This window comes from Arachis hypogaea, chromosome 13 (genome assembly GCF_003086295.3).
Source record: "Arachis hypogaea cultivar Tifrunner chromosome 13, arahy.Tifrunner.gnm2.J5K5, whole genome shotgun sequence".
Lineage (NCBI taxonomy): Eukaryota > Viridiplantae > Streptophyta > Magnoliopsida > Fabales > Fabaceae > Arachis > Arachis hypogaea.
Genome location: NC_092048.1, coordinates 7,372,759 through 7,515,357, shown reverse-complemented (window position 1 = coordinate 7,515,357; position 142,599 = coordinate 7,372,759). Strand labels below are relative to the sequence as shown.

Below are 142,599 nucleotides of genomic sequence, written 5' to 3'. Positions count from 1 at the left end.
GGAATTCAAAACTCAAATCTGTTCTTGTGGAGCTGGGTTTCAAGCAGTGCAAACCAGATTATAGTTTGTTCACAAAATCAACTCCAAAAGGATTTACAGCAGTCTTAGTTTATGTTGATGATTTGGTTTTGGCAGGTGATGATCTTAGTGAGATTGAGAATGTGAAAAAGATACTTGATGATAGATTTCGGATCAAAGATATTGGGGACCTCAAATATTTTCTTGGCTTAGAAGTGGCTAGGTCACAGAAAGGAATTGCTTTGTATCAACAAAAATATGTGCTGGATTTGCTTAAAGAAACAGGTTTTGAGGGATGCAAGCCTGCCCCAACACCAATGGATTATGGTGCAAAGCTTAGTAAGAGTGATGGGGAGCTGCTGTCTGATTTCACTCCATACCGAAGAATCATTAGGAAGTTGCTCTATCTTTCGAACACTAGGCCGGATATAAGTTTCGCCATAGGAAAGTTGAGTCAATTTTTGGATTGTCCTACCACAGAGCATTTGCGAGCTGCTCATCGAATATTGAGGTACGTGAAAGGATCCCCAGCTGCTGGCCTTTTCTTCTCAGCCAAATCAGACTTGAATCTCACAGGCTTCTCAGATTCGGACTGGGCAGGGTGTCCTGACTCCAGGAGGTCGATCTCAGCCTATTGCTTTTACCTTGAATCATCTCTTGTTAGTTGGAAGAGCAAGAAGCAACTCACAGTCGCTGCTTCCTCCTCCGAAGCAGAATATAGGGCGTTGGCGCTTGCAACTAGGGAGGTCCAATAGTTGAGTTATGTTCTTCAGGAACTTGGCGCACCACTTCAAATGGCAATGAACATTTACTGTGATAGCAAGTCTGCTGTGTATATAGCCACTAATCCACCAGTCTTCCATGAGCGGACAAAACATATCGAAGCGGATTGCCACATTGTCCGCGACAAACTACAAGAAGGCGTGATTACTCTGCTACCTATCTCTACACATGAGCAGGTTGCAGACATTTTGACTAAGCCACTAGCACCTTTCCATTACATCCATAGTAAGCTTGGGGTCAGCACTCCAAACATAAAAGAGGGTGTTACTTAACAAGAGAGTCTGCTGATAGTTAGTTAGAAAAAACTGATTAGAGTAGTTAGATATTTATGCTAATCAGTAGTTAACCAGCTATGTATAAATATAGGTAGATCAGTTATGTAAATGTGTGATTCATCATTTAATACAAGTTCACATTTCTACTCCTTTTTCTCTCTGATTTTTATCCCCTGCATTTTCTTTTTCGTTCTCATGTGCAACCTTCAACAATAAATCCGTGTTAAATATTAGATCGGTATAAAAAAAATACCCAAAACTTTTCTTTAACATCAATTAACAATTTTGTTTAATAAGACTAATAAATACACTCAATGGTATTCGGCGTAGAGGACATGAATCATAGTTTAAGTATAAACAACAAATAACAAAGACAACCAGTTACAAGAAATGTTATGAAATTTTTTGAGCTCTAACACGTTTCATTTTGTTTCAAAGAAAAAATTAAAATTACACACCAAATAATTAAAAAAAAAATAGAATTCAATAACGATTTTAAATTAAATTCAAAAATAAAAGAATAAGTAGCACGATAATGAAATATACAAGTCAATGCCTACATGTGGTAAGCCAACCATCGGCCACATACAATACAATGATATTATTTGGAAATATAATAAATTGAATAACATATTTAAATTCATCACCAATTGAATTTTATAGTTAGGAGTGCCATAGCATATCTTCAGCATTCAGACGCTTTTAGTATATTTTGAAGTAATACTCATGGTTGGACTTATAGTGTTTATGAGTCGGGTGAAATTAGATTTGTTTTGATTTAGATTCGATCTTAAATATATATCGAGTCTAATTTTTAGATTATAATTCGATACTAGATTCAATAAAATATAAATATTTTTGGACCACAATTATATTAGGTTTAAATTGGATCTTTTAAATTTTAACAATGATTTATAAAGAAACTTATTTATATAGAAACTTATTTATGATGCACTAAACTTGTTATCGAAAAGTTGATATCCATATTTGAATTTGAATCTGTTCATAAATTCTAATTTGATAATTCTTTGATATATTTTCTAATTTAACAAGTCTGATTAAAAATAAAATAATAAATTTATAATTAATATAACATAATATTAAAATTAATTTAAAACATATATATATTTTTTAGTTCTCTTAAGGTGTTCATGGGTCAAGTGAAGTTAAATTTGTCTTAATTCGAATTTAATTTAAAATAATGACCAAATTTATTTTTGAGATCCTTATCCAACCTTAAATTCAATAAAATCATATCAAATTAGTCATTAAATTCAGACCAGATCAAATGTTCGGGAGGGATGATGCACACCCTAGTTGAACCTATGAGCCATATAGACAAAATAAAAAACATAGCCATGTGAATAGCGCGGGTGGTACTCTTTAACAGGAATCAACCAATCACGTGAAATTAAACAAAGTCAACTCATGCGTCCTTATTGGAAAACAAATAAAAATGCACACATACAAAACTATGAAAGGACTTTTCTTAAAATGGAATTGCAAATTGTCAATAATAGAAGCTAAGCCATATACGGATATACCAAATTTGTTTTTAATGCAAATTATTTATATGGAATAATGTAACTTGATGCAATGTGTTTTTTTTTTCCCTAAGAGTGAATACCCGTCATTTGATAACCTTTTTGAAGGATCACGAGGTTTTAATTTTTTTTTTTTAACTATGTAGATTGGTTAGTTTTTTTTGTGAATGATCTCTTTCTTAAGTTAATAGAATGTGCGCGACATGTTAATTAGTTAATTATTTATTAAATGCCCGTTAGAATAACGAATTATTTTTGTCAGAAATCTTGTTATCTTTTAGGATAATTGTCAAAAATATTTTTTACATTCAAACAATTTCGGCATTTAAGTTCATCCAAGCAATTTTAGATCACGTACTTTTTCCGCTTTCTTCTTTCCTCACGCTTCTTCTCTTCTTCTTCTCTTTTCTCCGCGCTTCTTCTTTTCACGCTCATTTACGCACGGATCGTCTTTTTCTTCGCCTTCTTCTTCGTGTTCCTCCTCCTCATTCTCCTCTTTCTTTTTTGCGTTTATTCTTCTTCACGGGTTTTTTCCTTATCGTAATTCTTTTGTTGTTGTTGCTGCTATATTTTTTTTGTCTTTTCCTCCTTCTCTCCCTGGTGAAGAAGCAGTATAAGGTAAGGAGGAAGAGTTTTGAATTATGCAAAACAAAAATAAACCGAACATGTTATTATGGTGAAACAATTGTTTAGTACTGAGTGAACAAAACATAATACATTATATAAAATCAAATTCAAACATCTTTCTGCATAATGAACCGAACACGTATTCATGGTGAAATAATTATTTAGTACTGAGTGAACGAAACATAATACATTATATAAAATCAAATTCAAACATCTTTGTGTAGAATGAACTGAACACGTACTCATGGTGAAACAATTGTATAGTACTTAATGAACGAAACATAATTCATTATATAAAATCAAATTCAAAACACCTCTGCCTACAATTTAGAGATTATCAATTCAATTCAATTCAATTCAGATTCAGAACACTTGCGTCCATTCAATTCAATTCGATTCAATTTAACAATTGCATTCCATTCAATTCGATTGGAAAAAATAATTCATTAGCAAAATGTTGATATTATTGGTGATGACGATAACGAAATAGTAGAAGAAGAAGGAGGAGGAGGAGGAGATGACATATGCGTGTATTTGAAAGAAGAAGAAGCGCATGATGGAAGAAGAAGAAGAGGAGGCATGGGGGAGGAGAAGAAGATAAGCGTGTGTAATGACGTTCTTTTAATGAGAGTGGTTTTTGTTAGTGTTAGATCTACTTGAATAAAATTTAAATAAAAAAATATTTGAATGTATAGCATAGTCCGATTGTCACGGATAGTTTTCAATTTTTTTTGTATTAATTTTTATATATATTAATTAAATTTATTGTATAAGAATTAAAAAATATTAATCATTTTTAAATTCTTTTACTTATAAAAATTGAATAAATGATATACATATTAAGCAGTGTCATTAATCATAACTAACCAAAAATTTGCTTAGCAGTGTCATTAATCATAACTAAGCACGGGAATAGAAACGGAAAATGAACAGCATCAACAGCAAGAAGAGTTATTAACCAAGTGTCGTAGTGCTCCCAAATTGCCACGTGTTAACATCATTCTATGCTGATAATATGGGTTAATTTCTCCTATAATCATAATTAAATTTAAATAATAAAATTTACAAATAAAATTATGGCTAAATTTATTTTTCCTATATTTAATTTTTTAATAAAAATTATATTGTATTAAAATAATAAAAAAATATACTTAAATATATCTCTAAAAAATTTTGTGTCGAATATTTTTGTTTCAAAGACAATTTTATTACATTGAAATTCTTAAAATTTATAAAAGTATGTTAAACTAGTTTGATTTTGGGTTAATTTATGATGACAAACATTTATTTGGATTGAAAGCTCAATATTGTTTAATGTGTGCTTTATTGTGGCAAACCCATTAATTAATTTTTCACAGTCCAAGACTAGCATATACTTCAGCCATGTAAAAGAGTCAATGCTCCTCATAGCACCGTTCAGCAAAATAAATGGTTATATATTTGCTAAAAGCAAATGAGGACAGCTGGACAAAAACAAGGATATGTGTGGCTCTGTAAAAGTAAAGAAGGACAGCTGCTACACCTCACTAACCCAAGAACATCAGCAGAGCACCATTTTGGATCGTGGTTGAACAAAACACAAATGAGCAAAGAGCAGTAGCAGCAGGGGCTATGGAGAAGGATGAAAAAGGAGTGCATGCCAAGGAAGAAAACCAAGCCAAGGACCACAGAGGTAGTGGTCGAGCTCTTCGGATAGCAGAGGTAGTGGAGCAGGATGAAAAAAACACTGCATGCCAGCAGGAACAGCTCCAACGAGCAGATGGTACAAGGAAATAGAAGAGGCAAAAATAAAGGCAAGATGAAAATATATAACAAGCCTCACTCCATCATTTCAAAGCAAGAAAAAGAGAGCACACATTCAGAGCACCATCTCAAACATTGAGCTGGAATATTTTTCTTCTACAAGAGCTTAATTTCTGATCTTTGTGTTATGGCTGTCTTGTGTCATTTTCTGTTTTGAAAAGGCAAATATTGAGAGGTTGAAAAGGCAAGAGAGAAAAGGCATGAGTGATGCAAAATAACCACTGATTTCTGATGTATTGAGTTGTTGAACTAGGATTAGTTCCCCTTTACTAAGTTGGGTGAACACTTGGTGAGTCTGAATCTGTGTAGATTCTCCTTCCTAGTTGGGTCAGCACTAGGAGAAGCTAAGCTTTGGTGTTAAAAGTTTAGAGGGTAGATACTAGTTGAATTAGGAAAAAAGCTAACTTGATTCAACTCCTCTCAAATTCAACTAAAACCATCAAAGTAAGACATATAGATAATTCTATCACATTTTCGATGACTTATTTATTTAAATAAAAACAACGGATCTAACTAAAATATGGACTTATATATCTTAATTTTATAAAATTTAAGCCCTGGATGTAATAAAAAAATTTTAGGGACGAAAATATCCTATGCAAAATTCATTAAATATATACCCAATCAAATTTAATAATTATGTATTAATGTTTTTAATATATAATAAATTTCTTGGGGACCTAACTCTCATATTTAGATCAAGTTTATTGTTTTCGTCATCAACACCTTCGTTTATGTCGACAGTTTGGAGCCTTTGAAGAGTGAAGGATCATTCTTCAAACAAAGTTGCATTTAACTCATCACATGGTTAGCTTGCTCAGTAAGTAATTAGACTCTAGTTAGTTTCATCATCAACTTGCATTGCATGTATATATATAAGGCTACCTAGCTACTACCACATCCCAACTCTCATAATTTTATTTTAATTAATGTTTTTATTTCGTTACAATTTTAGAAGGCAGATAAAAAATAACGAATATAATATAAGAAGAGTATATGACTATATTCTTGTGTATTCCTTCAAGCATTCTTTATGAGTGATATTACAAGACTAGGAAATTCCAATATTTCAACGTCCATCATCAATTGGAAAATCTTATTCTTAAATCGGAGAAAAAACTCGTCCATGACTTGTTCTCCAAATTGTGCCTTCAAAAGAGGTTCTGTAGCAGCTCGAGTGTATTTAGTTATAAACTGTGCCCTCTTATTTATATCAAGTTTATTCTTCTCATCATCAACATCTTCATTTATGTTGCCATCCCAACCCAGTACCACAGATTCCAACCTTTGAAGGGTGAAAGATCCTTCATCCTCAATTACTTCTTTAGCTTCCTCTATTGTTGGATCATATAATGGTAAATTAAACGACTCCAATTTTATCTCTTCAATCAAATTCTACAACAAATACCATTACAACGTCTTATTATATAGTGTAAAATTTTAAAATATTAAGAGCATCTCTAATGTTTAGTTTTAACTTCATCTCATTTTAAGTCTTAAACAATACTATATAAGTATTTGTGGGACCATATATCATAAATACCGATATTTCAGAAATATTTAAATTTTTTTTTATAATATAATGTTTAAACAAACCAAAATTACTACTAATTGTACAAGATTACATGTTATAATGTACCTCTAAGACCATGTCATTGAGTGTTGTGCCAATTATGGTCCAAGCAGTTCTGATATCACGAGTATTCTCCCTTCCGAATAAAGTGAGAACCATTCCACCTCCAGCCACCACTTCTTGTGAACGTAATTTCAGAAACAGTTTAAAGTCTTTCTGGAATTGTTCAAGATATGCTCTGTGCATTGCTGGAGGACTTGTGCTTGTTAAGTGTGCATTTTCCTTATTAACCAACTCCTTTGGAGCCTGTTATTCAAAACAAACATGATAATGACAGTAAAATTATATAGCATGTGATTTTAGTTCGATAAAGTACTAGTATTATGTAAATCTAATTTGTTATTATTCAATTTACAAAATCATGTCTCACAGTAAACCCTAAACCCTAAACCTCCTCCTCCCCTGTTATTGTTCACGCACTAAATAACATATAAAAATGCACAAAATATATTGTTGGGCTTACCTGAGAAAGCCAATGGAGACTATAAGAGGAATGAACCAAGTGTATGGAATTATCAGGAAATAACCTCTTGTAGAATGAACCAGGAGTTGCATTAATAAAACATGGACCAAAATTATGTCCCTTATTTTCTTCTAGGCTTTCCAAGAATTGAGGGAGTGATTTAATGATGCTATTGAAATCATTCCCAAATAGATCATTCAAGAAAAACTGAAAAACCGGTAGTTTAAGATTCAATTTACAAGTAATAGTATCAATAATGTTGATGACATTAGATAGCAACTGAAGAGTATTGGGTCCTGAAGAACATCCTAAATCAGCCACAATCAAACACTGAGGTTGAATAATACTGTATAGTCTCATCATATTCTCCTCTAATATGGGTTTTGCCTTCATCATCACCTTTTTCTGTCAACATTATATTCATATATTAGTGTCTTATAATATAACAATCATAATAATATCACCAACATTCATGATCGATTGGACTAGTAGTACTCCCAATTAAGATATTTTTCTTCTACAACTATATCATTCTGGAACTAGCTCTATGTGAAAATGTGCCTGTGATTTACGTTTTTATTTTTTTATTTTTAATTTTAGTATTTTTATTTTAAAATTGTGTAAAAAATAAAAAATAAAAAGTGAAAATAAAAATAGACTTTTCAATAAAAATGGACCATAAACTTTTAAAGTTGCCACCTTAGGAGTTGATTTTTTCTTTTTGTTAGTGGTTAGTTAGTATAAAAAATTTTCAAATTTTGAGAACGATTAGTTTCTAAACTTGTAAAAAAAAATACAATTCAAAAGGGTAGGTAAAAAGTAATAGCTAATAAACAAATATTATAATTAAAAATAGAGATCAGTTTAGAGTTGACTAAAAAAAGAAAGCATGCATGTTCAAGTAATTAACCAAGTGACTAATAGTTTGGGACATGAACAAAGTTTATAGAGAAATAGAGAGAATATATAATAATAATAATAATAATATTTATGTGCCTGTAACAAAGAGTTATTAGCGTAGCTATTATCTCCGATGCCATCATTCATGTGGAGGACTTGCTGTGTATCCATTCCTCCATCTAAGTAAGGTGCTTCCTTTGTTGCCATTGGTGGCACCTTCAAAAATATTTATGATCAAAGTCTAAAACATACACCACATATGTATAGCACTAATCTTAAGACAAAGTTTAAAATTATATACACATGAAAGGACTTACTTAATAAATAAAATTGCAATTTGTCAATAACAGAGGACATACCACCAAAATTTTATTTAATGTATTTTATATTTATTATTAATTGTATGGCATTTAACTTTACGCAATACTTTTTTCTCTTGAAGGAAGCAATAACATTAACAATACTTCTTTATTTATCTATAAAAAATTAAAGTTTCGCTAACAAATATTTTAATTTGTTGAAGAATCAAGGGTTGTGGTTGGTAATTTTATTTTTTTTGCATTTTTTTTTTAACCTTTCATCCATTTGGGATATTGTCTCAGTGCTCGACCTTTGTAATTTTAAAAACTTGAAGAGTTCTCAACAATATTGTTACTGTCCTAATAAGTTATTTGAGATATAACTCACTTTGGATGAAGTTATACTTTTTTTTTAAGGGTTGTATATTTTAGCTGCTAAGAATATAGAATATAAATACTATAAAAATATATTTTAATGCTCAAGTTAATAAAAAAAAATTCTTATAGAAAAAAATGTGGTTACTTTTTTTTATCTTCGTGCTTTTATAAGAAAAATATATATTTTTTTTATCGAGTTATAACGTAAGAATAACTGCTATTTTTTAGATGTTTTATTGGTTAGGACTTAAAATGTAATGATTAAATCAAATATTAAACTCATCATTTTTTTTTGTAAGGAGATCATTTCGATAAAGATATTAAAAATGTCTTTTTTTTAAAGACATTTACATGTGTTATAATATTATTAGACATTTTTATTAAATCGGTTAATAATTTTTTTTTATTAAATCAGAACAAAATCGATTTATTATAGCAACAATAATAAAGCCAATTGTCCGCATTATAATTATTAAACCCGATCTGATCCAATCAATTTACACAATCTAAACTGAATCATGTTTAAATTTTTTGATAAAAAACAATTATATCCCCAATTTTTTTAAAAACAAAAAAAAACAAAAAAATCATGATCAAGTGAGTTATGTAAATTAGTCGGTTCGACCAGATCTGATAACAATTGGATTTATTGTTATCGTTATAAAAAGATCGGTTTTATTCTAGTTTGTTAATAAATTTTAAAATTATCAGTTCATTAATACGTCCAATAATAATGCGACACATAAATATCTTTACAAAAAAACGTTTTAAGCGTTTTTATAAGAGCATCCTCCTTTTTTTTTAATTCAAACATTTCTTAAGAATTGACATGAAATTTATTAATTTACACAATTTTTGACAAAGTCTTTGTAGCATCTATCTACCTGCAAAGTGCAATGCAATTTTATTCTTGCTCTACAAAAACTTAATGGTAACAGGCATATACTCTTTTCATTCGGCTATATATGGTCATTGTTCAACATCAACAGCGACAAAAATTAATTGAACTAAATAAATAGTAGAATTTTATGGTCACCCGTAATAAATAAAATTAAAAATTGTCAATGGAACCATTAATATACTTTCCATGCTACGCAGCCTGTAATTCAGAAATATTGTATGTGTACGGAAGGTCACAAATCTCAAAGGTTGTTTGCTCCAACATGCAGGTCACGAAACTGGTTATCACTCAAACCAATTCTTTTTGTTGGTAAGTTATAGCATGTCTCTTTTTTTCAGTATAATGAAATCACTTAATTATTTTAAGATTATAGTTAAAAGACATATTATTTTTTCAATTGGTTCTTTTTCTTTTTCTTGGTCATAAAAAATTTTAATATATTATAAAAATACTTACTCTAAAAAATTATTTTGTCCGATTAAAATTTTAACAGTTAATTACTAGTCAGTATTTTTTCATAAAAAAGGAAATATATTAACATTAATATTTTTTATTGATCTATAAAAATTTTAGGGGTGACAAAAGTAATTAATCTTCTTGTTTTTTCCTCTTAATTAATCTTGTAAAACGTGATCTCACATCATATAAAATTTAAATAAAACTATAAAAAACATATGAGAAAAAATCTAGCATGTGTAAGAAAATGAGAAATAGTATTTCAGTAGTCACCCATAATAGCTTAACAAATTTTCAAAGGCATACGTATTGAATTAATTAGAAGTTAACATAGTAGGTTTTATATCGTGATAGATATAGAAAATTTTGATAATGATAATAAAATATATATAACATGTTAATAATTTTATAATAAAGTTATTATGTATATATAAAAAATTAACTATTAATATATATATATATTATTTAACTTATTTTTAATATATATTTTATATTTTAATATTATTTTATATGGGTGATTATTTTTTATGCATATATAGTGTTAGGACGGTACTTAAAGGTTTAAAGAATGCTTTTTTAGGTAAAGGTTGATCAAGTACTTGTTGGTTTGGCAATATGATAAGGCAAAATTGTTAGAGTGGGAGTGGTACCTACAAAAATATTATTAATCTTTAAAATATCTAATTAACAAATTAAAATATTAAAATAGTGATTTAAATAATAACATATAATTTAAATTTTTATTTATTTAGGTTTTATATTTTGAAAAGATTGAATATTTTTTTGTTTGACAATACAATTAAAATGTCTCTTTTTTTATATGTCAGAAAATAATTATTTAAAAATTTACTTCGCATAGAATTAACTCTTAATGATATTTATAATTGAAAAAATTCTTTTAATTAATGTATATTATAGAAAAAACTAAAACTAATTTTAAAAGAAGAACCACCAATAGATAAATAATATTTTTAGAGTCAATTATTAAAAAAAAACATTAATTTTATTTAATTTTGAGAATTAATTATTATAATACATATTTAATATAAGATTCTTAAATTAATTATTAAATATTAAAATTAAATTAAATAAAAAATTATTATAAAATCAAATTTAATAATTTAATAAAAATAAATAAATATTATAATTCTATATTATTCAAAAAAATTTTAAATTATAGTGGAATAGTTTTTCCTGCACCAATACAAATAAAACCGTCCCTGGTTTCATATATTAAAAATTTATCTTGAAATAAAAGTCTCAAGTATTTTTTATACCAATAACTAGTGTTCAGGAACTAATTTTTCTAAAGACTAATACTGATGTATTTTGTTTTCGTAATTGAGATCCAACTAATGATAAATAGTTATACATTTTTTTTGGGGGGGTTAGATACTTATGAAGTGTTTTGATTGGTGAAAAGACAAAATGTTATAAACTTTTATTTTAAGATAATATATCTGCTCAATAGGACACTCATTACATTTATTAAATTAACTTTCTTATCAAGAAGAAAAATTTGCTAGAAATAAGATTATAAATATTCGGTACTCATATACCTTTTTATTTCCAATATTCTCCTCACTTCAATTGAAGTGACTGTTCAAAGTGACAATGCTTTCATCCACGTAATTTTGTTCCTTTCCCCTTAGGTCAGGGATTTTAATTAACCCACTTGGCAACTTTGGCATCAAAGAATATAACACAAGATTTTTAGACAAGAATTTGAGAAACAGGTATTAAATAGTTCCTTCTCAACCCAAAATAGAGAAAGACATATGCTTTGGGAAATGCTCTTACATGCATGCCGTTATTGCACGTAAAAAGAATCAGCATGCCCTCTTCATGACATGACTATGAATTGATAAACCATTGTTTTTTTTTTTTTTTTTTTTAATGGTATCCCTTAATGACTAATTTATCATAAATTTAAATTTTTTTAAAGATTTATTATTAATTAATAAATTGATGGTGAAAACTCAGTGAAGTCGACTTCACGTGAAGTTGATATTTGAGAGCGTTAGATGAAAATTTAGTCAAATCAGTCAAATCATCTAACGGCTTTCAAGTATCAACTTCACGTGAAGTCGACTGCACCTGAGTTTCCACCTAAATTGATATATACATAAGACAAAATTTAAACTTCGATATTTATTTAAGCAGACAATTAAATTAACTATTTGACCAACTTAAATGGAATTGATAAATCTTTATCTAGTTTAGTAATTTTTCACTCATAATATAATTTTTTAATTTCAATATTCTAATTGAATATCTCTGGACAAGGGACCATGGTATTTACCATCATGAAATATGAATACATGCTTTAATTCTCTTATTCATACACTAAATTTATACAATATTTACACAATAATAGGTGGAGTAAAAATAATCCCATTATTCTAAACTTGATTAACAACCTACTCATACACTACAACACCCCCAATAACCTATTGATACATTTTTTCAGCACTTTATTTACATATTTTCTACAATATCTTCCCTTTCTTTCCCTCCTATTTTCAAGTTCAAAATTGAAAAGGTTTCAAGCTAGAGAGTAATTTTCTTCTTCTCTTCGGAGCCTTTGTTGTCTTGCAATGAAGGCCTCAATGGTGCGGCGAAATTCTTCATTGCTCATGTTATCTTCAGGGTATGAATCTCCTTCTTCTTCCTCCTCTTTAGTAGGAGCATGTACAATAGCTTTGATTTTCTTCTCTGTTTCACACCGTCGTAAATTGCCACCTCGTTGCTCGTTGCGGTTCGCACGGGGGAGAATCTCTGTTTGACACCTTCTATATTTCTTCATCTCCAAGCAATTATTCACTTCCCCTGTTTCCATGCTCTGTTTCTCTACATCACACTTGTTATTTCCAACATCAATTCCTTTGCTCCTTAAGCCAAAATTCGCTTCTTTTCTTAAAAATATCCCATTGTTTTCTTGGTGTTTCACCATGTTTCTATTGATTCTTTTATTCTTTGTGCTATCGTCACTTTTTATTCCCTCCTTTTCTTGATTTTTGATGTTTTCGATGGGATCCTCTGTTTCTATCCCCTGTTTTGCTCTGTTTTTTAGTTTTTTTTCTTGAACTTTCTGTTTCTTTGTTGCATTATGGAGAAATTCTTGGTAAAGATCGTCCTCCGAATCTTTTCTCCTAGAGCCTTGAGCCGAAAACTGCCCCGACTGAGCAAAAAGAGCGATGATGATTGCGTTTCCAATGAGGAAAACGAACCGAGGATTGTTAACAAACATGGACAAGTCCCTAAAGTACTCACTCGAGGTCTTAACTGCAACCGGGAGGCGTAGAGAGAGCCTTGAGATCAAAACTAGAACAACACACACCTCAAGGAAGCGTAATATGCCTGTGATCCTTCGAAGCTTGCGATTCTTAAGGATTGCGTTGGCTTTCTCAGCTTGAAGATTATGGAAACTGAATGAATCCATTGCTCAAAAGGTGTTAAGAGCTATGTGAATTATGAAAGTGCTTTTTTTTGGTTAACAGAGAAGTAACTTTTTTTTTTATCTTTTAAAATAATTCTCACTCAAAAGGGGATGGAAGCTTGTGAATAGCAGTGAGACTAAACATGTATTTGAAAGCATAGAAGAGAGAAATCACTGCGGCAGTTCTTGCACTTTGAAGCATAGAAACAAAACAAAGAAAGTGAAGAGTGAGTGAGTGATGGAGTGAGTGAAACAGAGCTCCTCTGTTTTTTTGATTTGTTGGAAGACGGTTTTTTTAGTTCCTCTTGTTTGCTCTTTATTTATAGGGTGGAAATGGAATCTTATCTTTCTTTTTTTTTTTCAGAAAAAATATTTCTTTAAAAATATTTTTTTTTTAATATTTTTTTTGGTGTAATTATTTTGCGATTCATTACTTAAGTATTTTGGAATATGGGTTTTATTAGAAGTATGAGACTATAGTCATGTTTTAATTTAGAATGATAAAACATTACATTTCAAATCAATATATAAAATAATTATGTTACATATACACAAAAAATCAATTACTAAATCAATTATTTGTATAAAATATATATTAAAATATAAAATTTTTAAAAATATATAAACCAATACATATATTTATATAAAAAATATTTAAATACATATATTTATATAAAAATATATAATAACTAATTTAGTGTAAAATGTTTAGTATTATAGTATACACATAATATAATATTTTTGTAAATAAAAAAATCAGTCATTTTATTTCTAACTTATTAAGCTTTTCAAAAAAGAAGGGCATTTGTTTTTTCTTCTCAATATTCCTTTATCTACTTTAGTTTCACTTTTTGTTGTTTTATCAAGGTGTCTCCTTTTTTGACAATAAGTCATGCACTAAACAAGATTAGTGGCATATCCACATTCCACATAATAAAGTTTTAAAGTTGTTATTAAAGAGAATTGTTAAAATTTATAAAATGACTAAAATACTATAAATTTTTTATTTTTATTTTTAAATATTTTACAATTAAAGATCCACAAGTGCTCTTACCACTTCTTAACAAGTTTTAATGTATACCTAGTGTGAACAAAACAATCTTTGGTTTAAAGACAAAAAAAAAAATATAAGGTATTAATATACTATCTGTCAATTTATTGTCAATAATAATTAATTATTATATTTTAAACACATGTATAAGAAGGCACATCTAAAAAATACATATATAAAGATATTTTTATTAGATACCACCATAAAAAAGACATTTTTATTAGACACATTCACAAAGACACTTCCATTAAACATCATCATAAATAAGAGTTGGCAGAAGTTGACAGAAATAGTGTTGGCAACGTAGCGAGATTGAAAAAAAAAAAGATCTTTATTAACTATTATTGAGTTAGTCACCTACTTCGGTAAAGATATGCTTTAAGTTAATGGAGATAGATTCTTCTAAAAAATGAAGCATATGTGGAAAAGGATTGATAGCAAAGAGAATAATATTAATTCAATACTAAATTAAATTAGTACGGTTTTCAATATAGATGTTATAACAACTAAAGACACAGAATCATGATTTTGTTTACCACTATCATTATATTATATTTGTGTTGTTTATTGTATAAATAAGATCAATGAAAATTATTTATTTAATCGAATAATAATGCACTTTGTTTTCTTGATTGCAAAGTGTTGAACCTAATTAGGGGCTATCAACAGCACCTGAAATTTCTTCATGTTACAAGATCAAAAATAAAGTAATACTAAAAAGGAAAAGCTATACAATTTATTTGTTATTTACCTTCTAAGTATAAAATAATTTAAAATTTACTTTATAATGCTTTTTGTAGCAATCATTATATGCATATATTGTTATTTTATTCTTAAACATGATCATGCTTAAATTGATGAATGAACTTAAGGACAAAAGTAATGATTAGGCTTATAATGTATACTTGGCTTGGTCGAGTGGTCAGCTCACTCGTCCGCTTAAGTAAGTGTTGGGAATTCGAATCCTGCTTTGTGCATGCAGCAATCCATTGACCCTTAAATAAAGTTCCAATCCGCGACGGATTAGTCCTTAACCTGTCGGGCTGAGGGTAGGGCTGGAAGTGAGCCGAGCTAGACCAAGCTCAAGCTCGGCTCACAAAAATTGAGCTTGGCTCACGGCTTGACTCATTAATAATCGAGCTTATTTCTTAAGCTCAAGCTCGACTCATTGAAAGCTCACGAGCTGGCTCAAATAATAGAAACATAAATACATAATCTATAATTCTATATCAATAAATTATAACTTATATATTTTATAAAATATTTAAAAAGATCAATTTTATATATTGTTATCTATCATTAAATTATAAATTTTTTATTTATGTCTTACATCAAAATTATATGTAAAAATTAAATATAAAATTTTAAATAATTAAGGTCATTAATATATATATATATAGTACTATTTCATATGCATATATATAATATTAAAAGTATAGATTAAATGCATATAAGATATGTGTATTAATAATTATATATATATAATAATCGAGTCAGCTCACGCGCTAATGAGCTGAGCTTATCCAAGCTCAAGCTCGACTCATTTAATTTATGAGCTCAATTCCAAGCTCAAGCTTGGCTCACTAGCTCACGAACTTAGCTTATTGAGCTATTAACGAGTCGAGCTCGAGCTAGCTCATGAGCTAGCTTGACTCACTTCCAACCCTAACGGAGGAATACCATGGGCAACCCAAAAAAAAAAAAAAAACATGTCTATAATAAAAAATATTAATGTTATTTGCACATCCCAAATTAATGTTTATTCGAGACATCACATAAATTTAAGGATAAAAATATCATAAATAAATACATAACAGCAAGTGCAAAATTATAGATTTTTATAGCAAAACAAATGCCTTAAGAGCACTAATTAAAATTACATATGTAAGATTTCTTTTTGTATGTATACATTTTTATATGATAAATATTTTAAAAGTTTGAAATTGTTACCTTTTTATTTCAAACTTTTATATTTAATATCTTAGTTAATATCTTTAGGATATTTATTAGCTAGATTCTAAAATAATTTGTCTTGGTAGTGAAATTTGTGGATAACCATCACTATTCAATAATAGCAACATGTCCCATGAATCCGCAACTAATTTTCTTCATGGCTAAGAGAAAGGCCACGCACTCTTCCTTTAATTTCCCTATATCTAATTATTATTTAGAGTAAAGTATTAAATTGGTCCTTATATTTGGGCGTAATTTTATTTTAGTTTTTAAGATTTAAACTATTTTATTTGAATTAAAAAAAAATTCATTTAGCTTTAATGTACGTGAGATTAAAGTTAAATAATTAACGGAATTTCCTATATAACAGCAGTATAAAAACAAAGTCAATAATTTGGAGAACAAGTACAAGTTTCAAAGGCACAAAATCAACCGTATATACATCAATGCATTTATTTATCATTCTCTTTAGCCTATAGAAAATATTTCATTTAAATTGTAAGAAAAATGATAAATAAATATATTGATGCATCCACGGTTTATTTTGTGTCTCTAGAATTTATATTTGTTCTTTAGATTATCGACCTTATTCTTGTACTGCTATCATGTATGACAATTCGTTAATTATTTTATTTTGACCTCACAGTGTGACTGAATTAAAATTAAATGAAACTTTTTTTAGATTCAAATAAAACACTTTAAACCTTAAAAAACAAAACAAGATTACGTCAAATATAAGAAACCAATTTAATATACTTTATTCTATTATTTATAACAAATATCCTAATTATTTATACTATATATATATATATATATTGTCTCAAGGCCCCAATGCTTGAAATTAAAGAACTTAGATTTAACTTTCCAGTGGTCTCCACTCTCCACAGTCCTTGTTTTGTCCCCAATGGCCCCACCAATAATACAACATAACATTGGGGATATGTAACTTTTGCATTCTTGATGGAACATAGTGTGCAGGAAGAACATTATAATAATATTATATATTGTCCAAGAAGAAAATTATTCACGAATGATAATTACTTATATTATTCTTGTTGCATTATTTATGCGATGCATCTGGTTTGGATGAGTAGATGTTAAGTGTTAACTACTAACTAGAATCAATGCCTTAAAGGCATAATAAACAGTCGAATATAAAATGAGATGCCATTAGTGTTTTATATTATTCTTGGTTTACTGTGATAGATTTGAGTTTTATTATATGGATATGGTTCCGGATTCCTTATAATTGAACACACATGCATCATCTTATGTTGACAACAAAAAAGATAAATATATTTTGAAAAGAAATTCAAAATTATGCGTGTATGTAACGTGTAGGATTCATCATATATATTCATGAATTAGGATATTGACTTGCACTTTTTTTTTTTTTAAAGAAAAATAAATTTAACTCATTAAAATTATGCCCACAAAATAACATCTTTGAAAATATCTCCTCCTTCTTCTTCACAAAAAAAAAAAAAAAAAAAAACACCTTTAAAGCATAAGTTATCTGTCTTGCTGCTAGTAGCCAACAAATCGATTCCCTCAAATTGAAGCCATAGATCACATCCATAAATTCTCTCTTCTTAGTTCTTACTTCTCTTTTCTTGTTTATTTATTTTTATACAACTTACTTTAGATATTTTGAGTTAGAGTTCCGTTTTATTATTTATACAAGATCTTAGTAACATTAAATTGGTTTCCCTAGTATAATTTAAGAACCAACCTATTACACACAAAAAAAAAAAAAACTAATAACTAATTAGCAATTATAAAAAAAATATATATTTAGTGTTCAAAAAAATATTTTATTATATTACTATAAAAAATTAATTATTTTACTGTGACAAATTTATTTATTCTACTGACTAATTTACTATTGAAAAAATTATAAAAAGATATGTATAAATAAGTAAATATATTCAACTACTAAATATGCACAATAATGAATATCTATTCCATAACCTTTTGTAACAGTAAGTTTAGCTCTTTAACTTAACCACTAAAGTATAATTGTTTCTTTGTTTATTATGTCATTATATATTTTTGTTTATAGAACTATATTTTTTTTATTAGAGATTATAATTTAGAACAAAACGAAGATAAATACTTTATTTCACCAATTTAGATTGGTTGACTGGTTACTCACTCATTTATTTAAGTAAATATTAGAGATTTAAATTCTGTGTTATATATGTAGCAACTCATTTGCTAACAACAAATCAACTCCGACGTGTGACAAATTAATCATAAGTTGGGGTTTCTTTTTCTTTTTTGGTCATGGACTATGAGCCCAATAAGATAACCCACCAAAAACCTGAACCCAATCTGGTTTCCCCTATCTAAAACCAACTTCCACTTTTTTCCTTTAATCTTTTTGATGAATCAAATTTCGTAGCACATTTTAAATTCAAAATATCCAACTCGTTCATGTTTCATCTCTGATCCGGGTAACCGCCGCAGCCGTTCGGTAATGGTGGTTGATGGGTTATCCAACTCCACAATAAAGAACCACTCCTAATGACAACACCACGCAGGACCTCTACAAGACGTCGTCAGAGCCTCTTGCAACGTGAGCTTGCCAAAAGCTATCGTCATCTTTCATCGGAAGTTATTTTGATACCCGCACCTTATAAACTGCCTGTGTCGATATTCCGATCCCGCGCTTTGCTGTCTTCTTTCTTCTCCTGTCATCGCTACACTTCTATTCGTGGATGCTCCTCCATTACGATTATGCTTTTTCAACTTGCAGGGTGCATCTTTGCGTATTTGTACAATTATCTCTGAAGGCAGTCTGATAATCCACGATCTCTCCCGTGCTCCCATAGCCTCCAATGCTGCAACCTTGTGAGCTAGCCGATTTCCTTCTCTTGGAATTCATGTGAAACCAAATTCAATTTTTACTCTTGTGAGTTCAAAAATATCTAATAAAATGGGATCAATTTCACATATTCTACTTTTTTATTTTAACGTCCGCACTAGCATTAAATTATCTGATTCTATTAATACCTTCTTTATCTCCATATTTTTTAATAGAATAATGACATGCCTGATTGCTAAAGCTTCTGCTGCTATACTAGAACACACCATAATTTTTGTTGTTGCCCCAAATACAAGATTTCCTGTGCTATCTCTGATCGTCACTGCAGTTGTGGAAAAAAAAATGTATACACTTCACTTTTGGGCTTTTCTATTCACTTTTTTAGCTAGGCAGGTATAATGTTGGGCTTGGCCCGTTAAGGAGGGAATGCTGAAACGACATAGCTTAAGCCCAAAAGCAGGTCAAGCCCAAAAAAAAGGATCCAAAAAAAGATCCTCTCATCGCCTTCATGTTCTTCGTTATACTTGCGCCTCTTCTTCAAAGTACCCCCTTTTCCCTTCCTCTTCTCTCACCCGAGTTCATGGTTCGATTCTATTCATTCATCTTCCGATTTTCTATGTTTCTTATGCCCTTTTATGTTCAAAATTTCACTATACATCACTCTAAGTGCTTCATTGGGTTGTTGATTGCAGGCTCCAAAGAAGGATAAGGCTCCTCCACCATCTTCTAAACCCGCCAAATCTGGTGGTGGCAAGCAGAAGAAGAAGGTCCCCTTTTATTCTTTTGAATATTTAATATAAATGTACTTTTTTTTGGGCTCTAAATGAATTATTGGTTGACCTATTGGGTAATTTTGGGGATTTTAAAGTTTGGATTTTTTTGTTATTGTGAATGTGAATAACAGAAGTGGAGCAAGGGAAAGCAAAAGGAGAAGGTGAACAACCAGGTTCTGTTTGATCAGGGTACTTATGACAAGCTCCTCTCTGAAGCTCCCAAATTCAAGCTCATCACTCCTTCCATTCTCTCTGATCGTTTGAGGGTACCCCTCTTTCTCTTACTCTCCCAAGCATTAAATATATTGTTCATGTTGATGGTGTGTGTTCTGCTGTTCTGTAGTATAAGCAGTGGTGAAGGTTGCTATCTTGTTTGAAGATTCTTTGAATTTGTGTGTTATTCTATTGACATTCTAAGTTAGTAATGCCTATATGTTCCTGCTTGTCCCTGCCCTATTTGGGGCTAATCCTAACAAGCTTTTTGTGTGCAGACAAACCTTCTCTCTTGTGTTTATGGTTTTGTACACATATTTTTGCTGCTATATTATATTGGCTGGTGTTTATGTTAGTAAATCACAATGGCCATTATGAGGATTTCAATCCTTAGTGCAGTTTGTAACCCTGATGAGAAGTCCGGGTTTGGTGGAATTGTTCACACATCTTTCACTTGTTATAGATAATCCATTATCTATACTGTTGACTTTTTCCCTTCTATTTATGGTTGTCAAATGCGCCAGATTTTGTCTCCAACATCATCCTTTGTTTATGGATGTTGCAACTATTTTCTTCCCTGTTGATAGTCAATAAGATTATTGGTTTATGTGGACACTAAACTACTAAATTATAATGGTCTCAGCATTAATTATTAGAATAACCATTTTGGTTCCTGGTTTCATGTACACTTAATGTTCAGGTTTGATGTCTGGGTGTAGCTGTCAATTGCTTCATTCTAAACTTGAAATTTGCAATTTTATGTACGATTGACATTCCTTCTCTCTTGATGATGTCTTTTTGGCAGTTCCAATAATGACTTTTCGTTATGCTTTTATATCCAAGGCATTCTAAGTGTAGCTTTTGCAGCATACTTCCTGCTTGCACTTAGAACAATAGGATATACGATCCTCAATTCATGATTCATGAAAGCCCTCTATGAGTAATGTTTTATTCTTCGCAAAAAAGTCATATTTTCCTTTGACTATTACAGATTAATGGATCACTTGCAAGGAGGGCTATAAGAGAGTTGATGGCTAGAGGTTCGATTAGACTGGTTTCCGCTCACGCGAGTCAGCAGATTTACACTAGAGCAACAAACACCTAGATATAGTTCTCGCAAGATTGATGAAATATCTTTCTTTCAATTTGAGATGTGCACTTCAGGCTAGAATGTTTCAGTACTACACTATTTATGAATTTGTGTGGAGAATCTTTTTGTTCCCTAGATAATGCATTTGCCTTCTTTCTATGTTTTATCAATTTTTGGTATTTTGGTTATCTTTATAGTCGAATTGCTAAGGTGGTGATTGTATTTTGAAGACCAATCCTAATTGGCAACCAACTTCTCCTTGGTTGCAATTGTGTTTTTGGTCACTTGCATATTGCTAGGTACAATGTTTATGCAACCACAACCTTTTTTTTTGTAATAATCAAATGGATTGGACAACTTTCACGCCTATGCATTACATCACAAGATCACCCATCCACCAACCTACACACACAGGCCAACAAATCTACCATTTGTGTTAAGCTTTATCTGCTGCAATCACAACTTCTATCCCACTAGATGGCTCATGAGTCAAAAGGCATCCCTAATTAGCTAGGGGGTAAGCATGGGTTGGGTTGGGTCAAGTTGGGTTTAGCTAAACCCAAAGCTGTCCCTTTTATTTGATCGGGTCATGTTTAAGATCCTGATCCGGTTTCAAACTAATCTAAAAGATTGACTTTATCTAAATATAATGTATAGAATTTTGGATATTATACATTTATACATACCAAACTAATGGAATTTTAATGGTAGTGATGAAGTGTAATAGCTAAGAGTGTTCAAGACCTGGTCCAAAATCCGTTATTATTTTCGGATTGGATTCGGATTATGTTTTGCGTCATCTGTGATCGGTCTGAAGCTTTTTTTTTTGTAATAAAAATATATATTTTAGAGTGAAATTAATAATGACATATTATACTTTAATATTTTAATTAATATTTTTTATATTATACGGTAATTTTATTTTAAAATAATTTATTTTGATATAAATATGATATAATATTTATTAAATTCAATTTTAAAAGTAAATTTTTGTTATTTTACGAATTTGTATATACTAATTTAATTTTATATCGGATGGATTCAGTTTAATCCAGTTTATTTCGGGTCATTTTTTTGTTCGGATCAAAATGGATTTTATGATCTTTTAGGGCTGAGTCTGGATCTAATTAAACCCAATCCAACTCATGAATACCCCTATTAATAGTTATATATATATATATATATATATATATATATATATATATATATATATATATTATGTTAATACAAAAATAACATTATATACTATAATGTATAAAAAATTTTAATGACAAAAGTCACACAATTGGATCACCAAAGTTACTAAAAATATGCCTTTTTTGTAAAAAGTAGTAACATCCCAAAGAACTTGAATTCTAGTGTTTAAATGAGATTGTTCTAAATGATCTCAAGATTTGTTATTTAAAAATTAAAATACATCACATGCTATGTTTCAAAGCAGCAATTCTTGCATGTGCAATATTCAGTATGGTGTAGGTACTCAAGGATAGTTGATAACTTTCTGTGGTCTCACTTAGATTGCAAACAAGGGATGTGGCTAATAAGGATCATTTCCCAACTTTGTAAAGAGATTCCTATTGTGGAGGGCATATTATCCTATTGTGGAATTTAAGACATGTGCTAAACAAAATTATATACTGACCCAAAGGTGGCATTCACTTGCACTTGAAAAAAAGTACAGCACATTAGAATACAGTTTTTGTTGCCAGTGTTACATTGTGGAATCTTAATCTAATGGTTAATATCAATACAAGGGACTATTCACTTATTCAGCTTTTCTTCTACTTTTTATAGCTAAATACCATGTGTCCTAGTAGTCCATTACAAAGGGTTTTCAGCCATCAATTTTAATTATTATTATCTAAAGTCATATTTTCTTATTGATTGTGAGTACAATATATGTAGGGTTTTAAGAGCACCTAAGCATAAGTCCTTGTAACGAATCTGCACCAACCTGTTGTTACTTGCAAATATGAAAATTATCATCACTAAAACCTTAATACTTTAATATGAAAAGATTATTCATATGCTACTTCTCTTTTTTTCAATTAAAGTGAGACAAGATGCTTCATTGAACGGCTTGGAAACAACACAACATATAACATCAACATCAAGATCAAATATAAGAATGTAGGGGTCCAGTTTCCTCTAGACATAGACAAATTTAAAAGATCCTATTTCAATGGTAACTGCATGATTTCATTGTCCTTTTGCCCCCCACCTACATGCTCCATTTAAGAACCTTCACATCAATTTCAAGCTTATATATTAATACCAGTGCATGCACAATAGCACAATGTATTGCAGATTCTCCTTAGTATAATAAAATTAGCAATGAGCTGTGAAGCACGGTGAGAGGGAAGCATTTCATAAACAATGCCAAATTGTCCTAAACATCCATATCAAGATTATATTCTGTGACACTTCTTAGAGGAATATATTCCTCTTGTCTCCTTCAACTAATGAACTATATATATGTATATATATACACACACATTTAGCATATGGTAGCAACAGAACACCAACATCCAAAGCAGAAAAAAACTCTACCTCAAACTTTTCTTGCTGCAATATCTACAATACAAATATGAACTCATCTTCACACAACCGGTCGAATAGCGTGCCTTCTGCGCCACATCCTTTGATATCACAATATGAGGAGTGTTTCCAGAGGTTGAAGGCTTCTGAAGCTGCCTCTTCCTCATCAACAAGCTCTAAACTCAATGGTTTGCATGCTTTGTATGAATGCACAAATAAGGTACTTCAATTGCAAACTGTGCAGCAAGAACTCAGCCATGAATCTTGCAAGAATTCGGTTGATGAATTGCTAGAAGGGTCTCTGATGCTCTTGGATACTTGTGCTACTGTCAAAGATGTCCTGCTACAATCATCAGAAAGCATACAAGGACTTCAATCGGCCATTCGCAGAAAGAGATGGGGCGAATCAGCATTGAAATCCGAGGGTGATAAATACTTGTCCTTAAGGAAGAAGGCGAAAAAGACAATTCAAAATGCCTTAGAGAGTTTCAAGGGATTCAAGAAAGGCTTCACTATTATTCCAACTACCTCAAACACTCAAGATGAATTTGTGTCCATGATTAGAAGCTTAAAAGAAGCAGAACTCTTCACACTGATCCAATTAGAGTCTTTGTTATCTTTCGTCTATGGCCCGAAGGCGAAACCAAAGATGAGCAGTTGGACAGTAGTCTCCAAGTTCATGCAGCCTAAGAGAGTATGCTGTGATTCAGACCAATCAAACTCGAATGAATTCGAGAAGGTCGATGGAGACTTGCAGTGTCTCTTTCAGAAACATAGCAGTGTTGTGTCTGTTCAGAATTTCCAAAATTCTATGGAGAATTTAGAGTTATGTATTAAGGGTCTTGACTCAGGAATTGAGCAACTTGAAAGGCAACTTATTAGAACCAGAGTTTCACTTCTCAACATATATAATTATTAACAAGTTATGTAGATAATAGTATCATATTCATAAACTTGTACATGGAAATTTTGCTACTTAGTATACATTATTTGATTTGAGACTTCAATTGTTGCTGTTATGTTTCAATGCTGTTCAGATCATTTTACTCATAATCTGCTAAAGTTACTACAATAAGGATTCTTTTTTGTTAATTTAGAACTTGATTACTATTAGTACATGTATTAAATCCACATGGTGTTTTGAATGAATATTGAAGCTGAACAAGTTGGTGGTTCAACAATGATGAAAGTTCTATTATTGCTATCAATTATAAGTAATGAGCTTAAATTCCACATGTCGAATGTAATGAATGATTTGATTATTGTCTTCTTGTTATTATAAGGATAATCAAACAAATTAAATAACTTTGCATTCTCCTTAAGTTACTAGAAAAATTTCAAGTGTACCGAGAACAACAGTGTTTCAATTATTTTAACCGTTCATTTCAATTAATATATATTATATATATTTTTTATAGTTCAGATTAACGGTTAAAACAACTGGAATACCAATATTTTCGCGACACTTGAAACTCTTCCTAAGTTATACATAGACAGCACAACATAATCTATAATGCATCATCACCGTCACAACTCAAAATTTTGCCAAAAGAAAAAATATTTTATATATATTTGGAAATGATGTTTCAGCACCTTATAGTTTAACTCAATCAAGAGGGAAAAACAAAACTCCATCACTTTCATTGTAGGAAAAGAGGGAGAGAAAAAAAATAGTAAAATAATGTTGATTTGACTAAAGTTTATAGTTTACTACTAATATGGATCCAAAAGGAGATTATGAAAAAAAAAAAAAAAAAAAAAAACTCAAGTCAATTGCCATTAAAGTGTTGGAAGAAAGTGCTAGAATTATAAAATAATTATTGGTAGGTACTCATATATATATATATATATATATATATATATATATTACAATTTACAAACAAACTCATGCTTAGTAGCATGGAACTTTTTTATTTTCATGCATTAAACTAGTTTGTATCTACATGTTCTAAGAAATTAATACTTCACAAAAGGACAAGATATTTATAATTATGCAGTAGCAACTAAATTGCAATGTCAATGCCCCTCGTGCATTGTATAATAAAGATACAATGTACCGTAAACAAATATTGGCCAAACATGATTTTACAATATAAAAATAAATAAATTGGAGTATGAGTTGTAGAGATTTGATAAGGAGACATTAGAAATATATCAAATCTTTGATTTTTTTTCTTCATCAATCTTGGATCATTTAGCAATCAATTATATATCAACTATACTAAGTATATATAAAAGATCAACACTAATTTTAAATAAACTATTTGTATAAAATATATATCAAAAATATAAAATAAATATTAAAAATAAACTAAATAATATATATTTATACATAAATATATAACAATTAATTTAGTGTCTGATATTCATAACTCTAAAGAATTAAATTTTTTTTTCTTTTATTCATTTTTTTATAATAATATATGTATTTGTAAATATTATGATATTTAAATATAAATATGTCTATATAATTTGAATATGATTATGTACTCATAAAAAAATGAATAAAAGAATGTTATTGCACAAATATTATAAATATTAATAAAATAAATAAGTAAATAAATAAGATTAATAAATAAATATATTAATAATTTATTTGTATGCACGTATGTATTTATTTTTTAAAAATAGTACATGTGTACATAATATTATTATTATTTATTTGTATATATATATTTTAAATGAAGAAATAGAGAGGATTTGATTTAATATAATAATTTAATATATATATTATAAGGAAATAAGAAGGGGAGAAACTCTTACCCTTTTAATTAGAAGCGTACCTGAATTTGGAGAGACACATAAGGAGAGAGAACATATAGAAGGATAAGGGAGAGCGTGCTCATTTTTTTTACACAACAGTATTTTTCGGTATCATCACTAGCTACTATCACCACTACCATCTAAACTCTCTGTCTTCTTCAATAATTGGAAGTTTTTCTTAGGGCAAAGTACACTCCCACATTCAACTTCGTTCTGTCTTTTTACTTTGTCTTCTTACTTGGTAAGACTCTTTTTCTTCTTTTCTTGCTTTTGTCTTTAGCGTTGCACTTTTTTTTTTTGTCATATAATATGTACTCCTATTTTCTTGTATGAGATTCTGATAGTTGAATATTTGCTATTGTATATTTGACATTTTTTGTATTATTCTAAACTTTTGTTACTCTAAACTCGTGTTATTCTGAACTCTGATGATCATTGTGTACGCTTGTTACTCTGAATCCTTATTATTATGTTCTTTGTCTTCATTCTCGTGTAACCCCTTTCATTCCCATGTGTATTGGATTGCTAATTTTGGAATTAGCTATAGGGATTTTTTGATAAAGATCTTTCACCTTACAACTTTGGATGTTATATCCTCATTTGCATATGTTTCCAATGAAATCACAAATAATAAATAATAAAAAAATTGAATTAAAAATTATGAGCAATGTTCATTTGTAAGTATAAAATAGATATTTAAAAATAAAACTAATTTAATTTTTTTGTATAGCATAGTCATAAGTAATTTGTTTATAAACTTTTTCAATTAAAGCAGTTTACTAGTGTTCAATATTCGTATTCTTTCAAAGTTATAAACGTATAATGTCTTGCAATGTTTTCATATACTTCACCAAATGAAATATGATATTGTGAGGATACAAAGAGTTAGTGGTCTTATCAAGTAAAGAATGTGATAGACCCCCAACGACCAATTCTCCCATGAATAGCTAGAGATCCAATAAGTCCAACATTGATTCTCCCATACCTTTGCTTTTTGTTTTATTTGAGAACTCCTTAGTTGTTCTTTTGTCATGCGATGCTCTTTGACTTTTTTAGAATTTCTTGAGTGTCCTGCAATATTCTCCTTTATTTTTTAAGTATTTTTGTCGTTAGTATTCATGTGATATTGATATTCACTCTATTTTGTTGTTGCTGTTCTCCTTCTTTTCATTTTTTTAGGAATTATTTCTTTTTGTTGTCATGCCTCGTGTGAAACTTGCTGAGATAGTGGATAGTGACTCGGAGGACTCTGGCAATAGTTTGGGTACCGACTCTTCTGTGGATGATGTTCCTCAAGAATATGCAATCGAGTTTTCTGAATCTGTCCCCCAACCTTGGGTTAAACCATCAGATAAGAGGGCTATTTTTGTGGATCCTCCTATGATTAAGAAACCTTTTTTGGACCCTCCTTCCTCTGGCTCGCTATTAGGTATGGATAAAACTATGACACCCGGCTTTGATTCTTTAGATTGTAGAGTTTTGGGTGAATTTGTTGAGAAGCCTTCATATCAAGTGGGTCCTTCTCTACTTCGTTCTCGGTTGAAGTGCCAAGAATTTTCATGGACGTCTTTTAAATCTGAGGCAGCTACTCATGTGAATAAGGTTTGGCAAAAGTGGGTATTCACAGTATTGTTTGAGGAGGATGGTGATTTTGTGAGGAGATTAAAATTTGCTGGTGTTGCTGAGGCTATTCGCACATCTGCAGGTCGGTTGTTCTCTACCATCCATCATCATAATTGATTCTTATCATTTCTTTACTTAGTTGCTATATATTGAAGAAGCACTAATTGATTTCTTCTTGGCAGGCTTGGGTGTTCAACGAAATGGATATGATATGAGTTTACTTTGGCAGAGGTGGTGTTCTCAGACTCATACTTTTCTGACTTCTTGGGGTGAGTTTTCACCCACTTTAGAAGATGTTGTGGTTCTTCTTCAACTGCCGGTGTTTGGCAGTGTGGATCTCACTCTTTTTCGTCCGGATTCTGATATGCTTAAGCTTGCGAGACATCTTCAAACGAATTTAAGTGATGCTGGTCGGTATGCAAAAGAGTTGTCCAAGAGTAGGCATATTAAGAAATCTTCCTCCAAGGATGAGCATCTAAAGACTCGTGGGTCCTCGAAAGGAAAAGAGATGGTTGGCGACAAGCAAGATTCCAAGAAGAAGAAGATTACTGTTAAGTATTCTTACTCTAATTGGTCTCGTTATTTCTTTGGTGATTTCCTCAATGGTGAGTTTGTCCCTGCTCCTGCTGTTCCTTCAAATCTTAGGGAAGCTGCTTTTGTTGCTTATTGGTTAAGTAAATATGTGTTTTTGGGACTGGCGGACGAATGTATGAGCCATGGGGTGTTTCTTTTAGCTTGCTTGATTGCTGGAGGAGAACGTCTGCCATTGGCTTCTCTGTATCTCGGCAGTTTATATACACGGCTTGATCAATTTTCCCAACAACTCAAGATTGCTCATGGTCGCTTTCCAGTATTAGCTTTCATTGACGAAATATTCCTTCAACTCTTTCTTTTTGAGCGGTTCTCTCAGTTTGCTCCCATCCGTAAGCCCCCTACAATTCTTCCAGATAAGAAGGCAAGTCCTCGTGCTTGGATTTGGGGTTCAACTCATCCTTCCAAATCTTTGGAGGATGTTATTGATTTGGAAGACAATTTTTGTTTTCGTCCGTACGTAACCTCTTACCAGCCTAATGCATCGGCTATTCATCGTATATATTCTGCTTGTCTTGAACATGACCGCAATGATATTTTCACTGGCAAGGAAGGGGCCTATGACTTTTGGCTTCTGTGTACTTCTCCTACTCCCATTTCTGGTTTGATTGTTATGGATAGGGACTTCCATTGTGGAGCTTTGATCTGTCCAGTGATCTACCGTCCTGATAGGGTAAGTCGCCAACTAGGGTGGGACCAAGATCCAAAAAATGTGGAGTATATTTTCTTTCCATCGAAAAATTTAATGAAAAAGGTTCTGTTTCAAAAAGAACTCCCAGAGTACAATCCTTGCTTGGTTGTTCCTCTTAATAGGGATGGGGGAGTTACAATGGAGTATGTGAATTACCTCATGCGTATGAAGAAGCATATTAGCAATATGAGGGTACCTCCGTTCCAGATGTCAAATCATTTGTTCCAGTTTTGATCAAGGATCCATATTTCATGACTAGCAACCTTTCTCCTTCGACCATTGCAAGTAATTTGCTCTTTGCTGATTCTTGTTTTTTGTTTCTTCACTTTTTTTTCGTCTCTCTCTCCCCCCCTTTTTTTGCTTTGTGTGTTTGACTGTTGTATCTTCTATGCTGGTGTTTTGTAGACTTGGATGCCAGATGTTACAAACATCCTCCTTCAAAGAGAAAATCTAATGATTCAGTTGTTACTGCTGAAGTGGTCAAGCGCAGTAAAGTGGAGAGTTCAATTGTTAAGGTTGCAAAGAGGTCTCTTGAAAAACCACTTGAGCCTTCCATTGATGCTACGCCTTCACCAATTTTCATTGGCTCAGAAATTTCTCCTTCTTTGACAGCAAAAGCTAAAGGTTCTTCTGCTGCTGCTTGCTTTGTTAAGTCATCACAATCTCCTAGTAAGGCTGTGGTTAGTTTATCTAGAAGTGCTGTGAAGCGTAGGTCTCATCGTCTTTTGAGTAAAATGACAACAATTCCAAATGCACCTTCTGATCCGGTAAATGTAGTCGATGAGAGCTCTCAAGAAAGGGTCAGTAAGGACTCTCCTAATTCATTTGTTGTTCCCGACGTCCCTGACAAGGGTACTACCCAAGATGTTGTTCGAGATGGCCCACGAGCAATAACAAGTTCTAAGAGCAATGTTGACATTGAGTCGGGTGTTACCTGCCAAGGGGATCCTACTAGATGTGTTGTTACTCCCATTCGAATAGTATTTCCTGGTGCAGGTACAACTGTTATACTCCACTTCTTCTTCTTCTTCTTTTTTTTTTTTGAGATTTGCATACATGATTCTGTTCATGCTGTTTGTGTGTATGCTTGTATCTTTTCCTATTTATCAGCTTCTCATGTCGCGTCTGAGTCCACTTTCCAAGCTTTGAGCACTTGTATTTCTCATGTCACAAAGGAACCCTCAGCTAGTGCTTCTCTTGGTGTGTTCCATTGTATTTCTTTTCATTTGTCAAGTGCGCTAGCATTTTATAGGTTTTTTATGAAAAAATGTGTTTTACTTTTCAGTTTCTGTCCGTGATGAGTTTGAGCATTTTGATGGCAATGCGAAGAATTTGTTATCGGAAATTGCATCCCGGACTCCTTCCTTCCTGCTTCCAAATGACCTAAACTGCCTTTTCAAGAAGCTTGGGTATCAAGCTTTCCTGGACGCATGGGATTTTTTTACTTCACACTCCCTTGCAGACTTGTGGGGTACTCATCGGAATATGGTAGAAAATCATCTAAATAACCTTAAGTTATTTAAATTTAGTGGTCGTTGGCTTGAGAATCTTTCTACTAAATTGGAGCCTCCACCTGGGGTACCTGATCTTGCTAGAGAAGAATTATTATCTAAAGAGTATCATGTTCTCTCTTCTGATGTTTTTGCTCTTCAAGAAAAGGTTGACAAGCTTACATCTGAATTGAACACCATGAAGACTAGGCTTGCCAGCGTCAGCCTGGAGCGAGAGCAATTGGCCAAGCATAAGGAGGATGCTTCTTCTGTGATTTCTTACAGTGATATTTTGTGGCTGTGATAGTTTTCTAGCACTTTATTTTGTAAAATATGTAATGCTTTGACAAAATATATTTTTGTCCTGCTATGACTTTCATTGTACACCTCTTTTTGGGTGTTATATTTTTCCTTTTTTTTTAATATATAATATGCATACTCCTCTAGGGATTTTACCTGCTTGTGTGATCATTTTATTTTGGATACACACTTTTTTTTTTTTGCGGGGGAAAGGTATGATTCTAAGAAGAGCAGGATTATCTACTGCTATTTTTTTTTTCTTGCCGTTTTTTTAGGCCAAAAAAGGAAGGTACCTAGGACTTTCTTACCCTATTTATGCTCTCTTTTTTAGGAGCTTGGAGGGTGGGACACTTCACTTTTTAGAAATATTTTATACTGCAAATTTCTTAAGATGCATCATTCAAAACTTTTGAGTGTATGATTGCTAATGCAGTTTTTTCATGCATTGTAGGATGCTTGCAGAATAATATAACATAAATATTGGCTCTTGATAAAGAAGCCTTTTGGAATTGAAATCTAACTCCTAGAACTGAAATTAAGCATAGTACTTCTTGATATACTTGAAATTGATGGGACAAGTGGTTGTTCCATGATCTGGGTCCAACAGGATGCAATGTCCATTGGGGTGTACTTCAGAAACAATGTAAGGACCCTCCCATTTGGGAGTCCATTTTGGTAAAGACATCTTTTTTATTACTGCGTCTACTGATTTTAGTACCAGATCACCCTCTAGGAACACCCTGAGCCGAACATGCTTGTCATAAGCTAATGCTAATCTCCGGTGGTATTCTTCCATCTTGCTTCCCACAACTTCTCTTTTTCCTTCCAACTCTTACAACTCAGCTTCACAATCCCTTTCTTCATCTAATAACATTCTAGCGGTGGGTACTTTAATCTCTGCTGGCAGTACAGCTTTAACCCCGTAAACTAACGAGAAGGGCGTTATTCCAGTTGTTCCATGTCTAGTTGTTCTGTAAGCCCAAAGAACAATTGTGTCGAAAATTTGGTTCAATTACTGAATTACCTCAACACAAGAAGCATTAGTCCACCAACGCCGCGAAAAATGGGTGGATGAACTCTTGGAAGGTTCCTTGATGCTTCTAGATGCATGCACAGCAACAAAAGATGCTCTACTTCACACCAAAGAGTGCAGCCGCCAGCTTCAATCGATCATCCGGCGAAAAAAGGCAGGGCCAAATTAAGCTAACACTAGAGGTTAAAAAATTCTTGACATCAAGGAAAGTGGTGACAAAATCAATCTTCAAAGCCTTGGAAAATTTAAAGGTCACAATGCAAATAAATGCAACCGTTCTATGATCAACAAAGAATATCAAACAGTTAACTCGTTGAAAGAAATTCAAGTTACTAGTTTTGCCATATTCGAATCCCTTTTGAACTTTATTTCTGGATCTACACAATCGAAACGTGGCGGTTGGTCGTTGGTTTCGAAACTGATGAACAACAAAAGGATGTTATCCAATACAGAGGACAATAATGAATTTGCAAAAGTGGATGATGCATTGCAGTTCTTTGCATTCAACATGGGAAACATCGATGACTTGCAGAACAAGTTACTAAGATTGGGGTCATGCATTCAAGATCTTGAAGAAGGACTTGACTCATTGTTTAGGCGCTTAATCAAAATCAGAATTGTCCTTCTCAACATTCTTAATCACTAGTTATTGATCCAACTTAACGGCTTCTGAATTTTATAATATATTAATTATCCCCTTGTATATAATTATTGCAGATAATGTAACACTTATTTTATGATAAGGATGAAATTGTTTAACTAATAAGGATGGAATTACAAATTATATATAGTTAAATGTGCCCAGCTAAAATAAATAAATAAATGAGATTGAGTAAACTTATTATTGAATTTGAGTTTTCGTGCAAATCATGCAATCAAAGGAATAAATTTATCTCTCTTTGTTCTAAATTCTTTTTTATATAATAGGAGAGAACACTTATTTTTTTAAAATAATAATTTAATTAAATATACCAAATCATCTAAAAATTTTCACTTATAGACTTTAAATGAGAATAACATTTTTTTAATGGTGAGAGACAAACTTATTTAGCAAAAAATCACAAATGAATTTGTCATTTTTAAATTTTAAAAGACTACTTCATCTCACCATTTATAAAGATTGATAAAACAAAATTGTCATCGTCAAACAAAATTTTGAGAGTTTTTTGTTAATTCAAATTTTTTTTTTGGAAATTTATTCATTTATTGTTATAATGATCTTTTATCTTTTTGATGGATGGAAATAAAAATCTATTATATATATATATATATATATATATATATACTCATAATTTTTCTACATCTAAAGAATGACATCTCAATTATAGTATTCTATCACTATATATTGTTTTAAAATTAATTATAAAATCAAAATATCTTCTACTATTATTTATTTGTCTAAAAAAAATTATACAATTATAATATTAATTTTTCACATATTATGTAGGTCTTAATATAGTAGGTGGAACCTCAAATGAAAATATCACACGATATATTTTAATATTTGATTTTACATCTTTCGCATTGAGAAGACGATTTTGGTAATGGGTCGGAGCTAGAAAGCCCAAAATGAAGTCTACAAGATGGGCCTAAAGGAAGAACGGTCCAATGTTTTAAGAAGAGAAGTGCAACGACGTCGTTTAGATGTTTAGGTTAACCCCTCCTTAGAAAACCCTAGGGTTCCCCATTCACTTTCGTCCTGCTGCCACTTGAGTTGAACAGACCACAACTTCCGCCACTGCACCCAAACTCCTTTCTCCTTCCTCTCTCGCAACCCATTCCATGGTGCATCTCCTAAATTTGATTTCTTCTTCAATTCACTATACATCACTCTAATTGGTTCCATTGGATTGTTGATTGCAGGCTCCAAAGAAGGATAAGGCTCCTCCACCATCTTCTAAACCCGCCAAATCTGGTGGTGGCAAGCAGAAGAAGAAGGTCCCCTTTTATTTTTTGAATGTTTAAAATAAATGTTACTTTTTTGGGGCTCTAAATGAATTATTAGTTGACCTATTGGGTAATTTTGGGGATTTTAAAGTTTGGATTTTTTTTGTTATTGTGAATGTGAATAACAGAAGTGGAGCAAGGGAAAGCAAAAGGAGAAGGTGAACAACCAGGTGCTGTTTGATCAGGGTACTTATGACAAGCTCCTCTCTGAAGCTCCCAAATTCAAGCTCATCACTCCTTCCATTCTCTCTGATCGTTTGAGGGTACCCCTCTTTCTCTTACTCTCCCAAGCATTAGTGTTCTTTCTTGATGTGTGTTTATAGTAGGATCTGAGATTTATGATGTGATTAGGATTGGAGTCACTGCTTTTTGAAGTGTCTTTGAATTTGTTTTTAATTCTATTGACATTCTAAGTTTGTAAGCTTAGGATAAATTCAACTCTTTATCCTGTTTGCATATATGTTCCTGCAGTCCTGCTCTGCTGCTGCATTATTTGGGGCTAATTCTAAAAGGCTTTGTGTGCACTCTTTTGTGTTCATAGTTTTGTGCACATATTTCTTTTCTGTTATATTGTTTTTGTGGCTCGTGTTACTTGTTTTTTATATCTTATCCACACTGTTGATTTTGTCTTCTATTTATGGTTGTCAATACTCCACTCTTTGTCTCCAACATCAGCCTTCATTTGTGGATTTTACAACTATTTTCTTCTCTGTTGGATTGTTAATAAATTTATCCCGTCATGTAGATATGATTTGCCAAACCACTAGTTTGTAAAGGTGATCAGGGATCAGCATTTATTTGTTTTAGAAAAACCATATTGGTTTCTGGTTACATATCCCTCACCTCTAAGCTTAAAGATCGCAATATGTGTACGATTGAAGGCCTGTCTTTCTTGATGATCTCTTTCTGACAGTTACGATCATGACTTCATTATCCTTTTCTATCCGAGGCATTCTAAGTGTAGATTTTGCAGCACGCTTCCTGCTTGCACTTAGCACAATAAAATATATGATTCTCATGAAACACTCTATGACGATGAGTAATGTTTTATTCTTCCCAAAAGAGTCATTATTTTCCTTTCATTGTTACAGATTAATGGATCGCTTGCAAGGAGGGCTATAAGAGAGTTGATGGCTAGAGGGTCAATTAGACTGGTCTCCGCGCACGCAAGTCAGCAGATTTACACAAGAGCAACAAACACCTAGATATAGTTTTTGCAAGATTAATGAAATGTTTTTTTTTCCCGTTTTTGATTTACTTCTGGCTAGATTGTTTCATACTAGACTATTGCTGAATCCTTGTGCTGAGATTATTGTGTAATTTATAGTGTATTTGACTTCTATGTTTCATCATTTTTGGTATTTTAATGATCTTGTTATGACTCTTTTTTTAGTTGTATTTCTAATGTGGTGATTATATATTTAAGCTGAATCCTAATTTACAATCAACTTCTATTGGTTCAGCGCTGCTGAGTTCTCAGTCTTTTTGTAAATTAATTATGCAACAATTACTCTAAAAATCAGATATCAAATTAGCTACTCATATATGACACATTGAAATACAAAATATATAGATATTATGTTAAAAAAGCACATGTATTTATATATAAATGTATATGGTTAATTGTGTATACGTAGTATTTTTTTTAAATCATATTTTGGCCATGATGACAATGACGTCTATGCTACACAAATTTAGACATTTAAATATGGGTTCTGCTCCCTATAGTATTTTATGGAAAAAAATGTTTCATTTTATTTTTTAAAAGTTAAATTTTTAAGACAATTTTGTTTATGTCAATGTCGTTACCAATTGTTTTCATGGCATTTTTATACTAAATCTTTTAGCCAGTGATTCCTTTAAATATATTTCCTGTGAGCTGAAATAGTTGTGTGCTATAAACCTTGTGTCATGTAAGTCTGAACTCTGAAGATTGAATAATAATAATTCTAGGGGATACCTACACCTCACACGCTTTACACTCCATTGTGGTGGTTGTCCTCTTCATCATCTGAATCTCCTCATGATCTGCCAAACCAGATGGGTCGAAACACAAGTTGCAAATATTGTAGTATGCTAATATAATATTATGTTTTCTAACACGCATGCATAAAATCAATAAATATTTTATCCCACTTTAAATGAGTTAATAATAGACACTATTATAAACTATCCACTTGATGGTTAGTATCATCACCTACATGCATTTTAGATAAACATCAAAAAATTATTAATTGATGAGGGATGAGTTGTGAAGCTTGGCTTGTAGGAAGCATTTACCAAACAATGCTGTGGTAGCTTCAAGATTATAAGGTCAAAGTTTGTGATATTTAAAAAGAAAAATATTCTTCTTGTCTCCTCAACAATTTTGCTATATATAGATATCAGATATTCTGTGTTTAGAACAACAACTTGTGCTATTGATGATCACATGAAACAAAAATGGCAATTTTTGAAACAAACACAAAGATCTCTCTTCATCTTCGCAGCAACAGCCTGCCATCGACGCAACACCCTTTTGGATTGCAATGCAAGGAGCATTGCCGGAGATTGAAGGACTCTGAGGTCACTTCTTGTTCTTCATCATCTTCGATAATCAAGAATCTTGATATCTTGCAAGATCTGCATGAGTGCATTAACAATCTGCTCCAATTACCAAACTCACAACAGGATTTGGCAGGAGAATGCATCCATGAACTATTAGATGGATCTCTAAGGCTCTTGGACATATTTAGTATAGTTCAAGATTGGCTAGTGCAATCAAGGGAAAGCGTGTGTGAGCTCGAGTCAGTTATTCGCAGGCGAAGTAAAGCCAAAAATGGAATCTCAATTGAGGTTGGAAAATACATTGCATCAAGGAAACAGATCAAGAAGGCAATAATTCAGAAAGCCTTGACAAACTTGAAAGGATTCAAGAAGGATATTATGGTTGCTTCTTCCTCAAGCAAAGACAACGCGACTTTAGCCATCTTAGAAGAAGCAGAATTAGTCACATTGAACTCATTGGAATCTTTGTTGTTGTTCATCAATGGTCCAAAGGAACAAGAAAGTCAGGGAAAGTGGAAAGTGATGCCCAAATTGTTGAAGTCTAATAGAGTTGAATCATGTGACACAAATGAATTTGAAAAGGTTGATGCAACTTTGAAGATTCTCATGAATCACAAGCCTTCCTTAATTGAGAATCTTCACAGCCACATGGAAAATTTAGTGATGTGCATTCAGGATTTAGAAGCAGGCGCGGAACGCCTTTCGAGGCAACTAATTAGAACTAGAGTTTCCCTTCTCAATATCTTCAGTTACTAGTCATGGAAAAAAACACTATTTGCTGATACTTGTACATAAATTGTAAATAATAGTTTTTTGATCATATGCCACTTCACCTTTCTTATCCTCCATATCTTACTTCTCCAATTTTACATTCTACTATTTGCTACAATTTAAAAAAAAAAAAAAAAACAGAATTTTCCTTTTTTTTTCCTTCTTCATTGTTTACCAGAATTAGAATAAGTCTGCATAGGCTGAATAAGGTGGAAAAGAAAAGGGAAAAAAATTAGAATAAATAGCTGGCCTCTTGAGAACGTGTATAATGTCAGGTTGTGCACATATGTGGCTATAAATTAATCAAAATTAAAATATCTAATATAATTTTATATATTAATAAATATTAAATTTATCTTTTATAATTATATCTGTTATGGTTTTTATAAATTTTAAAAGTTATTTTATCAGATACATTTATCGGTGTTTATACTGTGATGCAGTTGCATTCTCTGGAGTCACATTAGTCAAAGAATAAGAAATTAATATTCTTCCTACTAAAGGAAATGAAACACTTTAGACTTGTATTATATGATTATATGTTCAGAATAGTACAAATAACTAAAGTTCTTCTAGATTATCATTCCCCAAAAGGAAAAAGGTGCCTTTCTTAATTTTTATTTTTACATTAACTTTAACAAATTCAAACATGAGTTTCATGGGGAAATAGCCGTCTCAGGTGAGTTGAAGTTTGACTAAGGAATGAAAATACAGCAAATCATTTTATAAATGACCTGTTTGAAACATGGAACTATGGAACTGTAAACTGAAAACAAAATATAAATGCTTCCAAGCAAACTGGAGTAAATAACAAAGCTTACCTCAAAAATATAAAAAATAAAAAAGGACAAAATAAAAGTTTAGAGTAGACTTCTTTACAAGATTTTGACTTGGTCTTTTTTTTCTTTGATTTCATCAGCGTGAGGTCCATGAAGATTATAACAAGACAACCATATAATACAATCTTACATTTAATGGGTAGTTCCTATCAAACAAGGACTTGTTCTTATTATAATTCATACCTCAAATTTCAACCCCTTGTTTTACCTTCTGTATCAACTTCAATAGTGAGAATAAGAAGAATTAAGAAGTGGGGTGGTCTTATTCTTTGCTTGTTGGTTTGGATTTCTCAAAAAGTTCTCAGCTTTTAACATGTGGAAGTCTAAGCTCAACTTCTAGGTGTTTACTCAGTTTTCTTAGTCATCCCTTGCATTTTCTCAACAGGTTCAATTCAATTCCCCTCTGAATTTCTTGAATTTCTGTGTGATTGATTTTCCCTTTTGTTTTGCTCTCAATTTCCCATTAGTTTCTTATAAAGTTAATTCCTTTATCATGTGTTTCCCAGTTACAGTTTACTAATTGTGTAACTGATTATTCTTTTCTTTTCTTTTTTCCTCCAAAAAATCCAGTTTTTCATGAATATGATTATGGAAAAGAGAAGCTTTTCTGAATTCATGTCAGAGATAGTAGCTCTGGTTGATGAGGTTGCTTCATTTGCTATGAATCCTGAAGTTGAGATAGATGCTTTTACCGAGTTTGCCATGTTGGTTGAGAAATTGGCACCAATTTTCAGTGATTTGAGTGACAAAATCACAGTTATAGAAAACAAGCCATCCATCAGAAAATCTTTGGAATCGATCGAAACTTCGCTTAGCCGTGCTAAAGCTTTGAAAAAAAGTTCTAGCTTGAAAGACCCTAGCAAACATATTGAGGACACAACACATGATATTGGTCGATCACTAGGCCTATTGCTCCTTGAATTGTCCACAGATTTTAGAGAAAAGGTTGGTACATTGCAAAAACAGTTTATGAATGCAAGATTTGGTGGGAACATGAGCCTATCTTCAAGTCCAGTATCATTAGAGTTTGCAAATGATGTGTATGGTGGAGGGGAAATAGAAGAGGAAATAGTCAATGTTACTATAGAAGATGTTGTATTGCAACTTAAGAATGGTAACGATGAAGAATTTGCAGTTGCTCTTTGGAGACTAAAGGAGTTCATCAGGGATGAGAAGCTGGAAAGTTGTTTGGTTAATGAGGAAGCTGTTGTTGCTGTTCTGTTAAATAGACTGCGTTCGTGTAAGGCAGACAATAGACTTAACATCATTCAATTGTTACGAAATATGGCTTCAGGAAATGATGAGACAAAGGTAGAATTCTGAAAATAAGGCAACATTTCTTGTGAAATTGACTGTATTTGTTGTTGTTAATTACTTAGTTATCTTATGTAATAGTACTGTGCAGGAGAAGATGGCAGAAACCGAGTTTTTATCAGCAGTGGTGAAGTCTCTAACAAGAGATGCAGAAGAGAGGAGGGAAGCAGTGGGACTGCTGCTAGAACTCTCTGATCTTCCTGCAGTTCGACGGCAAATTGGAAGAATTCAGGGGTGCATTGTAATGTTAGTCTCTATCCTTAATGGAAGCGACCCCATCGCTTCGCAAGGTGCAGCCAAGTTGTTGGATATATTGTCCAGTAATACTCAAAATGCACTTCACATGGCTGAGGCTGGTTACTTTAAGCCTCTAGTGCACTATTTGAAGAAAGGTGATTTAGAACTTCCCATAACTTAAATTAATACATCTCTTTTAATCAGTACACAACTCTTTGTTATATATATAATTATTTAAAAAATCATGTTATTGCAGGCTCTGACATGAACAAGATCCTTATGGCAACAGCACTTTCTAGGTTGGTGCTAACTGATCACAGCAAACTTTCCCTCGGCAAAGATGGGGCAATCGAGCCCCTTGTCAACATGTTTCACACTGGCAAACTTGAGTCCAAGTTGTCTGCTCTAAATGCCCTTCAAAATCTTTCCAGTGTGACAGAAAATGTGCAACTTCTAATCAGGTCTGGGATTGCAGGATCATTGCTGCAGCTTCTTTTTTCAGTAACATCTGTGCTAATGACTCTTAGGGAGCCAGCATCTGCTATTCTTGCAAGAATTGCTCAGTCAGAATCTATTATTGTTAATCAGGATGTTGCTCAGCAGATGCTCTCACTCTTGAACCTTTCCAGCCCAATAATTCAAGGCCATCTCTTGGAAGCTCTAAGTAGCATCGCTGCGCATCCTCGCGCATCTAAAGTGAGAAGAAAAATGAAAGAAAAAGGAGCACTTCAGCTAATTTTGCCTTTTCTGAAGGAAACTAACACTACAACAAGAAGCAAGGCCCTTAATTTGCTCTATACTCTTTCCAAAGATCTTACAGATGAGTTGAGTGAACATCTTGATGAAGCTCATCTTATTCACATTGTTAATATTGTCTCATCATCATCATCAGATAGTGAAAAGGCTGCAGCTCTTGGCATACTGAGTAATCTTCCAGTTAGTGATAAAAAGGTGACTGATATTCTGAAGAAAGCAAATTTGTTGTCTATTTTAATATCCAATATGGCTTCGAGCACTGGAAGTAACTCGCCTGTGACAAGAACCTTAGCTGAAATTGTTGCTTGTGTTATAGTTAGGTTCACAAATCCTTCTGACAAGAAACTGCAGCTCTATTCAGCTGAACAAGGGGTGATTCCTTTGCTTGTGAAACTTCTCTCAAGTGGTTCATCAATTGCAAAATTCAGAGCTGCGACTGCTTTGGCTCAGCTATCACAAAATTCTCTGTCCCTCAGGAGGAGTAGGAAGTCAAAGTGGTTTTGTGTAAATCCATCAGTAGAAGCATATTGTGAAGTGCATGATGGTTATTGCTATGTGAACTCCACATTTTGTCTGGTCAAGGCTGGTGCTGTTTCGGCACTTATCAAAATACTTGAAGATAAGGAGTGGGAAGCAGTTGAGGCTGCTCTGATTGCCCTTTCAACTCTTTTGCAAGACGAAATCTGTGAAGGCGGCATCAATTGCATAGCCAAGAATTCAGGTGTGCAAGCTATTATCAAAATTTTAGAAGCAGGTGATGTGAAGGTTCAAGAAAAAGCACTATGGATGTTGGACAGAATATTCAGGATTGAAGAGCACAGAGTAAAATATGGAGAATCAGCTCAGGTTTTTCTTATTGATTTGGCGCAGACGTGTGATTCTCGATTGAAGTCAACTGTTGCAAAAGTTTTGGCAGAGTTGGAGCTCCTGCAAGTTCAATCAAGTTATTTCTGAAAAGTGAGATTATGGGGAGTGGTTTTGTTTTTGCTTTCTATTCATTTAAATTTTTTTGTTGTACATTTTATACTTAATCTTGTTTTGATATGAATCTCACAGTTCCACAGTGTTGTATATGTAATTATATAAGAAAGGGAAATAATAAAAGCTTTTATCTGCTCTTTCAAGGTTGGTTATCACTCTCAAACTATTCTCTTATGCAAACTTTGTAAGGAATATAGTCCTAATTCATTTTATAGAACTGGTGATGTAAAGTTAGTTTGCATGCTTCACAATTTGCATCCTCAGTTAGATAAGTAATTTGTTGTTTCCAAAGTTTCTTATAAACTATAATTCTAAATACAACTAGCTTAATCTACTTGCAAGATAGAACTGGTCAAGGAAAATGATTGCCATTTTTCCTTTTTCTTTTCTGCAACTTGCAACTTTCATATGCTGCCCTTTGATTGATAAATGATGTTTACATGAATTGAATAATGTCTACATGAATCAAAGATGATGCAAGAAAACATATTTTAATTGTTCTCATGAATATCAGATAACACTACAAACAACAAGTTACTGATATAGTTTACTGGTTAAGTTGATTTTTTTTTTTTCAAATCTATTAACTGAGTTAATAGTAATTTAGTTTTGATAAGAGACTTTTTAATTTTTTATCATGTCATCATTTTCCTCAATTAAACTATGCTACACTAGTACAAAATTAACTATTTATTAGTTTATTACTATGTGCATGACTCATTGACACTCATAAAATATAGTACTTAGGTGGGTTCTTATCTTGTATGCATATTTAAGCACTTCATTAGTTGAATAAGGTGATCCACCATGCACTTCACCAGCCACAGACATCAGAAGATGGAAAAAAAGATTCCCTTACTCTCAGCTTGTGTCGGCATGCAGATTCCGACACTGACTAGAATTATACAAGAATAGCTCCTCATCCTCCAGACAGATGATCCAATTGTTATGGCAAATCAATGGAATCCTCTCTTGAAGTGTGCAATTTGTTCTTTTATATATGCAAATTGTCAAAGATGGGGGGAACATTGTAAATGTATCACATCTTTGGAAGATGCTACAATGTGATTCCAAATCCAAAGTCAATGTTTTTGATGCATGAGTTGGTAAGTTTGGTTAGTGGGAAGCATGGTATCGACAATGCCATGGCAGCACCAAGATCCAAAAATCATGACAGACTTTGCATGCCAACTTTGTGACATTTCCAAAGAGAAAATATTCTTCTTGTCTCCCTTGATTCTTCTGATATACATGAAGTATGAGCATGCCAAATTGTCAGCCTCTACAACTTGAGAGTTCAGAACTTGCAAGAGAAGAGATTGCAGCCATGATAACAAATACTAAGAGCTCGCAGCATCTTCGGTCCAACAGCTTGCCTTCTTTGTCAAGCCACCCCTTACTTGTCATCAACTCATCATCTTCAATCAGACAAAAGCTCAATGGATAGCAGGATTTACACGAATGCACCGATAAGTTACTTTAGTTACCAATCATCAACAATTCTTAGCATGAGAATATGAAGGTACACAGATTTATTAGAGTGCCTGCTGCAAAAGAAATGTGCTAAAGTTGGATTCACTGTTGAAGGTGGAAAATACTTGTCATCAAGGATAAGAAGGCAATTCGAAAGGCACAAGGAAGTTTGAAGGGAATCAACAATGAGAGCATTGTTACTTCTTCAAATAGAAGCAGTGAGAGACTGAATGCTTAGAATATTAAAAGAAACAGGAAGAAGTCACAGTGAGCTCACTAGAATCTTTGTTCTTGCTTATTACCGGCCAAAAGGCGCAACCAAAGTCAAGAAGGTGCTTGATGATCTCCAAGTTGATGCAGCCTAACAGAGTGTAATGTGACTTGAAAGGTGTGGATGCAGTTTTGCAATCTCTCTTAAATCACAAACCTTCGTCTATAAAAAATTTTCAAAGTGATATGCAAAATTGGGAGATATGCATTCAGGATCTTGAAGAAGCAGTAGAGTTCCTCTCATGAAAACTAATTAGAATTACAGTTTCTCTTCTCATCATCTTCAATCACTAGTCATAGGAAAACCATATAACTGTGAACAACCAATGACAATTTTCCATATCCTTGTCTCACAGTTGTACAAAAATGAGATTAAATCATATTCTGTAATAATAATATATACTATATGAGCATCAAGTCATAGTCACCAAGTTATGTGTCTCCCTTTTCTTCCTTTACTATGTTCCCACATCTCAACTTTCCAGTTTCAAATTTCTTATAGTGACCATAATGGATTTTACAGCACCTGTTTTCTCTTTATTTTTCTGTTTCTTACATCCATTGTTTGCCATCCTTGAATGCTCTACAAATATGTAGACAGAAGCATTTTGACCAAAAGTGAGTGTTGCTTGACCAAAAAAAAATGATAGGCCCTATGTAATAAATAATAATTAATCTCCTCCACTTAGGAAGTTTTTTTTAATATGTATGTTGCATGCTCATCTCATAGAATTGCATATTTTCCTTCCATGCTATTTCCTTTTCAGCACATTTTTTATGATGTTAAAATGCATGATATCAATATTTAAAACCATACATGTTTCTTATCTGAAATTGGATTCTTCTTGCACTTAGTTGAGAAGACAAATTTGAGACATATCTCTGTTAATTAAAAGAACCAGCTCCACCACCTGCAGAAAACGTTTCCATAACAATGCTCATGCATGAACAAGGTTTGAAATTCTTTTCTTATTTTATTTACTCTTTAAGTATATATAGCAGCACCTACACAAGATACCATTTTCCAAGAACCATGTGATTTCGAAGTTTATAAAAAAAAGGTTGGGAAGCCTGGTGAGTAGGAAGCACTTAATAAACAATACCATTTTAGATCTGAAATTCAAATCAAGGTGATATAATTGCTAATTCATTTTGGAACATCTAAGGAATAAAAAAAGTTCCACTTGTTCCCTTTGTCTCCCTCAATTCATTTGCTATATATGTAGCAGATGCAAACCACAAAGACCTCAGAGATTATCTGAAAAAATTGTGTAACATCATCTCCTACTTCTAGAGTTCTCTTTTGTCTTGTAACACAAGAAAAAATGGAAACAAGCTCAAAGATCTCTATTCACACTAGGTGCAACAGTTTGCCCTCTGCACCTCACCCACTTATATCACAATTCCAAGAGCATTTGCAGAGGTTGAAGGATTCTGAAGCCTCCACTACCTCTTTGTCATCATCTTCTATAAGCCAAAAACTGATCGGCTTGCAGGATTTGCATGATTATGCTGATAAGTTGCTTCAATTGCCAACCACACAAAAGGCTTTGGTGCAAGAATGGAGTGGCAACTTGTTAGAAGGGTCACTGAGGCTTCTTGATATTTGCAACATGGCCCAAGATTGCCTCATGCAAACAAAAGAAAACTTGCATGAGATCCAATCAGTTATGAGAAGGAAAGGCGCTGATACCGGATTTGCAGTCAAGGGTGGAAAATACTTGGCATCTAGGAAGAACATGAAGAAGGCTATTCATAAGGCCTTAACCAATTTGAAAGCAATGAAAACTGAGACATTTGTTTCTTTCTCTAACATGGACAATGAAACTTTTTCAATGCTTAGCATCCTGAAAGAAGCAGAAACAGTCACTTTGAATTTGCTAGAATCTTTGTTGCGGTTTATCTCTGCCTCAAAGAGACATAGCAGATGGTCTATTCTATCCAAGTTTATGCAGCCTACAAGAGTGACTTGTGATTCTGAAGAATGTGACACAAATGAATTTGTAAAGGTGGATGCAGCTTTGCATCAGAAGCCTTTATCTACTGAGAACTTTCTCAGCAACACAGAGAATATGGAGATCTGCATTAAGGATCTGGAAGTACAAGTTGAATGCCTCTCAAGGAAACTCATTAGAACAAGAGTTTCCCTTCTTAACATCTTCAGCCACTAGATAGAGAGAAAAAGAAAAATGTAAATATCAAATGTAGACAAATAGATATCCAAAATTCAAATTATGTCCCACAATTGTACATCAATATGAATCAACCCAAGTTTTGTTACTACATCTAATACCATCCAAACTTTAGCTATTTTGTCTTTGTTCCTTTTCTTCCTACACCCAATTCAAACATATTATAAGCATGGAAATATTGTGTTGACTCACATCTCGTCACCATTGTGTCATGTGCGGATTCCACTTGGAATGAGTCCGCATCCGACCTAATGGTAACGAGGTGTGACTCAACACTGAGCCTCACACTTAAATATATAAACATAATTAACTCTTTTGGAAATAATTGTCTATATCAAAATTGTGTTTGCTTGATTTAATACAAATAAGAAAGGGTAAAATTGAAGAATAGAGCTATAGAAATGGTTTAAAACAACATTCTCATATTTTTGTTGAAATAACTAACCATCTAGAGAGTTTCTTTATTCTGAAATTTCATCATCTCATTCTCACACCTGTCATGTACTGAACCATGTTGACCTTAGAAGATAATGTAAAGGTAAGAGTTTTTCATATAACATTTAAACAGCCTCATCAGCCAAGTTGCCAGCCAAAGATGAACAAGGACAATATTCGAAGACCCTATGTTTTTGTCCATATCTTTCAATAAAAGTATAATTTCTCATCTTCTACATATCAATTATTATGCCTCACATGGGATTCAAAGTCAATATCAAATTTTGAATCCATAGCCCTGCTGTCAAGATTACACGTGCAATTAGCTTGCACATGTTTCTCTCATTTGATGTGCTCAAAAATTCAATGAACAACGTGATTTTTGTCTCCATGTTGTGTGGAGCAAGCCAATTAGTAGTAATGATCAAGACCTTAATATTGTTCATAATTTTCCTATTTATGTACAACGAATTCACTCTGTATTATAGTTCATTTATAAACCAAAAACTGTTTTATTGATCCTATTTATGCAGCTAATGATTATTTAAAAGGGTATCTATCTGCCAAAATAATAATAATAATAATATCTATACATGCATTTAATGCTTGAAAAAGTGACATGGCAATAGAACTCTTGAATTGAAATATGTTTTGAGAACTCCAATGTGATAGCTATGCATGCAAGCGTGTGTTCAAAGAAGAAAAAACAAATGCTGAGTTGGGGTGTTCCTATGTAAGAGACATAGCAGTAACAATACTGAGATCTCCTAGAGATCTGAATCAAAATCAGTTAGCCCTCATTTATTTTTGTTCACATTTGATTCCTTTTGTCTCCTAATCCTTCAATATATATTGAACTAATCTCATTGGAAGGAAGGTATATCCAAAAACTCATCACTTGTGTACATATTCAACCTTTTGAGGCCTTATTTTCTCTTCTCTCTGAGAAAAGATGGCGGCAGCAACTCCTTTTAGCCCAACATCTCATCACCAACCACGCTCGAAAAGCTTGCCAACCAGACCGCATCCGATCATACTACAATGCAACCAGCATTTGGCTAATCTAGAGGCTTCAGATGCATCTTCACCTACATCATCTTTGTTAAGGCACAAACTAACTGATCTGCAAACCCTGCATGATTGTGTTGAAAAGTTGGTTTTGCTGCCACTTACTCAAGAAGTCCTTGTCCAAGAGCATCAAGAAAAATGGGTTGATGAACTCTTGGATGGATCTCTAAGGCTCTTAGATGTATGCACTGCAGCAAAGGACGCCCTGCTACATACAAAGGAATGTGCACGTGAGGTTCAATCCATCATCAGAAGAAAAAGGGGTGGTGAGATGGAAGTTGCAGCTGAGGTAAGGAAATTCTTGGCTTCTAGGAAGGTTGTAAAAAAGGCAATCCTCAAAGCCTTGTCGAATTTGAAGATCACGGCAAAGAAAGGAAAATTCTGTCCTAGCAACAAGGATCAGCAAACTGTGTCTTTGGTTAGCCTCCTGAAAGATGTGCAGGTTAACACGCTTTCCACATTGGAGTCATTGCTCAACTTTATATCCGGACAAACGCAATCGAAATCAAGTAACTGGTCCTTGGTTTCTAAGCTAATGCTCAACAATGCTAAGAAGATTTCTTGCACACAAGAGGGGGATCAGAATGAGTTCTCCAAAGTAGATGCTGCATTGCAATCCTTTGTGTTACTTACAAGCAAGCCAGACAGTATCTCTAACTTGCAGAACCAACTGGAGAATTTGGAGTCTGTCATTCAAGACTTTGGAGAAGGACTAGAAACTCTTTTCAAAAGATTTATCAAGATTAGAGTTTCCCTCCTCAACATCCTGAATCACTAGTTGTATAAATGAGGCACAAGTGATTTTTTGTAATTATGTGAAAGAAATGAGTTTCTAATATGTAGTTTTAGATGAAATGAAAAGCAATTCTTTGCACATACACTCAATACTCATTCTCTGCCTCCTTTTTGTGTTTTATTTTTTTATCATAAGTTTATGGCAGTAAAACTAAGGTTAAAAGGTAAATATAATGTGTGACAAGTAATAATTTACATTGAAATCCTCATCATAATCTTCCTTACTTGAAAACTACAGCTTAGTTCCAAGGTTAAATGACATAAAATCCATGTACCAATAAGGATGGGAAAATTGACCTTATATATGGAAGTGTGTACTAGTATTTCCCTTTTTTCCCCCCAAGAACCAAGTCCTTATAAAGTTTGTTTCTATCACAAAAAATACTATTCCCCCATGACCAGATTTTCTATGTTGCCATATAAAAAATCAAATAGAAATATCCATGTTTACATGAGGAAGGTGCCTCAAGAATGAAATTATCCATTGTTTCAATATTAGGCCTTGAAAAAGTTGAAAACCAGATAACACCAATCAAACTCAAACCTGTAGATTTGCATAAAAGAGTGGTTTTGACTTTTAATAAACAGAACCACACAGATTACAGACAGGTGCATACAACAAGTCAACAATCCATGACTATATTTCAGTTGATAAAACCTTGTCTTAATCTATAAAATCAGTCTTAGTTTATGTTAAGAGAATAGTGCAACCAAAGGAAGAAGGATTGAGCTTTCCAACTGAAGACTGATGGAAAATGACAAGAAAACATTGTGCATTTGAACTCTGATCTGTCATTGCTAGTTTTTGAGATCACAGAATCAAAATAAAAAGGGTACCAGAAATTTTTAACCAATCCCACTTGAAAGACATAAGATTCTGCAAAACCACTATTTTTCAATGTGTATTTTTATAAACCAATTTGCAAAAACTGGTTTCACATGCTAATGAGATAGAAATTACAACTAAAAATGTGCAACATGGTAGAGGAAAAGCATTAATTAAACATGTATTGAGCTGGGGACAATGCATAAACAATGCTGAAAATGAAGAATCATCCTGCCCTTAATCTGTCTTGTGGTAGGTAGACAGTTTCATAAACAGATGTTAATCAAGCTCAAAGACAGCTCCTCTCATCTGCCAGACAAGAGCTCGATATGCAATGCATACATTTCGAATGATGGACTATTATATTACCAACTAATAAAGATGCTGTTTCGCCAGAACGCGTGCGACTTCTAAGGAAAGAAAATGAGAGATGAGCTGGAAGTTGAGATTCAAATCAAGATGATATATAATTGCTTACTCATAAGGTGACAATTGAGAAATAAAATATTGTTCATGTCTTCCTTGACTTGTTTGCTATATATGCAGCAAAAGCCAACCTCTAAAACTCAAACTTTGAATCAAACTTTCTAAATTTTCACCTTCTGATCTTCTTGTTTCCTGATAAAAGAAAATGGCAGCCATAGGAACAAACACTAAGAACTCTCAGCACTCTCGCCATAACAGCTTGCCCAATGCACCTCATCCACTTGTTTCACAATTAGAGGAGCACCTGCAAAGATTGAAGACTTCTGAAGCCACCATATCATCATCTTCAGTAAGCCACAAACTAGATGGCTTGAAGGATTTGCATGACTGTGCCAATAAGTTGATTCAATTGCCAATAGAACAAAAAGCCTTAGCACAAGAATGCAGCAACAAACAGATTGATGAACTACTTGAAGGATCTTTGAAGTTGTTGGATATCTGCAGCACAGCTAAGGATTTCCTTGTCCAATCAAAGGAAAACATGCTGGAAATTCAGTCTGTCATTCGAAGAAAGAGAGGCGACGGATCCAACTTCACAGCTGCATGTGCAGAGTACTTGACTTCAAGAAAAACAATGAAAAAGACGATGCGAAAGTCCTTGGAAAATTTGAAAACAATGAAGAATGATGGCAAAGCTTCTTCCTCAAGCAAAGACAACAACACATCCTCCATGCTTACCACCTTTAAGGAAGCTGAAGATGTCACCCTGAGCTCATTGGAATGTTTGTTGTTGCTTATCTCCGGCCCAAGGCGAAGTTCGAAAGGGAGTAAATGGTCAGTGATATCCAAGCTGATGCAACCTAAAAGAATAGCCTGTGACTCTCAAGAATCCGACATGAATGAATTCGAAAAGGTGGATGCAGATTTGCATAGTCTCATCAGTCACAAGCCTTCATCCACAGATAATTTCCAAATCAATATGGAAAATTTGGAGATGTGCATTCAAAATCTAGAAATAGGAATTGAGCACCTCTCAAGAAAATTAATTAGAAACAGAGTTTCCCTTCTCAACATCTTCAACCACTAATCATAGTACCTATATGATCTTTGTACATCAATGTAACTAAATCATTTTTGTAACCGAGTATATATTTTATAAGGAACAAACTATAGTTACTTCTACATCTATATGTTTTGCCCAGTTCCTTTCCATCCTCAAAACCTCTTCAATCAATTTCACTTTTTCTTTCTGATATAAGTTAAAGGAATAAGAAGTCAAATAATTCAACTAACTTTTTCACTTTGTGTTCCTAGATAATAAAACCATAAATATGTCGATAATCACATCAATGAAGTTTCATTTCTTATTTCAGTTAAAAGTAAATTGAATAATGAAAGAGGAAGAGGAAGAGAAGAGTAGAATATAATAATCTTAAAGCAAACCCCTTGAAACCAAGTTCTGAGATCATATGAGATTCAAAATTAATTTCAATACCATCATAGCTGTCAATACCAAAACTTGATGAAGAAAGTGATATTAGCATTGACTATTTAAGAGATGTTACATTGAAGAGACCTAAAAATATAGTCATCCACATGAACAAGAAGATTCCTTTTGTCCCTAATTGATCTGCTGGAGGCAGACAAGATGATAAGATGATCCTATTTCCATGCATGCACAATTTTTTATCAGCAACCTGCAAAGATCAGAAATTTCAACAATCCATCCGTGTGATTCGTAATTTAAAAATATTGAAGGATGAGTTGGAACATGGAAGCTTGATGAATTGAAACCAAGATCCAAATATATATGATCATGCTCCCAATATGGGAGGGCACTGCAGAATTTTCAAATATTAGTCTTTTCTCCTTTGATTCATTTGCTATATATATATATAGAGTAGATACCAACATCTAAAACACAAGCCTTGAAACAAACTATCTTTTTAAGGATTTGCATCACTGCACTGATAACTTGTTTCAATTACCAACGGAACAACAAGAATGAGTTTGACACAATTATACATGATTGTAGTTAATCAGTTTCTTGTTATTCTAGACAATATATATTACAACTAAATAATATTAAAAAATATAAATTATTGAAAGAAAAAAATAATATATATGATATAATCAATGAATACAATTAGACTAAAAATTAAAAAATAAAAACTAACAAATTGTAAAAGTCTAGGATTTTAAAAATTTATTATCTAATACATATGTTTAACAAACTAAAAAAAAGAATTGTGATAATGATGAATCGAATTCTTCAAATATTTGTGCAAAATATTAGTAAGAATGGAGAAAAAAGAATAAGAGGTATGATATTATGTGAAAAAAAAGAAGATAAAGAAGAGGTGTTAAGTGAATGTTGATTTATATAGAAAACATAAGAAGGAGTAAGTATGAAAGAAGATGATGAATTATATTTTATTACTCAATTAGTCAATTTATACTTATTAAAGAGAAATAATATTAACATTGAAACTATATAATATGTTATACAAAAGTAAAGAGTAAGCGAATATAAAAATTATAGAATAACCTAAAGAAAAATAAATGTCACGAAAGTGAGAAAAAAATGAAAAAGATTCCTAAGTTATAATAAGAGTAAAGTATGTTTTTGTCCCCAATGTTTGGGGTAAATCCTATTTGTGTCTCTAACGTTTAAATCGTCCTATTTGTATTCATAATGTTTGTAAAAGTGATTCAATGTTATTTTGCTGTCAATTACACTTTATGAGCGCTTTAGTTTGAGTTTAAAAAATCTCTTCTTGAAGTTAGAATCGATGATCTACTCCGAAAAATAGCTCATCAAATGTTGAAACTAATTCCTACAACATTTACATAATTCACTTTTTTAGGGACATAATTGAATCTAAACACAAATGGCGGGTATAATATTAAAATAGAACACATCCAAGTGAAACCTAATTGAGAATGAATACATCCCAATGAGAATAATTGAAAAATATAATATGATTTGTTAGTATAATTGATAGTAGGATAACATTGAATTACTTTTATAAACGTTAAGGATACAAATAGGACGATTTAAACATTAGGGACACAAATAGGACTTACCCCAAACGTTGGGGACGAAAACGATACTTTACTCTTATAATAATAAGACACATAAGAAGTAGAACTAAAAAATTTTAAGAGTAAAGTGACAATTATTAGGTTATTGAAGATTTTGACTTTGAACTAATTAATTAGTCCCTAAAGAAAAAAAAAGTACAAATTTGGTCCTCTACGATAGTAAACGATGGACATGTTATATCCTTCTATCAATTCATCATGTAAAACTTAACGGTGGTGCTTATATGTACTATTAACTACTATGACGTGTCTATTTATGAAATATTGTTATGTAGATAATAATTTTTGGAGCAAAATTTATCTGTTTTGGTAAAATTTATTATAAATAGAGAGTAGTTAATAAAACTTATATAGAAACTCAAAAGATAATGAATGTTTACTGTCTAAAATTACATTATTTTTATGTTCATGTACAGCAACGGAACACACACTACTATAGATAATAAAATATATTGGTAACTTCATTTTATTTCGCACTATCTATTGACAGAAAGATATCCATGTCCACCGTTTATTATCTTAAAAGACCTAATTAATACTTTTTTTTTCTTCAAAAATTAATTAGTTCTAGGTCAAAATCCTCAAGATTCTAATGATCATTTTATTTATAAATTAATCATTATTATGATTTATGACTAAGTGAGATCTATAATATCTCACCCTTACTTCCCAATATCTTTTCGAATCAATTGTGAGAAAGCAATCGATATGCCATTATTCCATTCGTGGGATGAATATATATTAAATTATTAATACCAAACAAATTAAACATGTGACTGTATGTTATGAAAGAAATGAAATTATGTATGAGTTGGAAAACTTCCTTGTAGGAGACAATGCTAGCTCTAACATTTCTTTTATTGCATGCTTCAAAGATCTAGATTTACAACTTTTTTTTTAATGTATGAAAATTTTATACAAACTTAATACCATTTTTTTGTGCTTGTGAAGGTATGTAAAGGTCATTATCATATCAATTATTTTAAGTATATATTAAAATTAATTATTAATATAAAATATACATTAAAATATAAAATATAAATTAGTTATTAATCTACAAATAATATTTTTGTTATCATAATGACTTTCAAATTTGTTAACATGAGATTCCTTGTGTCCCCTATACCCATATCATATATATATTGGGCAAGGTCCAATAATGATCACATCCAAGACATCAACACACACTCTAGCTAGCACATGCACACGAGGGGTAGAAAATATGAAATGAAATATGTATTAATTAGGTAACTAATAATTAATTAAACAAGATAAAGTGATAAGTTAGAAGATTCCATGTGGGAGACATAGCACTAGCATTTATAGTTCATGTCTAAGATTCAATTTCAATTAGTTAACTCTTATCACTCATTTGAGGTTTGTTTAAGATAAGATTCCTTATGTCTCCTCCACCATCCAATATATATATAGATCATAAACCAATTCAATGAAAGCATAAACCATAAACTCAAATTCCACATCTAAAATCAAAGCTTTCTCTTAATCTCTACCTCTTAGCTTCTCTAAATGGAAGCCTCAAAGACAAAGTCCAATAATTTCCATGCTAGATCAAATAGTTTACCTTCAAGGCCACACCCTTTGATTCTACAATGCAATGAGCATTTAGAGAGGTTAAGATCTTCCAATGAAACCTCTTCTTCTTCTTCTTCTTCTTCTTCTTCTCTTAGATACAAGCTAGGAGCCTTACAAGATCTTCATGAATGTGTTGAAAACTTGGTTCAACTTCCACTAACACAAGATACCCTTTTGCATGAACCTCAAGAAAATTGTGTTGATGAGCTCTTAGATGGATCTTTGAGGCTCCTTGATGTTTGCACATCAGCAAAAGATTCTCTGCTTCACACAAAGGAGTGCATTCGCGAGCTTCAATCGGTTATTCGAAGAAAAAGAGGAGGAGAAGAAGGGATCATAGCTGAGGCTAAGAAGTTCTTGAACTCAAGGAAAGTTGTCAAAAAGGCCATAGTCAAAGCCTTGCTGAATTTGAAGTCTATTGCCAAAAACATCATCAAAGATCAACAAACATTGGCATTGGTTGGTTTGTTGAAAGATGTTGAAGTTGTTACACTTTCAATATTTGAGTCCTTGTTGCATTTTATCTCAGGAACTTCATCATCAAATGCAAAACATGGTACTTTGTCTTTGGTTTCAAAGTTAATAATCCACACCAAAAGGACAACAAAAACTTGCTCTTATGAGAGTGAATTTTCCCAAGTGGATGCAGCATTATTGGCATGCATATCAGATAACAACATGAGTGAAATGCAGAACCAATTGGAGAAACTTGAGTCATGCATCCAGGATCTTGAAGAAGGACTTGAGTTTATGTTTAGGCGTTTGATCAAAACTAGGGTTGCTCTTCTAAACATTCTCAATCACTAGTTGTGATCATGAATATAGATGTAACTTAATTTGGTCATAGAATTCAAAATGTAATTGTCTAGTTATAATGAATAATAGTTCAAATGTTTTACTCGAATACTAGTTGCAATTTCATTGTTTTGAATCTTCTTGAATCGAATCATTTTAAGATAGTTATCGAATATCCACAAAAATAATCATAAATCATCAGTAGTGATAAAAATTAAATTTATTTTTTTATCGATAATTAAAGGTTAAATTATATAGTTGGTCCTACATTTTTAGTAAAATTGCAAATTGATCCCTACACTTTAAAAGTTTGTAATTAGGTCCCTAAAAAAATTAAAATTTGTAATTTAGTCCCAAGCCGGTCAAAAAATATTGATTTAACAGAATATTCTTAGAATATACCAAGAATATTCTGTTAAAATAGAGAATATACTAAGAATATTCTGTTAAATTAAACACTTTTTGAACAATGGGGACTAAATTACAAATTTTAATTCTCTTTAGAGACCCAATTATAAACTTTTAAAGTATAAGGACCAATTTGCAATTTCACTGAAAGTATAGGGACCAACTGTGTAATTTAACCATAATTAAAATTATTTTAGAACATGCTCGTATAATTTTTAACTTTGGTTAATTATCTCATATCAACTAATTATTTCTTCCATTTTTTTAAAAAGAGATTCCTTTGCCTTGCTAATTTAATTACTATTAACTCAAATGGTTGTATCAAATTTCAAGTCCATCCAAAATAAGTAGTTTTGTATTTCAAATTGGAGTAATGATGAGTTGCCATGAAGGTTCATATATAATGGTGGAGCACATGTGTGATTATTGATTAATCATACAATTTAAATTTAAAAATTTCAATTACATGGGGGTCATAAAATAATAATTGGATTCAATATTTCACATGCTTCTAGCAATGAAAGAGATCCGATATTATGTTCCTCAGGTTGGAATCAACCAATTCAGTTTATTATATTATGGGAAAATTACCACATCTTCCACCAATAAAAACAGAAACATGATATTCTTTGTATAAATAGGTAACTAAATTTAGATTTATTCTGTAGTCAGTATAAAAAAGACTAAAATAACCCTAGTTTTTGAGGTAAATTGGTAAAAAATGTTAGTTTAAAAACACCGTTCGTATAGCTCGCAGTTAATATAACATGCATCTAAAGGTGAAATAGTGACTATAGAAAATTAGAAATAATGGGCCTTAGGTGCTGTTTGCAAATCCAAATAAATAGAAATTAATGGTTGTATTTGCATCTAAAATATTCTACTAATAATTATTGGGTACAACCAAAGTTCATTTTTTTTTCAATAAGAAATACTTTTATTATAGGTATAAAATTATTAAAACAATCTAAGTATGATGACAAAATTTTAATAGTAAGTCATTCTATTTAGGAGTGGCAAAATACATTTTATCTGTGAGTATTTAATTTGGTCGGAGCAAGTTTGAATGTGGGTTGAGTCTCAATTTTATCCTACCAATCCGCACCTTATACATGTATATGTTATAAAAATATATTATAGGTGAATATTGAACCAAAAACCTCTCACTTAGTACAAAAAATCTTTAATATTGAGCCAAGATCATCAATTAATAATTTAACAATTTTGTTTATATAAAAATCAATTCTATTTTAGTGATATATAAATACAACATTATATCACAATATTTTATTTGTATTTATATTATTAATTTAAACAAAGGCTTTTTGTAAAATTGAATATTTTATGGTTATATTGTTTATGGAATGATTGTATTATTTGTGGGATGATTGTGTTGTCTGTATTAAATTTTTAATTTACATGCTCATTAAGTTATATAATAATATTGCATATTTGTAAAAATTCGTAAGAAAGGTTGGATACTCACAAATTAATTGCATGTAGAGATAGGATTGGGTTGTTATCAACTCGCTACTAAAATAGGATTGAATTTCAGTAATAAATTCAACTCATAAATAAAATTAGGATTGAATTCAAATCCTATTCTACTCATTGCCACTCCTAAAATTTTCACTGCATGTTTAGAATTTTACAAATAAATAAAATATATTAATTTTTTATTATTTATTATATCATTAATTTGTAAAATAAAAAATATATACTTTTATATAATATTGTCAATTATATTTATTTAAAGTTTAACTATTAATATTAAATTAAGATATTTAATTAATTTTTTATTCTCATATATTAAAAAAAACTATTTACAAATAGTTTTACACCATGATAATTAATACTTTTATGTATATATTATTTATTTAAAATAATTTTTAATACAAAATATTTATTATTCTATTTATATTTGTAATATTATTCAACTATTATTTAATAAAATATTTTTTAATAAAATGGTAAATATATATATATATATACACGCTTTATTAATATCTGGCATTTATTAATATTTATTCAATTTATTATTATTATTTATTACTCAATTATACAATTCTTTTCATAATATTTGAGTATAATTTAGAAATGTGCTAAATTTTTATATTTTAAAATATTTTATTTTATAAAATTATTTTATAATATTCATTTTAATATTGACATTTAGATCTATGGTTAGTTTAATAAAGACTTTAAACATTAACTAATACCTATCCAAAAGTCCAAAATATAGCGTTAATTTTAAATGGAGTTAGACAAATAAGACAGATTCAACCTTCTAAAATTAGAAAAGGTTAGAACGGTTGAATGTCTAATATGTACTACTTTTAGTATAGATCCACAAAAAAAATTATATTAAATCTCTATCATTTATATTTTTTAAATTAAATATAGATAATTAAAAAAAATAGAATAACATATTCCGCTCAACTACAACAGAACATGTGATAAGCTTCCTATATTATGAACTGTGAAGAACATTTAAAAAAGCATAAAACAGTGTCCATCTAATATCTAATTCTTTTACTTGAACTTTTATTAATTGGGCTAAACTTGTGTGATGTCAAATTAAAGAAACGATTTAAATCAACTCAAATTACATTGGTTAAAAACATTCAATATTATTTCTACCGTTCTAGTTCACATTACAAATTGAGTTATATCTAATAATATTTAATAATAAAAAAATTAGTCAAAAATAGTCATAATTTATTTTATTTAACATTCACACAATTAATAAATATTGAATAAAATAAATTTTGACTATTTTTTTTATTTCTAGTATTACCGTATTCTAATAGTAAAAATAAGAGTTTAAGTATATTAAACTCAATAGTGATAACGTAAATGTCGAAAAAATGTACAAGAAATAGCTATTCAATAACACATTTTTAAGTTTTATAATTTATATTATTAATGAAAAAAATAGCAATAAAAAAATAGTGACACGTTTTAAGCCCTAAGTTTAAGGCATGGGAGCAAGTAATGCGCCTATTGTTTGTTCAAGTATTGGCAGCAACTGGTTTAGCCATCAGATTAGTTTACATTAATGAAATTTTTTATTTTTTATTTTTTTGTTGTGAATCATTTTAATTGGAAAATGAGATAGAGATCAAAATGAAACAAGCATTAGTTGGAGAGTTTCCTTGTGGGGGGACACACATCTCTAACAGCTTTTATGATAATGTTTCGATCCAAATCTCTAAATACATAATTAGTTAATTAGAGTAATTATTAGAGACTCATCTACCAAAATCAGATACAAAGCTAGATACTGGACTTGGATCAATTCCTTTATCACATTTCAATTTTGTTGGTAAAAATGGGAATCTTGAGTAAATGGTCAAATTAGTCTTTGATAGATTATTTATTTTTTAAATTGGTCTCTAGAAATTTTTTTTAATTAATTTTATTTTTTAAAAATTTTAAATTAGTCATGTTTGTCCTTTCATCACTCTCTTTATTAATGGTATCAAAATTTACTAATATGACACGTTAAGTGACATTCCAAATATACTTAAGAGTCTTAATTAACTATTAACATAATAAGTTTATAAAATTAGATTAAATCAAAATTTAATTGAGGAGAGAACTTGAAACATTTGAATCTCTCAATTTGGAGTTGATTTGATCTAATTTTATAAACTAATCATGTTAATAGTTAATTAGGACTATTAGGTGTGTATTGTAATGTTACTTAACGTACCACATTAACAAATTCTGACGATGTTAGCAATGGAAGTGACGAAGGACTAACATGACTAATTTAAAATTTTTAAAGAATAAATTTGACTAAAAAAAATTTTCAGAACCAATTTAAATAACGAATAATTTTTCATAAACTAATTTGATCATTTACCTAAAAATCTCATATCACATTTTGTTTTTGGTCAGGACATCACATTTTTATATGGGTATCTTCCCTTTTTGTTTTCCGCCTGGAAAACACAAGAGCATGATTTTCTTTAAAAAAAAAGGATGATTTTGAGTTTAGAAAGCTAGATGTCAAGACCAAAACAAAAAGGCCAATCTTTAAATTTCAAGCCCAAACCAAATTGTAAAGCAGAATAAAAATGTCTAAAACCAATTTGAGTTAATCTAATAATTAATTCACTAATCCGTTTAACCAAATGTCAAGAGTCTGAATATCGCAATAACCCTTTGACCAGCGACATACTCGTAAATAGAATTTAAATCCATTTGTCTTTGACTTGAAAAGACAAAAAAAAAAGGCTAATAAATTTAAATTTCTATAGCTGCTCAGCACAATTTTTTTCATAAAGTCTTTTCAGTTTATAGGTTTTGATAAATCCCTAACTATATAAATGTTTGCAATTAAATTATTTGAATAAACTAACGTTACAAATTCTTTTATAAGGTTAAACGTACAAATCATTAATAAAAAATTTAAATGCTATAAATACTTTTTTCTATAAGATTTATCACAGCAATTTGTTCTCAGAAAGTATTTGATAACAAAAAAGTTCAACAAAAATCATCCAATAAAAAATTAGATTAATCTCTTAATATATATATATATATATATATATATATATATATATATATATATATATATATATATATATATATATATATATATATATAAGGGCCTATAAAATAATTTGAAAACATAACTTCAACGATTCTCGTCAACCTCACGATTTTAAGCTATTATTTTTCGAGCAATTTAGATTAAAAAGAAAAGGAACAGAAAAAAATGCTATCTTATATTTTCTTATGATCTTAAGTCTATGTTACTTTTTTCATCATTAGAAAAAAGGCTAGGACTTATCTCTTTGAACATAATCAAACTTCTTATTATTATTATCCTAACTACTAATATTTATTTGCTCCAATAATCAAACAAGTATTCCTCTCTAAAAGCATAGTACATATATTATGTCAAGCTTTATTAGTAAATATCTGTGATCTGTTAATAACTTTAGACCGTGCATTTATAAATTTGTGTCAACCAATTGCTACAATTATAGCATGCAATTACCACGTGAATTTTGTCACTTTGTAATTTGTTTTTTTCTCTTTTTATTTGGCCTCTCGCTGTCTATGATAGACCTCCTAAACTCCCCAAATTAAAGCAACTTGGATTAGACTTTTTAAATTTTAATAATACCACGCACTATGTATATATCTGAAGAATTTAATTTTTAGTGTAAAAAAAATTATATAAATAATAATTAATCATATATTATTACACCAATAAAAATAATTAAAAATTTTAAATTTATTATTTAAAATATTATTTAAATATATAAATTTAATTAGATAAATATATTAAACTTTTTATACTGTGGATACATCAAAACTAAAACATAACAATCAAATAAAATACAATTATTAAGCGGTCAGGAAGTGCTTCCAATTTCATATCACATATCAATTCAATGCAACTTTTACACCAAATAATTGTGGTCTCTCTAGAGAGGCACCACCTATGGTCACTTCCCAGCTGTGACACACAAAAGATTAAGATATGATTTTGAGAAAATTACAAATAGATCATATCTTTTTATCTCGAAGACAAATGATTTCTGACTAAATATATTTATATATTTTAAAATGAGAGATTTAAATATTTTACATTTTAAAAAAATGAAAAATATTTTTATATTTTTAATTAATCATAAAATTTTGTGTCTTCGAATTATAAAATTAAAAACCTATTTGTTTTGTTCCTTATGATTATATATATATTATATTGCTAATGTTGCAACTATAGCACTCAACGGTGGAGGAGAAGCCTTTGTCTGAGTAATTCCATCTCAACAGATAAAAAACCAAAAACTATCACATATTATAATATAAGACTGCTCAGATTTTTCTGGACACGTGTACGGTAGAGGTACGGTGTGCTTGGCTGCTTGCTAAAAATAACAAGGACCAATTTTAGAATTCAGTGATATTTATATATCATTTTTGTATTTATTATATTGATTTTTCTTTAAGAAGATTTAGATGATATATATTTTTTTGTTTTTGTATATTATTAATTATCACTACAACAATCTCGACAGATAGCGGCGGAAATTTTATAGCGGTTTTATGCGGCACATATAACGAGGGTTATTGGTTGGGATGCAATCAGAACTGCATTTAGTGGCGGTTTTTCTCGAACCGCCGTTATATTTCAATCAGGCTTGTATTTAGTGGCGTCTTTTCGAAAACCGCTGCTATATGTACCGTTCGGGTGAGTTATTATTTTATATTTTGCAGCGATTTTGTTTAAACCGCCACAAAATGCGTATTACCACATATTGCAATGTTTATTTAGTAATAATCATCTGGGCATAATCTAGTTAAGTAAACACTACTATCTTAAACTACATGTGTTTAAATCATTGTTACTTAAACTCGTAACACTTTTTCTATATTCGTTTTACATAAAAAAAATTCATAAATTAAATAAGCTATATATGTTAACTCATGTGAACAAATTTACCAATAAAATTTTCTTGTTTACTTTATTGGTATTTAAATTTACATCCAAACATGGATATAAAAGAAGAAAATAAAATCATACTCTGAACTAATTAAAAATCAAACATTTTCTAAAAATAATAATTATAAATATTTTCTATAAAATATTAAAAATAATAATTAAAAATATTTTCTACAAATCATTAAATATTCAAATTTTTATAATTTTACCAAAATTATAATTTTAAATCATAATTTTTTTATTTTAATGATTTGTTGAGCATTTATTAAAATAAAAAATTTAAAATTTTTTTAAATAACAATCTTAACTTGTATTCTTAGATATAAGAATTCATAATAACTAAATTCAAAATTAATTAATATTTTATCAGAATTAAATACTAAATAGAATAAAAATATTTTTATATGAAACCAATCAATCATCTTCATATTATCGTGGTTAATAGATTCAATAATGCTAACTGGCCAATAAACTATAATATTTTTGGCAAAATTTCGCTAATTTTAAATATTAAAGACTAAATTCTAAATCTTAATAAATATTTTTAGAAAATATTTATTTTTTAATAATTTATAAAAAACATTTATAATTATTATTTGTTTATTTATGATTGAATGTATTCTTTATTGAATTCATTATGGATATTATTAAATGTACTCTTTATATACGCTTGGATCATATATAAATAGATGTAAATTAATTCGATCTACTATGGTAAAAAATTAATTCGAAGCTGATCCATTCGAATTACTAGGGACATCCTAGCATGCATAATTCGAATCACCCTGATTCGAACTACCCTAAAACTACATGCAAGCATAATTTAAATTGGACAAATTCAAATTATAAGCATTACTACTAATTCGAATAGGACTAATTCGAATTACATAAGAATGTGCTTTTGGGAGATTCTGGTAATATTTTTCAATTTGGTAGAATTGTGTAATTTGGTCCTCCATTTGATTTAATTGTGCATTTTACCCAATATATAAGGTGCCTATAATAACTATGATTAGATATAAAGTATACAACAAAAAATTGTGTGGCAATCAAATGTGTTCATATGATATATATAATTATTAGCGCTATATATATCGAAGAGACATTTCGCTTGGTGGTAACATGACATTGTTAAAGCTTATGTTCATATGATATATATAATTATTAGCGCTATATACATCGAAGAGACATTTCACTTTGTGGTAACATGACATTGTTAAAGCTTTTCCTTCTTCGAGTTTTCGTTTATTTGCTATTTAGCGGCGGTTGTAAAATTAATAAATATTTAGTGGCAGTTATTCCAACGGTTAGCTAAAACCGCTGCTAACCGTTTACTCACGGCCTATTTTCCAGTGTTTGGTTTAACCGTCGCAATATGTTTGGCGACGGTTAAAATAGCCGCCGCTAACTGCCAAAATTATTGTAGTGTATTATATGCATGTCTTTTATAAAAATGTAGTGATGTCTTCTATTAAGAGTAAAGTATCATCAATATAAATAAGAAAAAAAAAATGAAGAAGTATTAATTAAGTATCATATCATATGTATCAGTATCTCAGTGCATGCAATTTGTTTTTCAACTACGTATAAATTTATACTACTATTATTTTTTTTTTATTCGCGTGAAGATGAAATATCTTATATGAAAATAATAATTAAATTGTGGACGCGTGTTGTTGTATCAAATAATTTAATTAAAATATATTAAATTATTTAATAATTTTTAATTGTTATTTTTACATAAAATCATCTTATTTTACTTGTAAAACCTATACTTTATTGATAATAACTAGGACATGAAAAATTTATGAAAAAATTGAAAATTTCTATGGTAACAATCCATGATCATTATTAGCATCAAGATACACATTTACACTTTATATATAATAGGTTTAATTATTTTGTTGGTTTTTTTTAATTTTATTAAATTTGTATTAGATTTTTATATATTTTTAATTTAGTTTTTATATTATTTTTAATTTTATAATTTAATTTTTTTATGTTAAAAATATTAAAATTAATAAAATATTTTTAAAAAAAAATATGTGATTAAAAATCTAATTAAATTCTTAAATTTAGATATCTTTAATTTATAAAAAAATATTTAATTAATTCTAATATTTTTATATTCAAAATACTTTATTATAAATTTAAAATAATATAAAAATCTAATTAAAAATATACAAAATTAAATTATAAATTTAATAAAATTATACCTACCAATAGAATAATTAAATTTATTGAATATTGATCAAAGAAGCCATTAGCATAATGTACATATGTGTTTGTTGTTTTGTTATTATAACATATAAGAATAAGGCCAAAGCACAATCCATTCCCCCACTTATTTGTGATTGGCCAGTGTATAAAAGAATCTGAATTTCTCAATCAATCTCCCTCATTAGGACATTGGAACCCTAATCCTTATCTTCTGTTTCAATGGGTCCTTCGTTATTATGTTGATCCCCACACTGTTCTTCTTTCATTCATTGTTTTCACATCCAAAACGAAAATTTCATTAATAAGAGATGAGAAATATATGCAATGTACGTATTAAATGAACACTAATACTTAGATAGCAAAGTTTAATTGAATTATTGATATTTAAACCCTTTAATTTCAACCGCAAAGAATCAAAGACAAATAGAGAGAGGGCAATGCCAAATGGATGGTGGGACCCACCCATGGTATTTTAGGGGCCAAGTCTTCATCTTTTTAGAATTTCCACAACCGTGCATTCGGATCACTGCTTTCTAATGTCCAAAATATAGACTTTATTAGTTTTTTTTTAAATAAAAAAAATTAATCAAAAATTTAATTTTAATATACTATTAATATAAAATTATTTTACACGTATATTTAATCACATAATATCGTATTAATAAAAATAATTATTTTTTATATTAATTATTCAAAAAATAGTTAAAATTATAGAATTATGTATCAAAATTACATTCTTTAATCAAACCTTAGCTTGAACATAAAACTGATTCTCATCTCATGTGGCCACCACTTTTATCTCCCCAAGAAAAAAGAGAGGAAGAAACTCCACCTGGTAGAGGGAAAATAATATCAGATTTCATTTCCATTTGGCATAAAAAAATTTATTGATAGATTTATCATTCTAAGAAGTAACTAATACTTCGTGATTAACTTAAGAGTTTTTTAAGATTAATTCACCAATGAAATAGTTAATTTTTACTAAAAATCAGTTATTGATCAGACATTGCACATAAAAATATATATTTGACATAGTATATAAATTGTTTTATATATTATTATAAATAAGTTCTATTATTCATATGTTATAAGTTTAATTATTTTAATAATTAATTATTTTATTGAAAAATATATAAATGAATGTATATATATATATATATATATATATATATATAGACTTATTTTTAGGGTATTATATAAAGATTTTTATTATACATAATTATGTAAATGCCAAAAAGAATGAACAAGTATCTATTTATATGTACATAACTTATTGGTCCCCCCCCGCCCCCTAATCCACTGAACACAACCATTTCTGTAATTTAATATTCATACTCTTTTGGATTTCAAAAATAATCTGATTTATTTAAATAAATGCATTATTTATATATTAAGAAAATAGTCATTTGTTGTAATCAAATAGTATTATATTAAATTAAAAAGTGTTTAGCTCAATTAGCTATATATTGCTTTAATTTGAAGGCTTTAAAAACAAAGAGAAATATATAATTATATGATACTAATAATTCTTTTTTCCACTACAATACATCAAAATTAATCTTTTAAAACGATTAAAAAAATCCAACTTTTAAAGCATATAGAGTTACGGTTGTTTGATCAACTTTTCAATTAATAAGATTAATGTATGTATGTTATATATTGAGGCAAGTGATTCGGTGTGTATACATACATATATATACATACACACATATAAAAACAAATAAAATAATAAATTAACATTTATTGCACCAGTAAATACTAAAACAAGTATCGAGAACTACTTATTGCAATTATTAATGATGAATCATGTAGTAAAATCGAATGAGATATTGAGTTAATAAATAATAATAATGGTGATAAATCAAATAATATTGTGTTTTGAGATCATGAGCTAATAAAGAAAATTTGGAACTCCACATAATACAAACAATCCAATTACCATAATCGTCCTTAAAAATTGACAAGAGAAACAACGTAGCTGGCTAGTAAATGGATTTGTATTGGACTATTTTTTGAAAGAGGTTCATATTATATTGAGTTGCAACTATATAACGTACTATTTGTATTGTTAATTACTATTATTGGTAAAGACGTGTTAAAATATACCTTCAATTTAATCAGCATAGCTATTTTAATAATTTTCCTTCTTTTTCTTCAATGAAGGTTTTAAATGACTTTTATATTTGACAGAAAAAGAGAAAAAAAAAATGTGAATATTTTCTTTTCATTAATGATTTGATTTTTTTGGGGCCACATAATTTGTTACTCCCATTACTTTGCTTCCATTTCCGTCACATATTGGTGAACAAAGTTGCCATATTGAAACCATTTTGAAAGAGAAAAAAAAAAGGGGGGGTGATATTTGCAATGAAATGTTTGATAATTAAAAAGAATTAGTTAAAAATAGTTCAAAAAAATTTTAGTTTTTATTAATTATTGTAATAATTAATAAATATTAAATAATAAAATTTTGATTTTTTTTAATTTTTCTAACATTACCGTTATGAAAAATGAATGTGTTATTAAAATTGCATGATATTCGGATCTTCAATTGTATCTGCTTAAGCGAATGAGTGAGCTGGTCACTCGATCGATCCAAGTTGGTTTTCAAACGTATATACTTAGTACTAATTAATTAGTGAGATGTTTAACTTTTAACCAATTTAAACTAGTAGAATAATAAATTTAATTATCTGCTTAAATATCATATGTTTAAATTTTATGTTATATATATAATATATAATAATTTATTAACTAATGATACACTTTTTAAATAAAATTTAAATCTACGATAAATATATTTTTGACTTGTTGGCTGAAAAGATATAATAAAAAAATGAATAAAATAAATAGAGTCATATTTTCAAATGATATTTGCAAATTGCAAGTATATGAAAACAACTAATTATCAAAAACATCAAATCAGATTGAACCTAAAAAAATCATGAATGTGAAGAAGATTATTAGCCAAAGTCATTATCAAGCCAAAGTGTTGCAACATGTCAAGTGGCCTACACACACTCATCAAATGACAGCCGCAGAAAAATAAAAATAAAAAATAAAAAAAGTGAAATTGATATTTTCCCCCTAAATTTATTTTAATAATAATATTTGATTTGATTTGATTTCATGTACAACTATAGTGCCTTTGAAAATGACAGGTGTCTGTTCCCTTATGAAGCTTCACCAAGTATAAGAAGAGAAGCCTAGAAACTTGGAAAACATGCACAAGGTTCATAAGTCTATGTAGTACACCAAAATATTATATTAATATACATTATAATTTATATCATAGTCTTTGGAAATTGATATTGATATATACCAAAAATTCATAAGATCTTTCTCATCTTTCTTGTGAGCCTCACATAATAATTAAAAGCAACCACTAAACTACACTAAACTTCATTCCCATTTGGATCATCCTCATCACAATCCTAAGTAAGTTTTTTCCTTCAGATCATAATAGTTCATGCTCTTTAGTAGTGAATTCTGATTATGATTTTATTGATGTTTGTTTCTTTGTTTTGGAAGTAATAAAGTTGATCAAAGTTGAAGAAGCAATGGAATCTGCATGTATGGCAATGAAAACCAATCCTCATTGCCTTCATCAAGAAAATGGATTCTTAGGTGAAAGGATCAAAGGGGGTGTCAACTACAGTCCCTGGATCATCAAAGAGAAGAAGAAGAAGATGATCAATAAGGCCAAACCTTCTGTTGTATCTTCTGTTCTTACATCAGAAACTGCAAAAGAATCTTTGGTATGTGCTTCAATTATTGAATTATGATTTCCATTTTCTAGTAACTGTGTTTGTCAGTGCATGAAAATTAAATTCGATATTTTTTCAGACAATTCAAATGCCATCTTTTCTGAGAAGAAAAGCTGATCCAAAAAATGTAGTCTCAATCATATTGGGGGGTGGTCCTGGTGCTCAACTTTATCCACTCACAAAAAGAACAGCCACACCTGCTGTGAGTAATCATTTTCTTGATCCTCACTACTTTTTGATGAGTGAGACCTTTGAAGAAGATTCTGAATTCTGAGAGTGATTTTTCTGTTTTTTTTTTTCAGGTTCCTGTTGGTGGTTGCTACAGGCTTATAGACATACCAATGAGCAATTGCATCAACAGTGGCATCAACAAGATATTTGTGTTAACACAGTTCAACTCTGCATCCCTCAACCGGCACATAGCTCGCACCTACTTTGGAAATGGCATCAACTTTGGAGATGGATATGTTGAGGTACCATATCATATTCACACAAATTGTAATAATAAGAGAAATGTTGTGTATTTTTCTTTTAGTTTTCTATGATATCTCCTGGCCTGGCAGACCAAGGACTAATCCAAGTTGGTTAGAAGTGTTTTGTATTTATTATGTTTGTTTTCGGTTGATGATTGCTGAACAGGTTCTGGCAGCTACTCAAACAGCTGGTGAAGCTGGAAATAAGTGGTTCCAAGGAACAGCAGATGCTGTGAGGCAATTCACTTGGGTGTTCGAGGTGCGAAATAAGTCTTTTTCGAGAATAAAGTCGTCTATCAGGATTTAAAATTGATAAATTTGTGGTAACAAATTAGTCCTTTTATACGAATGAGGGACGAGTTTGTCGCTTTCAAATCCTAAGAGACTGCTTTAATTTGTTCCTATGTTTTTGGTCAAGGAGGAGATTAAGGATTTACTTTAAATATTGTAGGATGCTAAGCACACAAATGTTGAGAATGTTTTGATCTTGGCTGGTGATCATTTATACAGAATGGATTACATGGACCTTGTGCAGGTACATTAGTAATTTGTGATTTTTCTATGAATGTTTGGTGTATAAGTTGGTTAGACTATTTTTAATATCATTTTTTTACAAATTGCCCACAATCAGAGTCATGTAGATAGAAATGCAGATATCACAGTTTCATGTGCTGCTGTAGGAGACAGGTTTGTGTTCTCAAACTTGTATTAGATATTCTCAAACATTATAAATTTGAAATTTATCAAAGTATAATTTCCAATTGAATACTTTTTAGCCGCGCATCGGATTACGGGTTGGTCAAGGTTGATGGCAGAGGTAGGATCATCCATTTTTCAGAGAAACCAAAGGGTGCTGATCTGAAATCAATGGTAAGTCCCAAATTAAGAGTGTGTACTAAAAACAAGCATAGTCTTGGTTTGAAAACTTGTGTGCAATTGAACCTTAAAAGTTGCATATTATTCTTCTTTACATCAATTCTTTAATTCATGATTTTGTGATATAACTTCTATGCAGCAAGTAGATACTTCTATTATGGGGTTGTCACACCAAGATGCAAAGAAATCACCATATATTGCCTCTATGGGGGTTTATGTATTCAAGACAGAGGTTTTACTCAAGCTTCTCAAATGGAGATATCCAACATCCAATGACTTTGGATCCGAAATCATTCCTGCAGCTGTCGGGGAGCACGATGTTCAAGTAAGACGAATAATAATACTCTCTCCGTTCTCTTTTATCTGTCAATGTTACTTTTTGGTATATCTCTAGATCGACGAAGACAGAGATATAAGAAGAGCTAATTACTTGAGTGACAAGGTAACAAGAATTTTATATCTTGTGCAGGCATATTTTTTTGGAGACTATTGGGAAGACATTGGAACAATCAAATCCTTTTATGATGCTAACATGGCTCTTACTGAAGAGGTTTGCCTAAGATATTTATCTCATTATCACCATGATTTAGTTACAAGTCACAGTATCAAGGATTGTATATGCTTTATGCTACTTTCTTGCAGAATCCAATGTTCAAATTCTATGACCCCAAGACACCTATTTACACATCTCCAAGATTCCTACCACCAACTAAGATTGATAAATGCCGGGTATGATTATGGTTATGACTATGATCATCCAACTATGAAGCTTGCTCTGATGAACTTCATTTATATCTTGCTTATCATGTTTGAGTTGCTGCTATTATTGTAGATTGTGGATGCAATCATCTCCCATGGATGTTTCCTGAGAGAATGTACTGTCCAACATTCCATTGTGGGCGAGCGATCGCGTTTGGATTATGGAGTTGAACTCCTGGTAAAGAAGAAAAACATTGTCATAATTTTCTAGGTGACATTAGAGTGTAGAGCACACACTCCGTGTAAGGTTTCTTACATCTTAAGTAAACTTTTGCAGGACACTGTAATGATGGGAGCAGACTATTACCAAACGGAATCTGAAATAGCCGCGCTTTTGGCCGAAGGGAAGGTTCCCATTGGGATTGGAAAGAACACCAAGATTAGGTAACCTTATTTTGGTTTAAGAATGTTAACACTGTCTGTATTTTCTTTTATCTAGAGATTAATGAAACTAATGTTGTTGAAATTGTTGTGACTTGTTGTTGAAGGAACTGCATAATTGACAAGAATGCAAGGATTGGGAAAGATGTGATCATCATGAACAAAGATGTGAGCATGTCTACCTCTTTTCTTTTTACATACATATTATTATCTCTTACCATACACAAAAGTCTCACTGTAGACACGATACATAATAGGAGTCAATAGCGTCGTTTAATCCATGTAGCCAAGTAAGGCTTTGTTGGTTGTCATTGTGTCTTACGAATTCAAATTATTTGTGTTATGTATATGTCAAAATGTAGGGTGTTGAAGAAGCAGATAGATCAGAAGATGGATTCTACATAAGGTCAGGAATCACCATCATAATGGAGAAGGCAACAATAGAGGATAGAACTGTCATATAAAATGAGGCAAGCTAAGGAACAATCCATGGGAACAGAAGAGAAGGGTAGGAGCAATCAGAGTGCAGAACCCTGTTTTGGGCTATGTATATGTAAAATAGAAGGTTTCCCACTCTGTAACAAAAACAATGCCTAAAATAAAATCATGGAAGCGATATGCACATATAAGTAAAATAAAATGAATTCTCTGGAAATTTTGAAGCTGCTTTCTACCTTAATGTTGCAACTTATAAGTGTGAGAAGTACATGAAATTAGTCTCACATCAAATAAAACAACGAAGAGTAAGAAATTTATAAGATGAGAGACTCATTTATTTAATGTGTTAAGTTTTTTCAGTTGGATGTAGTGTTGTTTTAACAACTGAATTGGTGTTTTGAATAACTCTAAATGAGGTCTATGTCTGCATCATTTTAGTTCAATCTGCATAATCTTACTTTTTTTTTTATTATTACGATTTCTCATTTATGAGCTATAACTAAACAAAAGAAATTAAGAAATTGATCACCCAATTCTCTTTTATTTTAGATTTTGTAACTGACGTAATATTATTATTTAAAAATTAAATTTTTATTATTTAGAAAATGCTTGTTAAATGCATGTGTTGTTAGTTCATGTATGTAAATACATTTTGTCCAAACAAAAAATATACGTACTTAAAGTAGACGAATAAATTAGTCTCCCAAATTGCAGATTTAGCTAGTTAAATACTTAAATGGTATGGATATTGAAAGGCCCATTAAAAAATGCAGATACAAAAGTTACAAATGAGTTTTCTTCTTCCATCTTTAATTAGATGCATGCTATAGTGTAAAAGAAAAATTATGAAAAGACAAAAATTCATTCTTATAGATAATTAAAAAGTTTATCTAAAAAAATATCATTTTATTTTTATTAATTTTTTAAAATAAAGTTATACGTTTTTTTTCATTTTCTTCCCAAAAAACCTCTTCACATTAGAATTTCTTAGCTTAAAATATATTTTTTCTCTAAAGTTTGATAAAAGTTTTAAAAATATCTCTAAATTTTATTTTGTTTTAATTTTGTCCCAAAAGTTTTTGATTTGCATCAAATATATCCCTACCGGCTAAATTTTCAAAAAAATTAAGACCAATCTAACAATAATGTATGAAAATTATGCTTGATTTGCTTGTGTTGAGGGTTGTTTTTATGAAATTGTTGTTGAATTAATTTTAAATTTTTTAAAAAATTAGCTGTTAGGAGTATATTTGATGTAAATCGAAAACTTGTAAGACAAAATTAAAACAAAATAAAACTTAGAAGCATTTTTAAATTTTTTGTCAAATTTCAAAGACAAAAAATATACTTTACCCAATTCCTTGTTTTAGAAGAGTCAAATCCTACGATAGAAACCATAATCGCATGGTTGTTTGGACCAACCGTCAGCAAGTTTGGAAGGTCAGCAAAGTGCCACATGGCAAAACTAAGCTAATTGTACCGCCAACTTGTCGACATGTGCAGTAGATGTGGTGTGATTCTAATACTAGAAATACTATTCACTTATTTCATCATTTGCAATACCTAGGTATATTATATACACTGCCTTTCATTGGTCTAGTAGGTAGTTTAAATATTGAAAATTCGAATCTCACATGTAGCTATTTATTGGACAGTTACAAATTTTTAATATAAAATTTATATTTGTAGTGAATTAATTTTTGATTTATCAAATTAAAAAATATCATAAAAAATCAATATATATATATATAGAATAAAATAAAACAAACTCTTATGATGAAACGTGCACAATTAAAATTTATACTAAGAATAGTATATATAACACTTTAATTTAGTTTAGTGCAGCCTCCAACAGAGTAGGGGTCACACGCATCTGTAAAGTAGTCAGGTTCAAAGAAATCCACTTAGCATTTTCTTAACTCCGATCCACCTTTTCTGAACCACAAAAAAGAAATTTAAAAAATTGAAGGAAAAAAGAAAGAGAAAAGACACTCTGCTTTTTGCTGTTTACTAGTAACATTGATGCCTAAATAATGAAGGTGCCGACGATTCTCCTATGATTCATTGGTTGCATTGCATCTATCTATCCCTTTGATACGAAAAGGAGGGATGCAAACGGAAGTCTCGTTAAACGTGTTATATTCCGTAAGAATATGAAAACCAGAAAATACTTGGGAACAAGAATATAGTGTGTGCTTTTTTCTATCCTGGATCAGATTGTGCAAACCACACAGTTTTCCACCTTTTATTTATTTACATTTTCATTGTTCCTTCCTAGCATAACCCACCTATTTACAGTCTGGAATATTTGAACAAGGCTTTTTAAGGAAAAAAAAAATCCGAAACATTTAGGTATTAAACAAAAGTTGAGTAAGGTAATTAGTCTTAATTCTTAAATTACTTTTACCTCCAAAAGCTGCAAACCATTCCACAGTGACTATTATTCAAACTCTTCAGCATTATATTCTATCAAACCTTACCACAGGTAAAGTGTTAACGCAAGCATAGCTTCCAAATATGGCGTGGGAGGTAAAGACATTTCTCCTCACCCTGGATGAAAACAACTTACTTCCCATAAACATAATATAGAGATATAACAGAAAAATGCATGCTCCTATATACGATATCTTTCTATGCATGCACTGCTCATATTTTGTAGGAGAGGTTGGCGGCCAACAACTTCAAAATCCCTTCGCATTCCAAACTGTCACCGGTCCCTTTTTCATAACCCTGGATGGATTCAAACAGTTCAGTGCCTTTCCCATAAGTGCCATAGCAGCAATGCTTGGAAACTGCTCCTTTTGAATATCTTCTATCGCTATGTTTGAAGACTTTGGATCATGAGGATCCACTGATTCGTGCCTCTTTTTGATGGATGCAGAATGTTTGTGACTCCATCTCTGAATCCAGGGATGTGAAAGTGTGATTTCGACATCTCTCTTCGCTTCTGTAAAACTGGACTTGCCATTTGTTAATACTGCTGTAGGTGGATCCGGTACCATCTGCTCTTTGGCATGATTTACAACTCTGGGCTCCTTGCTAGCTTCAGTACCTTCCACAGCTTTTGCCAAAGTATTATTTACTTTTTCATGTGAAGAACATTCTCCAATGTTTACACTTTCAGTGCCACATGCAGAACCCATTCTGCATAACTTGAGTCGTTTAACCCATCTGCTACTAGAATCCAGACCCAAAGAACTATTGCCAGATATTGACCTTCCGTGCTCATCTGCATCGGGAAGAAAATGTTCCGCACCAAGGCTGTGGGTTCTAGATGTACTAGTCTCCCTATCAACTATCGGATTTGCCATAGTCTGCTCATCACAAGGCTCTTGGTTTATGTCAAGTAGTTCTATATTCGTTGATTTAGCTTTGTTATTCTCATTGGCTGAAGTTACTGCAACTTGAGAACTGGGTGACTTTTGAATATCCTTGGAACTCTACAAAATTCAAAATTTAATAATGTTTAAAATAGTATCAGATTCAATCACCTGCAATAAGATTGGTACAACAATCTCGAGATATGATATAGTTATTGAATTTAGGAACTGATTGTTTAAAATTTATATACAGATATCACATGTAATGTGAGTGGGTGAGTTAGTGTTTGTATCCAAGTCTAGATATGAAGAGCAGTACTGTTGCATGGCCTTATGATATCAAACAACATTCATTACAATTCACAGTCAAAAGCAACTCTTTCTATCTCCCCCCTCTTCTTCTATCAAAACAAAAAGGCAGACTATGATGTGTGGAGCTGAGCATGAAACCCGTGTAACAATATAAAACTTTTAAATGCTTAAGCAAGAGCATCATGGATGAAAAACAGATGCCGCAGTATCAAAAAGATTGAGCAATGGGATTATTACCTTGTTTGTTTGCAATGGAACATCACCTGCGCAAAAGGGAACAAGTTTCAGCATTTTGGCCAGAAACAGTATTAAAGCTATAAAACTGCCAGAAATGGTTACAATTGAACTTGAGTCAAAATATGGAAAATAGAACATTTTCCGCATAAATTAGTCCACAATAGCTAACTTTTTTTTTCAATGATAATAATAATAATAATAATAATAATGGATAGAGTATGCCTATATACTCTGAAGGTGATTCTCATGTAAAGCACGAATGTCCATGGCATCTGTTTCGGCAGATGATTCATTCTTCAGGGTTGTTGAACTTCTGAGATCTCGCACATTTTCCTTTCCTGAACTCTTTATGGAGCCCCCTAGAGTTTCCAGCTTCACAGAATTTCCTTTGAATTTGGAAGGCACTATTGCCTCTCTAAAGAATTGACCTCTGTCAGATAAATTAGCATCAGTCTCTTCAGAGTTAAGAAAATGGTGAGTTGTCTTCATACTCTCACCATCATGAAGCAATTGCAGGGAGCTTTCACCACAAATAACTTGAGGTTTAGTTGACTTTAAGGAAGCAGTTTGATTTGTAATGTTTGCACCAGCAACATGATTGTGAATGTTGTGGTGCTCATGGCGAACAAAACACAATTCATCATCCTTGTCATCAACGCCGGGGTTGTGCGGTAACTGAGCAATACCATCTTGAATCCATCTTGAAAAGGAAGATCTATGCGGGTCTAACAGGTTACTCATTTTCTTCTCATGGATTAGAAGAGAAGAAAAACTGTGATATTTAGTAGTGGTGATATGCTCCTGGGTTGCTACATTGTAGCTTGACTGGTATATTTTTTGGTGTCCAGATGTGAATGCAGGCATCAAACCTTTTCCTTTGTCACACACAGTTGGCACAACGGCAGAGTCTGATTTTACAAATTCATTCCATAGTGATGTTGAAACATCTATGTTCTTCTGTTCAACTGCATTTGGAGATTTCATCAACAGACCTGAAGGTAAATTTCCTTGAGACAACAACCAATGCTCTCTAACTGATGTTTCAGTTTTAGGAGGATGATGTGCAGATGCTGATGGCACATGAATGCCAGTTCTATTAGGAGAAACACTGTCATCTACAGAGCAGGATTTAGTTTCAGACTTTATACATTCTCCATGGTAAAGACTATCATGTTCCTTCTTCAACGACAAAATTCCTTCAGTCTTTTGAGAAACGTTGAATATAGGAAATGATTTGGAATCAATACTTGGCTTCTTTGATTTTCCATATTCAGCCTCATTGATGGAAGTAACCCCTGCACCCCTGCCTACTTCTCCTAATGCTCCAGGACGCACAGAACTATCAACCACAACATCTGAACAGCCAATTAAACCATGCTGTTCAGAGCCACTGTCTTGTTTGACTTCTTTAACTCCACAACCAAACATTGAATGGTTCCGATTAGTGGATGCTGACTTACAATCTGTGTGCAGCCAATGAGACATCCACACTGAGTGGTAACCGTTTATCGCCTGATGAGCATCCACCCCCTCACCCTCATGACATGCTTGTCCAATATCGTCAGGCGTCATCACTGACCGACCACCACCACTACACTACCTTCAACTCACAAACATAGCCAAACTGAAGTAATGTTCATGACCTGTATTCATGAGACCTGCGTGTTAGCATTCATCAAAACACAGTAACACAAACATACATACACAAGAACAACACAGCAAAATATGTTGAACTCACAAACACCTCCAAGCCACAGAAGAATTCAAAATCCAGATTCATGATCCCTGCAAATCAGACTAGACTTCATCAAAAGAATAAGAAAACCAACGCATGCAGAGTTGCAGACACAAACAAACTCAATCTACACCGTCACGTTAAGAAAGTTAAATCTATTCCTACAACCACCTACTACCTAACATGTTAAGAAACCTACTGAATCCTATAAAATACATCAGAAAACGCAAATTCCAGCATCAATTTCAAGTGTATAAGATTTCATTACGATTGAAAATTTCCGTTAAAGAGAAACAAACCTAAACAAGCAGCAAAAACAAATTGAACTTCAACAGAATTCACCAAACAACAAAACTCAACTAGAAGAATAAATTCATTCGAACAAAAGAACGAGGAAGTTCGAAGCTACCTTCGAAATTCTGAGACGCCGAAAAGCGAATTCGGCGAAGCAAAAAAGAACCACTGAGAAGCACGAAGATGAGATAGTAATAAATTTTTGTAACATAAATCAATAATAATAATGATTAGATGAAGAAGGAGGAGCAAAAAATGAAGAGCAACGTTACAGTGTTAAAAACTTGTCACTGTTTAGTGAAACGAAATCGACGGTTGAGATGCTCATAGTACGTTGGTTCTGTGGCTCGTGGAATCAATCGGAACCGTTGGAATTTTTGTAACGTAGCTTTAGTTTCTTTTGGGTGTTCTTTCCTCGGCCACATGAATCCGTGGGACCCATCCACCTGCGCTTTTTTATTTGTTTCCTTCCAAGTTCAAACAATTCCTTCTCTCTCTCTTCAAATTATTTTTAATTAATTCTTTTTCCATCCATTGCTTTTTTCTATTTCTCGTATGTTTCGAATTACGCGTCGTAATTGTGGCCACTTTATAATTTCCATCCAAATGAATAAAATTATTGTACAGGGTTCGAGTGGCCCCACTCTATTTTGTTATGTAATGAAAGAAAAAGAGTATGTACTTTACTAATTTAAAGTGAGTGTTTTTTTTTTCGGTTTCATTCCATTTTCTTTTTAATGTATAATTTGGATTAACAGTGAAAATGATTAAGGTCTATCTCAATTAACTTTTAGAAGATGAAATGTTTTAAATTGACCCTTGAAAATATAATAGTGAACCATCAATTAAGTAGTGACATGCTATAAAATTATTTTGACTCACGGTTATATATTTTAAAGATTAATTTATTGCGTTTGATAGGTAGCCAGTAGGTACTATTGTACTAAGAGCACCTACATAGTTCCTCTTTCATTTTTTTCTGACACATAAAAACTCTAACCATTGAAGGAGAGAAAGAATAAATTTCCACATGGATTTCAAAGTGAAGGAGTTCTTCTAAATAGGGACTCAAGTTAACCAATAATAACTTGCCATTTAGCAAGTTATTTAAAAAAAAAATAATATAAAATCTGAAATAATTAAATAATTATATTAAATAATAAAATAATAATTAAATTAGTAATAATTATAATAAAAATTATATTAAATAATTAAAATTTTATTTAATTAATGATTTATATTAAATTATTTATATCATAATTAATATTGAATATTATTTATATTATTATATTAAATTATAATTAATTAAATTTACTTACATTAAAAAATAAATTTAATTTTTACACCTTACAAAATAATTCTTAGTTGAGTTAGTTATTTTTATTTTTAAAATTTAAAATGCTAACGATATTATTAAAATTAGCAATTGTAAACACAAAACTATAAATTAGTGTAATCCCGAATTATATATTGTGTATTATTATTATATATGAATTTATTTAATATTAATATCTTTTAATAGTGAATTATTTTTAAATTTATAAATTTAAATAATATTATTAAAAAATCAATTACATTAATTTTAAGTATTTTAATTAATTAATTAATTAAGTGGGACCACAACAGGGACTAAAGTTAGTTCCTCCTAATGGAAAAGAGAGAGATGCTTTGAGTTCCTATTTACCGTTTATGACGCAAAAGCTGATGTAGAGTTACTTTTTATGATAGGTGGGCCATAAATAGGGACTGAGATGAGTTCCCTACTGGAGATGGTATAAGCCCCAAAAATTAATTGTTGAAGTTTGCCAAACATCTATGACAAATTTAGCAATTTGCACATTGTTGTGCCTAAATATTTTAATAGAATTAATTATTAATTTAGTATAAAAAAATTCGGGCGCCGACAAAAAAATTTAAAAAATTTTATCAATAAAAAATTCATTAATTTAGCATGTCTATTATTTTGTTGGAGTCTATTTTTAAAGAATACGATCAGTCACCTTATAGTTCGATCTTTATTGTACATTATAAATTATAACTCGGACTTAATTATCATTCATTCTGTAACTGACATCTTTATTACCAACTTAATAACCATCATTTCAATCTTAATGACCAAACTGTCATAATATGAATATCATTCATCAATTTTATGCCTATAAAAGGAACTTTATATATCTAATTTCAGCGGGTAACATGATAAGTTCTATAAGTTCTATATCATGTTTTACATTCTATATTCATAGAATTATTACACATAACACATGATAATTTCTATTTCATGTCTTACATTCTATATTCATAGAATTATTCTTATAACTCTTAAACACTTACTGACTTGAGTCGGAGTGTCTTTTGCAGGTACCCACCTCCTTGTTCTCTCATTGTCGACGTATACCTCATCTTGACGGAGAGCTTACAAGTATTCACCGGCGAACAAGTTATACACCGTCCAATCTCAGCAAGAATAATTGGCGCCGTCTGTGGGACGAGTAAAATAATTTCCACTCCCCTTAGGTTCATAAAACTTGATTTACATTCAAATTTTTTAACCAATCTCAACAATCTTGTTTAAGATTTTATTTAATACCTCTTATCAAATTTTAATCTATCGTAACTTTTTATAAAGTATGTACTTTATACATTCAAATTATTTCATTTTTACGTATCATAATATTTCACATCTCATAATCGATCAATGAACCAATCCGAAAATAAACTCGGCTTTCAATCAATTCAAGAACAAACTCGGTTTTCAATTTTGCTTACTTTTTCAAAGTTCTCTATTTACACAAGTAAAATTATATATTTTATTCAACATACTTTTACATTTATATTTTGTGTAACTAATATTTACTGATTTATTAGTTATATTCAAACCTCAATATATGTTCTATACAATAATGACATATAACAACCATGTCAATTGCATTTTTATTTCATTATGTATTATATTCTTATTGTTTAATGATTTTATTTATACAATTAAATGACGGTAATGATGAGTTCAAATCTTAAAATTGGATTCAATCAAAAATTAATCAATTGTATATAACGGTTACACTATTCACTTTATGCTATTAACTTTTATGTTACTATTTGTTTAATACAAAAAGTTAAGCAAAAACACATGCAAACATTCAAAATTTACTATTATTACACGAGGAATATCCTTCATCATACCGTAACTACTAGAAACATTATACTAAATGTATAATTCAATAACTATTATCTTGTTGCTTTATTATCAAATTAAAGCATGTCCTATAAAACAAAATTCAGATATTCACATTTGACATATATGACATTCATATATGTCGTCTTCTTCTCTATAATTATCAACTTTCAAAGTATATTTTTTTACTTTGAACTATTTTACTTTTATAATATATATTATTCAATATATGTTGCGACTTTATACCTATTCATTTTCTCAATTTATCTTATTCATGTCAGACATTCACTGTAAATTGTAAATATTCAATAACTAATTGCTTTGAGCTAGAAATTTATTAATAAGTTGTTGTGGACCGAAAAATTTTCCAAGACAATTAACCATTATATCATCAGATCATACAATCGATTCCGTCAATGGATATCTATCTCTGAACTTTTCAGTTCACATACAATCAAATGCTAAAATTGTTCTTAAGCGGAAAAGTATCCCCCACACAACTATCTTGATTGAATGACTCTTTATCATTCAATTATTTTTTGAATAAGTGTCGATATAATAACCCGACTAAGCTTAGGGGCTCACCATATCATTATATGCTTATCTTTTAACCGAGTTATAACTCATTTTATTTTCTAAGCTTAGCCTGAATCATATGATTGGCAGACAAAGCTTGGAGACTGTAATCAGTCACCTTATAGCTCGGTCTTTATTGTGCATTATAAGTTATAACTCATCCTTAATTATAATTTATTCTGTAACCGACACCTTTATTACCGACTTAATGACCATCATTTCAATTTTAATGACCAAACGGTCATAACATGAATATCATTCATCAATTCTATGCCTATAAAAGGAACGTTTTATATCTAATTTCAGCAGGCAACATGATAAGTTCTATAAGTTCTATATCATGTCTCACATTCTATATTCATAGAATTATTACACACAACACATGATAACTTCTATTTCATGTATTACATTCTATATTCATAGAATTATTCTTATAACTCTTAAATACTTACTGACTTGAGCGTCGGAGTGTCTTTTGCAGGTACCCACTCCTTTGTTCTCTCATTGCCGACGTATACTTCATCTTGACGGAGAGCTTACAAGTATTCACTCACGGACAAGTTATACACCGTCCAATCTCAGCAAGAACATAATATAATACTAAAATGATTATCAAAATTGAATAATTTGGTTAATTTTTAAGATAAATTATTGATTTTGCCATTAAAATTAGACATTGATTAAATTAATACAAAATATTATATAAGTAATTTATCTTTAAAGTTAGTCAAATCATCCAATTTCAATTTCAATGATCACTTTAATATTATGCTCATAAAAAATTGGCTTTGTTGAAATTATGAATACGTTTGTTAATTTTTAAAAAAATTTATCGATAACATCTTTTAGAATTTTTTTTGTCTGTCTAAATCTTCTGAATATCGAATTAGTACTTAACTTTATTTTAATGTCATTCGTTATATAATCACTAATATTTTTAAGTGCATTAACACTGTTTTAAGGGATACAAGAAACTTGTTAGTTGCTATTATTGTCTGATCCACTTACGAGAGGTTACAGCAGCTGTGGATACGAAAAGGTTGTGAGGCACAAGCGCAACTTGCAAGTGGCCAACAATTTTTACAGCATCTCCTTGCAGCAGTTGAGAAGAGTAGGGAAGATCTATCGAAGATAACATACTATAACAAACGATCACAGATATTTAGTATAGAGGAGCTTGAGTCGCTAGAAGGACGGAACCAGATATCGTATCATGTTCGACTAAACTCTCGGGCATGTAACTATTGCATGTTCCAGTCGTTGCATTTTTCATGTCGCCATGCAAATACGGCATGTGCAACGACTAGTATTGAGTGAGATATGTATGTTGACCCTGTATATTGAAAGGAGACTGTGTTCAAGGTGTACGAAATGGATTGATCGCCAATTGTGGATAAGAAGTTATGGCCAAAATGGCATGGTACGAAGTTACGACTTAACCCAACTATGTAAAGGAAGGTTAAGGATGGACCGGTGTTCACATGCATTAGAAATGAGATGGACCTAAGCATCAGAAAAAGCATTGTGGCTTGTATAAGCAGGTGGGTCACACATGTTGAGGGATGACTGGATGCATCTGCAGAGGACCCGTAATTCCATGTTTTAGTATGTTATTATTGTGAAGAGATTTGTTCTTCTTATGTTGCATTATCTTCTATGTCCTTTTTTATGTTTTATTTATGTTTCAAGAAGTTTAATTTGTACTAGTACATTATATTAAGTAAAACATTAAAAAACAAATTTTAAATCATGTATCTCATCTTAGTAAGGACGAATACGATAAAAAGATCACACTATCTTATCCCGTCTGCAGATTAGACACATTACTAAAAATTCTTAACATATTTTATCTATGGCAAAAACGAGATACGTTCATAACAATTTCGTCTTTATTGAAAACGAGATATATAATGAAGTGTATAAACATAAATTTACTCATACATATCTATACATATCTATAAGTGTAAATTTAATATTTATGTATTCAACTCCGTTAGGGAGACAATAAGGAATTCAAACAATGTGAATAATGGGCTGTAAATTTAGCTCAATACATGTAAAAAATAAAAAAATACTCCACAAATTATCTAAATAAAAAAATAGTTAAATTACACCGTTGGTCCCTACACTTTTAGTGAAATTACAAATTGGTCCCTACACTTTAAAAATTTGTAATTGAGTCCCTAAAGAAAATTAAAATTTATAATTTAGTCCACACCGTTCAAAAAGTGTTTGATTTAACAGAATATTTTGTTAAATCAACACTTTTTGAATGGTAAGGACTAAATTACAAATTTTAATTCTCTTTAGGGACCCAATTACAAATTTTTAAAGTGTAGGGACCAATTTACAATTTCACTAAAAGTATAGGGACTAATTGTGTAATTTAACCTAAAAAGATTCACTTACTTATACCAAAAAAAAATAACAATCCCAAACCCTAATTTACCAAAGCATTTCACCCCAATACCCTATTCTTTCCCAACCGGCTGTCACCCCCACCTTCGTCAATAATCATCTCATTTCATCGTCGCAGTTTGGCTTGCCACACGCCGCCACCGGTATCACTCATCCCTAGTAAAAATAACCATCCACTTAAAGAAAAAAATAATTATCCGTATACCTAATGAATTGAACATCCAATATATTTTAATTATATATAACTAAATCAATCCAATCAAAATAATAATCCACATAAGAATTAAAATAACGATCTGCATACCTACTAAAATGACCATCCTAAACTGGCCATTGAAATAGGAGAAGAAGAAGATAAATGAACACAAAAACCAACAAAAGAACGAACAAAATACAAGAAACTAGCAGAGAACTACGTGGAGCAGCACCGCAAGTTCAAAGGTTATAACCATTGGAAAGACAATGCTTTGGGTTTGCAAGAACCTGAGAATGGACTATGCGTGAAGAGCCTTAGGATCAAGCAGCGGGCATACTTGCCAGCTTGGTTGGTTATGGTTTTGTCTTGGCGCATCACAATTAGAATAGGCCGTGCGTCAACGGAATTTGCTGCGGTGGTGGCTGGGATTCTTGCCGAGGGGTTTCAGGGCGCCGGAGAGGACGTGCAGGGAAGAGGGGGATCGTAGATCACCGGGATACGGAAAAACAAGGGGCACAATTTGAGGTGACGGTGGTGTGTGCGGGGGACCGCGGCGGCGGCGTCGGTGGGAGATAATGCGGGCGTCAGAACTTTCTGCCATGGGACGGTGGTTGCAACGGCACAGGTGAGGCTACATCGGCAAGAGGGGATACCGGAGACAGGAAGGAAATGAAGGTATTAGGAGTAACCGTCTTTAGTGGGAATAGCTTAAATTGCAAATCCTAATTTTTCAAATTTTAAAATTTCATAATTAGATACTTAATTTAAAAATCTAAATTTTAATTATAATTGACCTTCCAATTTTAAATCATTGTTCACATTATTTATTCAAGTCATTGTTTCCCGTCTATGATGCATGAACACTGATACGGACACGGGACACGACACGACACGAGATACACGGACACACAAATTTTAAAATCTTATAAGATACGGGGACACGACATATATATGAAATATAAAGTATATTTTAGATAAATTACAATAAAATTTTGACATTTTATTGGTATTAAAATATAAAATAATTTTTTAACTGTTTTTAATGTCTTCTTTTAATTATATAAAAATATCTAAAATATTTTGTTTTAATAAATAATAATATATATTATTTCTAAATTCATATGAAGAATATATGTTAAGAATAAGGCTGAATACGCTGGCACGTGATGGTATTTAAGTATGTCCAAGTGTGTTCGGAGAAGAATTTTTTATTTTTTATTAAGACACAGTTGGACACAGCAGACATGCGTATCGAACGAGTGTTGATGAGTATCGTATCCGAAATATATTCGACATATGGACACGACAACTCAACGGAATGTCCGTGCTTTATAGTTTCGGTATACTTTCTCTTATTTTATTTATTTAAAAAAAACCTAACATAAATTCAACGTCTATATACCGTATCAATTTGACTACCACACAACTAAATTAGCATTAGTATAGTCCTCTCTCTCTCTCTCTCTAATAAAAAGAAAAAAGACTTTGCCATAATTTGATATGACAGAATTGTCCCCAAGATTACAGCAGAATTACATCTCACATCACGTGCCATACCCCCTTGGAAAGGAAATACTGAAATAGTAAGTTAGTAAACACACTAGTCTATAGTCCATTCCCCATCACAGTCAAACGACAGAGGAGAGATCTGCCGTTCAAGTCTCAACGCGCAACTCAATCTCACGCCCAAGTGCCCAACGAACGAACGAACGAAGTAAAACACATAAAACGACACGGAAAAGTAAAAAAGAAAGAAAGAATAAAAAAGAAGGAAAAAAAAAAAAATAGAGAATAAACGCCAAATTCGCATCTTCCGTTCCTTGCAGATCTGCTAACTCTTCGGTTTCTCTCAATTGAAATCATCTTCGTTCCCACCGAAGCCTCCCAAAACCCTCGTCCTCTAAGGTCAGCTCCTATTCTTCTCTTCAATTCATTTCTTGTTTTCCACAGTAATATCTCTCTTCAATTCCATTTTTTCAACAATCTTAGGGTTTCCCGTTCCCTCGCCATAACCCTAGATCTCGATTAATTCCTCATTCTTGTATTAGATTGAACATTAGATGATCTAAAATCCGTTATTTCGCTGCTTATTTTCGAATTTATTGTGAATTATTTTGTTTTTTGATATCTGTTTTGATGCGCAATGTGTGAATGAATGGATTCAATTGGTTTTTCTTTCTGTGTGTTTAGGTTTGTGAATTGGATGGAAGGAACTGTAGGCAGCAGTGCCTCTGCTGCTGCTGCACCCGTGAACCAATGGTGGCAGGAATTCTCAAAGATGTTCCAGTATTACCTGGATAAATCTACGCCTCACGCCACCTATAGGTGGATTGGGACTTTGGCAATCGTGTCGATTTATGTCTTGAGGGTTTTTTATATCCAGGGATTTTACATTGTGTCTTATGGGCTTGGAATTTACTTGCTGAACCTCTTGATTGGGTTCTTGTCCCCTTTGGTTGATCCTGAGCTGGAGCCTAATGCTGATGGACCTTTGCTTCCCACTAAGGGTTCCGACGAGTTCAAACCGTTCATTCGACGGCTTCCCGAGTTTAAGTTTTGGTAAACTTTAGGGGTTTTACTGCTGTTTCATTGATAGTATGTTAATTTGCACATAACTTTGTTGTCATCATTGCTAAACCTTAATTGAATTTGGGAGTACATTTTTGTTTTTGCTGATTCTATATCTCTTATTGGGCACTTGTCTTATTGTGAGCTCCACCTTGTTTTTGGTAACTTTTTGTCATTTTTGTATATTTGCATTTCCATATGATCATCTCGCATGTGCGTGTAGATGCAACTGCCTGCTAACCATTCAATAATTAAGTTGAGTTATGACCGCTGGCATTTATTTGCATCCTATTTTAATTATCCATGTTTATCAAAAAGGAGAAAAGAAATGTTTATTCATGTATAATTTTTTATGTTGATGATGTATCAGGATATTGAAAACTTCTGGACATACATGTGCTATAATATTCTTATGGATCGTATAGTTCCATTATGTTGGTTTATCAAGTCTAATAAAGATTATTGTGTTAATTTATTGTCCCGATATTATAATTTTTCTCTCTAAATTAGTAAATTTCATACTTGTAATTAGTTCAAATTGCCAATTTGTCATTTCTCAAGTTTTATTTATCTATAACTTTTGGACTGGTTAGCTATTTGTGTTAATTTTCTGGTCATTTTCATGTTAATTTCAATGCAATACACAAACTTTTAGTTTTTAAGATTTAAGAATCCAACCCACTGAAGTTTATAGTGGGCTGTTCTTATTAATGTACTATGGATATCTGGTCTCAAAACCACTATGGAAACTGCTTTTATGGAAACCAGTTTTTAAACGGAGAATAAGAGGCATCACTGGAATGGCATCATATTTGATAATCACTATATTGATTTTGGTGGAATGAGTTGATCTTTTTTAGCTTAGTTTTCCTGAAAGATCCTGGTTTCATTGAAGTGTTGTGCTATATTTGTTCAACAAATAATGTAATTTGCACAATTGACTAGCTAAACTGTACTGTTTATGTATCGGAATAGTTTGATTGAATCTGTTTTGATGGATGAGATTGATGATTTGTTATTTGAATATGACTGCAGGTATTCTTTCACTAAGGCTTTTTGCATAGCATTTGTGATGACTTTCTTTTCCGTATTTGATGTTCCTGTCTTCTGGCCTATATTGCTCTGTTACTGGATTGTTCTCTTTGTCCTTACAATGAGGCGTCAAATTGCGCACATGATAAAGTACAAATATATTCCATTTAACATTGGAAAACAGGTAATTTGATGCTCATATTGCCTTTCATAGTATACCTTTTTGTGATTATTGTTTACTAACAGTAAGTTCAGCTGAAGCATAATTGCTCTATTTGGTATCAGTAATCAGTTTTCCTGAGAGATAATAATATGTTCCATTTTTGTTTGATATTTTTACAGAAGTACACTGGGAAGAGATCTTCTGCCAGTAGCAGTGGCAGTCGTGCAGACTAAAAGCTTTGTCATGTCACGATTTGAAGAATACAGATCTCAAAGTTAGGTTTTGTGAACATTCAGGATAGTTATTTTTTCTCCTTTATCTTGCGGAATTTGTAGTCAGTATTATGGATGCCAATATGCAGTTACAGAAATATTATTTGTGTCCAACCCGCTTTATGAAAAACAGAAGACATGCTAATGCTGGCAGTGAACAACATTGTTGATATGCATCAATATTTGGTTCAGTTTTAGATTTTGTTGCAAAATCTAGTATTGTATTGTGATGCTGTATTCTTTCCCCACGTGTTATCTTTTATTATAATTTCATTCATTTGAAGGGAGATGGCTTCCTCCAGCACTTTTTCAAAATAGCATTTTTGAGCCTATGGAACATGGTATATTAATTCTATGTCTGGCACTGCTCCATCATTTGATAGAGGACTTCCTTTTGAGCTGTTTAGGCACGGCACGTAGGTGACAATTCATTGGCTTCAAATTGATATCATCATGTGTCGAGATGAAAATGTCGTGCTATCAAGATTTAAATATTTGATAATGCACCAAAAACTAATAGTGGTTATACTTTTTATTCCAATAAGACTTTATTTTGCTCTCAATTTCAGACTCGAACTTACAACACAACAGTGACCACCAAAAAATGTTGTAGGTACCATATTGGACCAAGACAAAAGATATTCAAAATTTTAGGTTCATCGCGGACCCTCTTCTCTTTGATGGTAACAAAATAGTCAAATATTCTCGTTCAGCCGAACTGGAATACTGTAAATTGAACCAAATTACTTTGACAAGCCATAATTATGACAACCGATCTACTAATTGGAAATCCATTTGGTTATATCAAGTGTAGATTTTAATTGAGAGGATCTACTTAAATTGTTAACATTCATTGGCTTAAAATAACCATGCCCAATTTATCGCAAGGTTTGACATTCTTAATCCTACATACTGTAAGAGTAACACTACGTTTTTTTATATCAGAAAAATGGCATTACTGAATTATATTTTAGTTCCTTTTTTAATTTTTTCGGGTCTTTCTTTCATTATGGTTGCCAGATTTTGGTCGGTTATTACTTTTCTTCAAATGTAAAAGATCCTATCGGAACATAGATCTCGTAGAGCCCGTTAAACTCTTGCACAGGCCCAATAGAGAGAAACGCCCAAGAAAACGGGTTTGAAAAAACCGACCCGAACTTGAATTGTATAGCTTCCTTGAACTTGAAGAAGAACCGCTGAGCCCCTTTGGCATTTCCTTCTGGGCGATCCCAAAACCCTAACCAAAACCCTTGGAAGCTCAGTGAAGCAGCAACAATGGGGAAAGCGAAAGCCAAGGGGAAGCACCGTTTGGATCAGTATTACCACTTAGCAAAAGATCACGGTTACCGTTCCCGTGCTTCATGGAAGTTGATCCAACTCAACTCCAAGTACAACTTCCTCGAATCTGCCTCCGCCGTCCTTGACCTCTGCGCCGCCCCCGGAGGATGGATGCAGGTCGCCGTCAAGCACGTCCCCGTTGGCCACCTCGTCATCGGCGTCGACCTTGCGCCAATCGCCCCCATCCGCGGCGCCATCGCCATCCAGGAGGATATCACCAGGCCCGAGTGTAAGAGCCGCGTCAAGAAGCTCATGACCGATTACGGTTGCACCGCATTCGACGTCATACTCCACGACGGTTCTCCAAATATCGGAGGCGCTTGGGCGCAGGAAGCCATGTCCCAGAATGCCCTTGTCATCGATGCCGTTAAGCTCGCAACTCAATTCTTGGCACCCAAGGGCACTTTCGTCACCAAGGTAATATCTAATTATCAATCTCATATGCGAAGAATCGAATTCAAAATTAAGAACGAAATTAGTTGTTACTTATTAGTTATTGGCTATTTCTTTCTTATGTCTGATTTTGGTTTTATTTTTTGGTGTGGTAGGTTTTTAGGTCGCAGGATTATAGTTCGGTGCTATTTTGCTTGAAGCAGGTGAGTGATGATTTCGTTTGTTATTTTGTGCATGGTTGGGTTAGAAACTGAGAATTGTATTTGAGGGTTTTTCTTTGCTGGTGTGATTGCAGTTGTTTGAGAAGGTTCAGGTGGAAAAGCCACCTGCTAGTCGTTCCGAGTCTGCTGAGATTTTTGTTTTGGGGTTGAAGTACAAGGCACCTGCTAAGATTGATCCACGGCTTCTCGATGTGAAGCATCTCTTTCAGGGGTCCGTTGAACCGCAGGCTAAGGTAAAACAATTTATTTTCGGGAAGGTTGGGCTGGATTGGCGAAGCTAGGGTTTGTGTTTTACTCACGTTTGGTGAATTGTTAATGCAGGTGGTGGATGTACTTAGAGAAAATAAGCAAAAGAGGCATCGTGATGGGTAAATTCTGCATATTTGTTATTGCTAAATGCTAATTTCTTGTGCTTGGAAAACCATTGATGTAGCTGTCTTGTGGTTCAAATACATGGTATGCTGTTGCTGAATGATAATTTCTTTTTTTTTTTACAGTTATGAAGATGGACTCTCAACTTTAAGGAAGGAGTCATCAGCTGCTAAATTCATTTGGTCGGATTCTCCTCTCGATATTCTTGGTTCAGTCACTTGCATAACCTTTACCGATCCAGCTGATAAACCAATCATGGATCATGAATTAACAACTGAAGAGGTACTTGTGTATAATTTTTGGTTAGTTTCATAGTTATTAGTGGATACTTGAACAATGATAATTTTAGTTTAAATTCATTGTGTGTCGTTTCTTGTCAGGTGAAATCTCTGTGCGATGATTTGAGGGTTTTGGGGAAGCAAGACTTCAAGCATCTTCTAAAGTACCTGCTTGGCCCAAGTCTCTGATTTTGACATACATTTTCCCATTGGCGACTATGCATACATATTTTAACAATGCTGAATCCTCAATATAGTTGCAATTCTTTCTGTTGTGATCGGTTTTCCATCTGTTGGTTACATTTAGGTGGCGAATTCACATTAGAAAAGCTCTTGCACCCACTGAAAAGCCTGATCCCACTACCAAAGCAGAAGCCGAGAATGTTCCTGAGGTGGATGAAGACGATAGAATACTCAATGAAATGGAGGAGCTGACTTATACAATGGATCACAAAAAGAAACGTGCAAAGAAGCTCCTTGCAAAAAGAAGAGCCAAGGTATCTAGTGTCTCTGTTACTATTGACTAATTTTAGACTGGAACATAGTTTTAGGATCTATTCAACATCAGTATTGACATATTTTTTGCAGATCATAATACTGAATTATATAACGTCCTTGAATATGATATCTGGTCAAAATAATAGGATAAAACCTTATTCATTGTATTAATATTCTATATATCATGGCACTCTAAATTTGATTATTACTTCTTAGTTCCTTTTATAAGTGGATGAGATCATACGTATTTATTACTTTAATTGTTAATTTGTAGGACAAGGCACGAAAGGCAACAGGGATGCAAATGGATGCAATAGAAGATGGTTATGTTGATCAAGAGTTGTTTTCACTTTCATCTATGAAGGTTTGACTTCATCATTTTGGTTTCTTTTGGATTTTCAGTTCAGAAAAGGATCTAAAACCTGTTGAATTGCATTTCTTTCCCCTCTAAACTCTCTGGAAATAGGGTTGATATGCTCCTGATAATTGATTTTTTTTTTACCCTTTATAATGGGGAGGTTTACACTAACACTTAGTGAGTACATCAAAATCCAAAAGGATATGTGCACAGGAATCATGATTTTGATCTCCATGAGAAATCTAAATAGTCTTACCTTTGGGACTGGATATTTTTTCTGTTGTTTTGATTTTGTATATTTTGTGTAGCCATATCTGAATGGTATGTGCTTCAATTGCAAATAATCTTTAGGTTAGAGAAGTTTTTCCAGTAGGGATTAATTTTGTTAATCTGTTGTCATGGGGTTTCAGGGTAAGAAGGATCTTGTAGCTGTTGATACCACTGAATATGAAGGGGCTGAGGATGAAGCAGAAGACAGTGAAGATGAAGCAACTCATGGAGGTGCGGAGCATTCTTCTGGCGACACAGAAGATTCTGATGAAGAACGTAAAAGGTGATTGACAGGTTCTTTATGTGGGGCTCTTAACATTATGCTAACCCTTAAGTTCTTGTTGCTGGTTTGTAATGATATTTAACGAAGAACATAAATTGATATCAGATATGATGAACAAATGGATGATCTACTTGAACAAGCTTATGAGCGGTTTGTGGTAAAAAAGGGAGGGAGCACAAAGCAGTGGAAGCGTAGTAAGAAATCTGTTGATGTAGAGTCCCAACTTCTGGAGGTATTGACAATGGATCTTTCATTTTCATTATTATGCGTATTACTTAGACTTCCTTGTAGACTTGCTTCTCTCTGCCCATGTGCGCATGTGTCCCCTACTTTAGATTTTTCTATCATTCCATGTTTTATCCCTGTCATATAGTTTCTATTTTTTTTTATCCCCTTGGTTTATGTTCGATGGAGAAGGAAGAGGAAGGAATGTTTTAGGTAAACCTTCAACTCTTCAAGGTTTCAACCTTGTTCAAGAGTTCTATATAGGGAAATGAAGACTCTGAGGATTATGATATGATTATTTAAACTGGAGGGAACAAAAATAATCATTTGATCCCCTTTCTTTCATTGCGTCCCTTTGTCCTCTCCCTTCCTTTGATCCAAACGTATCCTCCATACTACTGGCAATATAATTTTCATGTTCTGTTCTCCTGTTGATATGTTGCATTTGCTTGCTTGCTCTCAAGTAACTGTTAAGGACTGGTATGCTTGTCATGTAGAACATGTATAGACCCATGGAAGGGTGCATATTTATTGTGGGTTGCAAAAGGAAATTTTATGCATTTTACTGTGCAGGATGGTGAGGATGATGATATTGTTCAGTCCAAATATGATTCCGATGAAGATCAGGGTGATCAAGAAGCAAATCCTTTGGTGGTTCCACTCAATGATGGGGCAGAGCCCACCCAGGAGGAAATAAAAAATAAATGGTTTAGTCAGGACTTATTTGCTGAAGCTGTAGAGGAGGGTGACTTTGGTAAATATGATAGTGAAGATGAAATGGATATAGATGGGCCTAAAGAGAGTGTCTCCTTAACAAAAAAAAATAAAGAAAACAAAACAAAGGCTTCTGTGACCATAGATCCCCCACAATCCCAACCATCCAAGAAAAAGGAGGATTTTGAGATAGTTCCCGCACCAGCTACTGATTCAAGTGATGATTCATCTTCTGATGAATCAGAGGAAGATGTTGAAACCAAAGCTGAGATATTGGCTTATGCTAAGAAGATGCTTAGGAAAAAGAAGCGGGAGGAGATACTGGATGATGCATATAATAAGTACATGTTTGATGATGAGGGATTGCCTAAGTGGTTTCTAGATGAGGAAAGGAGACACCGGCAACCAATAAAGCCTATCACCAAAGAGGAAATTGCTGCAATGAGAGCACAGTTTAAAGAAATCGATGCTCGGCCTGCAAAGAAGGTTGCGGAGGCCAAAGCTCGAAAGAAACGTGTTGCAACGAGGAAGCTTGAGAAGGTACGGAAGAAAGCAAATGCAATATCGGACCAGACAGAGATATCTGATCGTTCAAAGATGAAGCAAATCGACAAACTATATAAGAAGGCTGTTCCGAAGAGACCTCAAAAAGAGTATGTAGTTGCAAAGAAAGGTGTTCAAGTTAAGACTGGGAAGGGAAAAGTCCTTGTTGATCGGAGAATGAAGAAGGATGCTAGGAAACATGGAATGGGAAAGGGAGGAAAAGGGGGTTCCAAGACGAAGGGCAAGGCCCCAAAGGGTAAGGGATCTGCAAAGGCCCCTGCCAAGAAGGGAAGAAAGGGGAATAAATGAAAAATAGGTTGAAATGCAATTTCTTGACTCGTGTCTCAGTTTTGTTACGATCTTCACATTGTTTGTCTTTTAGTTGCTGTTGTGGAATGTGCAATAGGTATTAATGTTTATCGAGTAGAACATTTTTTCTTTCCTGCCCTTCTTGAAAGCCAATTTTGATTTAGTTTAATACTATCATAAATAGCAGCTAATGCCTAATAGAGTTGTTATTATTTGTGGTCAGCTTTAAAGCGGGTTGTAATGTAAGGACCATCAATTTTTTAGTGCTGCTGGTAGGGCAATTTATGACTGCCTAAACGTACTGCTAAGAATTTAAAATCTTGATTACGAACAGATTTATTAGCAATTTGAACTGGCATAATATTTTCTCTTGGATAAAGAATAAAATAAAATGTGAATATTGAATATGCCATCTATGTCACAGTCGTGACATGGTTTTCGCCTTTCTGAAAGCTTATAAAGATATTTGATGTAATTTAAACAAAAGTAATTTCAAACTGTTGTGAAAAATATGATGGAAGTAGATAAATAAATGTACAAATTTATATAAGAAGAGAAGAGTTGTATATTGATGATATTAACAAAATATAGTACTTGTTAATTTACGAGATAATTCTGCTTTCTTTATAATACTTTTAGAGTTTCAAGAGTGTTTGATATATGAATAATATTTTTTTTAAGAGAATAGATTTTGTAGTATATAAAAATCAGACACAAGAATTAAACATGAGCTAGCATTACGTAATAAGTGACTAGTCCCCTTATGCTTGTTATTGTTGTTGTGCTGAAGCTAGCATCCATTTATAGATGAGAATTGAATCTAAACACTAACCCACTTATTAGGTATTAGTGGAAACATGTATCATGAATTATCTATCTAACCCACTTACTAGCTATTAGTGAAAGCATATTAAGAAAAATCATGCTCCATTAATTAGTAGGACATCCACACTTTAATTTCAGAACACAAGTTTTCTATAATGAGATGTTTGATAACTCAACATCTCCTCCTCCTCTTACAGAAACAAGTGCAACATTACTGAATACTGGTAATGATATTAAAACACAAAATCTATAGAAAAAGATCAAAGTGAACATTGAAACTATTGAGTTCCAAGTAACATAATCATGTTAAATAAACTGGTTAAGGAACTCATCCTCGGTAGTGTAATTGACTTCAGGATATAGTGCTGAAGCTTCTACTCCAACTTGTGGGTCAATTTCATAGCTAGTATGACCTCCTTTCACATATACTGTGTGACAAATTGACAATTCTATACTTATTGGGAAAGGAGAATCTGCAACAACAGGAAACAACCCAATTTAGAACTCTCCAAACATGCATATATTCAACAACTTACCCTCAAATCTTGGTGTCATGAAATTTTCACAAGATTGTAATACAATTGGTAGAAGCAGAGGGAAAATAATTAAATAATAATAACAAATTCTACACATCATAACTAACCTTCAATTTGCTTCAGGACTTGATCTTCCGGAACATAAATCCGTTCTAGTGTCTTATTAATCTTCTTCTCCCAGAGAGATACCAATTCATTGAAGGATACTATGTTCTTTGGGGGTCTTATATACAATATCTTGTTCAACGTTCTTGGGTCGTTCACAGCTTTGATAGTATAAGTACCAATATCTTCTTCCTTATTGAAAACACCTATATAATCAAAGCAAAATGTTTTTAGATAGGTGCCAATTTTTATATTTCTTGGTCTTGATGCAAAAAAATGTGTTCTTAATCTTACATTTGACATTTCCATCTCCTAAGATAACAACTTTATCTCTTGGTGGAGTTGTGGCTTCAAGTTGTGACAAATTCGGTAGGAAGTAGCCGGCAAAGAAGTTGCACACCACAATGGTGTGAGGAATTCCGGCAGCTTCGACAGCTCTGCGAATTTGGGACTTCACGGCATATGCGTTCTTTGCTGGCCCTACAGCTTGAACACGGTCTGCATCATTTCCAAACTCTGAAGGAAAGAATCTCTGCTAAAACAAGCTCATGATAAGTTTTCTTGATACACAAGCTTCCATCATGTTAATGATCAACTTAGAAGATGATATATCATATTCTAGGGACAAGCTTGACCTATCATTATGTGAATAATCTATCATATTCTTTTGTTGCCTCATCAATTATATGTAATCATTTCACTTGAAGTTATTTCTGTAAGGCATCAAGAAAAATGTACAAGAAATTTGAATATGCTTGTAATTTACCTTAACATTTCCTGCTTCTTTGATTGCAGCAATGATCTTATCTTGATTAGCTACTTCCATGGTTCCAATAGTAGAAATCACCACATCCACCTGCTTGATGGCTTTAACCAAACTCTCATGATCATATACATCTCCCTGTTCCCAAACTTAGAAAATTAATATAAGTAGTGAAAAATGAAGATTCAAGAGTGAAAAAATAAACTTACAAAAACAAGTTGGGCACCCAAGTTCTTGAACTTGTGAATGAGTGATGCCTTTTCTGGATTGGAAAGACTTGACTCTCGGACCAAGAGGAAAGTTGGGTGGCCGGCATTGATACTCGCTTCCACGATGAACTTTCCGATGTAACCGGTGCCTCCGATGAAGAGAATCTTGGTGTCTGCGGCAGCCATTATCATTGAATGATTAAAAGGGACAGATGACACAGCAATAATTAAAGTCAAACTGAATTGAATAGAAGAGGGGTTCTTTTATAGAGCCTCAACTAAATTCTATGCTTCTTTAGACTATATAGTATATATATTTAGGGAAAGTGCGAGGAGTTAATGGAATATTTATACAATACACACAATGGAGATTTAGGGAGTATTAGAGATATAATCATTAGTGTTATCTTTTTCCAATCAACTGAAGCTTTTGGGATAAGTGGTATCATGACATGATATTAGAGCGCTAGATCTGAAAAGTCAAGAGTTCGATCCTTAGTGAATCTGGAAGATGTTTATTATCGCTAGTATTTGGATGGTTATTCTAAATAGTATGGGGATGTTCATTTTATAACTTAATAGCTGTACACATTGTACAAATAGTCCATTGTCTTTCTAGCAGGATCCATATATTTAAAATTTGTATTATTTAGCAATAGATTAGATAATATATAAATTAATATTAAATTTAAAAATTAATTTGTAAAAAATATTGTACAAAATATTCATTTGGCAATTCGTATATGATTAAATATAATTATTCAACAAAAAAAATTACAATTTTAATGTAGATAATAATTACATAACTATTATTTTTAATTCAATTTAAAAATAAATATTTCTTAAATTTAATTAATTAAGAAATTTAAAATTTTATTTAGTGGTATATCAATTAATTTAATTTTATAATGGTTGATAATAAATAGTATATTAATACTATATAACAATCTAATTATTTTTTATATTGTAAAATTACTATATATGCAAAATTGCTGACGTAGAACAAATACAAAAAATAATATGATATAGATTTATTCTATTATATATTGACATCAATTCTTATATGATATAAATAGATGTGCAATCCACGTAAATTTTGTTTTTATCATTTTATGTATAATATTTTAGAATTTTTTTATTTTTATCACTTGCTTATATTCCATCTAATTTATCCTCCTAATCAATTGTTCTATCTGTTTTGGTTTTATATGATTAAATCGCTTAAGATGAATTTTATAATATTTATCAATAAAAGTTTTTTTTTTTGAAACAACGAAAGCTCAACACAAACAGTGGAGCAAAAGTCAAGGTGCTACAAAGAGGAGAACAAAGAAACAACCATAACGCCTGACATCACCTGCCCTGCTATCAACACGCCCTGAGATTACTGTCAGTCCATTCTTTGTAGTTCATAAACATTTTCTGTTGGATGAGGTCAACACCTGTTATCTGATTGTTGAAAATCCTACCATTACGTTCCAACCAGATGTTCCAAATCACTGCAAAGAACCCAATCAACCACCGCTTCTGCTCTTGTTTACTCGTGTGCAAACCAGCCCAACTCTCAAACAGACCTTTGATGGAACCCGGAATAGCCCACTCTCTACCAACTGACCGCAACCAACTGCACCATACTTGCCATGCTATATCACACAAAAGAAATAGATGCTGGACAGTTTCTATCTCCTTGTTACAGAGCACACAAATATTATCACTGTGATGAATAACGCCTAGCCTACTCAACCTGTCTTTGGTATTAACTCTACCTACAAGGACAAACCAGCCAAAAAGCTCAATCCTCGGAGGCACCACTCCTTTCCATAATGAACTTGTGAAACTATAGCTTGTGATCGCTGCTGGCAGATTCTCTGATTGAAGGACCCGCATGAGAGACTTAGTAGAAAACACACCCTTACTATCAAACTTCCAGACCACATTATCCTCCATACCCTGTGACAGCTTTACCGGCCGTAACCTCTCATGCAGCTGGTGAACAAGTTCCAGCTCCCATTGGAAAAGCTCCCTTCTCCATTGGAAGTTCCATATCCACTCCAATCCATCCCAAAACCCACAATCCCCTACCACCTCTTCTTGTTGGTTGGAAACCGAGAATAGTCTTGGAAACGCCTCTTTCAGCGGCCCGCCTTGCACCCAGTTATCTTCCCAAAACAGAGTACTCCTTCCATTTCCTACTTCCATAGACAGGCCAGTAACCAATTTATCCCTTAGTCGCTGTTCCTTTATGTTTAACTGGCATATGTCCTTCCAAGGCCCGCCTTTCTCTGGTATTTTCTGATTTACCAACATGACATCAGGGCTCAAATTGTTACAGGAGCATACAATTTTCTTCCACAAGGGGCAATCCTCTTTTGAAAACCGCCACCACCACTTAAACAAGAGTGCTGTGTTCCGAAGCACTGCATCCCCAACTCCCAAACCCCCAGCCTTCTTCGGAGCCTGGACCACCTCCCACCTAACTAATGGGATACCATCCTTTCCATCCCCCTTACCCCACATAAATCTTCTTTGCAACTCAACCAGCTTGTCCGCAACCGCCTTTGGCATCTTGTACAGGCTTAAGTAATATATCGGCAGGCTATTCAACACCGACTTAATGAGGATAAGCTTGCCTGCTTTATTCAATACCTTCGCTTTCCATAAGCTGAGCTTTTCTTTCACCTTGTCTATGACTGGTTTCCAAGTCTTCACTAGCCTCGGATTCGCACCGAGAGAGATTCCAAGGTATCTAACCGGTAACCCAGCTTGGTTGCATCCCAGCAGGCCGCACACCTGATCAACCCACTCCTGCTCACAGTTTATTGGTATCAAATTTGACTTATCATAATTGATGCTCAACCCCGACATCAACTCAAAACACCGTAACAATCTCTTATAATTTACCACTGTCTCTGTGTTTGGAGGACAAAATAGAATCGTATCATCCGCAAATTGAAGGTGCGATAATTCTACATGCTCACCTCCGACCATTAGTGGTTCAATACGTCTGTTTCTTACTGCTTCCCCCATCATCCGATGCAACACATCAACCACAAGCACAAACAGAAGGGGGGACAGGGGGTCCCCTTGTCTTAGGCCCCGCTCCATGTTGAATGGCTTGGTTGGAGACCCATTTACCAGAACTGACATAGATGCCGTGCTCACACACTCTTTCACCCAATCCCTCCATCTCTGTCCGAACCCCATTTTCTGAAGTACAATATCTACAAAGCTCCATCGGACTCTATCATATGCTTTTTGAAAATCAAGCTTGATAATAGCCGCCTTCTTCTTTCGCGTCTTGAGCCAATGGACTGTCTCACATGCAATGAGCGCACCGTCATGGATTTTCCTACCCTTTACAAATGCAGTTTGGGTTTCTCCCACCAATCCTGGCATAACCGATCGCATCCTTCTAACCAAAACCTTCGATATAACCTTGTAAACACAGCCCACCATACTAATCGGCCGGAAGTCCTTGATTTCTTTAGCCCCCACAAATTTTGGGGCCAGTGTCACCCACGTGATATTCACATCAGATGGTAACTCTGCCGTTTGGAAGAATTGCATTACTGCTCCAGTGAACTCCTGTCCAATCTCCTCCCAGCATTTCTTGATGAAATTCATATTGAACCCATCACTCCCTGGGGCTTTAGACGATTCACAATCCCATACTACTTCCCTGATTTCTTCCGCCGACGGCAGAACCTCCAATGCCTCAGCCTCAGCCCTATCTATCTGTTTTAGTAACCCATCCCGCACACCGATTCTCGGAGCATATTCCTGGTGATATAGCTTCTTATAGAACCCCCTAATTGCATACTTTATTCTTACCGGGTTCCGCACCAACCTTCCCTGTATCACCAGAGCATCAATTCTGTTATGTCGCCTTCTGGCCGATGCAATGTTATGAAAATATCTCGTATTCCTGTCCATGTCCCTCGCATGTTTGGAACGAGACATCTGCTTCCAGTGAATTTCCTTCCTGATGTACCACTTTTCACAAAAACTCACCAGCGCCTTTCTCCTAGCTTCCGTCGTACTATCATAAATTCCATCACTAACCTGGATATCAAGCTTCTTTATTTCATCCTCAAACCTCATCAGTCTACTGTCCATATCACAGAAGTTATCCTTGTGCCATTGCCTCAAAGGCACCGTCAATGACTTCAATTTACCAATGAAGGGAGCATCTCCCAGGTTCCTCCATTCGTCCCGCACCATCCTCAGGAAACCCTCATGGGTAAACCAGGAATCTAAACTCCGGAAAGGTCGCGGGCCCCCTCGAACCCGAGCATCCTCCACAATTAACGGGCAGTGATCTGACAGGCCCCTCGGACCACCTCTTACCCGAATGTCAGGAAATTCCTCAACCCACTCAACAGAAACCAGCACCCTATCAATTCGACTACAAGATTGACCCCTAAACCATGTGAACTTCCCATCAGAGAGAGGTAGATCCACCAACTGCATGTCTTGAACCCAACTCTTAAACTCCTCCGCTGATGCCGGCATCGTTGTCCCCCCTTTCCTTTCCTCCACTTGCAAAATCTCATTGAAATCCCCAAGCAAGAAGAGAGGGACTTGGCACAATCCCACAATATAGCTCAATTCTTCCCAAACCACCCGCTTTTCTTCCCTCCCATGCGCCCCATACACTAAACAGTACGCACAGTGAAAATTATTCTTTGTTAACACTCCTTCAATGCACAACCACCTCTCACCTTTATAGCAATGACTAGTCTGAAACATCATGTCATCCCACATCAATAAGAGGCCTCCAGCCGTTCCATCAGATTCCACAAACTCCCAACCCACCGTATTATCTCCCCAAATTCTTGCAACATCATACTTGGAGATCACTTCTTTTTTCGTTTCAATCAAACCCAGCATATGTAAATTATATTTTTTCTTCAATGATTTCAACATACCTATTTTCCCATCTCCCCTCAACCCCCTAATATTCCAACAACTCACAATCATTTAGACAAAGTACTGTTCACCTTATGTTTGTTCTTCGGGCGACTCCTTCTTGCCTTTTCTTTTTGTTTTGTCAATCTTCGTTTTGCTGCTATTTCGTCATTTTGAGCTTTCAAAATGCTCATGATATCCACATCATCATCATACAGCACAGCACCAGATTCAACCGCTAGAGCCCAAGTAATTTCATTTTCATGCATCTGTGCCTCTTGCGAATCCCTGGCCATATCTTCCTGGGTGTGTTTGTTGTTCCTCCTCGTGCCTATTCCTGTGCTAATCCCCTTCACAGGCGCTCCTCCCCCTTTTGCCCAACCTGGCTCCCATTCCTTTGCTGTTCGGTTACCCGCCATGGCCACTTCCTTCCCTCTCCCTCGGTCCAACATCCCCGGAAGGCTCCCTAGATCTCGGCCATCGTCCACGGTTCCTGCCCAGTTCACCGGAACCGGCACCAGTCCCTCCTCGAACACGCACACCTCCTCCCGTATCCCCTCCCCAACACCAATCTCCGCAGGTACACCCGTCCCCGCCAATTCCATCGCATCTCCCTGCGTATCATGCGGCGCCACCGGACCAGCCCCCATCGACGGGACCTCTACCCAGACCACCTGCACCGGCACCAATCCCTCTTCGACTGCCTGCACCCCTTCTTGCATCCCCTCCCCGACACCAATAAAAGTTAGAATGCGTAAATTTAGGAAATAAATCAATAATATAATAGTAGTGCCTTCAAAAGATATCATTACAATTTCTTTTTGTGAGACATTGGAGTAAGTGCTTGTCTGTCTACACATATCTCTTTTTCAACTTTGCTCTTAGAAAATTAATTAATTTTTCATATGGAGTACTGGGAATATGTTTGGTAGGTAGAAATGAAAGGAGGGGGTATATTAAACAATTGTAATGTTTGATGCATAGTTATAAAAAATCGGATCTTCAATCGAAAAATTGATAAATTGAATTTTCAACCGATTTGTTCTAGTTTAAAGTCCGTTTAAGATAAAAAAAACTAGTAAGAATTAGTCAAACCGATAAAAATTGGTAAAAAATCAGTCCAATTCAACCAAATTGCTCAAGAGAAAATTCTAAAATTGATAAAAATATAGTTTAAATTTAGATCCTTCTTGTACTGCATGTTCTCTTTGTCATTAAATTATGTTATTCCTTATTATTTCATATGCTAATTGTTAATTATATAATAAAATTGTATAATAATTTTTTATATTATTTTAATTTTATATTTAAATTAATTATATTTTTATTAATTATAATATAATTTTTTTATAATTATATAATATTTATTAATATTATTTTTTAATAAATATATATAGTATATAATAATATAATATTTTAATATAAAAAATAAAATTAAAAATCTTTATCCTGAAAATTTTTTATATTTATCTAATAATAATCGGATTATAATTTGTTAAAACTTAATTGTTTTTAAAATATTAGTTAAGATATATATTTTAAATTTTTAATTATTTTATTTTTTTATTCATAAGATCGATTTTACCGATTCAACTAATGATTCATCGATTGAATTAATAAATTAATAATCTGACAAATTCGGTCTCCAATTCAATTCTTACCATTTGATGCATTATGAACAAAAAAAGAGTCTCGTTTGCTTTATTTTTTGGTGGCTTTCTTTTGGAATCATTCAGGGTAATTAATTATACAAAAATAAATGTAAAAATTTATGTATAATTATCTTTATATAAAATTATTAGTTGATAATTATTATTTATTAAATAATTTAATGTATTTAACTAAATTATTATTTAACATATTTTAACTATCAATTTTATACATAAATAATTACATGTGAATATTCACCCAAAAATAAAAATATATCAACATAAAATACACATCCTTGTCAATGTCATTCGCATGGCTCATCAAACTCCCTGATTCCATTTATTTTGTTAAGTTGCCTTTTTTTCATAACATAATTTACATATAACATTTGTTTGACACTTGTATAAACGTATTTTTTATGATCAATTGTCTTAATAAAAAAAATATTTTTTAACACATCTAAACACATTAAAATATGATTATTTTTTGTTAATCGATATGATTGAAATAAATTTAAAAATAACCTGTACTATTAATTATTAATAAAAAATTTATTTAAATTATTTTATGCAATTAAAAATATAAAAAATTTAAAAAATTAATGTATACTTTATCATAATATATATATCGTGTCGTTTTGTCAAATAAAAGTTTGAAATTAGCATGTTTATGTTATATTTTTTAGTATTACTAGAAACTGAATAATAATTTTAAATTTTGACGTGAGATTTAAACATTTTGGGTAAAGGTTTTGACTTATTTATTGAAACGGTAATTTTTTTGACGTCTTCACTTGAACAATGATAAAAAAAATTGTAAGAGACATTAATATTTAAGTTAGTGAGAATTTTAGTAGATTTAGAATAAAATTGAAAAGAAAAAAAATACTTGAATGTTAAAATATTTAGAGTTTATAAATGAGATTTGGTCATTGCTGAAGAGTGACTTTAGATAATCATGTGTGATATTTTTTAATAATAATAATCGAAGTAATGGGAAAAACTTTTGCCTTGCTTTCCAAGTCAGGTCTGATACTGGCCGTATAACTCGTATCTTATTGAGCTCAAATAAAATGTTAGATAATTAAGCACGGAGTTTTATTTTAGGTATATTGATGATAGTTCTAATCTTCTAAATTAAAAAAAAGCACAAATAATTCTAAAATAAATATAGATTAAATTCTTACTTTTGTGATATAAAAAAAGAGGATAGCCAAAAAGATAAGAATTCAAACGGAATAAAAAGATACATTGAGATTGAAATAGAAAAAAAAAGATAGATTGAAATTTGAATACAAAGAGAATTACTTTATTTTCTATCTAATTTTTTGACATGGTAAGAAAGGAACTATTTAACCTAACTTGTCCACACTATAGTTTGGGAATTGAATCGAAGAGTCTCCTCAACTTTCTACCCAACTTCCCGATACAATAAGAGAAGAACTCACTCAACCTTACTTGTCCACATTATGGTTTCATTATGAAACCAAAAAAAGGATTTTCACATCTCTAATCTTTGAACGACGATTACCATAATTTATGAGATATTTATAACCTCTTATTAGGTTAAAATAAAAAAAAAACCCTAAATTTATAATATACCGTTCAATTTAATAACTAATTAAACAAAATCAAAATATATCAAATTAAATTAAATATTTTAAAAATATAAATTAATAATTTTTAAAAAATATTTGATTTCTTTATATTACAAATATTTAAAATATGTATCATTTTATCCACAAATGATAAAGATATAAGTGTTCTTAATAATATTTGGAGTGGGAATTAGCCTCCTTATGCATTGGACTAGAACAATATGCTTGGTTTGATATGAGTGTTTTTTTTAAATTTAATTAGAGAGCTAATTAAATTAACCACTAGTAAAATGTAGAAGGCGGGACACTTGCTTAAGTGGATTAGTGAACTAACCACTAGACCAATCCAACTTGGTTGAATCACAATATCATTATTCATTAGATTTATGGTCTGAAGTTGGTTTTACATAAAAATGCAATGTATCTTTTGGGGTGAATAAAAATGTATAGCTAGTTTTTAGGTGGGAAAAGTGTAGTGTCTGTTTGGATTATAGTTTATAAATGGAAATTTGCATAAAATTAATTTTGTAAAATTGATTTTGATGAAAAGTAAGTTTGAGTTAACGTGATTTATGTTTGGCAATTTTTATATTAAAATTGATTATAGTAAAATAAATGTTGTTTGGATTATACTACTCAAAATCACTTCTAGATAAAAAATTACTAAGAGAAATATCAATTTAAATAATTTTTTTTATATACATGCAAAATCAGAACACTATCAAAAATAATATAAAAAATATTTATCATATAAATAAAATAAATACAATAAAAAATAAAAAATAAAAATATAAAAGAGAGTAATATAAATTTTATAATGTCAGACAAAAAGAAAATATTCTATAATTTTTCTAGTACTGTCAGTACTCTTTAATTTAGTATTATTTTGAACTATAAATTTTCATTATTTATGGCTCTATTGTTACTTATAATTAATTTTTTATTTATTTTGTCCTTTGTTATAGGATCATAATTTATATATACAAATTTTTTATAATAAACATAGTATATAATAATTACAATTACAAATTTTACAAAATCAGAATAAAAAATAAAAAAAATTAATACAAAATAAAATTAGAATACATCAAAGAATAAAAAAATATACAAATAAAAAATAATAAAAATTTCATAAAATCAACCACATATATCATATGAACAAAAAAAATATAATAAAAAATAAATAAAATTCATATGAATAAAATCAAATAAAAAAATAAAAAAATTTCATACACATAAATACAATACACTAAAGGATAGAAAAAAAAGAATTCATATGAAAAAAATAATAAAAATATCATAAAAATTAATAAAATATCTAAAAAAATCATAGCACTATGAAAAAAAAAAAAAAGTCAACAACATTTGTCATATAAATAAAAGAACTACAATAAAGTAAATAAAAAATCATATGAACAAAGTCAAACAAAAATAAAAAAAGATTTCATAAAAAATATACATATAAAAAATAATATAGTAAATGATAAAAAAAACTTATATAAAAACATAACATGAGAAATCAGAATATTACACAAATAATATAAAAATATTATCATATAAATAAAAAATATAATAAAAAAATAAAAAATACAATAAAAAATATAAAAATTAAAATATAAAAATGAGTACTAAAAATAATAAAAAAATTAAAATATTCAATTTGTTAGTAATTGAAAGAAATCTGAACGATTTTGATGAAAAAAAATTGAAACGAAAAACTATGAAAAAGTAGGAAGAACTACAAAGAACTACTATGAAGGTAATAGTTACTGGTATTATTTTTATAGAAGAAAATAAAGGGTAGAGTTAGTAAAAAAATAAATTTTTTATCTAATTTTCTAAGCTACAAATTTTAGCTTCTCCTGAACGCCCTGAACGTGCTTTCAGGGACAGAATCAATTCTGCCGTTGAGAAAAAAAAAATGCCAAACATTAGTGAAACTTTCAAGAAGAAGTTCAAACGGATTTCTCTCCTCTTTAACGTGTTTGTCAAACACAGCGTGTATCATTTATCTTGAATTTTTTATCCATAGAATATTGTAGGCCTAATTCATAAGAGACATTTATTATATTTTTTTTGTCATATTCATATGAGACATTTTGTTGTTCGGACTTCGGAGTGTTATTATTATGTATTGGATCCTCTTCCATTTTTGGTCTTGGTATTGGATCCTTTCAACTATTGTCCAATGATCCCCGGATCTGGTCCAGCCTATGATCCTAGGTATTGACCCAAACGAAAATATTATATAATGTTTCCAAAATAGCTACATTTTTTTTACTTGTATTGATCAACTTCTATTGGGTCAGTATTTTTTAATTGTTGTTTGGGACATTCGTACACTCCATAGTCCATACACGCACCGCAAGGCTTCTACCAGAGAAAATTTTCTAAAATAAATTAAAAAATTTATTTATTTCTCAAAACAAATAATTTTATCTTTAATTTTTAGAATACATTTTTCTGTTAGAATTTGAAGCAAGTTTACCCACTACATACTATAACTTTTTCTGACGCATAATATATATTCGGATACTCTTTATTCACATTAAGATTCACCTTTCTTTCTTTATATTTTTTTATTAATAATATTACAATCGTAGAGTGGCATCAGATGAAGTGTGTGATGAAGTTTGACCGTTTGCAACACATTTCTATCAAGCCATTAGATATATCAGTGACGGTTCCTAAAAAAAAATTGAAGGACAAAAAATTTTAACATAAAAATTATATAATAATATTTATATTAAAATAAAAGTTATAAATATAATTATTTTTAAGTTTATTATTAATATGAAAATAAATAATTATATAGATAAATATTATAAAATATTTTAAAAATTTAAAAATTAAATTGTAAAACAAATAACTATATAGATAAAGAAATTAATTTTATTACAACTAATTCTAACATTAAAATTGTAAAACCTAGTTGATAATAAGAATAAGATTTTAATTAGTATAAATAAGTCAATAAGACTTTTAATTTATAAAAATTCATTCAAGTCCAAGTTCAAGATGTTATTGTAAAATAAATAAGTATATAGATAAAAGGAACTAATTTTACTACAACTAATTCTAACATTAAAATTGTAAAATTTTGTTGATAATGAAAATGAGATTTTAATATATATGAATAAATCAATAAATCCTTTAATTTGTGAAAGTCCATTGAAATCCAAATCCAAAATGTTAATGTTTAAAATTAAAAATGATTGAATAAATGTAGAAAATGAGAGTTAATCCAAAAAATTTAATGTGAAAGTGTGAGACTTAAACTAATAAAACTACATTTGTTCCTTTATGTTAATACTACTCATTCTTTTATAAAATCTTTTGGGGCCATGCCCCCATTGTCCGAAATAAGCTTTGTCCTTAAACATCACACAGGTACATGAGCACGATGGTAGGGCCGATAAGGAAGAGTGGTTCCCCCATTATTTGGGAGGCTGATTAGGGGTGTGCATGGGTCGGGTGAAACCGGGTTTGATGTGACCTAGACCCAACCCAAAATATATACCGGACCTATTTGTTAGACTTGAACCTGACTCGAACCGATAAAATCTATACACTTTCGGACCACGATTATACCGGGTAAAAACCGGGTGAAAATCGGGCCGTTAACATTATATTACCTTGATACTTTCTTGTAAATTGGCATGTAAAAATATCCAAATTTTCAAGACTCCAACCATTATTTGACATAGTAAAATTCACTTAGAAAAATATAATAAGAACTAATTCTTCTCTAAAATTAAAGTATAACCATAATCAATACTAATATTGCCTAATAACACCAAATATTTAAATCAATACAAATAACACAAGATTATGCATTAGTCTAAAGTCTTATGCATTTTAAACATAAAACATTAATTTATAGTCTTATATATAATGACTAATAACACAAAATATTAAGATTTACAATACTTAAATTTCACATAATAATAGCCATCATCCATCACTAATAACACAAAATATTAATTGTGTATGATGACCGGGCCACCGGGCCGATTTCGGGTGACCCGGGCTATGGTCCGGATCCAACCCAAAATAATGACCGGGTCTACTTTTGAAACTCATATCCGGCCATAGACCCAATGAAATCACATAAAATTAGTCCCTAAAATGTTCGAGACCGGACCGGGTCTTCGGGTCGGACCGGGCCATGCACGTCCCTAAGGCTGATATGAGATGTGGGATATTTGACTGGATTATATTCTATTAGTATGCATTTTATCTCTGTAATTCCAGCAATATCTACGATGGTACTTCCGGTAGTTACATATTATATTGCTTGGTCAAGGGGATCAGGTTGACGCCATGGTTGGTCATCTACCCGATAATTTGCCGGTTGATTTTCCACCTCCTACCGGAGTTGCATCAGCCAGAGGATGGCGACCTCTCTCAAGTGCGATCACGAGGATAGGGCATGAGAGGCGAGGGACCCGTAAAGATCGTGGAGCCAGAGCATTATAGAAAATATAATAATGAAAAGTATAAAAAAAAAAAAAGGTGAATATTAATGTGAAAAAAGAGTAATCGGTGCATCCGGATATATATTATGCACCAGAAGAAAAAATTCGCTGCTTGCATCTATAAACTTCATAAAATTCACTATTTTTTTGGATGAACTTTTTATAATTAATGAAATTTGTCGTTACAGTGAGCGAACTTACTTCAAACTCAAAAAGAATATATATTCCTAAAATTAAAAATAAAACTATTTGTTTTAGAAAATAAATAAAATTTTTAATTTATTTCAAAAAAAAATTCCTTCTACTAGTAGCATACATATGTACCCTAATTTATTATTAAGGTATTAACCAAATAAAAAGAACCTTTCATACACGGGGTGAGATTTCGAGACTAACGAAAATATGTAAACATCATAAATTATATTTTCGGAATCAAATGTCAATGCAAACCATTGATTAAAAATCCTTTAAGTAGAGTGAATATGAGTTGTATGACCAAAAAAAAAAAAAAAAACTCTATACACATATCACTTTTGTCTGTTCTAATATTTGAGGATGGTCTACTAAATTTTAGGAGAATGAATAAATATATATTTTATTGACTATACTTGAATTTCTTTTCTTTTTTCTTCTTTTATAGTCGGTTTTGGTAATAGTATTATACATAAAATTTTTTAATTTATGAATTTTTTTTTTTAAAATTAAAAATGAGACTCAAATTCAAAATCTCTGAATAATAAAAAAAATTATGTTGTTTGAGTTATAGATAGTTGATCTTAATTTACGAAACTTTATACAACCTCTTTTTGAATATTAAGTAATGTTGCGTTGGACTCAAATTCTGCAAATTGAATATTGACATTTCTTATATTTTATGATAAATAATACTAATATTCCCATTAAGTTGGTTGATTATTTGTTCTTGGAGAGTGTATTTTCTTTTTTCTTGTTATGTTTGAGTAAAAAATCGTTAGGTATAATAATATACAAAAATACTATTTGTACACTAAAATTAGTCACTAAAATCAACTACTAATATATTTGTGTATAAATATATATATGGTTTAATTTATTTTCAATGTGTATTTGTATTTCAACATGTATTTTATACTAGTGGTTAATTTTAATGGCTGATTTTAGTGTACACGTATCATAACTCAATAATATATGTTAATAAGGGTTTAAAATCTGTGTTATTAATCATTTAGCTGAAATTTAATTTACAAAAAAATGTACTTTTAACTGCTCTGTGCTACTGTATATAATATTTAAAAAACAAAACTGAGTTAGTATTTTTTTTTTTCTTTTGGGTGTCTGTTGGAGTTAGTATAATTCATCCTTAGATTTTAAAGAGAAATAAAAGAAGATGAAAATTAAAAAACAATAGTATAAGGCATCAAATCAAATCACCACAGCCACTAAATAAAGAGATGCTTCCCGTTCCACTTTTATTAATCACCCCTTTTGTTTTATTCCTCCTTCGTTTTTCACTTTGGAATACAGACAGATCCAGTTTCATTTCATAATTTTAATTTGGATTTATGCTAGAAAGCTCTATAATATTTTAGCTAGAATACCGATTTTAAATTACAAAAATGTAAATATTACGATATTAAATATATTAATCTATTTCAAAAAATATTAAATTAAATAATTTTATAATGTATATTTTACATATTTAATTTATTTTTTAATTTTATATAAAATATATATCGATTTGGGCAATTAAGTTTCTGGTCTTATCATTTCTCCTTTATTATATCACCCTCCCCCCCCCTCTCTTTTGATTTCTTTTTCACTCAATTATTAACATTTTATTTTTTGTCAGTAATAATTTATATTTATATTTATCTGAATTTTATACATAAAAAAATATATAATTTACATATATATTAAATTTTGTATACATAAATTAATACAATTTATATTTATATTTTTTATAATTTATACATATAATTTAATAAAATTTATTTATTAAAAATAATTTAATATTTATAATGATCAAATAATAGTAAAAATATTAAAAATTACTAACGGTGACAGTTTCTCTTCAATTTATTCTGTCATGATATATCTTTATTCGCTTTTTATATTCCCCGGCCTCTTCTCTTCCCTCTCTTTATTTCTTGTACCTGCCTTTTTCTCTTTTTATTTTTTTTTTCTGTGGCCAATAAAATTCAAGTACAAAAATTCTCCTTTCTAATTATTTGGCATGATTCTCAATGAAAAGTAGCATCATACAGCTCGTTCACATTACAGGAAATCTAAAACATATCAAGAAAGAAAAAAAAAATGATGGAAAGGGAGACTTAATTTGGTCTATTTGATTAGGCAAAGACACTACGAAGATGATACGTGTGGATGAATTGATGATCTACTAATAATGTTAACTGTTATTCTGTTAAGGATAGTAAATATATTTGTCATAACCTAATTGTAGTAGTAGATAGAATAAGAATGCTGCACGTTTTCCGCGTGGGAATGCCATGTGAATTTAATATTTAATTAATTTCTCTCTATAAGAATAATATAAGCAGGGTTTTTTAATAAATAAAATAAATATTTTATTTATGAATGTATATGAAAGAATTTTAAGTATACTAAGTATACTGATATTCTAATAATTTTATGAGAAAAAAATTTTTTTTTTCTTGAGAGATGTTAAAATGGTGAGTTCAAGAGAGATGAAGGGAAGAACTCCACGAAGTTTGAAAACAGAGAAGAGTGTATTTTGTCATAACTCTGTCACTCTTTAATTCATTTTCTGATTGCACAAAAAATCAAGTTCAATTTATCTTTTCTAGTTAATAAATAGCAGCAACTTAATGAGCTGCATAATTAACTATCTAGTCAGCATTCTAACAAATTTATTCTCTAATAACTCACTAACAGAATCTGCCTATATACGCAACTCCTAACTAATTAGTTTGCTAACTATTATACATGACTCATTAGCTCACGTAACACCCCCTTTCAAACTAGAATCGGTGACATTCATCATTCTGAGTTTGCCACAAGATTTTTGAAACATGTTAGGAGCTAATGCTTTGGTTAATATGTCAGTTGTTTGGTTAATTGTGGTAATAGGCAACAACTTGATTACTTGTTCTTACCATTTATCCCTTACGACATGACAATCTATCTCTATATGTTTGGTTCTCTCGTGGAAGATGGGGTTTGTCGCAATATGCAAGGTTGATTGGCTGTCACAATACATAGCAATTGGCTTCTGCAATTTCACTTGCAAATCCTCTAAGATGTAAGTAATCCATTGTGCCTCCCTGGTGGCCATAGCAAGTGCCCTGTATTCTGCTTCACATGATGATACAGCTACTGTACTTGATTTTTTGCTTTTCCAGGATACAATAGATGTACCTATGAATAAGCAATGACCAGATACTGATCTTCTTGTGTCCGAACAGGTACCCCAGTCGCTGTCTGAAAAATCGATTGGCTCCAAATCTGTCTGAGATGAAAAAAACAGCCCCAATACTAGCTCATTCTTAAGATATCTAAGTATCCTTATAGCTGCCTCAAAGTGTTTGTCAGTAGCACACTCTAAAAATTGACTCAATTTTTCAACTGCATAACATATATCTGGCCTTGTATTGGTTAGATAGAGTAATCTTCCAATTAATCTTCTATATTCAGATGTTGAGCTAAGCGAAGTTCCCGTATTCTTTGTCAACTTGCTGGTGTAGTCCATTGGAGTTGAGATTGCCTTGGTTTTCAATAACCCGTAGTCTTGGAGTAGATCGATGCAATACTTCCTTTAACATATTGCAATTCCCCCTTGCTTCGAACTACCTCCAATCCCAAAAAAAAATTGCAGGTCCCAATGTCCTTGATCTTGAAGAGATCATGTAGATGTTGCTTGATGAATCGTATTTCACACATATCATCTCTAGCCAGTATTAAATCATCTACATACACCAAAATGACTGTGAATTTGCCCTTGTTTGATTTTGTGAAAAAACTATAGTCATGTCGTGATTGAGAATATCCAGCTTGAAGTAGTGTGGTGCACAATTTCGTGTTCCATTGTCTGCTGGCTTGTTTCAAGCCGTAAAGAGAACAGTCCAATTTGCAAACCAAATCTGGTGAAGATAGTTGGAGACCTTAGGGAGGGCGCATATGCACTTCTTCAACTAAATCACCATGCAAAAAAGCTGTGTTAACATCTAATTGGTTGACAAACCAGCCTCTAACTGCATTAATAGACATGAGGATTCGAAAGGTATTCATTTTCACCACAGGACTATATGTTTCAAAATAGTCCACCCCTGCTGTTTGAGTGAATCCTTGAGCAACCAGCTTAGCCTTGTGGCGATCAATTGAACCATCAGGCTTTAGTTTCAACCAAAACACCCATTTACACCCTACAACTTTCTTCCCATCAGGAACCTTGGTAAGTGTCCAAGTCCTATTTTTCCTTAGAGAAGTTAATTCAGCATTGATAGCCTCCTGCCAACTAGGATCACAAACGGCCTCGGTATAGCATTTTGGCTCTTTGTGTTTGAGTTGAGAAGTATGTGTGGTGGATAGAATTGAAGATGCATTAATTGGAAGGAAGGGTGAAGGTGACTCTGACTCAAAAAATAAAATAATTGTGGACTGATCAAAGAAATTTGTTGTTTGCTCATGTAACATATTTTTAAAATTTTCCAAGAAAAATAGATGAGAATCATGTGAATTAAGAGTTGAATTCGAGGAACAATTGGTGTATGACACGGTTGGCATGCAATGATAATCCTCTAGATATGTAGGGGACTTTCTATTTCTTGTAGACTTTCTAATTTCTTGAGGTGAATTAGATGACATGCTAACATGTGGTAAATCACTTGACTGTAAAGATGCAGGCATGATGTCAGATATAATACTCATGTTGATGTTCTTCATTTAAATGATTGACTGATGGTGATGCATGAGAATTAATGCTAAAATGGATCATCAAATGCTAGATTATTTAATGTAGTAATGGGTGTAGAATTAATAGCAATGTTATTATCAACTGAATTTTGCAATGAAAAAGGAAATACATGTTCATAAAATGATACATTCCTTGATATTAAAATATTTCTACTTTTCAAGTCATATAGAACGTGTCCTTTGACACCTTCTTTGACACCCAAATATACACATTTAATAGCCCTTTGATCTAATTTTGATCTATGAGCTGAATTTGTTGAAGCAAATCTTAGACATCCAAAGACTTTGAGGTAAGATATATCAGGCTGTTTTTCTTTCAAAATTTTATAAGGAGAATGATTTTGCAATAGCACACTAGGAATTCTATTAATAATGTGAACTGATTGTCCTACTGCAAAATTTCAAAATTTCTTCGGCATGTTAGAATGGAACATCAAAGCTCTTGTGACTTCCAAAATGTGTTGATGCTTTCTTTCTACAATGTCATTTTGTTGGGGAGTTTCAACACATGAAGTTTAGTGAATGATACCTTAAGATGCATAAAAATCGTTCAGTTTGAATTCATTTCCATTATCAGTTCGAATCTTTTTAATTGTTACTCTGAATTGAGTTTCAATCATTTTAACAAAATTCTTGACTAATTCACTAGTTTCACTCTTTAATTTCATAAAATACAACCAAATGAATCTACTTTTATCATCCACAATAGTCAAGAAATATTTGAAACCTGAAACAGAGATGGTATTGAAAGGACACCAATGTCAATGTGTACAATATCAAAGTTGTTCATGCTCTTAGTGATCCTTGACATAAAAGGCAACCGTTTTTGTTTTGCATAATGACAACAATCACAAGACTTATTATGAATTGAAAACTTTAAGTCTTTGTATTCCTTTTTCATAACAACAATCCTATCATTAGGTAAATGTCCTAATCTATGATGTCATAGTTCAGAGTGCTTTAAATGTGTAGATTGTGCTGACAGTGTGGATGCAAGTGATGCAGATGCAACTTGTGATGTAGCTTGAATGGGTGTGAGGTTCTCAAAAGCATAAAGCCCTCTCCTTTATTCAGCTACACCAATTGTTCTCTTGGTAGTTTTGTCCTGGATTTCACATTCATTTTCATCAAAAATCAATTTTCATTTTAAATCGGCTGTCAATTTGGAGATAGAGATCAAATTGAATTTAAAATTTGGAATATAAAAGACATGTAGCAAATAAAATTGATCAGAAAACACAACTGTTCTTGCAGTATTGACTAATGTATTTGTGCCATCAGGCATGCTGACTAGTACGGGTTTGATTTGGTATAGGTTTTGAAATGATTTGGCATATGATACGTGATTAGTTGCTCCTGAGTCAATGACCCAAGATTTAGGACTGAAAGTAGAAAGTGACATTATATAAGAGATACCTTGGTTTGACGGTAGAGTTGTGGTGACAAGTTGATTTATGCTATGGTTTGGGTCTGCATCTTGTTGGTTCAGAAGAGCAAGCAAAGCCTCCTTTTGTTCTAAGGTGAAATATGGCTCAGATTTGCCAAATTCTTCCTTTTGAGATTGATTGCTTACTTCATTATCATCTTCAGCAACCATGTTGTTGATAATGGCTCCATTGTTCTTGAAATGAGGGGGGAAACCATGCTTTTTGTAGCATGTGTCTGCCAAGTGACCATTCTTGCCACAATAAGAACATTGTTTAGAGCCTCTTCCAATCTTTGCATTGCTGCCATAGCCTCTTCCCCCTCTGCTTCTGCCTCTTCCTATTGTGTTTGTGCTACTATTTTTTGTTTCTTGAATTGATTAACAATGCCTTTTCTTCTATTACTTCATTCAGGTTCAGCTGTCATTCTTGTTGCAACAAGGATGCAAATGCTACATCCACCGTAGGTAACGATTCCATCAGCATAATCTGAGATCTCACAGTTGAAAATTGATCGTTAAGACCTCTCAAAAACCTAACTGTTCTAGATTCTTCCTTGTAACCTTTCATTATGTTCACCTCACAATTGCACTTCTCAACACATCTTGAACAGTTTGGAATTGGACATAAATTTTTCAATTCCTCCCAAATCGATTTCAGCTTAGTATAGTAGGTAGTTACTGATGCATCTCCTTGCTTGGTTGCAAATAATTCTTCTTCCAATTCTGCTATTCTATACACGTCACCATGACTGTACCTATGCTTCAATTCCTTCCATAATTCTTCGGCTGAATTAATCCACATGACGCTTTGAGCAATTTCAGGGCTTAGAGAGTGATTGATCCAAGAAGCAATGTATGTGTTGCAACGGTCCCATGCTTCAAACAATGGATCGTCCTCTGGTGGTCTTTGAATCGATCCATCTATAAATTTTAGCTTGTTCTTGGACTTCAATGCTCTCCACATGTCTCTTTTCCATTGTTGAAAATTACTCCCTACCAAAGTATACGTAACAGTAACTATGGTTGATCCTGGATTTTCTCCAGGATGCAAGAAATAAGGACTCACCGGATCCAATGCTGGATTTGATTGACCTTTGCTCGTGCCTGATTGGTTCATCATGTTGATCTGATTCACCAACGCAGCAAGTGCATGAATGTCTACTAAAGGAACCGATGGAATACCTTCATGTTCCATCGCTTCTTGTTCACAAACCCTAATTTTAGAATCAAATCAATGAATCTTGTTGATGCAGATTCAGAACTTCTTCCCTCAATCTCGCTGATCGAAAATATTTGCCAGTGCTGGATTGGTGCATGACAACGCAGATCTCATCAGTCTCTATCAATTGAGTTTAAGGGAAGAGGAAAAGAATCAGATGAGAAGAATGAAAGAAAATTGATTTTGTAAGAAGAAGACAAAGAATGAAGAAATGTACTGCAGACTTCTTTCGAAGCTCCTCAACCTTTTATCATCATTTCCCTTCCACGCTCACCGCACCATGTTGAAATGGTGAGTTCAAGGGAGATGAAGGGAAGAACTCCACGAAGTTTGAAAACAGAGAAGAGTGTGTTTTGTCACAACTCTATCACTCTTTAATTCATTTTTTGATTGCACAAAAAATCAAGTTTAATTTACCTTTCCTAGCTAATAAATAGCAGCAACTTAATGAGCTGCATAACTAACTATTTAGTAGTCAGCACTCTAACAAACTTATTCCCTAATCACTCACTAACAGAATCTGCCTATATACGCAACTCCTAGCTAATTAGTTTGCTAACTATTATACATGACTCATTAGCTCACGTAACAAGAAATGCTAAAATAACATTCTCATTTTCTCTATTTATAAAATATATATTCTCTTCCCTTATAACTTTTAAAAAACCTCCTCTTTAATTTATTTTAAATTTTGTGTGTTAATTAATATTAATTATATTATTTTTCAAGAAAAAATAAAAAATAAATTATTTTTTACAAAAATACCCTTTAACAAAAATTTTATATTTTTGTTATTAAATTTTGCTTACTAAAATATCCTTTAATAAATTATTTTGTATTAATTAAATTGTATTTTTACCAAAATATTTTTTAAAAAATTTAATAATTAAATAATTTTTTCTAAAATACCCTTCAATAATTTTTTAATCATTAAATTATGATTTTACCAAAATTTTCGTTAACAATTATAGATATATTTTACTATTAATTTTTCGATATCAATATATATTATTTTAACATTAAATAAAAAATATAGTACAATTTTTTTTCCAAAAATACATACATTGGTAAATAATATATTTATTTTATCTATTTTAAAAAATTCAGAATAAGCATTTTTTCTGGTAGAAGAAAAAAAAAAACAGGGTCATGTTTTTTATGTATGTATCAATGTGATGGCATGTGCACCTGCCTATGCTATATATGGAGTAATATATATATATATGGCATGCTAAACTTCAATTCATTGGTTTCATGCATGGTTAAGGTATCTTGGTACTTGCTGCTATTCCTTTCCCTGAGGTTGTTAGTCCTTTCTCCAATGAATGGCAGTGTAATGCAAGTTCCAATCTCTAACTGGGTAAATTATTGATAGGAGAGTTTATACAATAGATTAAGAAAAAAGAACTGAAATTGTGATGGTGGTACCATAAACAATTAATGTGTGAAAGTTGTTCATGCTAAGCAATCGGCATCATTGAAACACGTGTGTTCTGTGATTAAAGTAAAGAGATGTTAACATATGCTTTAAAGACATTAATTAAGATTATTATTTAAAAAATATTTATTAGAAAATATTGAAAAATAATAATTAAAAATATTATATATGTACAAAAATTTGACTATTAAATTAGACAATATATACTTATTTTTCATATTTTTAATATATGTTTTATATTTTAACATATATTTATATAAATAGTTAATTGATAATTAATTTTTTTTATACATATAGTATAATTGAACAACAAAATCCAATTTTTACTATTTTCAATTGTTCTTTATAAAATCTTAAAATGGATAATATTAAAAATTAAAACATAAATTATTTTAGAATTTAAAATTTTACATTTTAATACATTGAATACCTCAAAAATTCTTTTAAAAAATATATTTTTATTGGTAATATATTTTTAAAGAATTTTTAAAACACTTGTTCACAATGTATTTTGTTTAAAAAGAGTCTTTTAACACTTTGCCTCTTTTCTAGAACAAACATCTATTAAATAATTAAATATAGAGAAAGAAAACGGAAACATGTTAACAAAAGGCAAAAAATAAAGAGTAACAGAAATTTACTGTGTAATGTGCAGGAAATGAATGAATGAATGGAAAAGGAAAGCACTTATTAAAGTTGTGGGGATGGGAAGTAGAATATGGTATTGAATGGGACCTGCAAGAATAATGATTTGCATTCATCAGATGCTAATTAATAAGTTCGTGTGATTATTTATGTTCAGACATCATTTCTGTGGTCAAAACTCAAAACACAAATAAATAAGGCCATCACCAATTCGTTATCAATATCATCATCCCCCGTTTCTAACGTGTCACCATTGTTGAATGTGAATGCCATGGTCAACGGTCAACTTTGCTGCCCTACCTTAACCGTTGTTCATACCAACTCCAATTGGCTCAATTTCATCACTATTTAATTATTTGACTGGTAGATTACTGTTACTAATATCATTTAGGACACATCCAGCTTCAATAATATATTCAGGATTTAATTACGACACATTTAATTTGGGTAGATCGAGTGATTAATTCACTCATTTACTTAAAGAAATATCAAGAGTTTAAATTTTATATTATGCATACAGTAATTCATATTAAATTCATATTAAGATATATTTTAAAAATATAATAATAATTTTTTTAATATTTTAATATATTAAAAATGTAAAAAAAAATAATTTTTATAAAATATTTTTTTATAATATACTTAATTTATATTTTTAGAACACAAATTAACAAAATTCATATATTAATTAACTATAATTTGTGGAATAATTTACTTTATATTCCAGACTGAATTTTTTTTATAATTATCAAACAATTGTATCTTTCTTTTATTTTTCAATTAGTGATATTAAACAAGTCATCTTAACCCATTTAGATTTGTTAATAAAATGTTATACATAAATTATGGTAAAATAATTGTATAAATGTAAATGAAAATTATTTAAGACCAAATTGAATGGATGAATATGTTTATGATAAAAGATTAGGAACTAATTAACTTTTTTCTTTTTTTTTTATAAAACGCTTTTGTTAGGAATTAATTTTCTTTTAACCAACAATAGAAAAAAAATATAGATGATTAAAACTTAAAAGTTAATGAGAGAGAAGGAGAAATATGAACAAATTATTAGATAAGAAAATTAATTCCCACTGTTTTTCCATTTACTTAGAGGAATTTAAAATTTTCAAAATATTTATTTTAAACTATTTAACGAAGGGTTGCTAATTAATAACACCCAAATGGGTGGAATTTACAAAGAGTAATCCTACTAGCTATGAAAATTTATTATTTTTTATCATCATTTAATCATTAACTTAATTTATTTAATATAATTTTTTTAGTCTAATAATTCAATAACATATTTTATCCTCGATACTTCTAAATATTAATAACTAACTAATGACTAAAAATAATAAATTCTAATAACCATTTAATATTTTTCATCTACAAATTAAATTCCTCTCTCTTAAATTAGTTAATTTTACAAACTACTTGATTTACTTGAATGTAATCAAAACAAAAAATTTTAAAATTTGATATTTAAATTAAATCAATTAAATTACATAATACTTCAAACACTTATTTTCTAAGAATGTCATATACCATTTGAATTTAAAGTGACATTTTCGAGTACTCTTTTCATTTTTTATTCTATTTTATAAAAATAAATTGAACAAAGTGAAGAAATAGATAAAATAAAAAAAACAATAATTTAATAATTTTAAATTAAAGTAATAAAATGTCTTACCATAAAGTTACAAATTTAATAATAAATATGATTAAAGACCCCAAATTAACTAATGAAGAAGCATGACCTTATTTAAAAATGAAAAATAATATTAACATTATTTGTTATGATATAAAAAATAATTTTTTTTATTTTTTCGATCTTTATTAATCATGTTTATTACTAAAAATAAAAAATAAAAATTTATATATAATTATTTTTATATTAAATTTTTAGTTAAGAACCATTAAATCATTTAACATATTTAATTAAATTATTATTTAATAATTTTTAACTATTAATTTTTTGTAAATATAATTGGATATAAGTCTGTACAAAAAATATATAAATAATACATGTAATATTTCTTATAAAAAAAAAAAAAAACAAAGGAAGGAAGGAGGTAGTGGTGGTGGCATTAAGAAATCCCAATTGACAAATTGTAAACAGAAATACAAACAGCTTACACAGCTCAGCAGCCTCCCTCTCCAGTTTCTGCTTTGTTGTCAGATACAAAGTCAAGCTGCTGAATACACATATTTCATTCATATTTCTTTCTGTCTTGTGTCCCTCCCTCACTCCCATTCAACCTTCTCCTCTCTCCCTCCACCACCCACCATTCTTTCATTCATTCATTAACTCCTTCTACAACTTCTCTTTTTCTTTCTCCACCCCACAAATTCAAAATTAAAAATCTAACCTTTTTTTATATTCACTGCTGACTCCCAAATCCAGATCCATCTTTACATACCCACCTTCATTTCTCATCAAATTTTCAATCTTTTTCAGAATCCCAAACCGCCCACGATGAATTCCGATGGCACCACCACCACCGGCGGCGGCGGCGGAGACGTTCAGATCCACCAAACTCGGATTCTACCGGATTTTCTCCAGAGCGTGAATCTCAAATACGTGAAACTTGGATACCACTACCTAATCACTCACCTCTTAACCCTCTGCTTGATTCCTCTCATGTCAATCATTATAATCCAAGCATCTCAGATGAACCCTAACGACCTTCACCACTTATGGCTCCACCTTCAGTACAATCTCGTCAGCGTCATAATCTGCTCCGCGATCCTCGTTTTTGGATCCACCGTTTACATCATGACAAGGCCAAGATCCGTTTACCTCGTTGATTATTCGTGTTACAAGCCACCTTCGAATCTCAGCGTCAAGTTCACTCAGTTCATGGAACATTCTAAGCTCACCGGTGATTTCTCTGACGATTCTCTTGATTTCCAGAGGAAGATTCTAGAACGTTCTGGTCTTGGTGAGGAGACTTATGTACCCGAAGCCATGCATCATATCCCTCCAACTCCTTCCATGGCTGCTGCAAGAGAAGAAGCTGAGAATGTTATGTTTGGTGCTTTGGATAATCTCTTTGCTAATACAAAGATTAAGCCTAAGGATATTGGTGTTCTTGTTGTGAATTGCAGTTTGTTTAACCCAACTCCTTCACTTTCTGCAATGATTGTGAACAAGTACAAGCTTAGGGGTAACATTAGAAGCTTCAATTTGGGTGGTATGGGTTGTAGTGCAGGAGTTATAGCCATTGATCTTGCTAAGGACATGCTTCAAGTTCATAGGAACACTTATGCTGTTGTTGTTAGCACTGAGAACATTACTCAGAATTGGTACTTTGGGAACAAGAAATCTATGCTGATCCCAAATTGTTTGTTCCGTGTTGGTGGTTCTGCTGTTTTGTTGTCCAACAAAGGCTCTGATAAGAGAAGAGCAAAGTACAAGCTTGTTCATGTTGTGAGGACTCATAAGGGTGCTGATGATAAAGCTTTCAGGTGTGTGTATCAAGAACAAGACGATGATGGCAAAACTGGTGTTTCTCTCTCAAAGGATCTTATGGCTATTGCTGGTGGGGCTTTGAAGACTAACATCACAACTTTGGGGCCTCTTGTTCTTCCAATAAGTGAACAGCTTCTGTTCTTTGCTACTTTGGTTGTTAAGAAGCTTCTGAATGCAAAAGTGAAGCCTTATATACCTGATTTCAAGCTTGCATTTGATCATTTCTGCATTCATGCTGGTGGTAGAGCTGTGATTGATGAGCTTGAGAAGAATCTTCAGCTTCTTCCTATGCATGTTGAGGCTTCTAGAATGACACTTCACAGATTTGGGAACACTTCTTCAAGCTCTATTTGGTATGAGCTGGCATACACTGAAGCCAAGGGAAGAATGAGGAAGGGGAATAGGGTGTGGCAGATTGCATTTGGAAGTGGATTTAAGTGTAACAGTGCAGTGTGGCAGGCACTTAGGCATGTCAAGGCTTCACCTAAGTCTCCTTGGGAAGATTGCATTCATAGGTATCCAGTTCAGGTTGTTACATAGCTTTAATTTCTGCTACCCTCTCTGGTACACATAGCATAAGCCAATAATCAAATCCTATTCAAGGAGATAATAGACAATGTCTCAGCTGTTCAATTATCACTTTAGAAGCCTATTTTTGTTGTTATTTTTAATTATTCTCTTGCTTCTGTTTTAGTTACTTAATCCTTAAATTAATATTTATGGTTCTTATGTTAAAGAGTAGTGTTTTATTTTTACATGTTGGTTACAACATTTGTGGGACTTGGTTTCTAAAAAGGGATACTTTTAGTACATAAAAGCTGTACATTTTGCAAATAACAAGGAAAAAGATTTTCCACATGAACAGTACTGCCAATTCATAGAGGGTGGCATCAAAATCTCTTTTTTCCAATTAAGCTAAGCATTGTCAAAAGTGCAAGTGATAGTAACTAAGAAAGTAACAAATTTTACTCAGATAGATCATAGATGCATTCTAGTCTCTAGATACTGAATGCAACAGCACATGGCCAGCCTTTGCAAACCATTCCTCCCTTTCTTTCTCTTTCCACCCTTTTTTTTTTTATTATTTTAACATTTTAGTATTTTATTTTTTTTAGAATAAGTGAAATTATTTTGTTATTATCAAATTATATTTCTCTTTAGACAACAAAAAGTATATATATATATACACAACAATGTGCTCTGGCCCTACAATTGTTGGTCTATGCCAGGCTGGTCAAATACTGAGTCATCTTCAATTTATACTTCTGACAAACAGATTTCAACCGGGTTAACCGAAATTGGTTGATTAACCGGTGCCATAGACTAAAAATCGATTCAAGAAGTGATAAAATCAATTAAAAATTGATAAATTAGTCGGTTTTTTAATTTAAAAATATTTTTTATATATAAATATATTATTTTATTATATTCAAATATTCAATTCAATTTAAATTAAATTTTAATTAAGTATTTAAAATTTTTAATATTAAATTTAGCCGGTTCACCGATTTAATTTTTAAAACCTTGGTTTAAGTTGTAAATCCCTTTCACATGTACAAAACTAAACTCAATTTCATCCTAGTTTTAAAAAAGTAGGCAAATTTTTTTATTTTTTTATTATGAATTAAAAAATTATTATCTTTTCAATAAAATTAAATGGACGTTTTTTGTTTTTTTTTTGTTTAAGATGAGTTGGTCGTAACTTCCCGCAAACTTCTATAATTTTATTCGTCGCAATCGGCGAAGTTCACTCCGAGTTTTTATAGTCATTATTATCGTCTAATTAACAATAGTGTATTAGAAATGGTGCTTTCCAACACCTTAATTTAAAAAAAAAATCTAATTTGGTTTAATTTGGGAGTTAAATGCTAGACAGATAACAAACATGACTTCTTTAAAATTGTCGGCAACAATGACCATCATTGTTATCATCTTCAGAAGAATAGCATGTCAATAAACCATATTTATCAATGATTTTTTTCTATTATAAATTAAAAAAATTATTGTTCCCAAAAAATACGATTTATTTCTGTGTATTCTTATGTACTCCTATGTATTCTGAAGACGATAATAATGATTGTCATTATTTATAAAGCTTAAGAATTTAACTCAGCTAGTTATTTACGACGAATTCTATTAATATTATAGAATTCAGAGTGTGACCAATTTTTTCAAATTAAAAAAAAAACATATATTAGTATTTAAAGTTAAAATATTTTTTTTAAAAATATTTTTCTTAAAATTTATTACAAAAAACATCCAAGAAATGAAAGTGCACCATGTGTAATTGTTCATTTATTAAAAATAATACAGCAAATAATAATTAAAAATAGTACATAACTTAATATGTGTTTTATTTATTCATTTAATTTATATTATAATAAAATACATATAATATTAAATCCTAAAAATTATAAATTTTAAGTAGTGATAAATAGATAGATTAATTGTCCTAGGAGAGGTGGCGGGGTTATATGACCAGCATCCTCCAACAGCTAATCATAAGACATAACATAATCTGGTGCCATCTTAATAAGTAAATGAGAAAATTTCACAAATGAAAAAAATTCAAAATCACAAACCAAATTGTGGTTATGCATGTAAACTGTCTAATGTAGAGATGATGTCTTTCACGCACACTACCACAAAAACGGTGTTTAGCCACCAAATTTTAACTATAAACACTAAATCGTAATAAAAATAAATGAACGTGTCTTTTATTTATCACGAAACATTGTGATAGTGGCTAAAATTTAACCTTTGCTACGAAGAATATTGTTCGTAACTGTGTTTCCTGCTTACATTAACGTGCTATGACTATCCTGTCTTATATAAATTAATTTTTTAAATAAATTTATTAATGTATAGTATCATTTTTTTAATATTCTAACATTAACACATATTTATGAAATTAAATCTAAAAATATAAAAAAATAAACTTAGATAAAATAAAAAATTATAAAAATAAAGATAATATTATAATATTTGAGTTAATTATAAAAATAAAATTTATTTAGCTAAAATAATATAATTTGAATAGATAATAAAAAGTTCAATAATTTGAAAGTATAAAAAATTTGTCAGTTTTTATTAAAAATAAATTATTTTATCATTTTTTGAATTTAAAAAAATGAGGATAAGTTAAAAAAAAAATAATCTTTATTTACATAGTTTAGTATTCATTATATATTTTTGTGAGTACTGTACTCTTATTATATGTATAATTATCTTTTTAAAAATTATTTTGTGAAATTATGATTAAATTTTTTATTTTTACTATTATTTAATTGGTATATTCCATTAATTAATTATTTTACAATTATTTTCAGTTATAAAAAAATTAATACTAATTAATTTATGAGTCACTTGTATAAAAGTTTGAAATTTTATTAAGTAACAAAGAAATTAATTTATAAAATTTTTTATAATAATTTTATGTGATAATTAATTTATCTAATGTAATAAAATTTTAGTAACTAATTTAGTAATTAAAATTTATTAAACATTAAATTTTTCAGGTAAAAATATTTACAAAATTTACTTAATGTATAACTCTTATTATATTGTTCCGTGTATAATAGGTAAATAATTAAATGATAGTGTATTGTTGGAATTATCAACTATCAACCACATAAAATGAGAGATTGTGAGGGTCATATATTCTAGTTTTTTTGTTATTTATTGTTATTATAATAAAAATTAAAGATAAAAATATTACAGAATCAAAATTTAAATTTAAATTTTTAATCATATTTGACCATTAAAAAATAAATAAATAACTATTGTATTAAAAATAAAATAATTTAAGGTATATTTAGTAGATAATAAACAGTAGGATGGAAAAAAATATTTTTAAAATTAAAGAAAGTTAAAAAACGATCTAAACAATATTGGTCAAGCTGAATTTTTAAGATTTAAAATTTGAGTGTGCGCTTAACTTCTTTAAATAGCTTTTGGCGGAAAGTTAGCAGCACCTTGAAAGCACTCTCTTTAACCACACTATATGAACCCTATCATATGATAGGGTATCTTCCAAACTCAAAATACCGATTTTTTTTGTTATTTGTTAGTTTTTTTAGTAGATTTTTTTGTGAAGCAAAAATGTAATCATTCAAAAGAGGCCCTTTTAGCAGAACTACGATAACACAGAATAAATTTGCAGAAGATTTGGGCGAAATAATTCTCAGCCAACTGTACCTACCAAAAAAGATTATAATGAATTAATGACCCTTCAGTTGCGAATATCAAAGGTATATGAAATTTTAATTTTTTTTACGTGATTTTTTGAGTTATAATATTTAGTTTATTTCTTTTATTCAATTTTGTATTCAGTTGTAGACACTTCTATGGGAGAAATTACAACTGGCAAAAGGACGACAATTCAAGTTTGATATTTGAAAAAGGATGAAAAAGACATTATGAAACTTGATGGGCATGGACAAATTCGAGATAATGACGTAAATTTATTGATACGATTTCTGAGTGTAATGGCTCGTAGAGCAACGCTGTAAATTGGAAAGGTCTTTGGTGCTGAAAATGTAGGACGTGTGATAAATTTAGAGAAGTTGGTTGAAACTTTAGAGAAAAAGCTATGGATATAGCAGCTCTGTACAAATTTTTGTTATCAAAATACAGTAATAAAGTGCGTAGTTTATCCAGTGATATGCAAGACATTTAATTGATGTATTTAATAAGTAATAGTTGAAATTTTAAATATATTTATTTTAGAAAGAATTAGAATTTATTTTATTTATGTTAATTTTTTTTATTTTTTATTATATATAATTTTAGACTTGTATTATTATTATTATTATTATTATTATTATTATTATTATTATTATTATTATTATTAGTATTTTTTTATGGAAAAATGTTAGATATTATATATTTAAAAAGTTCGAATTTTGTTATTAATGTAATATATATAAATATAATTTTAATTTAATAAAATTGTTCAATTAGAACAAATTAGAGCAAATTAGCACAAATTAGTTCTGGATTGTATGTGAAAAACAGAGTGAATTAGCTACGAAAATATGATTAAATAACCCAACGTTAGCCACAAAAAAAATGTGGCTGAAAAACCCGGCCTGCACAAATTAGCTACGGACGAAGTGTAGTAGAATTATATTTTTCGATTTGATTATTCTTATTTAGCCACGCATTATGTGTGGACAATGATATACAAACTGTGGCTCTTTGAAGGTCTCCACCAAGGTAGAAAAAATCGAGATTTTACGTGAAATCGAAAAAGTAAATAAAAAACGTAAAACGTAAAATCTTAATAAGATTTAAATCGTAAAATCGTCAGACTTAGTACAAATTTCGTAAAATCGACAAACTCATTTAAAATCGTAATATCGGAAGATTTTAAGAGTTAAATCGAGATTCTAGCTACTATGGTCTCCACGATGTTTAAAGTTGTGGCTAATAACGCTAAAATCGTGACAAATTAAAAATGCAACCCCCGATTAGCTACAAATATTCTTTCGTGGCCAATGTATGGTTGCTATGATTATCTTAGAGTTTAGCCACAATTTTTTTCGTGGCTAAACCCCTTATTTCTTGTAGTGGCACTTTATATTGTGATCACAAAAAATATCCGATATTCATCTGGAGTGATCACTAGTAGTTTGAGCCCGGACGAAGAGAAGGGAATCTAGTCTGCAGATCGAAATATAAAGCACATTGACTGCTTAAAGTAATTTCATGTAATGTTACATCTGTGTTCGTATCCTTTTAAATATTGATTTATTTTTGTGTATTCTTATGTACTCTAGAAATAATAATAATGGTTCTCATTGTCTATTATAAAACTTTAAGAATTTAAATCAGTCAGTTATTTATGAAAAATTTAAAGTGAAATTTGTCGTTACGGCCAATTCTATTAATATTACAAAGTTTTTCGAAGATGCGGTGAATTTTTCCAAATTACAAAAAATATAGAGACGGTAATGTAGAGGCAATTCAGGTTAATTATAGTAGGAGTACACCATGAGTACATAAGGTTAACTACCAAATATTTTTTTGGTTTTTTGTTTTTGGTGAGTTTCTAAAAAAAAGATCTTTTTTCGAGTTATCTTTTTTTTAAAAGATCTTATGAAAAAATAAAAGTAATTTTATGTAAAAGGTTCTTATTTGAGACAAATGTCGAAATATAAGTCTCGTTATATCTTTTTGTATTATAAGAAGGCAGGCTAAATTTTTCCTTTTGAATCAGTTCTTGTAAAAGGTTCTTATATGAGTGTGTCTTACTTACTCTGCCGATTCTATTATTTAAAAAAAACAGAGAAGTCGCCAATGGTCACTCGAAGCCTCGAAGTCGTTCATTCATCGCCGTCGCAGGGTCGCCGTCGCAGGGTCGCTGTCGCAACAAAGCCAAAGCCGAGCAGCACTCCAACATCCAACCAGTCCATCGCAGAGCAGCAAACGATTAGCCGAGCAGCAAGAATGAGGTGGATTTGTATTTGATGGATGGTTTAGAGAAGTCTCGTGATCAAAATACTTTTGACATATTAAATTGGTGGAAGGTAAATTCTAGCAAGTATCCTATCTTATCCCAAATAGCTAGAGATGTCTTAGCAATGCCGGTCTCGATTGTTGCTTCAGAATCAGCTTTTAACACTGGTAGAAGAGTGCTTAACAACTATAGGAGTTCTTTAACTCCAAAGGCAGTTGAGGCATTGATATGCACACAAAATTGGCTTCGTGCTTCTTCAATGACAACTGATTTTGAGGAGTTTATTGAAGAGTTTGAGAAACTTGAATTAGGTATGCAAAAAAGAAATTTGTAGTTCCTGTTTATGTTTATAATTTATAATCTATATTATGTTTATAATCTATATTGATTTTCTTGTTTTATTTTTGTAGAAATTACACCAACCGGAGAAGATGAGGATGAGTCTGGTGTGGATTCAGATTAAACATGGTGGCTATTTTATTTTTATTTATTTTAAAGTGAATGTTTCGGATTAAACTGTGTTTATTTATGTTGTTTTGCTAGACATTTTTAATTGTCTTTGTTTTATGTTTAATTAAGTTGAATTTGTATTGGATTTGGATGTGATATACTCTTGTTATTCTAGTTTATTAAAGGTTTTAAACTTCATTTTATAGTATTTTAAATTCTGATAATTAGGTGTAAAAAAATCGAAAAATTCGACCGAACCAAACCGCTGTTTGTTCGGTTCGATTCGGTTCGATTGTTCAAACAACAGTTAACCGATTGGTTGACCTCTTTGTAGAACCGATCAGGTTGGTTCGGTTGGTTTTTGATCCAAAACCGAACCGAACCGAGCCGATTACACCCCTAGGAGTACATTTGGAGTACATAAAGTTTACCTAACATTTTTTTAGTTTTTTGTTTTTATTCATTTAAAAATTTTCAAAATGAAAAAACTCATTTTTCTCCTTTCTCACTTTCACTATTGAGACAAATGTCAAAATATGAGTCTCACCAGTTCTTTCTGTATTATAAGAAAGCAGGCTAAATTCTTTTTTTTAATTTATTATACAAAAAGTCCCAAAATTTCTTTAGGATTTGAAAAGAACGAATTTGTTATTTATTGAATAAATTTGTCTTTTTGTCATTTTTTATTGGATAAACTTGGTCTTTCACCATTTAAAAAAGTAGATATATTAAACTTTTATGTACATGTATTAATGAAATTATATTAAATTTTTGTTAATAAATTATAACTTAAGTGGCATAATCTCTCTATATTCACCTAAGAATTCGTGAGTTCGAATGATCGAATCTCTCTATGATTAAAAAAAAAATTATTAATGAAATTTTTTTTCAAATAGTAAAAAAACAAATAAAAAATACTATGAATGTGTATATAAAAAATTAATCAACAAATAATTATTATCACCAATTTTTTATGTACATATATTATTTTTAATTTATTTTTAATATATATTTTATATTTCTGATCAATTTTTTTATATACACATATCATGATTAAAAAAAATTTATCAATTTAAATTGTGACGGATAAGTTTATTGAATATGTTCTAGTTAAGAACTAAATTGAAGCATATTCTACCTCGTTTCCACCTGAACATTTTAGGCTAATTTCAAAATAAAAATATTTAGTAACTAAAAGATGTTAATAAAAAATTGTCAAAATTTTTTTTATTTAATATATTTTATAATAAATAAATATTAAATAAAATAACTCTCATTCTCAATTCCAAAAAGACTCACGTTTCTTTCAACAAGGACATCTTTTGTTATCTTATCTAGCACGTAATTTCTTCACAGGTGAAAAAAAACTTTTTTTGACCACATTATTTCCAAGTTGTGCATTAATTATTCAAATTTGTTCCTCGTCTTATTATCTTCATCCAATTTTTTAATGCTTCTAGATTGATACAAATTAAAGGGCTGATATGATATATTCAAAGTTTCTGGATTTCGATCCTTCATAGTAGAAACCAATAATAATAATAATAATAATAATAATAATAATAATAATAATAATAAATACAAACTTAGACTAAAGAAGAATAGTTGAGTAGTGTGTGATTTTTTTTTTTTTATCAAAGATATGATACTCGAACCCGCAACCTCTTAATTGAATATGGAGAGATTATGCCATTTGAACTATTACTCATTGGCGAGTATTGTGTGACTTCATATCATGATATCATGACCTTATATATAAAAAAATTTGCTTAGAGTAGGTAAAGTTTATATGTAATATATGAAATGAAGTACTAAATAGAATGTTATATATATTTCCAACACGTCTTTGATACAAATTCACAAATTCCCTTAGCTTAGAGCGTGTAAATCAAATGAATGAAATTACTTGGGCAAAAGTAGCATCACTATCAATAAATTGATGGGTGTTAGTTGGTGAGTAGGACTTGCAGTATATATATATATATATATATTATGTATGTAGTGAAAAAAGTGAGTATTAAATTTATAATTTTTTTTTTTATAAAAATTTGAAATAATCATTAGGTTAGTTGATGATCATATTATTTGTAATTTTATGTTAGATTTTTTTAAGATTTTATTGTTTTTAATTTTAATTTGAACTTAATTTTTTATTTTTTATTTTATTAATATTTATAAATTTTGGAATGATTGAATTTTATATTTGCTTGAAAATTTTTTATTTTTCTACGGGTAAGGTCGGGTAGGGTAAGATTTAGAACTTTAGGGTGCGGGTAGAGTTAGGGTCGAGAGATTCTTAACCTGCGAGTAGGGTAGAATTTTAAAAAGTTTTCAACCTGCGGATATGGTTAGGGTAGAGTCCAAACCCTACCATATCCTACCCATTACTAGCCCTATTGGTGAGAGAGATTGACAATGTTGGTAACTTACTAGTTACTAATACTATTCTGCAAAGAGTAGTAGCGTTAAGACAAAACAATAAGAATAAAATTTAAAAGATAGATATAAAAATTAGCGTGATTGTATTTTTTTTAGTAATAAATTAAAATAAATTATAAAAATTTAATTTATTTTTATTTTTTATTCAAAAAATTAAAAAATATTATTATAAAATTAATAAAAATAATAAAAAAATAAATTATATTTTTTATTAATATCTTAATTTCTTTTTTATTAAGATAAATACAAAATATATTAATTCAATATTTTTGAATATAACATCTTTTATTTCGTTTTTTAAACATGATTTTATATTTCTGGATTTTCATTTCATGTCATATTCTTATAAACAAACACCACTATAGTGACGTGTGTTTTATACTGTTTAATTATTAATTCAGCCAGCACCTATGTAGCTAGGTAGTTATACATGTACCATATTGTATTGACTGCTTCTTGCACGAAATTTAGAAGCAACCATTTCCACGAAATTTCCTCAACTTATTTGAGGGAGGGTTGATCTTCAATTCAGGAGTTGAACGAGTGTGGTACCTACAAGGGATTTTAATCATTTTATAATAAAATTAGTAATTGTCTAAAAGTATAAGAATTGGAAAAAATAATATATCTTAGAGTGAATATTCTACCTTATATCAGTTTAGATATGAGAAGTCACCAAAAAAAAAAGTTTAGATATGAGAAAAATTTATACTAAATTCCTATTAAATTTGACCGGATATAATTTGTATTAAGTAATTTCTGATCTAATTATGCTATTAGAGTGGTATGTTTGGGTCGAGAGAATATTTCTGGTGCAGTTAAGATACTGTATCGTAACATAAACAAATAAAAATTAATTAATTAATAAATAATTTATGTTGGAATTACATAATTATTTACTTTGAAAGATATCGTTTTAAAAATTAACACTTCTAATTTGAATACTGAATTACTGATACATTAAAATATCAAATAGAAACAAAATACTTGTTTTGTGGTGGAATAATCCATATTTATCATCATCTATATATCATTATATTGTTGAGTAGGGTAGTGGCGGATCTTGAAAAATAGTTTTAGGGGGTCTAAATATATAATTAAATATATAAAGTATGTAAAAATATTTATATTTCAATTCAATGTGGTAATTTTTTTACTCTTCAATAATTATAATTTATAATTATAGGATTGTAATAGAATCTAAAATTATAATAAATAGATACTTTTTTTTTTTTACCAAAGATATGAGACTCGAACCCACAACCTCTTAATTGAGTATGAGGAGATTATGCAATTTGAGCTATTACTCATTGGCTAATAAATAAATACTTTTGTTTGTTCAAATCGATTTCTTTTAATATTGAAGATCATCAATAAAGAAAATATAAAATAATAAACTTAAAGTTTAACAAGATTCTTTTTAAAAGATTATATTTATTTCAATACATATATATATATATATATATATATATATATATATATATATATGTATAATTTCTTATTTAATAAATCATGTGAAATTAGTTTATTTATTTTATAGTTTAGTTGAAGAATAATTTTGTATTATAAAATCTTAAAATTACTAAAATAGTATGAACTAATTTGTTTATATTATTTATTATTTCATAGTTGGATTTTATTTAATAAAATCATTATAATTTAATATAATTAGCTTATCCTTCTAATTATAAATTTAAGAAATATTGCTTATAATTAAAATATTAAATCAAGATATAAATAAATAAAAATAGAAAAATGATGATTTGATGACATTGAAAGAAAAAGAAAGAGATATATATCCAATGGACAATAAAAGAAGAAAATATGGTTAGTTGGTTATAGACTTATAGCAAGAGTTGAACTTAGGATTATAGCATTGTGAAAGACATAGAAGAATAATGAAAGCCAATTCAATTTATTTTTTTATTATTATTATTATTTTCTTTTGTAGAGTGGGGTGGGGATGAGGGACCAGAACTATATTATTAGCTATGAGGTTTAACACAACTATGAAAAGTACTATTATTATTGTATTAAAGACAAAACTTATACAACTCATTGTTCTACCTTACATCATTACATGACTTGTTATTGTCATTGATTTGTTGTTGTTGTTGGTTTTTTATTTTTTATTTTTTTTACACTTGGATCCTAAAGAATAATCTTCGTACCAATATATGCACATGCCAAATTCAAAAGCTATTGCTCTTCATTTTGCAGTTTACACTTTTCATCAATGAATACTATAATGGAACAAGAAGTCAAATTAAAAAATAAGAAAAGAAAAAGGTTTGCCGGATAGGTGGAAGAAACTAGGGGTTTTTTTTTTTTTTAATGTGGTAAAATTTCTTAGAATATTTGAGAACATGACGGGCATATTTCTTGTTTTGTAACAAAGAAGAAAAAAGAAAAAATCGTATTATTGTTTGGAGAAAACATTATTAAAAAAAATATATCATCTTTTTTTTTTGTCAGGAAAAAAAACTATATCATCTAAATCCTGTTAACCATTTTTGGGCTCTCTAAGTCTCAGCAATCACCATCTCTTTGAAATAGGATTGATTTGGGCTCATAGAAAGCCCAAACTAACCCAAGAGGTTACGCTTGAGGCCCAATTTTTCTTGTTTCCAAAGTTGATAACAATTCGGTACTATATGGGCCTTCTTACCTCAGATCCATTATGAACCAAACGTTTTATATATATAAATCTATAACAAAAAATATTATAGCAAATTCGTATTTTGTTAGATCGTTTTGTAAAATATTTGAGTACTTTTATTAAAATAATTCGATATTTCATAAATATTAAATTATTTTATGTCTTTTGTAGTTAAAATTGTTAGTAACAAAATATTATATAATGAAATTATAGTTTATCAAACACATATTATACACTATTCTTTTGATTTCCAACAAAACTATCACTGGTTTTGGACATTTATTTCACTTTCAGATGCCTTTTTAGAGGATTTTTTTATTTTTCTTGTTTGTGATTTCAGATATTATTTGAATGTTAGTGTAAGTTAAAAATATAATTTAAAAAAAATTTGATGATAGTGACGAATAAATAGTGATTAGCTTGCTTTGTAGTTTCTAGTTAGTTACTATTCCAAAAATATCAACACTTAAAAATTAATAATAAAAATTAAGGGAAGTTTTAGAGAATATCATAATTCATTAAACTAATCTACGTTACAATAAGCTAAGGGAAGAGAAGATGAAGAGACACAAATTAAATAGGAAGAAAATTCTGAAGCTTCATGCCACACCACACCGGCCACATAACATAACCTTCTTCTGCGAGTAGCTAATGATGATTATAGAGACATAATTGTTTCAAATCAACTCAGTTTAAGATACTTCAAAAGCCTGCAAAATCCAAATCATAAATAAAACTAATTAAAATAATCACTATATACAAAGAGTGAGTCGACTTAATATACAAAAAAAAAAAAAAAAAACAACACTCAAATTGACCACTTGGATGTGATTCCTTAAGATGTATATAAAAATATAGAAATTCGAGTGTATTTAACTTCATATAAAATTGATAATTGAGATTTGTTAAATAATTTAATAGATTTAATCAAATTGTTATCTAATGACTCTCAATTATTAATTTTAAACAAAATTAACTGTATATGAGTTTTCACCTTTTATTATATAAAAAATATAATACAAACTATTTATATTTCGTTTTTTATTATGCTCCATGCTACAACAAAAAATAACTTCTTTCTTCTTTTTATATTATTAAATTTTTCTTGTTCACAATCATAGACAGGATAAGTAGTACTACTTTAGGTCCGAGTCACGCACGATCCAATGGTTTGTCATATTCCTCTTTATTTGGAGATGCTATTGCAATGTGGCATAGTAATGTTCATTGGTTATAGAATCGCTTGTTATTTTTTATGTGGGAGAGAGAGAAGTGTATAACAAGAAGCTGTGAGCAGAAGTGTGTTTCACATTGGTATGGGATGTACAAATCGGATGCACCGATTTGTTTGTTTTATTTTTTTTTTCAAACAAACAATCACAAATCGGACGGTCCGATTTGTGAATTCGAAAATAAAAAAATTTTTAATATTGAAATCGGACCGTCCGATTTTTATTTTAAAAAATAAAAAAAATAAAAAATGCAAAACGGACCCTCCGATTTGTAGCTTATTTTTTTCTCCAAACAAATTGGACCCTCCGATTTGTAATTTATTTTTCTCTTCAAACAAATCGGACCGTCCGATTTGAATAAAACACCATATAAAAAAAAACACCTAATCTTCCAATAATGATGTATTACACATATATTTAAACAATATAAAAAAAAATTAGCCTTATAGAATCTAATTTTCAATAAATAAATAAATAACAAAAAATATTAGGGCATGAATATTTTTTTATTTTTGTTTTATATTTTAATTAATATACTATTCATTCTTTACTTTTTTTAATTAAAAATATTAATTTTTTAAAGTCTAAAGAGTCAACTACAATATAAGTCAACTAAGCTAATTTATTTTTATTTCTGATTTTAAAATTTAAAAAATTAGAATAGTAAATTTTTGTTTATAACATACCTATTTTTCAACTAATTGGTTAGAGTTGGCTTCATTCTTAATTAGTTTTCTAACAGAACCATTTAATAAATAAAAAATATCATATATCATATTTATATATATCTTTCACTTTTCGTATTGAAAGTGATTGACAAAAAATAAAAAAAAAATATTTTTTATATAAATATATAAAAAAATGTTCAAAAAAATAACACAAATATCACTTTTGTTAACAGATAATAATAGTACCATGATGCTAAAGCCCACAAGAACTTTATCTTAATATGAGTATCTCTATATACATGTGGCTTGTAGTCTTGTGATTGTGCAAAAATGTTGAACATGAACTATTTATTTGTTGCACCATCGCATCCTATCACTTTTTGCTACAAATTTCACGAAAAATTTGACATTTTCCAAAGAAAAAAAAAAAAATGGAAGCAGTTTACTTAACTATTGTATCCACTATCCACTAAACTATGAAATTGAATGTACCAAATATCTTGAGGGTACATTTTTGTATTTTCTCGATAATTCAAAAATCGCTTTTATCTGTCATTATCATTTCTTTTAACACATTCTTACATCATAATATATCTAAATATACATCATCAATGCATCAATGATTGAGTATATATTATTATTTTATATATTCTCTCTGTAGTAGTGAACAATGATGTTAATCTCCTAACCTTTATATTCTAAACTACAACTTCAACGTATTAAGTCAACTCCCTTTGACCAACATCAATCTATAGTCTATACAATAATACAGAGTAGGCTTTAGCCTTTAGGTCTACAAAAGAATTGGAGGACAAAGAATAGAATAATCAATAATGCATGCATGACAAAAACTACTAGGACTACTTGAAGGGACATGACAAAAACTTTTAATTATTAATCTTAGTTCTAAAATATTTTTTAATACTTGAAATTTTTTTCTATAATATACTCAGCATTATGCATGGTTTTAAATTGTGATTAACACAAATGTGTGAGGAGTAATGTTGCATGTCGCATCACTTGCAGTTATTTTCATGTAAAATATACGACTAAATTGTGATCTAACAGTTTCGTGCGAAAACAAAAATGTTTACCTAATAATAATACCTCTGTTCTTCATCAAGATTGGTGGTGGTTGAAGGTGTGGACTTGTAGTTAGGAATTGGAACATGGCCGGACTCAATGTGTCTGAGATCTTCTAAGAGAATTTCATAATGTCTCTTAACTTCATCAACAGATTTTCCACCAACTGCTTTTGCCACATTCTGCCACCTATCTGCAGTATCTTTATCATATTCTGCAAGTGCCTTCTCAAAGAGCTTATTTTCTTTTGCTGTCCATCTTGATGAGGACTCAGAAGAAGGCTTCTTTTGTTTGCTAAGAGTGGTTGAAGCCATAGCTTTGTGTTTTGTTTATTATTATTCTTTAAAAAGGTGAAGACTTTAGAGCCTAAGAAGGAGAATGATCTTGTGGGGTGGTAGAGAAAAATAAAGGGTTATAAGGATAAGGTGAAAAAGAAAGAACAAATGGAAGAAGAAGGGTCTAGTTGTTTGTGTAAGAAAAATGCAAAGGGTTCAATGCTTTATATATATGGATATAGGATAGTGGGGTGTAGCTAATAATAATGGAATCTGTATAGAGAAAAAAAAAGAAAAAAAAAAAGAAAAAAAGTTGGAAAGTCTTGTGACTCTATCTTTTGCTTTGGAACCACGAAACATTGTGAAGCAAGGACAAGAAGATTTGATTAGCTGCTAAGCATGCAGACAGAGAGGGGAATCTGGTTCCAACTTGAAGAAGATCATTCCACCCTTGTTATATATTTTATTTTCTCTTATTATTTCAAATAATGTAATAATCTTACTTGATTTTGATTAGTAAGTAGTTTTTGTTAGCTTGTTAGTTCGTTATATTTGGTGATACCAATGAATGCGCATGGATATGATTTTCGTTCTGTGTTGCAATCAATTAGATGTTTTTTTAGGGTAAAGTATATTTTTTCTCTCTGAAGTTTTACAAAAGTTTTACAAAAGTTTTATCCTTAAATTTTATTTTGTTTTAATTTTGTCTCAAAAGTTTTTTATTTACATCAAATATACCTCTGACGACTAATTTTTCAAAAAATTTAAGACCAATTCAACAACAATTTCATATGAACAACCCTCAAAATACAAGCAAATCAAGCATAATTTTTATGCATTATTATTAGATTGGTCTTAAATTTTTTTGAAAATTTAGCCGTCGAGAGTATATTTGATGCAAATCGAAAACTTTTGGGATAAAATTGAAACAAAATACAACTTAGGAATATTTTTGAAACTTTTATTAAATTTTAGGGACAAAAAATATACTTTACCTTTTTTTTATATATATATTTTGGTACAAAAATTTTGAAAACATAGTTATGGGTATTCCTTTAAAAAATATATATTTTAATTTTAATAATACTTGTAATCATTATAATTACTGTATGTATAGATATACTAAAATTCACTCTTTATAGAAATGTTATCAAATATATAGGTAATAACAATAATTAAGTATTTTAAGAATGATAGCTTTTTAAAAAAAATAAGTTTTTTATCGTTAATTAAGACATATTTTCATAATATGAAGCTATAATATAGAGATCATAACTCTTTTATTATGTAAAAAGTATGAAAAAGCATACCATGCCAACTTAATGCATAATAGATAAGTGGAATAATGGTGTTAGAATGAGAGCCTGAATTATATGAAAATAGGAATGTTGACTATAATTAATATTAACACAGTAATTAAAAGTGAGATATAAATTGATGTATCACTATTGGGATAAAGTATACGAATACTGGAAATTTTAAGACAAAAAAAGAATGGAAAAATGTGATTATGACAAATAATAATTATTGGGTAAAGTGGATCACGTAAATATAAGTGTATGACCATAAAAGTGAAATGAATGAAATGAATATGCGAAATTAAAATGATACGAGTGGTTTGCAATAGCATAGTGAAATTATTTAGAAAGAAATTAAAATAAGACAAATACAATATTTAGAATGTTCAACAATAGATATGAAGAGATTTATTTGTATTTTATCATATAATGTTACTCATTATTTATTTATTTAAAGGTCTGTTATATTTTAGTTGTTAGTGTCTAAACGTTTTTAGTGTTATGTGTATTTTATTTAATTTGAATTTATCCTTAATTATATTACCAAAAAGATAATTCATAAATTAAATTTTCTCTCTCCAACTTGGGTGGAATTTTGTAGCAACGATCTAAAAAAAATTGATGTATCACTATAATGTAATATGTATATGTAAAATTAATGTCCTACTTAAATTGTTTTTTATAATCTTTTTCACTTGATGAGTCAAGAAATAAAATCAAACTTTAAGTATTCTATATTCTATTGTAGTACTACGTACTATTCGATGTTTAATTAGTTGTTTACCATCAAAACTAAACGTTGTCACATTTATGTGAGATTCCTCAATAAAGATATGCTAGTGTGGTTGGATTAGATGTGTTCATTGTATTTGACCAATGCATTCTTAAGATTCAATTCATTTAATGATTTAATATAATATCTTAGTCAAAAAATTCAACCGTTGTATGATATGTGTTGACCAATGTTAGGAAGGTAGTAAACTTTTAATTAATTATACTAAATGCCGATATTTAAAAATAAAAATTATATTTTTATATTTATAATTTTTTGTTATAATAACAAACACTTTAATTCTTTGAGTGGTTTTTTTTTATTTAAATAAACAAAAAATTTTAATATTTTCAAACATATATAATTTTAGAAGGTGTTACGAAAATATAGAATAAATTGTATTTTGGGAGAAACAAAGAAGGAGGTCATCACTAAATTTGATGTTGTTCGTATTTAGGGAAGTGACAGAGCGTGTTGGGAGTTCATAGGCTCGTTTAGGTCTTCTGGAGGACTGTTGTTAATATGGAATGAACCGACCTTAAAAATGTATAATTATTATAAAAGGGATAGATGATTGTGTTTAGAAGGGACTGTGGTAAAAGATAACTTTCATTGTGCTACCTGTTTGGTGTAGGGACCACATGAGAGAGCTGAAAAAATCTCCATGTGAGAGGAGTTGAGTTATATTGCAGGATTGTGTCAGGTGCCGTTCTGCTTTTTGGGAGACTTTAATGAAATTTTGCTTTTGGAGGAAAGGAAAGGAGTAACCACATTACCAGCGTCTGTAGTAGAGTTTAGAACATGGATAAATGATATGGAGTTGGTCAATTTGGAACTTAATGATTGTAGGTATACATGGTTTAGGGGACAGTCGTGCAGTCGTATTGATAGGAGCTTGGTTTCTTTAGGGTGGCTTGATATGTACCCGGAGATGCGTCTAAGAAGTGGGCCTAGAGATTTATCGGATCACTACCCTTTGATCATGGAAGACTTCAGAAGATTTGATGGTCCAAGACCGTTCCGTAGCCTGGACTCGTGGTTCACGCATGAAGGGTTCTTGAGAATGGTGAAGGAAAAATAGAGGGAATTAGGAGACGTACAATTCCTAGAGAAGATGAAAGCACTGTCAGAACCTTTACGTTCATGGCATAGGCAGCATTTTGGGAATATGATTGAGAGGATAAAGAGGTTTGAGGAAGAAATACTTAAGGTGGATGATATGGTTAGTAGTGGACAGTACGATGATACAATAGAGGCAAAGAGAAGGGCTTTAGTGAGATGCTGTGAGAAGTGGTATATAAGGCAGGATATACACTGGAAGCAAATGTCAAGATCTAGATATGCCACAGAGATGGATAGAAACACAAGGTACTTCCATAATATTGCTTCAGCGAGGAGAAGGAATAATCGGATTGAGGCTTTGGTGATTAATGGGAGGCTAGTGAGGAATCAAGCAAGAATCAAGATTGCGATCCGGGAATTTTATAAACGTCTGTACCACCAGGAAGCGTCCCCAAGGGTGACTTCTAGGGATGGATTGGTTAACCGCCTAGAGAGGGAGGAAGCGGAAACCTTAAAGGCGCTACCATCAGTAGAGAAAGTAAAAGAGACAGTATGAAACTGTGAATCTTCTAAGGTTCCGGAGAATGATGGATACAACATGAATTTTATAAAAAAAGTGTTGGGATGAGATTGGCACGGAGTTCACTGCAGATGTGATGAACTTTTTTGAGAATGCAAGATTGCCAGCAGACGCTAATGTCACTTGGGTAGCATTGGCTCCGAAATTTGTTAGGGCTAAGGAGATAAAAGACCTTAGACTTATCAGCATGGTTGTATGTGTCTATAAAGTTATTTCTAAAATATTGACACGAAGAATGAGGGGTGTTATGCCAGGCTTAGTTGGGAAATCACAAAGTGCTTTTGTGAAGAGGAGAAAGATACACGATGGAGCTCTAATAGCATGTGAAACCGTGCAATGGTTAAAACTGAAGAAGAAGGCTTCAGCGATTATTAAACTGGACTTCCAAAAAGCCTATGACAGAGTTAAATGGTGCTTTGTTGACACTGTGCTAGAGAAGATGGGTTTCGGAAGAACATGGAGGGCGTGGGTGAGGGAGTGTGTTACATCGGCATCTATATATATTCTAATTAATGGATCACCGTCGAAACCATTCAAAATGGAGAGGGGGCTACGTCAAGGAGACCCTTTATCGCCGTTTTTGTTTGTACTGGTGGTGGATGTGCTGAACAGGATGATTGGGGAGGCAGTTAGAAACAGCCGGATATCTCCTCTGCTAGTCGGTAGGGATAAAATAGAGCTATCACGCCTACAATTTGCTGATGACACTATTTTATTCTGTCCGCCAGAGGAGGAGACTGTCAGGAACTATAAAAGGCTTCTGAAGTGTTTTGAAATGATGTCTAGGTTGAGCATCAACTTCGAGAAGTCTAACTTGATACTAGTGAACTGCAGCCAGGAGTGGGTCAACCGGATGTGTCAGCTACTAGATTGTCAGGAGGCAGCTCTGCCGGTGCAGTACCTTGGCATTAACCTAGGAGCGAATCCCCGGTTGGTAAAAACTTTGAAGCCGGTGATTGATAAGGTGGAAGAGAAACTCAGCTTGTGGAAAGCAAATGTTCTTAGCAAGGCCGTAAAGCTGGTACTCATCAAGTCAGTTATCAACAGCCTGCCTATTTATTACCTGAGTTTGTACAAGATGCCAAATGTGGTTGCACAGAGAATTAACTCTTTGCAGAGGAAATTCTTCTGGGGAAAGGATGATGGACGACCTGGTATGGCACTAGTGAAATGGGAGATGATCCAGGCACCAAAGAAATTAGGAGGGTTGGGGGTGTGTGATGCGGTGGTTCGAAATACGGCATTATTGTTTAAATGGTGGTGGCGGTTCTTTAAGGAGGATTGTCCCCTATGAAAGAGGATTGTATGCTGAAAGGATTGAGAGAAGACTCAGAGTAATCATAGAAACAAAAGAATATCAAATTGAAAAGTGTATTCCGCTTCTCTACAAGAGTACTGCATTATGCCATTTATAGCAATAACAATACAGTTGCAGTAACAAGATAATAGAATAACCAATTCTTCTTATTCAGTTCACAACTTAACTAACTCACTATTATACACTAATATCTCTATACTCTATTAGCCCCCCTCAAACTTAAAGTCACCATTGAGGAGTTACTTTAAGTTTATTTTTAAATTTGTGAAAGAATTCTAAAGATAATGGCTTAGTAAAGATATCAGCCACTTGATCAGTGGCACTGATATGAACAACACTAAGCTGCTTACGGTTCACCCTTTCTCTCACGAAGTGAAGGTCTAACTCAAAATGCTTAGTCCTACTGTGGAGAATTGGATTTTCAGCTAACAAAACTGCACTAATATTGTCACAATATAGTATTGGAGTGGCTGAGATTTTGACTTGAAGTTCCTCAAGCAAGTGAAGCACCAAATAAGCTCAGAATCACATGCTGCAAGACCCCGATATTCTGCCTCTGTACTACTTCTACTCACTGAAGCTTGCTTTCTACTAGACCAGGAGATCACATTTGAGCCAAGATAAATGCAAAAACCGCAAGTGGATCGTCGATCATCCAAGTCTGACTCCCAATCAGAATCTGAGAAAGCAAATAACCTTAAATCAGTACTAGGATGAAATAGAATCCCCTGATTTGCTGTTCCAGCAAGGTACCTTAGGATCCTCTTTACACACTTCCAATGTGACATAAGAGGACCTTGCATATATTGGCTAACCTTGTTCACTGAATAAGCAATATCATGGCGTGTAATAGTAGCATATTGCAGGGAACCAACAATAGATCGATATAAAGTTGGGTTATGAAAATAATCAGTGCCTTGTTTTGTTAATTTCATTGTAGTTACCATAGGCGTTGGCACTCCTTTAGAGTCTACTATGCCAGCCTTCAATAACACATCCTGAATGTATTTTGTTTGTGATAAATGATAAGAACCAGTATGTGATTTATGAGCTTCAATGCCTAAAAAATAACTAAACTCACCAAGATCCTTTAATAAAAAAATCTGATTTAAATATGTGATAATACTTTGAAAAATAAAAAATTTTAACTAATTATACTTATATATAAGATATGTGTTTAAAAAAATAAAAAATATTGTATAATTTAATAGTTTTATATATATTATTTTCACTATATAATAAATTTATATCTCAATTATTTAGTTTACTAATAATTTTTATTTAACCAATTTAATATTATATTTTCAAGTATTTTTTAAATTAGTTTTAATATTAGCATATTTAAACACATATCTCATTACATTATTTACTTTAGATATCTTTTTCAAAA

At 31.1% G+C, this 142,599-nt stretch overlaps 21 protein-coding genes and 1 long non-coding RNA gene across 28 annotated transcripts; 14 read left to right on the top strand and 8 right to left on the bottom strand.

The window, feature by feature from the left end:
• Nucleotides 1-6,019: 6,019 nt before the first annotated feature.
• LOC112732527 (S-adenosyl-L-methionine:benzoic acid/salicylic acid carboxyl methyltransferase 3-like) lies at nt 6,020-8,253 on the bottom strand. The gene is made up of 4 exons (XM_025781276.2): nt 8,143-8,253; nt 7,147-7,551; nt 6,690-6,929; nt 6,020-6,445 (listed from the first exon to the last, which is right to left on the bottom strand). The coding sequence occupies exons 1-4, from the start codon at nt 8,251-8,253 to the stop codon at nt 6,071-6,073; spliced, it is 1,131 nt and encodes a 376-aa protein (XP_025637061.1). The 3' UTR covers nt 6,020-6,070.
• Nucleotides 8,254-12,377: 4,124 nt separating this feature from the next.
• On the bottom strand, nt 12,378-13,810 carry LOC112736903 (uncharacterized). The gene has a single exon (XM_025786573.3). The coding sequence runs from the start codon at nt 13,520-13,522 to the stop codon at nt 12,626-12,628; it is 897 nt and encodes a 298-aa protein (XP_025642358.1). The 5' UTR covers nt 13,523-13,810; the 3' UTR covers nt 12,378-12,625.
• A 5,981-nt stretch (nt 13,811-19,791) lies between these two features.
• On the top strand, nt 19,792-21,596 carry LOC112736902 (small ribosomal subunit protein eS25y). Its single transcript, XM_025786572.3, has 4 exons — nt 19,792-19,933; nt 20,043-20,117; nt 20,255-20,389; nt 21,328-21,596. The coding sequence occupies exons 1-4, from the start codon at nt 19,859-19,861 to the stop codon at nt 21,439-21,441; spliced, it is 399 nt and encodes a 132-aa protein (XP_025642357.1). The 5' UTR covers nt 19,792-19,858; the 3' UTR covers nt 21,442-21,596.
• Nucleotides 21,597-24,013: 2,417 nt separating this feature from the next.
• Nucleotides 24,014-24,883, top strand: LOC112736901 (uncharacterized). The gene has a single exon (XM_025786571.3). It carries the CDS (start codon nt 24,014-24,016, stop codon nt 24,881-24,883), a length of 870 nt encoding a protein of 289 aa, XP_025642356.1.
• Nucleotides 24,884-32,735: 7,852 nt separating this feature from the next.
• LOC112732526 (uncharacterized) lies at nt 32,736-33,101 on the top strand. Its single transcript, XM_025781275.1, has one exon. The coding sequence runs from the start codon at nt 32,736-32,738 to the stop codon at nt 33,099-33,101; it is 366 nt and encodes a 121-aa protein (XP_025637060.1).
• Nucleotides 33,102-34,065: 964 nt separating this feature from the next.
• On the top strand, nt 34,066-35,850 carry LOC112736900 (small ribosomal subunit protein eS25y). Its single transcript, XM_025786570.3, has 4 exons — nt 34,066-34,240; nt 34,319-34,393; nt 34,531-34,665; nt 35,494-35,850. The coding sequence occupies exons 1-4, from the start codon at nt 34,238-34,240 to the stop codon at nt 35,605-35,607; spliced, it is 327 nt and encodes a 108-aa protein (XP_025642355.1). The 5' UTR covers nt 34,066-34,237; the 3' UTR covers nt 35,608-35,850.
• Nucleotides 35,851-36,844: 994 nt separating this feature from the next.
• On the top strand, nt 36,845-37,705 carry LOC112732525 (uncharacterized). Its single transcript, XM_025781274.1, has one exon. The coding sequence runs from the start codon at nt 36,845-36,847 to the stop codon at nt 37,703-37,705; it is 861 nt and encodes a 286-aa protein (XP_025637059.1).
• A 770-nt stretch (nt 37,706-38,475) lies between these two features.
• LOC112736899 (U-box domain-containing protein 44) lies at nt 38,476-41,990 on the top strand. The gene is made up of 4 exons (XM_025786569.3): nt 38,476-38,944; nt 39,130-39,870; nt 39,965-40,265; nt 40,367-41,990. The coding sequence occupies exons 2-4, from the start codon at nt 39,136-39,138 to the stop codon at nt 41,818-41,820; spliced, it is 2,490 nt and encodes an 829-aa protein (XP_025642354.1). The 5' UTR covers nt 38,476-38,944; nt 39,130-39,135; the 3' UTR covers nt 41,821-41,990.
• Nucleotides 41,991-44,983: 2,993 nt separating this feature from the next.
• Nucleotides 44,984-45,871, top strand: LOC112735728 (uncharacterized). Its single transcript, XM_025785241.3, has one exon. It carries the CDS (start codon nt 45,204-45,206, stop codon nt 45,759-45,761), a length of 558 nt encoding a protein of 185 aa, XP_025641026.2. The 5' UTR covers nt 44,984-45,203; the 3' UTR covers nt 45,762-45,871.
• A 976-nt stretch (nt 45,872-46,847) lies between these two features.
• LOC112735727 (uncharacterized) lies at nt 46,848-48,161 on the top strand. Its single transcript, XM_025785240.3, has one exon. The coding sequence runs from the start codon at nt 47,170-47,172 to the stop codon at nt 48,061-48,063; it is 894 nt and encodes a 297-aa protein (XP_025641025.1). The 5' UTR covers nt 46,848-47,169; the 3' UTR covers nt 48,064-48,161.
• A 1,187-nt stretch (nt 48,162-49,348) lies between these two features.
• Nucleotides 49,349-51,949, bottom strand: LOC140178064 (uncharacterized). Its single transcript, XR_011870178.1, has 2 exons — nt 50,909-51,949; nt 49,349-50,282 (listed from the first exon to the last, which is right to left on the bottom strand). It is a non-coding gene; the product is annotated as an uncharacterized lncRNA (long non-coding RNA).
• A 1,897-nt stretch (nt 51,950-53,846) lies between these two features.
• Nucleotides 53,847-54,916, top strand: LOC112735726 (uncharacterized). Its single transcript, XM_025785239.3, has one exon. The coding sequence runs from the start codon at nt 53,965-53,967 to the stop codon at nt 54,835-54,837; it is 873 nt and encodes a 290-aa protein (XP_025641024.1). The 5' UTR covers nt 53,847-53,964; the 3' UTR covers nt 54,838-54,916.
• Nucleotides 54,917-67,048: 12,132 nt separating this feature from the next.
• On the top strand, nt 67,049-70,830 carry LOC112736898 (glucose-1-phosphate adenylyltransferase large subunit 1). 2 transcript variants are annotated; one of them, XM_025786568.3, is made up of 15 exons: nt 67,049-67,357; nt 67,451-67,677; nt 67,766-67,888; nt 67,989-68,159; nt 68,326-68,418; nt 68,611-68,694; nt 68,791-68,846; nt 68,936-69,029; nt 69,175-69,360; nt 69,505-69,585; nt 69,678-69,764; nt 69,868-69,972; nt 70,072-70,178; nt 70,283-70,343; nt 70,538-70,830. In XM_025786568.3, the coding sequence occupies exons 2-15, from the start codon at nt 67,480-67,482 to the stop codon at nt 70,637-70,639; spliced, it is 1,548 nt and encodes a 515-aa protein (XP_025642353.1). In that variant the 5' UTR covers nt 67,049-67,357; nt 67,451-67,479; the 3' UTR covers nt 70,640-70,830. The 2 variants fall into 2 exon arrangements, 1 of the variants encoding a protein (XP_025642353.1); XR_011870177.1 differs by lacking the exon at nt 70,072-70,178 and having other exon boundaries at nt 67,050-67,357; nt 69,868-70,005; nt 70,234-70,343.
• A 2,223-nt stretch (nt 70,831-73,053) lies between these two features.
• LOC112736897 (uncharacterized) lies at nt 73,054-76,821 on the bottom strand. 5 transcript variants are annotated; one of them, XM_025786563.3, is made up of 5 exons: nt 76,627-76,807; nt 76,221-76,267; nt 74,713-76,125; nt 74,483-74,508; nt 73,054-74,053 (listed from the first exon to the last, which is right to left on the bottom strand). In XM_025786563.3, exons 3-5 carry the CDS (start codon nt 76,052-76,054, stop codon nt 73,295-73,297), a joined length of 2,127 nt encoding a protein of 708 aa, XP_025642348.1. In that variant the 5' UTR covers nt 76,055-76,125; nt 76,221-76,267; nt 76,627-76,807; the 3' UTR covers nt 73,054-73,294. The 5 variants fall into 5 exon arrangements, with proteins under 5 accessions (XP_025642348.1, XP_025642350.1, XP_072069206.1 ...); XM_025786565.3 differs by having other exon boundaries at nt 76,227-76,267; nt 76,627-76,783; XM_072213105.1 differs by having other exon boundaries at nt 74,713-76,140; nt 76,627-76,782.
• Nucleotides 76,822-84,304: 7,483 nt separating this feature from the next.
• Nucleotides 84,305-87,226, top strand: LOC112736896 (protein RER1A). The gene is made up of 4 exons (XM_025786562.2): nt 84,305-84,781; nt 85,067-85,435; nt 86,480-86,660; nt 86,819-87,226. Exons 2-4 carry the CDS (start codon nt 85,080-85,082, stop codon nt 86,870-86,872), a joined length of 591 nt encoding a protein of 196 aa, XP_025642347.1. The 5' UTR covers nt 84,305-84,781; nt 85,067-85,079; the 3' UTR covers nt 86,873-87,226.
• Nucleotides 87,227-88,041: 815 nt separating this feature from the next.
• Nucleotides 88,042-93,059, top strand: LOC112736895 (adoMet-dependent rRNA methyltransferase spb1). Its single transcript, XM_025786561.3, has 11 exons — nt 88,042-88,666; nt 88,798-88,845; nt 88,938-89,096; nt 89,185-89,231; nt 89,361-89,517; nt 89,616-89,677; nt 89,821-90,010; nt 90,286-90,375; nt 90,780-90,922; nt 91,028-91,154; nt 91,721-93,059. Exons 1-11 carry the CDS (start codon nt 88,187-88,189, stop codon nt 92,711-92,713), a joined length of 2,496 nt encoding a protein of 831 aa, XP_025642346.1. The 5' UTR covers nt 88,042-88,186; the 3' UTR covers nt 92,714-93,059.
• A 564-nt stretch (nt 93,060-93,623) lies between these two features.
• On the bottom strand, nt 93,624-95,434 carry LOC112736894 (phenylcoumaran benzylic ether reductase POP1). The gene is made up of 5 exons (XM_025786560.3): nt 95,152-95,434; nt 94,946-95,080; nt 94,474-94,711; nt 94,182-94,385; nt 93,624-94,011 (listed from the first exon to the last, which is right to left on the bottom strand). The coding sequence occupies exons 1-5, from the start codon at nt 95,341-95,343 to the stop codon at nt 93,845-93,847; spliced, it is 936 nt and encodes a 311-aa protein (XP_025642345.1). The 5' UTR covers nt 95,344-95,434; the 3' UTR covers nt 93,624-93,844.
• A 15,459-nt stretch (nt 95,435-110,893) lies between these two features.
• On the bottom strand, nt 110,894-111,490 carry LOC140177417 (secreted RxLR effector protein 161-like). Its single transcript, XM_072210515.1, has one exon. It carries the CDS (start codon nt 111,488-111,490, stop codon nt 110,894-110,896), a length of 597 nt encoding a protein of 198 aa, XP_072066616.1.
• Nucleotides 111,491-114,560: 3,070 nt separating this feature from the next.
• On the bottom strand, nt 114,561-115,334 carry LOC114924946 (uncharacterized). Its single transcript, XM_029291165.1, has one exon. It carries the CDS (start codon nt 115,332-115,334, stop codon nt 114,561-114,563), a length of 774 nt encoding a protein of 257 aa, XP_029146998.1.
• A 4,158-nt stretch (nt 115,335-119,492) lies between these two features.
• LOC112736893 (3-ketoacyl-CoA synthase 4) lies at nt 119,493-121,649 on the top strand. The gene has a single exon (XM_025786559.3). It carries the CDS (start codon nt 119,918-119,920, stop codon nt 121,451-121,453), a length of 1,536 nt encoding a protein of 511 aa, XP_025642344.1. The 5' UTR covers nt 119,493-119,917; the 3' UTR covers nt 121,454-121,649.
• Nucleotides 121,650-133,417: 11,768 nt separating this feature from the next.
• LOC112736892 (protein RADIALIS-like 4) lies at nt 133,418-136,359 on the bottom strand. 2 transcript variants are annotated; one of them, XM_025786556.3, is made up of 2 exons: nt 135,929-136,359; nt 133,418-133,631 (listed from the first exon to the last, which is right to left on the bottom strand). In XM_025786556.3, the coding sequence occupies exons 1-2, from the start codon at nt 136,216-136,218 to the stop codon at nt 133,604-133,606; spliced, it is 318 nt and encodes a 105-aa protein (XP_025642341.1). In that variant the 5' UTR covers nt 136,219-136,359; the 3' UTR covers nt 133,418-133,603. The 2 variants fall into 2 exon arrangements, with proteins under 2 accessions (XP_025642341.1, XP_025642342.1); XM_025786557.3 differs by having other exon boundaries at nt 133,448-133,631; nt 135,916-136,359.
• A 2,704-nt stretch (nt 136,360-139,063) lies between these two features.
• On the top strand, nt 139,064-139,867 carry LOC112732522 (uncharacterized). Its single transcript, XM_025781271.1, has 2 exons — nt 139,064-139,302; nt 139,402-139,867. Exons 1-2 carry the CDS (start codon nt 139,064-139,066, stop codon nt 139,865-139,867), a joined length of 705 nt encoding a protein of 234 aa, XP_025637056.1.
• Nucleotides 139,868-142,599: the final 2,732 nt, after the last annotated feature.

What these genes read in the sequence shown, in the direction of transcription:
- LOC112735726 (XM_025785239.3), top strand. Translation starts at nt 53,965, where the DNA reads ATGGAAGCCTCAAAGACAAAGTCCAATAATTTCCATGCTAGATCAAAT.
- LOC112736892 (XM_025786556.3), bottom strand. Translation starts at nt 136,218, where the DNA reads ATGGCTTCAACCACTCTTAGCAAACAAAAGAAGCCTTCTTCTGAGTCC. An exon ending in AATCTTGATGAAGAACAGAG is followed by an intron (nt 133,632 to 135,928) that starts GTATTATTATTA and finishes TGGATTTTGCAG; the next exon opens with GCTTTTGAAGTATCTTAAAC.
- LOC112736896 (XM_025786562.2), top strand. Translation starts at nt 85,080, where the DNA reads ATGGAAGGAACTGTAGGCAGCAGTGCCTCTGCTGCTGCTGCACCCGTG. An exon ending in CTTCCCGAGTTTAAGTTTTG is followed by an intron (nt 85,436 to 86,479) that starts GTAAACTTTAGG and finishes ATATGACTGCAG; the next exon opens with GTATTCTTTCACTAAGGCTT. An exon ending in CATTTAACATTGGAAAACAG is followed by an intron (nt 86,661 to 86,818) that starts GTAATTTGATGC and finishes ATATTTTTACAG; the next exon opens with AAGTACACTGGGAAGAGATC.
- LOC112736899 (XM_025786569.3), top strand. Translation starts at nt 39,136, where the DNA reads ATGAATATGATTATGGAAAAGAGAAGCTTTTCTGAATTCATGTCAGAG. An exon ending in CAGGAAATGATGAGACAAAG is followed by an intron (nt 39,871 to 39,964) that starts GTAGAATTCTGA and finishes AGTACTGTGCAG; the next exon opens with GAGAAGATGGCAGAAACCGA. An exon ending in AGTGCACTATTTGAAGAAAG is followed by an intron (nt 40,266 to 40,366) that starts GTGATTTAGAAC and finishes ATGTTATTGCAG; the next exon opens with GCTCTGACATGAACAAGATC.
- LOC112736893 (XM_025786559.3), top strand. Translation starts at nt 119,918, where the DNA reads ATGAATTCCGATGGCACCACCACCACCGGCGGCGGCGGCGGAGACGTT.
- LOC112732526 (XM_025781275.1), top strand. Translation starts at nt 32,736, where the DNA reads ATGATCAACAAAGAATATCAAACAGTTAACTCGTTGAAAGAAATTCAA.
- LOC112736900 (XM_025786570.3), top strand. An exon ending in GTGGCAAGCAGAAGAAGAAG is followed by an intron (nt 34,394 to 34,530) that starts GTCCCCTTTTAT and finishes TGTGAATAACAG; the next exon opens with AAGTGGAGCAAGGGAAAGCA. An exon ending in TTCTCTCTGATCGTTTGAGG is followed by an intron (nt 34,666 to 35,493) that starts GTACCCCTCTTT and finishes TCATTGTTACAG; the next exon opens with ATTAATGGATCGCTTGCAAG.
- LOC112732525 (XM_025781274.1), top strand. Translation starts at nt 36,845, where the DNA reads ATGGCAATTTTTGAAACAAACACAAAGATCTCTCTTCATCTTCGCAGC.
- LOC112736894 (XM_025786560.3), bottom strand. Translation starts at nt 95,343, where the DNA reads ATGATAATGGCTGCCGCAGACACCAAGATTCTCTTCATCGGAGGCACC. An exon ending in TGGGTGCCCAACTTGTTTTT is followed by an intron (nt 95,081 to 95,151) that starts GTAAGTTTATTT and finishes GTTTGGGAACAG; the next exon opens with GGAGATGTATATGATCATGA. An exon ending in AGGAGATGGAAATGTCAAAT is followed by an intron (nt 94,386 to 94,473) that starts GTAAGATTAAGA and finishes TTGATTATATAG; the next exon opens with GTGTTTTCAATAAGGAAGAA.
- LOC112736895 (XM_025786561.3), top strand. Translation starts at nt 88,187, where the DNA reads ATGGGGAAAGCGAAAGCCAAGGGGAAGCACCGTTTGGATCAGTATTAC. An exon ending in CAAAAGAGGCATCGTGATGG is followed by an intron (nt 89,232 to 89,360) that starts GTAAATTCTGCA and finishes TTTTTTTTACAG; the next exon opens with TTATGAAGATGGACTCTCAA. An exon ending in TTTCACTTTCATCTATGAAG is followed by an intron (nt 90,376 to 90,779) that starts GTTTGACTTCAT and finishes ATGGGGTTTCAG; the next exon opens with GGTAAGAAGGATCTTGTAGC.
- LOC112732527 (XM_025781276.2), bottom strand. Translation starts at nt 8,253, where the DNA reads ATGGCAACAAAGGAAGCACCTTACTTAGATGGAGGAATGGATACACAG. An exon ending in CTAATAACTCTTTGTTACAG is followed by an intron (nt 7,552 to 8,142) that starts GCACATAAATAT and finishes TAATGTTGACAG; the next exon opens with AAAAAGGTGATGATGAAGGC. An exon ending in GTCTCCATTGGCTTTCTCAG is followed by an intron (nt 6,930 to 7,146) that starts GTAAGCCCAACA and finishes TTTGAATAACAG; the next exon opens with GCTCCAAAGGAGTTGGTTAA.
- LOC112735728 (XM_025785241.3), top strand. Translation starts at nt 45,204, where the DNA reads ATGGCCCAAGATTGCCTCATGCAAACAAAAGAAAACTTGCATGAGATC.
- LOC140177417 (XM_072210515.1), bottom strand. Translation starts at nt 111,490, where the DNA reads ATGGACTACACCAGCAAGTTGACAAAGAATACGGGAACTTCGCTTAGC.
- LOC112732522 (XM_025781271.1), top strand. Translation starts at nt 139,064, where the DNA reads ATGGAGTTGGTCAATTTGGAACTTAATGATTGTAGGTATACATGGTTT. An exon ending in TCGTGGTTCACGCATGAAGG is followed by an intron (nt 139,303 to 139,401) that starts GTTCTTGAGAAT and finishes TTCATGGCATAG; the next exon opens with GCAGCATTTTGGGAATATGA.
- LOC112736898 (XM_025786568.3), top strand. Translation starts at nt 67,480, where the DNA reads ATGGAATCTGCATGTATGGCAATGAAAACCAATCCTCATTGCCTTCAT. An exon ending in AAAGAACAGCCACACCTGCT is followed by an intron (nt 67,889 to 67,988) that starts GTGAGTAATCAT and finishes TTTTTTTTTCAG; the next exon opens with GTTCCTGTTGGTGGTTGCTA. An exon ending in TCGGGGAGCACGATGTTCAA is followed by an intron (nt 69,361 to 69,504) that starts GTAAGACGAATA and finishes TATCTTGTGCAG; the next exon opens with GCATATTTTTTTGGAGACTA.
- LOC112736897 (XM_025786564.3), bottom strand. Translation starts at nt 76,054, where the DNA reads ATGACGCCTGACGATATTGGACAAGCATGTCATGAGGGTGAGGGGGTG. An exon ending in ACATGAGAATCACCTTCAGA is followed by an intron (nt 74,509 to 74,712) that starts GTATATAGGCAT and finishes CCTTTTGCGCAG; the next exon opens with GTGATGTTCCATTGCAAACA. An exon ending in TTCCATTGCAAACAAACAAG is followed by an intron (nt 74,054 to 74,482) that starts GTAATAATCCCA and finishes TGAATTTTGTAG; the next exon opens with AGTTCCAAGGATATTCAAAA.
- LOC112736902 (XM_025786572.3), top strand. Translation starts at nt 19,859, where the DNA reads ATGTTCTTCGTTATACTTGCGCCTCTTCTTCAAAGTACCCCCTTTTCC. An exon ending in TTCTCTCACCCGAGTTCATG is followed by an intron (nt 19,934 to 20,042) that starts GTTCGATTCTAT and finishes TGTTGATTGCAG; the next exon opens with GCTCCAAAGAAGGATAAGGC. An exon ending in GTGGCAAGCAGAAGAAGAAG is followed by an intron (nt 20,118 to 20,254) that starts GTCCCCTTTTAT and finishes TGTGAATAACAG; the next exon opens with AAGTGGAGCAAGGGAAAGCA.
- LOC112735727 (XM_025785240.3), top strand. Translation starts at nt 47,170, where the DNA reads ATGGCGGCAGCAACTCCTTTTAGCCCAACATCTCATCACCAACCACGC.
- LOC114924946 (XM_029291165.1), bottom strand. Translation starts at nt 115,334, where the DNA reads ATGGAACATGAAGGTATTCCATCGGTTCCTTTAGTAGACATTCATGCA.
- LOC112736901 (XM_025786571.3), top strand. Translation starts at nt 24,014, where the DNA reads ATGAACTCATCTTCACACAACCGGTCGAATAGCGTGCCTTCTGCGCCA.
- LOC112736903 (XM_025786573.3), bottom strand. Translation starts at nt 13,522, where the DNA reads ATGGATTCATTCAGTTTCCATAATCTTCAAGCTGAGAAAGCCAACGCA.